The following is a 144,179-nucleotide window of genomic DNA, read 5'->3' on the forward strand; positions in this document are numbered from 1 at the left end:
AAGAAAGGGACAAAAGTGAAAAAAGTGAAATGCATGTTGGCATTTATAACAAGAGGAGTTGAATATAGGAGCAAAGAGGTCCTTCTGCAGTTGTACAGAGCCCTAGTGAGACCACACCTGGAGTATTGTTTGCAGTTTTGGTCCCCTAATTTGAGGAAGGACATTCTTGCTATTGAGGGAGTGCAGCGTAGGTTTACAAGGTTAATTCCTGAGATGGCGGGACTGTCGTATGCTGAGAGAATGGAGCGGCTGGGCTTGTATACTCTGGAATTTAGAAGATGAGAGGGGATCTCATTGAAGCATATAAGATTATTAAGGGTTTGGACATGCGAGAGGCAGGAAACATGTTCCTGATGTTGGGGGAGTCCAGCTCCAGGGGCCACACAGTTTAAGAATAAGGAGTAAGCCATTAGAACGGAGACGAGGAAACACTTTTTCTCACAGAGAGTTGTGAGTCTGTGGAATTCTCTGTCTCGGGTGGAGGCCGGTTCTCTGGATACTTTCAAGGGTGAGCTAGATAGGGTTCTTAAAGGTAGCGGAGTCAGGGATATGGGGAGAAGGCAGGAAGGGAGTACTGATTGTAGATGATCAGCCATGAGCACATTAAATGGCGGTGCTGGCTCGAAGGGCAGAATGGCCTACTCCTGCATCTATTGTCTATTGTCTTTGCTCTACCTATTGTAGAGCAAAGTTACATTGTATTTATGTGTAGTATTATCTGATATCTTTAGGATACAATGCAAAACAAAGCTTTTCACTGTACCTCGGTAAACCAAAACCAATGTTGGTGATGGGGTGTGGGATGTAATTTACAGAGACCAATCAACCAAAGAATCTGTGTAGAAAGGAACTGCAGATGCTGTTTATACCAAAGATAGACACAAAAAGCTGGAGTAACTCAGTGGGTCAGGTGGCATTTCTGGAGAAAAGGAATATGTGACGTTTTGGATCGGGACCCTACTGTAAAGAATCTGGATATTTTGGGGATGTAGGAGGAAACCGAGCACCCAGAGGAAACCCATGCAGCTACAGGGAGAACATGCAAACTCCACACGGACAGCACCAAGTTTGAACCTGTGTCGCTGGCAATGTGAGACACCTCTTGCTGCAACACTGTGCCACTCATTCAGGAGCCTCTCTCTGTCTGCCTGGAATAAAATATGGAACAACGATAATTAATAAAGTGACACAATATCTTGTACCTATAGTAGGGTGATGACTTGCTCCTTGCACTCCTGGTCCACACACGCTGGGGCTCTTGGTGGAGTTTGTTACCTGCTAGTCCACCAGTGCATACAAAAGATGGGATAAGCACTGAGATGGAATAATTTACAGGCTCGGGAGGAAGCGTGACGGAGAGGGGCTGGGAGGGCTATGTCCGAAGCAGCCAGAGACTGAGGGGGTCAACTGTACTGTCAGAGTTGTACGATCATGAGATCATGTAGAATCAGCAAATGGGTTTCTCTTCAAATATATCAGGATCTACTGAGTAGATATGCTGTTGAGCTGCCAGTGTTCAATTGTGATCATGTATTGTCTTTCCGCTGACTGGTTAGCACGCAACAAAAGCTTTTCACTGTACCTCGGTACACGTGACAATAAACTAAACCCAACTTTGTCAGTGCCCTTTATGTGGAGACTATTGGCATACCTTGTGTACGCATGCCGAAGAATGTCACTGTGACATCACGTCACTATAAAGTATCATTCATTCAGTGCTGCGATTGCCTCTGGGAATAGAAAGATGTGAGCACGTGTATGTTTGTGGGGAACCGGAACGTTGTGCGAATCTGAACGTGTGTCATACGTGTGCATTTGTTGTTTCTGCGTTTGGCATGTTTGTGCACCTGATGTACCTGTATGTGTTGTGCACGTACACCTCATGGTTTTGCAAATGTCGTGCACTTGCAGCCGGTATTCTCACATGTATTATGTGTGTATCTACCATTCTGACGTGTATGTGTGCGCACCTAATGTTCTCAAATGTCACCTCATAAGCGCATATGTCATAGGAGCAGAATTAGGCCATTTGGCCCATCAGGTCTATTCTGCCATTCAATCATGGCTGATCTATCTTTCCCTCTCAACCCCATTGTCCTGCCTTCTCCCCATAAGCTTTGACATCCTACTAATCAAGAACCTGTCACTATCTGCTTTAAAATTACTCAATGAATTGGCTTCCACAGCCATCTATAGCAGATTCACCACCCTCTGGCTGAAGAAATTCCTCCTCATCTCCTTTCTAAAGATCCGTCTTTTTATTCTGAGGCTGTGCCCTCTGGTCCTAGACTCTCCTGCTAGTGGAAACATCCTCTCCACGTCTACTCTATTCAGGCCTTTCATTATTTGGTAAATTTCAATGAGGATCCCGCTCATCCTTCTAAACTCCTGCAAGAACAGGCCACGAGCCATCAAATGCTCATCATATGTTAACCTCATCATCCCTGGGATCATTCTCCTCTGGACCCTCTCCAACACCAGCACATCCCTCCTCAGATACGGGGCCCAAAACTGCTCACAATACACCAAATGGGGTCTGACCTGTGTCTTATACAGCTTCAACATTACATTTGTTTCTCTATACTAGTCCTCTTAAAATAAATGCTAACATTGCATTTGTCTTCCTTACTACCAATTAACCTTCTGGGAGTCCTCCGATTTGCATCTCCGATTTCTGAATCCTCTCCCCAATTAGAAAATAGTCTACGCCTTTATTCCTACTACAAAAATGCATGCCTCACACTTTGCTACACTATATTCCATCTGCCACTTCCTTGGCCACCCCCCAACCTGTCCAAATCCTTCTGCAGAGTCCCTACTTTCTCTATAATATCTGCCCCTCCACCTATCCTTGTATCATCTGCAAACTTAGCCATAAAGGCATCAATTCCATCATCCAAATCGTTAATATACAATGTGAACAGTAACAAACCCAACACCAACCCATAGGGGAACATCACTGGTCACTGGCAACCAGACAGAATAAAACCCTCTTCATCCCCATTCTTTGCTAACTGCCATCCAGCTAACCTGCTATCCATACTGTTTAAGAAGGAACTGCAGGTGCTGGAAAATCGAAGGTAGACAAAAATGCTGGAGAAACTCAGCGGGTGAGGCAGCATCTATGGAGCCTCACCTGCTGAGTTTCTCCAGCATTTTTGTCTACCTGCTATCCATACTAGTATATTCAAGAAGGAAGTGCAGATGCTGGAGAATTGAAGGTAGACAAAATTGCTGGAGAAACTCAGCGGGTGCGGCAGCATCTATGGAGCGAAGGAAATAGGCAACGTTTCGGGACGAAACCCTTCTTCAGATGGATGCCTATTTCCTTCGCTCCATAGATGCTGCCGCACCTGTTGAGTTTCTCCAGCAATTTTGTCTACCATCCATACTAGTATCTTCCCTATAATACCGTGGGCTCTCATCCTCCTCTGCAGCTTCATGTGCGGCACCTTATCAAAGGCCACCAGAAAGTAAACAACACCCACTGACTCTCCTTTGTCTGTCCTACTATTTACTCCTTCAAAGAATTCCAGCAATTTGTCAGCAAAATGTCCCCTTCTTGTGAACTTCTAAGCACTCAGAAACCTCATCCTTAACATCCTTAAAATCTTACCAAGCACTGGTCAGAGTAAGCGGCATTTCGATTCCCCTCTGTTGCCTCTCTCCTTTCCAGAACAGCAGAGTAACATTTGCAATTTTCCAGCCCTCTGGGACAACTCCTGACTCTAGTGAATCTTGAAAGATCACCACTATTGCCTCCACAATCTCTAACGCCACCTCTTTCAGAACTCTGGCACGCAGCCCATCCAGTCCAGATGACATCCACCTTCAGTCCTTTCAGATCCCCAAACACCTTTTTCTTGTTCATAACCACTCCACTAACTGCCAACCCCGACTCTATGAATTTATTGCACATTGCTGGTGTCATCCACTATGAAGACTGATGCAAAAAAACATATTCAATTCATCTGCCATTTCTTTATTCCCCATTACTCCTTCTCCAATGTCATTTTTCAGTGGTCCAATGTCCACTCTTTCTTTTACTCTTTAGATATAGCCCTTCTCTTTTGCTTTTATGCGGTCTTTGACTTCCTTTTTCAGCCATGGTCACCTCATTCTGAATTCTGAATTCCACAGCGAATTGTGAACACAGCCCAGACCATCACACAAACCAACCTCCCTTCTATTGACTCCATTTATACCTCACGCTGCCACAGCAAGGCTAGCAGCATAATCAAGGACTAGTCGCACCCTGGCCACTCCCTCTTCTCCCCTCCCCTATTAGGCAAAATGTACAGACATGTGAAAACGCACACCTCCAGATTCAGGGACAGTTTCTTCCCAGCTGTTATCATGCAACTGACCCATCCTACCACAACCAGAGAGTAGTGCTGAACTACTATCTACCTCATTGATGTCCCTCAGACTATCCTTGGCCGGACCTTGCTGGCTTTACCTTGCACTAAATGTTAATCTCTTATCATATATCTATACACTATAAACGGATTGATTATAATCATGTATTGTCTTTCTGCTGACTGGTTAGCATGCAACAAAAGCTTTTTCACTGTACCTCGGTACATGTGACAATAAACTAAACTGAACTAAACTAAGGGTCTCAACCCAAAACGTCACCTATCCACATTCTCCAGAGATGCTGCCTGACCCGCTGAGTCACTCCAGCACTTTGTGTCCTTTTGTGTATTAACCAGCATCTGCAGTTCTTTATTTCTACATTGGTATGCATATCTGATATTCTCATATTATCATGCATGTCTGGTCTTTATCATGGCTATGACATGTGTGAGTACCTCGTGTTCATAGGTTATAGGAGCAGAATTAGGCCATTCGGCCCATCAAGTCTACCTCGCCATTCAATCATAACTGATCTAATATTTCCCTCTCAACCCCATTCTCCTACCTTCTCCTCATAACCCCTGACACCCATACTAATCAGTAATCTATCTATCCCTGCCTTAAATAGATCAATTCACTTGGCCTCCACAGCCATTTGTGGTAAAGAGTTCCACAGATTCACCACCCCCTGACTAAAATATTTTCCTGCATGTATGTGAACCTAATGTTTGCATGTGTGTCATGAACCTGCTGTCCTGATATGTCATGCGTGTGCACCCGATCTTCTCACTTGAGTAATGCATGTGTACCTGATGTTCTCATGTGTCAGGTGGTTGTACCTGGTAATCCTCACATGCACCTTACCTGTGTTTCACCTGAGCTCCCCCTGCTGCCTGAAGGATCTATAGGTCAGGTGATTGCAAAGTTTCACAAACAAGCAAGTCAACCAGGGAGGCGCAGCGGTAGAGTTGCTGCCTTGCATCTCCGGCAACCCGGGTTCGATCCTGACCACGGGTGCTGCCTGTACAGCGTTTGTACCTTCTCTTCGTGGGTTTTCTCCGGTTTCTCCCCACACTACCAACACGTACAGGTTTGTAGGTTAAATGGTTTCGGTAAAATTGTACGTGGTGTGCAGGATAGTGTTAGTGTTCGCCGGTTCTCTAAAATAAACTAAACCACCTCACTACAGACTGTGTGAATGGCCCCTGGCAGTTTTTCCTGCCCCCCGCGGCAACATGAAACATGGCATAAAAACAGTCAGCATCTGTGGAGAGCATCCATCCCCACTCCATTCATCTCAGTGAACCACCTTCACATCGGAACCGCTAACCTTGTTCCTCTCCACAGATTATCTGTGGAAATCCAGCGTTTTCTATGGTGTCAAATCTGCGGCTTCTGGAGTGTTTTTTATTTTTGGTTTAACCTTTTGCATGAAACTCTCTTCTCCGCGAGTTTCCTGCCAAAACTGCAGTAAGAGCGTTGACTCATAGTGAGATCATCTTTTACAAGTCTTATTTGTCAAATCGTTATAGTCGTTAGACTATGTGTAAGTTTGGGTTGGGTCCAAATCTGCGACACGTTCCAACCGTGCAAAGAAGCGCGGTGTCGGTGTTGGAGCAAATGACACCTCGTCTCCACTTGCAAACTCTGATCACAAAACAGGCAAACTAATGAGCAAACTTTAAAGAAGTTTTTTTTTTAACTTTGTAGATGCCCCTGGAACTGCAATTATTTTGCACGGATAAAACTGCTGCCTTAAACAAATATGGCTTGTGAAGGGTTCTGCGTCCCCGGCGTGCGCTTGGGTCTGGATCATGCAGTGTATATGTCTCCCGTGGCGCTGTGACATTTCGCCGTGTAGTTAGTTGCCCGCACATACACACGCCGCTAACTTCCTTGATGATGTGTTAATTACATAAGCACACGCAAATAAATCGCGGGAAAGGGAAAAAATGGCGACTCGTGGGGGCAAGGAGCTGTGAGGAGCAAGTGGGCGGACTGACACTCCCTGCATTGCCCTGCCCTGCCCCTGCCCCGTCTGGGACCGAGCCGTTCCCGGGCTGTGGCCGCACAGACAGCGCTGGCAGCGGCGGAGCGACAGCGGCTCAGACACACACACACACACACACGCTCACTCACTCACACACAGAGGGAGATACAGGAACTGGAGCAGGTTAGTGCAGTGACACAGCGGAGGGCGGCTGTGGGAGTGTGCCAGCCCCCAAAGATGTGCTCTTAATGTCGATTATAAAATTAACCATGTTCTGAAATATTCTGTATTGAATGCAAACGGGCGGGATTTCCCCTAACCCGAGTCACACCATGCATTAAGTTGCAAATTGTTCTTTTGTTTTCTTGCAGCAAACTAATGCAATTTGCTTCAGAATTTCTTAATGCCACTTTGCTATTTATGAAGTTGCAGATTATTCTGAGTTTATGCAATGCCATTTGAATTTTAAACAGTATAATTGTCCAGGATTAATAACATGGATATTGCCGGCATCTGATCAGCTGTGATCCGGTGCCCGGTGTTTCTTTCTGTTCTGGGACCTGACTGCTACCTGTTCATATTATTATTATTATTATTAATATTATTATTATTATTTAAATAACCTGTAATGATGTTCATTAGTAAATTGAATAATCTAAGGGAAAAAAGTTTAAAATTATAAAGTTATTTATTTCTTTTTAGTCGTGTCTAATGTAAAGCCCGCTCAGGGCTGGCGTGTGTTAAAGTTGATGGAAGTTGCCTGATATTCTGTGCAAGAGTTCAGTTCTGTATATAGTTATTTCTGACGGTGACTCACTCAGTTCGGGGGTGAGATAGAGCACGGGTCTGGTTTATTATTTCATCCGGTGTCATCCCTCGTTTTGGTACAAAGTTCATGTTATGAATGAACTGGGTCGGGTTTTTTTTTTGTAGTAATGTTGCAGAGAGTGTAACCAACTTCAGTTACTGAGCCCACACCGGGGTTTGTGGAGCTGCCTGGCTGATTGACGGAGGATCGGGCCACTCACACACTTCACACCCTCCCGGCGTGAGCGTCTCCTCTCTCCCGCCGAGACGCAGGGAGCGCAGGCTGGGTGGCTGGGTGCCCGCTGTGAGGCAGCAACTCTGCCCGCCTGGACCACTGCAGCTCCCGGTCACTACAACTGCTCCATCCCTGACCACGGTGGCGCAGCGGTAGAGTTGCTGCCTCACAGCGCCAGAGACCCGGGTTCGATCCTGACCTCGGATGCTGTCTGTCGGGAGTTTGTACTTTCTCCCCGTGTCATAGAAACATAGAAAATAGGTGCAGGAGGAGGACATTCGGCCCTTCGAGCCAGCACCGCCATCCATTGTGATCATGGCTGATCGTCCCCTATCAATAACCCGTGCCTGCCTTCTCCCCATATCCCTTGACTCCACCAGCCCCTAGAGCTCTATCTAACTCTCTCTTAAATCCATCCAGTGACTTGGCCTCCACTGCTCTCTGTGGCAGGGAATTCCATACATTCACAACTCTCTGGGTGAAAAAGTTTTTTCTCACCTCAGTCCGAGTGGGTTTTCCCCAGGCACTCGGGTTTCCTTCCACACTCCAAAGACGCACAGGTTTGTATGTTAATTGGCCTCTGTAAAATGTCCCTAGTGTGTGTGTAGGATAGTGGGTGGGGTGGGGGTGGGTGGGGGGGGGGGGGATCACTGGTCAGCGCGGCGGACTCGGTGGGCCAAAGGATCTGTTTCTGTGTTGTATCTCTCTATAGTCTAAAATAAAGTAATTGCCAGAGTAAGGCCATGAGGAATCTCATCCTACAACACAATTGCATGGACTGCAGGTGCTGGAATCTTCAGCAAAACACAAAGTGCTGGAGGATACTCAGCAGGTCAGACGACATCTGTGGAGAGAATGAACAGACAATGTTTTGGGTTAGGTCAGTGAAGAAGGGTCTCGACCCGAAACGTCGCCTATTTTCTTCGCTCCATAGATGCTGCCTCACCCGCTGAGTTTCTCCAGCATTTTAGTCTACATTAAATTCTCCAATATCAGTTGTGTTCTTTGCATCCACCGACACCTCCCTCCCCTTTCTTAATCTCACCGTCTCCATCACAGGAGATAGACTATTGACTGACGTCTATCATGAACCTATTGACTACCATAACTATCTCGACTACACTTCTTCCCACCCTGCATCTTGCAAAGACTCTATCCCCTTCTCCCAATTCCTCCATCTACACCGCATCTGCGCCCAAGATCAGGTGTTCCATACCAGGTCATTCTAGATATCCTAATTCTTTAGGGAACAGGGGTTCCCCTCTTCCATCGCAGATGAGGCCCTCACACCCACATCCTTGGTACCCCACAGCTCTGCCGTTGCTTCCCCTGCAACACCTCTCGCTATACCTCCTCCCTCGACTCTGTCCAAGGACCCCGACAGTCCTTTCAGGTTAGGCAGAGTTTCACTTGCACCTCCTCCAACATCATCTACTGTATCCGTTGTTCAAGGTGTGGACTCTGTACATCGGCGAGACCAAATGTAGATCAGTACCCCGTTCCTGCCTTCTCCCCATAGCCCCTGACTCCGCTATTTTTAAGAGCCCTATCTAGCTCTCTCTTGAAAGCATCCAGAAAACCTGCCTCCAGAACCTGAGGCAGAGAATTCCACAGACTCACCACTTTCTGTGAGAAAAAGTGTTTCCTCGTCTCCATTCTAAATGGCTTACTGCTTATTCTTAAACTGTGGCCCCTGGTTCTGGACTCCCCCAACATCGGGAACATGTTTACTTCCTCTAGCGTGTCCAAGCCCTTAACAATCTTATATGTTTCAATGAGATACCCTCATCCTTCTAAACTCCAGAGTGTACAAGCCCGGCTGCTCCATTCTCTCAGCATATGACAGTCCTGCCATCCTGGGAATTAACCTTGTAAACCTACGCTGCACTCCCTCAATAGCAAGAATGTCCTTCTTCAAATTAGGGGACCAAAACTGCACACAATGCTCCAGGTGTGGTCTCACTAGGGCTCTGTGCAACTGCAGAAGGACCTCTTTGCTCCTATATTCGAATCCTCTTTTTATAAAGGCCAACAAGCCATTCGCTTTCTTCACTGCCTGCTGTACCTGCATGCTTACTTTCATAAACTGATGTACAAGGACCACCAGATCCCGTTGTACTTCCCCTTTTCCCAACTTTCGCCATTTAGATAGTAAACTGCCTTCCTGTTTCTGCTACCAAAGTGGATAACCTCACATTTATCTGCATTAAACTTCATCTGCCATGCATCTGCCCACTCCACCAACCTGTCCAAGTCACCCTGCATTCTCATAGCATCCTCCTCACAGTTCACACTGCCACCCAGCTTTGAGTCATCTGCCAATTTGCTAATGTTACTTTGAATCCCTTCATCCAAATCATTGATGTTTATTGTAAATAGCTGCGGTCCCAGCACCGAGCCTTGCGTTACCCCACTAGTCACTGCCTGCCATTCTGAAAGGGACCCGTTAATCCCTGCTCTTTGTTTCCTGTCTGCCAACCACTTCTCTATCCATATCAGCACTCAACCCCCAATACCATGTGCCCTAATTTTGCCCACTAATCTCCTATGTGGGACCTTATCAAATGCTACTGAAAGTCCAGGTACACTACATCCACTGGCTCTCCCTTGTCCATTTTCCTAGTTACATCTTCAAACAATTCCAGAAGATTAGTCAAGCATGATTTCCCCTTCGTAAATCCATGCTGACTCGGACCGATCCTATTACTGCTATCCAAATGTGCCGCTATCTCATCTTTTATGCGGCTATCTCATCTTTTAAAGTCACCCACTACAACTACTCTGTGGTTCTTGCATCCTTAAACTGTCTAAATATCTGATCCTCTATCTCCCGCTGACTAGTTTAGTTTAGTTTATTGTCACGCATACTGAGGTGCAGTGAAAAGCTCTTGTTTTTGTCACATGCTAACCAGTCAGCAAAAAGACAATACATAATTACAATTGATCCATTTACATGTATAGATACATGATAAGGGAATGACGTTTTGTGTAAGGTAAAGTCAGTAAAATCTGATCAAACATTGTCCGAGGGTCACCAATGAGGTAGATAATAGTTCGGGGCTGTTCTCCAACTGTGGTAGGATGATTCAGTTGCCTGATAACAGCTGGGAAGAAACTGTCCCTGAATCTGGAGGCGTGCTTTTTCACATTTCTATACCTTTTGCCCGATGGGGGAGGGGAGTGGCCAGGATGCGACTTGTCTTTGATTATGCTGCAGGCCTTGCCGAGGAAGCGTGATATATAAATGGAGTCAATGGAAAGGTTGGTTTGTGTGATGGTCTGGGCTGTGTCCACAATTTGCAGTCTTGGATGGAGCTGTTCCCAAACCAAGCTGTGATGCATCCTGATCAAATGCTTTCTCTGGCGCATCTGTAGAAGTTGGTGAGAGTTGTTGGGGACAATCTGAACTTCTTAAGTCGTTGCTTCAATAGTTGTTGGTCCAGGAGAAGTTGTTGGTGATATCGACTCCTAGGAATTTGAAGTTTTTAACCATTTCTACTTTGGCACCGTCAATGCAAACCGTCAATATCGCTTTGCTTCCTGAAGTCGATCACTATCTCCTTTGTGTTGCTGACATTGAGAGAAAGGTTGTTGTCTCGACACCAGGACATGAGGTTCTCAATCCTCTTCCTGCACTCCATCTCGTCGTTATTTGATATCCGTATGGCGGTGCCGTCCGCGAATTTGTACATTGATTGAGATTTGTACATGGCTACACAGTCGTGGGTGTACAATGAGTAAAGAAGGGGGCTGAGAACATATCCTTGTGGAGCACCAGTATTGAGGATTATTGTAGAGGATTATTTGTCCTCTATCTTCACTGATTGTGGTCTGTTGGTTAGGATATTGGCTATTGCTATTGGACATTGGCTATTGGGTGTCCTATAATATAATCCCATTAGAGTAATTGCTCCTTATTTGTGAGTTCCAACCATAATGCCACAAGGGCCTGTCACATTTGGGTGTCATTTGCGCGTCATGTATACAACATCAATTATGCGTATGGCGTGCATTACGTGCGCGTGGTGGCGTAGGCAGTGACACACGGTAGAGCGCGGCTCCCCAGCATTTTGGGATTCACAAAATCTTTGCGCGCCACCAAGTGGGACAGGCCCTTCAGTAGACGTACCCTGCAGTATGTCTTCCCTGAGTACTGCCAAGACATTCTCTCTGATCAGCAAAGCAACTCCTCCACCTCTGTTACGCCCTCTCTATCTCGTCTGAAACATCGAACCCCAGGCACGTTGATTTGCCTGTCGTGTCCTTCCCGCAACCAAGTTTCCAAGTAATGGCCACAATGTCACAATTCCAAGCACTGATCCAGGCTCCACGTTCCTCAGCTTTACCCACAATACTCCTTGCATTGAAGTAAACACACTTCATTATCCCCATAGTCATGAACCTCTCCCTGCCTCTCCTTCCATTGAGACTCATAGCCTCCACTTTCTCATCAGCCCTTCCATTTACTGCTCTGGTTCCCACCCCACCGCCATTCTAGTTTAACCCCTCCTGAGTAGCACCAGCAACCCTCCCTGTGAGGATGTTTGTCCCCCCCCCAGTTCAAGTGCTGCACCTCCCTCGTACCTATCATCTCTGTCCCGATAGAGATCCCAATGGTCCAAAAATCGGAATCCCTGATCCCAATGGGTGATTGAATGTGTGATGGAGTGTTGACGTCGACAGTGTGGGCTTTCAAACAACAAGGGAGGACTTTTCCAATGATTTAATGATACTCCATTGTCACACGTACCTAGATGCAGTGAAATTCTTTGTTTTTCATACAATATGCAAAATTCTCTCAGAGCCGCTACATAACTGACACTGGCAAAGTTATAAAAGTACTTTTGTGTTCACTGGAATTTAGAAGGATGAGAGGGCATATTATAGAAACATATAAAATTATAAAAGGTCCGGACAAGCTTAATGCAGGAAAAATGTTCCCAATGATGGGGGAATCCAGAACCAGGGGCCAAAGTCTAAGAATAAAGGGGAGGCCATTTAAAATTGAGATGAGAAAAAACTTTTTCACCCAGAGAGTTGTGAATTTGTGGAATTCTCTGCCACAGAGGGCAGTAGAGGCCAGTTCACTGGATGAATTTAAAAGCGAGTTAGATAGAGCTCTAGGAGCTAGCGGAATCAAGGGATATGGGGAGAAGGCAGGCATGGATTGCTGATTGTGGATGATCAGCCATGATCACAATGAATGGCGATGCTGGCTCGAAGGGACAAATGTACTCCTCCTGCATCTATTTTTGATGTAACTCATTACAGTCCCGGTGGTCCCTCTTTGCTCTCGGTGCCTCCACCACCCCTACAGGATCCCTCTATTGTTCTAAGTGCCCCCCCTGCCGCCGGGTCCATCTTTGTTCTTCGCAGCCCGGCCGATAACCTAGGATCTGAAATATAGTAGAGTCTATATAGAATATAGAAAGTATATAGAATATAAATATAATCTCAGCACTGCACTGGTGGTCATCCAGAGTCTTGTGATCTTGTCTCGAGTGCAGTTTGAACCCCAGGACCTTTTGACATTGAGGCAACAGGCCTGAGCAAGCTCTGCTGACACAGTGTTTAAGGCTGAACTGCACATGTGAGGTAGAGTAGAATAAATGAAACTGTATTGCGTTAAGCCTTAGCCTTAAACTTTGAATTATCAGCAGAAAAGTCATCTGAGGAACTGATCTGGGTAACATCTCCAAAGCTGAAACATTCTTATTCAAGTATAAAAAGTAGCGGCATCATACCTAACTCGATACACTTATTAACCTTAATATGTAACTATATATTTTTGAGAAATAATTAATTTAATGATTCTTATGTAATTTTACAGATCTAAATGAGTCCCTATAAGGTTAAGGTGATCAAGATAATATCGAATCGCCTTATTAAATAGTTCTGATAGTTCTTAATGCTTTTCATAAAGTCTTTATTTAGAACCAAAAAGACTCCACTGAGAATTGGAGAGATGCCCTGTCAATATAAGTGATGCATAAAGAACTTGCTATTGAACAGTACCATTTTTGCACTTTGGCCTTTGTGACTGATATTAAAAGATATTTAAACGCTGTTCAAAATGACCACTAAAGTTTGGATGGGAATTTTATGAGTGAGTATAAAATGTCCGCTCATTACCCAACCTTGAGGGTATGAGCGAAGGTCTCGCTCAAGTTGACTGGGGCAGGTTATTTGAGGGGAAAGGAACATCAGCCAAGTTGGATGTTTTTAACAATGTGCTGGCGAAGGCGCAGGATATGTACGTCCCCATTAGAGTGAAGGGCAAAGCAGGCAAACGTCAGGAAACTTGGCTGACGAGGGAAATTGAGACATTGGTCAAAAGTAAGAAGGATGCAAGGGACAACTCGGATCAAGTGCATCCCTGGAGGACGTTCGGGAACTAAGGAGTAAATTTTAAAAGATCAGAAGGGCAAAAGGGGCCAGAAGCTCTGGACGGTAACATTAAGGGCAATCCTAAAATATTTTATAAATAAGGGTAAATAGAGAGAGAGAGTGGGACCCCTCAGGAATCAAAGCGGTCACCTTTGTGTGGAGCCATAGGAGATGGGCAAGGTCTACAATGAGTATTTCTCCTCTGCATTTACCGAGGAGAAAGACAGTTGGACGGAGCAACTTGGGGCAGTTAATGGAAGTGTCTTGAGAGCAGTCAGTGTTACCGTCGAAGAAGTACTGAAGGTACTGTGTTGTATGAAGGTGGACAAATCTCCAGGGCCTGATCAGATATATCCGAGGACATTGCGGGAAACTAGAGAGCTATATTGCAGGAGCCCTGGTTGAAATTTACGAGTCGTCCTTAAATACAGGAGTGGTGCCGGAAGACTGGAGGGTGGAAAATGTTGTGCCTCTTTTCAAGAAGGGCTGCAGGGAAAATGCTGGGACCTATAGGCTGCTGAGCTTAATATCTGTAGTTGGAAAGTTACTAGAGAGTATTCTGAGGGATAGGTTATACAGACATTTGGACGGGCAAGGGTTGATTAGGGACAGCATGGTTTTGTACGTGGGAGGTCGTGTCTCATAAATCTGATTGATTTTTTTGAAGACGTGACTAAAAAGGTCGATGAGGGCAGAGCTGTAGATGTTGTGTACATGGGCTTCAGTAAGGCATTCGACAAGGTTCCGCATAGTAGGCTGCTCTGGAAGGTTAGATCACATGGGATCCAAGGAGAGATAACTGAATGGATAGCAAATTGGCTCCATGGAAGGAAGCAGAGGGTGATGGTGGAAGGTTGCTTCACGGACTGGAGGCCTGTGACTAGTGGTGTGCCTCAGGGTTTGGTGCTGGGCCCGTTACTGTTTGTCATCTACCTCAATGATTTGGATGAGAACACACAGGGCAAGATTAGCAAGTTTCCTGATGATACAAAAGTGGGTGGTTTTGCAGATAGTGAAGATGGTTGTGAACGATTGCAGCAGGATCTGGATCGATTGGCCAGGTGGGCGGAGGAATGGTTGATGGAATTCAATACAGAGAAGTGTGAGGAGTTGCATTTTGTGACGTCTAACAAGGGCAGGACCTACGCAGTGAATGGTGGGCCTCTGGGGAGTGTTGTAGAACAGAGGGATCTAGGAGTACAAGTGTAGCGCTCCTTGAAGTTCAAGCCGCAGGTGGATGTGATCAAAAAGGCTTTTGGCGCGTTAGCCTTCATCAGTATTGAGAATAAAAGTTGGGAGGTCATGTTGCAGTTGTATAAGATGTTGGTGAGACCGCATTGAGAATATTGTGTTCAGTTCTGGGCACCATGTTATTGTCAAGCTCGAAAGGCTTCAGAGAAGATTTACAAGGATGTTGTCAGGACTAGAGGGTGTGAGCTATGGGGAGAGTTTGAGTAGGCTGGGTCTCTAGTTTACTTTAGAGATACAGCGCGGAAACAGGCCCTTCGGCCCACCGTGTCTATCCCGACCAGCGATCACCCCGTGCACTAGCACTATCCTACCCACTAGGGACAATTTACAATGTTACCAAAGCCAGTTAACCTACAAACCTGTACGCCTTTGGAGTGTGGGATGAAACCAGAGCACCCAGGAGAAAACCCATGCAGTCACAGGGAGAACATGCAACCTCCGTACAGACAGCACCATGGTCAGGTTCAAGCCCGGGTCTTCATGCTACCTTACAACTCCGAAGACCCGGGCCTGAACCTGTGCCACTGTGCTGCCCTGATACTCAAAAATATATTTTTAGCATTAAACTCCAGGTTGCCCCAAGGCAATTAGTTTTTCATCAGCAACTGACTGACTGAAAGGTACAGCATTTAAACAGGCCCTTCAGCCCACTGAATCCACAGTGACCATTGATTACCAATTCACACTAGTTCTATGTTACCCCTATTTTGCATACACTAGACGCTAGGGGCAATTTACAGAGGCTAATTAACATACAAACCTGTAAATGTTTGGAGTGTGGGAGGAAACCGGAGCACCCGGAGAAAATGCACGCAGGTCACAGGGAGAACGTACAACCTCTGTACAGACAGCACCCATAGTCAAGATCGAACCCAGGTCATGTGCAAACTCCACACAGACAGCAGCTGAGGTCAGGTTTGAACTCGGGTTTCTGTCAATGTGAGGCTGCAGGTCTACTGATGGTATTAAAGCTATTGGAAACTTTGCTAAAATATCCAGCAACAAAACACCCTGAAATGTTAAATATAATAAAAACTGGTACAAAAAATGCTTCACTTTATTGATTTACTTTGCAGAAACAACAGAGGAGTTCAGACTCCCGAATGGCTTTCATTTCAGCTACTGCATTGAAAGAAGGGTCAAAACAAACGACAGGAGTTGGGGATAGGCACAAAATGCTGGAGTATCTCAGCGGGACAGGCAGCATCTCAGGAGAGAAGGAATGGGTGAAGTTTCGCGTCGAGACCCTTCTTCAGACTCAAGGCCATTCTGGGGAGTCCAAGAGGAGAGGGACGGGTGGAGACTTGTGGGGGCCTGTTTTCAGTTCAGCGGCAAATCAGAAGTGATTTATGTTGAAAGCAGAGGCGTTCCCATATAGAGAAATGATTAGATTCGGTAACCAGGGATTCAAGTCAACATTTGGATTGACCAACATTCGTTGGAATGGGTAACTAGCAGCGATAGAATTAATGGTGTCCAGTGTTTGTCGAAATACACAGACTAGAGTGGCACGGTGGCGCAGCGGTAGAGTTGTTGTCTTGCAGTGCCAGAGATCCGGGTTCAATCTTGACTACGGGTGCTGTCCGTGCGGAGTTTGCACGTTCTCCCTGTGACCGCATGGGTTTTCTCCGGGTGCTCCGGTTTCCTCCCACATCTACAAAGATGAGCAGGTTTGTAAGTTAATTGGGTTCGGTAAAGATTGTCAATTGTCCCTAGTGTGTAGGATAGTGCTAGTTTATGAAGATCGCTGGTTGTCGTGGACTCGGTTGTCCAAAGGGCCTGTTTCCGCACTGTTTCTCTAAAACTGAAACTTAAACCTCACAAACTAAGTACAGTTTAAAATTTAACTGAAACCAATTAACCTACAAACCTGAACGTTTTTCGAGTGTGGGAGTAAACCAGGGCTCCCGAAGAAAACCCTGCAGTCCAGTGAAGAACATACAAACTCCACACAGACAGCACCCATAGTAAGTATGGAACCCGAGACTCTGGCGCTGTAAGGCAGCAACCGTACCGCTGTGACACGGTGCCGTCACAAACCATCTCCGGGTAACAAACAGATTCCATTTTCACAAACATATATCGATTTTGTCCATAGTTTGGAAAATGCAGGTAGTTCTGCTGTCTCTGATGTGGTAGTTGTGTTGCCCAGAAAAGTTGCATTCTAGAAAATGGTGTTCTGAAAACTCTCATGTCAATGGGGATAAGTTGGGTTAGGGGGCTGGAGAGGTTCAGACTCGCAAAACTGCATTTTGTAACCTGCAGGTTAAAAGGTCTTTTCAAAAGCTCCAGGTTCATATTTGTTACGGCAAGCTAACAATACCACATTGTATTAACAGAGTATCATTGCACAAATATCTGTAGAAGCAACTGCTTGTCAATGTCAATGGCCAACCGCTGTGAAACTAGCAGCTGTGTTCTTAAGAGAAAACGGGGCCTGACTACTGCAGGGAAATTACTGGACACAAGTTTTTTGCTCGTTTGACTTTTTTTACCAAGACCATTTTGTTCCTGCTTGAGAATTTCCAAAGTAACTTTTAAGTTGTTTGTATTTGCTGATTGAAATTGCGTTAGAATCCATTCATCCCGCTTAATACAAGAAGTATTCCCTAATCTATTGCTCGCTTTATATCCAAATTGCGTTTATGTTAATGTATGTTGTAACAGAGCAACCTATACGCAAAAGGCGCTCAATATGGTAACTATATTACATCACATTGTAATCAATTACACTAGGGCGGTGCAGTGGTACAGGTGACCCGGGTTCGATCCTGACTCTGGGTGTTGTCTGTACGGAGTTTGTACATTCTCCCTGTGACCACTCCGGTATTCTCCCATACTCAAGACGTGCAGGTTTGTAGGCTAATTGGCTTCGGTAAAATTGTCCCTGATGTGTACGATAGTGTTGGTGTATGGGGATCGCTGGTCGCCACGGACCTGGTAGGACAAATCTCTAAACTAAACTAATAGCATCAAAGACTGATAAGAAAGAACAATTTTCTAAAAGTACGAATGGAGTAGAAACCGTGTCAATCATGCATAGGAACAAACAAATATATGTACATCCTAATGTTGTATCTAATGATATTAGGGGGGTTCATTCCACAAAGGAATGCCATTGAAAACTGGGAGTGACTGACACCCCTTTTGACTTCTTTTCACCTCTAGCTTCTGCCACTTACTCCACTCATTTGCTGATCAAATCCTCCCTCACCTTTCACTTTCCATTTCTCTCATCATCACCTAACCCCCCAGTCACCCTACCTACTCCTTTCCCATCCTTCATACACTCATCTCCCATCCTCGTCCCCATTTTCCTTTTATTTCGCCCTCTTTTTCCCCCCCATCCTATCCACCTATATCCCTCCCGACAGTTTTACATTTCACTCGCTGCTCATCTGACACCCTTTTGACCCTTTCACCTCTAGCCTTTATCACTTACTCCACCTACCTATTACACTCCCCCCCCAGCCTGTATCCATGTCTAACCCTTTGTCTAACTCCCGCTTCTCTTCCAGCTTTCTCCCCCTCCTCCATTCAGTGCCTGAAACGTCACCTGGCCATTCCCTTCGTAAATGCTCTGTAGGTAGGAACTGCAGATGCTGGTTTAGACCAAAGACAGACACAAAATGCTGGAGTAACTCAGGCAGCATCTCAGGAGAAAAGGAATCGAAACATAGAAAATAGGTGCAGGAGTAGGCCATTCGGCCCTTTGAGCCAGCACCGCCATTCAATATGATCATGGCTGATCATCCAAAATCAGTACCCCGTTCCGGCTTTTTCCCCATGACCCTTGATTCCCTTAGCCCTAAGAGCTAAATCTAACTCTCTCTTGAAAACATCAATTTTCAATCAATTGGTGACGTTTCGGGTCGAGACCCTTCTTCAAACCCCAGACTCCACCCGAAATGACACCGCTTCCTTTTCTGTAGAGATGTTGTCTGACCTGCTGAGTTACTCCAGCATTTTGTTTCCATCTTTCCTTCACAGATGCTGCCTGACCTGCAGCACTTTGTTTTCATCAAGATTCCAGTATCTGCAGTTTCTTGTGTCTTGTAGCCAAAATATAACATATTAACAAACGTTTAAATATAATGGAGATATAAATGACAAATTAAATTCACTAGTGAATAAAGTGTACGTTCACAAATCATTAAACAACAATGATGAATAACAATGGAAAACTCAGCATTGACAATTTCTATATTATAAAAAAATCAGGAATCCATGATCCTTGATATATATAGAACCATATTGTAATAATCTGAGACTTTATACAAAACTGCAGAAGGTGCCTAGTTAAATATATATGAATAATAAAAGTAATATCATCATATTCATGGAAGATTCAAAAGACTAGAAAATGAAACACTAAGAATGATCCAAATAGCATTCTATGAAATTATGAATGTGCTTGATATGTCGAGGTATGGAAAAGCTTTTCATCTTAGAACAATCTAAAACTGTGAGAAGATAGTCTTTTTTTTAATGCAAGGAGGAATTCAGGATCAACTTCTTTACCTGGACAGTGGTTGGAAATGTGGAACTTGCTCCCACATGGAGTTTACGACGTGACATTATATTGGGAAACATAGAAAATAGGTGCAGGAGTAGGCCATTCGGCCCTTCGAGCCTGCACCGCCATTCAATATGATCATGGCTGATCATCCAACTCCGTATCCTGTACCTGCCTTCTCTCCATACCCCCTGATCCCTTTAGCCACAAGGGCCACATCTTACTCCCTCTTAAATATAGCCAATGAACTGGCCTCAACTTAAATATAGCCAATGAACTGGCCTCAACAAGCCTTTGGAGAGAATGCTTTGTGATTGGAATTACTCTAATTTGGAAGAGAATGGGTTAATTCGGGACAGTCAGCATGGCTTTGTACATGGCAGGTCATTTCCTAGATTGCCTTGATTTGAGTATTTTGGGGAAGTGTCAAAGATGATTGATGAGGGTAGGGTGGTGTATGCTGTTTACATGGATTTTATTAAGGCCTTTTCATAAAATTCCCCATAATAAATTGATTAAAATACACGGGATTAACAGTAATTTGATCGTATAGATTCATAACTAGTTTACTGATCGAAGATAGAGGGTTGTGGTGGAAGGATAATATTCGGGCTGGCGGTCTGTGAGGATCAGTGCTGAGACCTTTTTTTTGTGATATATAAACATGACCTGGGCATAAATGTAAATGGGATGGTTAATAAATTTGCAGATGACTTCAAGACTGCTGGACATTGTGAACTGTAAATAAAGCTGTCACAATATACAGCGGGATATGAATCAGTCTACAAAATGGTTGAAGAAATGGATGATGAAGTTTAATCTGAGCAAGTGCGAATGAATGAGTGATACTTTATTGTCACATGTGACAAGTCACGGTAATATTCTTTGTTTTGTGTACCCAAGGTGTGCAAAGAGTCACCAGCCAAAGTACGCCGACACAGTTACAAAGGAACCCCCGGCGGGTCCACATTTGTTTCCCCCCCCCCGGCTCCTTCATGGCAGTTCCCCCACACGCGGTCCTCCTATGTTCTTGGCGGCACGACCACCCTCCGGCAACCCTTTGGCCCGTCCAGCACCATCGACCACCATCTCCGGCACCATCCTCCATTACTGTCCCGACCTCCTCACCGACTGCCAGCCTGTCCTCCACCCCGCCCCTACCTAGACCGGCAGCCTAATCAAGCTGCTCGTGGCCTCCTGGGAGACATCCAGGATATAACATTTCAGCATTTCATATTTGGTGAGGTGTTGCACTCCGAGGTTGAATATCCATGGAAAATATTCATAGTTAATGGCAAGTCCCTTAACAGCATTGATGATCTTGTGATCCAAGTGTACAAGTCGACAGTGGCAAGGAAAGCTTATGGTATACTTGTTTTCATTGATCGGGGCACAATTCTAGTCAGGAAGTTGTGATGCAACTCTATAAGGCTCATCAACAACGGTTCCCTAAGGATCATAGATTTCAGATTATCCAATTGTCAGTTTATAAGAGACCACTTATTCTTTGGTAATTTGTTTTTGTTGAGTTTAGAGATATAGTGCAGAAACAGGCCTTTCAGCCCACTTATTCCACGCTGACCAGAGACTATCCTAGAGACTAGGGACAATTTATAATCTTTACTGAAGTGTGGGAGGAGACCTGAGCACCCGGGGGAAATCCATGCGGTCACGGGGAGAACGTGCAAACTCTGTAGAGACAGCACCCGTAGTCTGGAATTAACCGGGGTCTCTGACGCTGTAAGGCAGCAACTCTACCGCTGCGCCACCTTGCCACCACCATAAAGCTTTCAGTACATGGAGTGTGTAGAACTGCTGGTTGGCTAACACTAATAATATTATTAATGTGTGATGTTTATCTGCAGCGAGAGGAGGAGCTGATGGAGAACGGCACGTTGCAACTGTGTGATGTTGGGATCATCAACAAAAAGATCGAGAAGATCTCCGTCAAACCTCTGCAAAACGGAACGGTGCTCGTACAACAGGAATGTGCCTTCACAGAAGGACAGTATGTCTTGTCAAGATGGACAGATGGGTTGGTCTACCTTGGAAAAATCAAGAAGGCATGAATATTCCTGACTCAAACAGTAAAATAGCAAATGTTGGTTTTAATAAAATGCCTCTAAACTAGCATTTCCTATTTCTAAATGCCAGGGCCTAGACAATATCCTGGCTGCTGGACTGAGTGTTTATGCTGTGGTCTAGCTGCGCCTGCCATTAGGCAAGTCATTCCAGTACGCCCCATCACTCGCACCTAGCCAACAGTATGTAACATTGCCCCTAATCCTGTACCCCCAAAGGGAGGAGACATCTATGCTGCTAACTACTTCAGTACAGTTTAGTTTATTGTCATGTGTACCGAGTGCTAACCAGCCAGCGGAAAGACAATACATGATTACAATCGAGCCATCCACAGTGTACAGATATAGTTTAATGCAAGGTAAAGTCAGTGAAGTCCGATCAAAGATAGTTCGAGGGTCCCCGATGAGGTAGATAGTAGTTCAGGACAGCTCTCTGGTTGTGGAAGGATGGTCCAGTTGCCTGATAACAGCTGGGTAGAAACTGTCCCTGAATCTGAAGGTGTACGTTTTCACACTTCTGTACCTTTTGCCCAATTGGAGAGGGGAGGAGGAGTGGCCAGTGTGTGACACGTCCTTGATTATGCTGCTGGCCTTGCCGAGGCAGCGTGAGGTTTAAATGGTCGATGGAAGGGAGGTTGGTTTGTGTGGTGGTCTGGGCTGCGCCCGTAATTCGCTACTTTCTGATCAGTGCTCTCAACCATTGGGAGGGTAATGGCAAATAACGTGGAAAGTGCCATCAAGTGGCAGATGACCTTGTCACCGGTCATCAGGTAAGGTTTCACCATGATCATTGAACCCAAGTCTCATTTCAACCTTGGTCCAAACATGGACATAGGTGCCGAACTTCAGGGTTGCACAAGAGTTATTAATTTCACAGCGGCACTTGCCCGAGTGAGAGGGGAAAGATTTAATAGGAACCTGAGGGGCAACCTTTTCACTCATAGGGTGGTGGGTATATGGAACGAGCTGCCAGAGGGGGTAGTTGAGGCAGGTACTATAACACCATTTAAAAGACACTTGGACGAGGACATAGATAAGAATGGTTTAGAGGGCCAAAGGCCAAACACAGCCAAAATGGGGCATCTTTGGCATTTGACAAAATGGGTACATTATGATTATGTGCATATGTACGTTAGATAGTCAGTATCATTTTCCCATTGTAGGATTATCAAAAAGAAGAGTGCATAGGTTTAAAATGGGAGGAAAGAGTTTTAAAGGGAATTTGAGAAATAATATTTTACACGGACATAATCACTTTTCAGAGACTGTTAGAAGTCACTTAAATAGGGAAACCATAGAAGGTTAGGGACTTAAAGGAGGCAAATAGGATTAGTAATAGACGCATGCAGCATGGAAACAGGCCCTTCAACCCGTCTTGGCCACACCGACCAACATGCCCCATCTACACGAGTCCCACCTGCCTGGTTTGGCCCATATCCCTCTAAACCTGTCATATCCAAGTACCTGTCTAAATGTTTCTTAAACGTTGCGATAGTACCTGCCTCAACTACCTCCACCAGCAGCTCGTTCCATACACTTACCACCATTTGTGTAAAAAAAAAACTCGGTTTCCTAGGCAACCTTTTAACTCGGAGAGTAGTGGAATGAAATGCCAGAGGAAGTTGTAGAAACAAATATAATCACAACTTGTAAAAGATATTTGGAATGATATGTGGATAGGAAGGGTTTAGAGGGATATTGGATAAATATAGGCAAATGGGACTAGCCCAATATGGCAACTTGGTTTGGACAAGGTGGGTCAATGGCCCTGTTTCCATGCTTTAGAGCTCTATGACTCTATAACTGTTGCACCATTCAGGGTGCCTGTTCATGAAGTCTGCGATGTCATGTTTAGCTAACTATACCCTGTCATCTTTGTGACATGCATGTACATGAATCTCACGACCCTGTGTTCCTGCTTTGTAGACCTGTACCATTTCATCAATATTGCCTCTCAAATCCCATTTGCAAAAGTATGGTGGGATGTGGGATATATGCTGTAGATGAGTGTTGGTCTCGGCATCATGTTCAGAGCAGACATTGCCGGGCCGAAGGGCCTGTTCTTGTGCTGTATTGTTCCATGTTCTAATAATGCCTTGGGAACTGAGATTCTTTGAGGCAGCACGGTGGCGCAGCGGTAAAGCTACTGCCTTACCGCGCTAGAGAGCGGGGTTCGATCCTGAGTACGCGTGCTTGTCTCCACGGAGTTCGTACGTTCTCCCCGTGACCTGCATGGGTTTTCTCCGAGATCTTCGGTTTCCTCCCACACTCCGAAGACATGCGAGTTTGTAGGTTAATTGGCTTGGTTGGTATACATGTAAAATTGTCCCTAGTGTGTGTAGGGTTGTGTTAGTGTGCGGGGATCGTTGGTCAGTACCGACTCGGTGGGCCTAAAACTAAAACTAAACTATTGTCTAAAACTCAACTAAAACCGTTAGGATTATTCTACCGTAGACAAAAGAACTGGAGAAACTCAGCGGATCCAGCAGCATCTATGCAGTGAAGGAAATAGACAATGTTTCGAAGGTAGACAAAAGTGCTAGAGAAACTCAGGGGATGCAGCAGCATCTATGGAGCGAAGGAAATAGGCAACGTTTCGGGCCGAAACCCTTTGGGTTTTGGCCCGAAACGTTGCCTATTTCCTTCGCTCCATAGATGCTGCTGCACATGCTGAGTTTTTCTAACACTTTTGTCTTGCCTTCGATTTTCCAACATCTGCTGTTCCTTCTTAAACAAAAGCAGTATTCCACCATTACATATGTGAGGCTTTGCACGTCCTACAAAACGTGGCAGCTTTTAATAGATTGCACTAATTGCGATTCGGATAAAATATTCAGAATATGCACCCTTTTAGTATTCAAATATTAACCTCATCTTTGCTGCTCCAGTTAATGAACTCATTTTGTTTTCTTTCTTCAGGTGAACAAACACAAGCAAAATTGTCTCTTGGTGTTCGAAGATAACTCTGAGTTTTGGATTCTTTGGAAAGATATTCAGCATGGTGAGGATATTGTTCAGTTCCAAGTGAATGTTGTTCCTTGATGCCACATCATTATTTTCCACCATCACCACAGGATCTAAAATGCTGTTGGATTGATCAAAGATGGGCTTTTCTTTCACGGATATAAAGGACGTATTTATGTGTTTTTCTTATCCTGAAGTTGTTGCCGAGATCATTATGATTTAAAAAAAAAAAAAAACCTCTTGCGATGTGGGAAACAGAAGTCAGTTATCTACACAGCAAGATCCCACAAATAACTATTCACATCCATTTCACTCCCAATCCCGCTCTCCCTATTCATTTTCCCCCGTCCCCTTCCACCTCTATCTCTTCCTTGAGGATGACCTGGAGCGGGGCCTTACATCGCCCGGCGTGGCTTCAAATTGCCGCGGGACTTCTTTACCATCGCCCGCCGGGGCTTTGACTCTGACTTCGGGAGGAGAATGGGGAATGCTGGGGAGAGATAAGACTTTGCCTTCCATCACAGTGAGGAGGAGATTCGCTGTGATGGATGTTTGTGTAAATTGTGCTGTGTCTTGGTTCTTCTTGTTTGTATGAGTGCAGAAACTAAATTTTGTTTGAACTTCTGGGTTCAAATGACAACAAATAAAATCTAATCTAATCTATCTATCCTCTGGCTTCACATTTCATGCCTCTTCTCTCCTTATCTCACGCACATTTGTCTTCCATCTCTGGCCTTTGTCCACCCATCTCCTAATCAAAATCCCCCTCATCCGTATCCACCTATCACTTGCCAGACTTTGTCCTGCCCCCACCTCTATCCCTCGTACTCCAATCAGTCTGACGAGAGTTACTCCAGCACTTTGTGTCTTTTTTTTTGTAAACCAGCGTCTGCAGTTCCTCGTGTCCCTCTAACAAGAGTTGTGATCATGCTGAGATAACCTGGCCCTGTGAGTGTCACATAGTCTGAGGGCTGGTTAAATATTGGCACTGAGTCCTTCCAAAAGCTTCACTCTGACTTCCCTCAAAGATCTCACCTGAGAGGCAGCACTTGCCACAGTGATGCATTCCCCCACATACTGCGCAGAATACAGGGTTTTGCTGTAACGCCCCTCTCCACCACATACACTGCTTAGAACATGCGCGATGAATTAGGGAACTCTATTGATATTACAAGGGCTAAATTGGTTATGACGTGATTTTTATTGAGAGCTAAAGAATCACAAAAAAGCTATTTTGGAAATTGACAATTAGGAAAAAAAATCTGTCTTGTTTGCGCAGTAGTTGACAGTGTTGGCTCTTCAGATCACAGCCGCTAGTTTCACAGTGGATACCGGTAAATTGGCAGGCAATCACTGCTATTGACACGTATGCAATGATACTCTGCTAAACATTGTATCAATCAGCCTTTGCAGTTAAAAAATAAACTTACCGCGGCACGATGGCGCAGAGGTAGAGCTACTGCCTTATAGCGCCAGAGACCCGGGTTTGATCCTCACTTTGGGTGCTGTCTGTATGCATTTTGTACGTTCTCCCTGTGACCTTGTCTGTTTTTTTCCAAGATCTTCGGTTTCCTTCCACACTCCAAAGGCATACAGATTTGTAGGTTAATTGGCTTGGTATAAATGTCAAAATTGTCCCTAATATGTGTAGGGTAGTGTTAATGTAGGGGGATCGCTGGTCGGTGCGGACTCGGTTGCCGCCCCTGTATCTCTAAACTAAACTAAACTATTGAAATGATCTTTAGTTCTTTATTTTGAAAATCCTGCAGGAAAAATAACCTTGTTATTGCAAGTCTGAAACTCACCTCTTTCCCTCATTAGAACATGGAACATAGAACAGCACAGGGACAGGCCCTTCAGCCCACAATGTTTGTGCTGAACATGATGCCAACTTAGGAGATTTTTTAGGTGACTGCCGGTGACTGTCATAGTCATAGTACATCGGCAAAAACTGGCGACTGGACCCCTACGACAATGGCTACGGCAACGTACCACCTAGTCGACCTCAAGCTACCGACAACCGGCGACCCAATCGTCGCGACTTAGGACGTCCACCTACGACAATCGAAGTCAACCTACGTCCGCCCATGACAAGCTACGACCCAGTTGGCAGCAACTGAAGACAATGCCAGTCACTGCTTGACTTCTCTTGATGCCGGTTGACGTAGGTAGTCGCCAATGGAATTCACCGAAGTCAGCACCGGCGACAACCCACGCCACCCAGCGACAACTTACGACAGAACCTACGTCAGGAGAAGCTCATTGGCCTCAAACCCACTCGCCGACCAGAAAGATGCTACGAGTGAGGAGACTACTCACGACTATACAGGCGACACCCCGGAGACCATGTGGCAACAGCCTAGTCGCCTGTAGTTACCTAAAAAAATCGCCTAAGTGGGACAAGCCCTTTAGACATAAAGTGCTGGAGTACCTCAGCAGGTCAGCCAGCTTCTCTGGAGAAAAAGGATGGGTGACTTTCGTGTTGGGACCCTGCTTCAGATACTATTGCTCCGAGTCGCATACTCGCCCCCCCCCCCCCCCCCCCCCTCCTCGCGGCCTACCACCTGGATCGGAGCGGCCTTTCCTGCCGGGGACCAGGAACCGGACCAGAGCTACAACAGTGGCGGCGCAGCGCTGAATTCACCGCGGACCGGGCGATGCCTACCTGGATCGCCGTTTGGAGCTCCGGAGAGTAGGGCCGATGTTCCAACATCGCGGAGCTGTGGTTTGCAGAGTTTCCAGCGCAGCCGGCGCTGACTTCGGCATCGCGGAGTCCTGGGGCCCTTTGTCGAGGGCCGCCAACATTAAATCTCCGCCCGGCTCGGCCTGCGGACTTTGGGAGCCGTGGACTCCAGTAGCAGGTGGCTGACTCTGATGTCCAGGCCGCTGAGGAGGTCCCCCAGCCCCGACGCCGGACTTACATCACCCCGGCGAGCAGGCCTGAACATCGGGCCGCCCGTAGCGGCGACTGCGGAGGGCTCGGGGAGGCCCCGAACACGGGTGAACATTGGGGAACATTAGAGGAAGAGACTGACTTTGGTGCCTTCCCTCACAGTGGGAAACTTTGATTCTGCTGTGTGGGGATGTTTTATGTTGAACTCTATCGTGTGTTGTGTTCTTTATTTTTATTGTACGGTGATCACATTTCACTGTGCCATCTGGCACATGTGACAAATAAATGTATCTTGTATCAAACTAAACTGATGTCATTTGCCTGTACATGTTCCATTTCCCTCTATTTGACACAACCTTTTTTAACAACAGGGTTTTCTAGAACATAAAGTTTCTTCAGGACATGACGATCACATTATAGCAGAACTAGCTACCTGTATTAATCTTCATTTCTGTGCTAAACTGTGGGATTAGTGTTGATCAAGCAACCTTCTAATGTAAAGACAATGTTACAGCTGTCTCAGCCACAGCCGACACTTCAGTGATAGTGTCGTCTCAGAGTTTCCACAGCCTTAATATAGAACATCACAATTCTGCGGCACTATATACATATCTATAAAGGCAAAATGGTGAAGGATGAATATGTAGTATTCTTAGGCAGATGTTTAAAGATTATATTAACTATTTTAAAAAAAATTAAAAAATATTAAAAATTACAGTTACAATACACATTACAGTTCCAAATTTCAGTACGTGGATAGAATAGATGGAAGTCCGGGTGTTGGGCTGTGAAGTCAGTGCATGTGTGAATTAAGAGTAGTTATGACTTTCGGAAAACAGCTATTCCTGAGTCTATTTGTCCTAGATTTGATGCACCTATAGCGCCTTCCAGAGGGCAGCAGGTCGAACAGTCCAAACGCAGGATGGGAGCTGTCTTTGATGATCTTCTTTGCCCTGCTAAGGCAGCGGGAGGTGTAAATATCCATCAGGGAGGGGAGAGGGCAACCAATGATCTTCTGTGCTGTCCTAGTTACCCTCTGAAGCCTCTCCCTGTCTGCCATGGTGCAGCTGCCGTACCATGCTGTAATGCAGTATGTCAGCAGGCTCTCGATGGACGAGCGGTAGAAGGTCAGCAGCAGGTTAGAGTCCAGGTTGTGCTTCCTGAGGACCCTCAGGAAGTGCAGCCGCTGCTGAGCCTTCTTGATGACCGCTGTCGTGTTGTCTGTCCAGGAGATATCAGCAGCGATATGGACGCCGAGAAACCGGAAGGTGTTGACCCTCTCCACACACTCGCCGTTAATGTGTAGGGGGACTAAGTCGGTGCTGTGCCTCCTGAAGTCGACAACGAGCTCTTTTGTTTTCCTGGTGTTCAGAGCCAGATTGTTTTCTGAGCACCAGGTTGTCAACCTCAGGACTTCCTCTCTGTAGGCTGCTTCGTCTCCCTTTGAAATAAGTCCGACTACAGTAGTGTCGTCAGCAAATTTGACGATGTGGTTGTTGTTGTGGGCCGGACTACAGTCGTAGGTGTAGAGACAGTATAAGAGGGGGCTTAGCACACAGCCCTGTGGGGAACCGGTACTCAACCTGCGAGTGGAGGAGAGGTGGGGGCCGAGTCTCACAGTCTGGGGCCGGTTGGTGAGGAAATCTTTTATCCAGGCACATGAGAGAGTGGGGAGGCCGAGAGTGACCAATTTATCAATGAGAATGTCCGGAATGATTGTGTTGAAAGCTGAGCTGTAATCCACAAAGAGCAACGGACGTAGCTCTGCCCCTGCTCAAAGGCAAGAGCTGCATAAATTCATTAATTTGTCTCATGGTTTTCTCACTCAGGGTGTTACAATGATGCAGTTGCTAAGATACAGGAGACTAATTCTCCAGTACAGAAGTCAGTAAGCAAGGAAATAGGCCCAAACTGACCAAGACGCATGTTCCATTTGCCAGTATTTGGCCCGTGTCCCTCTAAACATTTCCAATCCATGTACCTGTCTAAGTGTCTTTAAACTGTTATAATACTTCCTCAACTACCTACTCTGTAGTTTGTTCCATATACCCACCACCCTTTGTGAAAAAAGTGGTCCCTCGGGTTCCTATAAAATCTTGTCCCTCTTACCTTAAAACTATGTCCTCTGGTCGTTGATTCCCTACCCTGGGTGAAAGATTGTGCATTTACAGTAATCCTCAGAAAAAACAGCCCAAGTCTGTCCAACCTTTCCCTGTAACTAATCCAGGCACAATTCAGGTGAACTTCCTCTGCACCTTTTCCAAAGCCTCCATATCCTTCCTGTAATGGGGCGACCAGAACTGCACGCAATACTCTAAATGTGGCCAAATCAAAATCTTAGCTAGCTGCACCATGAATATCTGACTCTTGCACTCAATTTACACATGCCTCCTTTACCACATTTTAACCAGTTCATTCTTGAACTTTTCTCATTTCTATTTCCATTGGGTATAAATGAACTGCTGAAGTGACGTAAATTATGTTGCACCCTGTTTCCTCCCTCCTGTCATCTTGGGGTATGTGTAGGAAGGAACTGCAGATGCTGGTTGACACTGAAGATAGACAAAATGCTGGAGTAACTCAGCGGGACAGGCAGTATCTGAATAGAATGAATGGATGTCGTTTTGGGTCAAGACCCTTCTTCAGACTGAGAGGTAATTTGAAGAAGGGTCTCGACCCAAAACTCCACCCATTCCTTCTCTCCAGACATGCTCACAGGATAGCCACAAAATGCTTGAGGGTCAGGCAGCATCTCTGGAGAGAAGAAATGGGTGATGTTTCGGGTCGAGACCCATTCTACAGACTACCTCTATCCAGAGATACTGCCTGTTCCACTGAAATCCTCCAGCACTTTGTGGCTATTTGCTGATTGAAAACTCTGTTGTTGAAATATTAGCAAGTTGTTTTTGCTCGTGCTTCTATTTTCTTGACTGTTTGACTCTCCGTCTAAGATTTCCGTGATTGACCGTATATTTTAATCTCCAACAGCCGGAGTTCCTGGGGAAGAGCCGAAATGTGAAATCTGCTCAGAGAAAAACTCCATTCCACCCAACGAAATCTTGGTCTGTGGCAAGTGTGGTCTGGGTAAGAAATGCTGCTGGAATCATAAACTCATAAGTGATAGGAGCAGAATTAGGCCATTCGGCCCATCAACTCTACTCTGCCATTCAATCATGGCTGATCTATCTTTCCCTCCTAACCCCATACTCCTGCCTTCTCAGCATAACCCCTGACGCCCGTGCTGATCAAGAATCTATCTATCTCTGCATTAAAAATATCCACTGAGGGCCTTCACAGTCTTCTGTGGCAATGAATTTTAGATTCACTACTCGCTGACTAAAGAAATTCCTTCTGATCTCCTTCCTAAAGGAACATCCTTTAATTCTGTGGGTATGACCATTGGTCCTAGACTCTCCCACTAGTAGAAACATCCTCCCCACATCCACTCTATTCCAGGGACTGTTGGGTCTCTAACGAGGTGGCAAGAGGGCATTTCAAACTTGATCTGGAACTCCAACACAACTCTCCATAACTCCCCAGGTCCTGTACCGGAGGGATTGTGGCCAAGGTTTCAGTGTGAGGTGCAATGCACAGATAGCCAAGTGTGCAGCTCTCCCTGTCCTCTCTGTATCAAAATGCACACATGAAAAACTATTGTTAAACAAGCACTGGCCTCAGTCAAATTGTAGTAGTCTCATTACATTTTCGACACATCCCAAGAATGTAGCTGAATTAGGGGAAGTAACACAGTGTAATTAGTTGGAATGAAATTGAATTTGTGAAGTTAGCTCATGATTCGATTTTTGAAAATCTTCTAAACAGACCCAGAGAAAACAACATTTGTTAATGTTTGAACCAGCTGTTATTTGATACATGATATTCCTCCCCACCTAACACTTTGGAGGATTTATGGTTTCAGTTGCCTTGTTGGGGAGGCTGGTTGTTGGTGTAAGATTCTGGCCGTTCTTGAGACCTAGTGACCACTGCTGTTTGACAGAGGCCATCGCTTGGTCAACAACAGGTTTTCGTGCATGCATTTTGATACAGAAATGGTTGTGATGATTTTACCGTATTATCGGAAGGCTTGAAATTTGCCATTTGACTGCTCCCATCTCTTGTGCTCAACCCCACTAACCTGGTATAATTAAACAATCGTATTCCTTGACTTGCATTACTGGCCGATTGATGTGGGCGCAGACGGGGACTTAGTTTAACGATTCTTTAGGGCTGCCAATATTTAGTATATCTTTATTGGAGAAATACTGAATTATAGAACGTCCAGCACAGGACAGGCCCTTCGGCCCAGAAGTTTAACTGATCTCATCTGCCTGTACGCGATCCTCTATTCCCTGCACTTCCATGCACCTGTCTAAACACCTGTCATAAACACCACTATTGTATCTGCCTACAACACTATCCCTGGCAATGCGTTCCAGGTCCCCACCACTCCATGTGTAAACAAAATTGCCCCACGCATCTCCATTAAACTTTGCCCTCTCACCTCTCATTATAGAATTGATTCTACAGGAAAGAATGCATTTAACATATTACTGCACTTAGTATCACTGAATGTATTATTTTTAATTGCTATCTTACGTTTATCTTTCCAGCATTTTAGTTCATTTTGTGAGACTGACTAAAGGGCCTGTCCCACTTGCGTGATTATTTTCGGCGACCTGCCGGCACCCGTCATAGTTGCAGCAGGTTGCCAAAAATGTCAAAATGTTGAAAACCCAGCGGCGACCAGAAAAAGGTACGACTCTTTGGGCGACTACTCGCCACCGCGGGGTGACGCCAGTTTGGTCGTGAATAGTTGCCTAAAGAATCGTACAGGTGCACAACCTTTTCTCCGAAAGCCTTGGGACCAGACACTTGTCGGATTTCGGACATTTTCGGATTTCAGAATGGAAGATTTTTAGCGTAGATTAGGTAGGTAGCGCGGGCGGCTTGAAAAGTCTGGAGCAGCTGCCTCCTCCCGGGTGACCGGGAGAATCATTGCATAAATGTTAGCATAAATGTTAGTCAGTTAGTTTGGAGGGATTTTATGTGGTGGTGGTGGTGTAGGGGTGAAGGGGGAAACTTTAATTCTTAGTCCCCTACCTACCTGGTCGGCGACTCCCAACCTCGCGGAGCTGGGGGCTCCGTCCGGCCGCGGGCGGCGCCGGTTGTAGCTCCGACCCCGGCAACTCTACCCCTGGCTGCGAGGCGCTCCAAATCCAGCGCCGCCCGCGGTCGGACGTCGCAGCGCTGGGATACCAGCGGGGAGCGGGCAATGCCTTACCGGGTCGCCGTGCGGCAAGCTCCGGAGCGCTGTGGCCGCCTTCTTCCAACATTCGCGGAGCGTCGCTGGATTTGGAGCCGCGGAGCTGGGGGCTCCGTCCGGCCGCGGGCGGCGCCGGTTGGAGCTCCGACCCCGGCAACTCTACCCCTGACTGCGCGGCTCCAAATCCAGCGACGCTCCGCGAATGTTGGGTCGGCGGCCACAGCGCTCCGGAGCTTGCCGCACGGCGACCCGGTAAGGCATTGACCGCACCCAGCGCTGCGACGCCGCCGACTCCCGACATTCACGGAGCTGGGGTGTCCGGCCGCGGGCCGCGCTGGATTTGGAGCGCCTCGCAGCCAGGGGTAGAGTTGCCGGGGTCGGAGCTACAACCGGCGCCGCCCGCTGCCCCACCGGCCACAGCGCTGCGGAGCTTACTGCACAGCGACCCGGTAAGGCATTGACCGCTCCCCGCCTCTCCGACCAGGTAGGGGACTAAGAATTAAAGTTTACCCCTTCACCCCCCTTCACATAAAAGCCCTCCAAACTAACTGACTAACATTTAAGCAATGATTTACAGATGTTTAAGCGTCTCCCGGTCTCCAGGGAGGAGGCAGCCGCTACAGTAGTACAGACCTGGGTTGACCGTGGGTCGTTTTGGGTCAGGTTTGGCGCCAAACGCGAGCTTTGGTGCGCAGACGACATCTGGAAAAAATGGCCGGTTTTCGGAGCTTTTCGGTTTCTGGAACACCGGATAAAAGGTTGTGCACCTGTACCTTTTTCTGGTCGCCGCTGGATTTTCAACATGTTGAAAATATTTGGCGACCTGCTGCGACAATGACGGGTGCCGGCAAGTCGCTAAAAAAAAATGGTGTAAGTGGGACAGGCCCTTAACTCCCCCTAATTCACCACTACAGTAGCAATCTCACTCCAATTGTGCAGAAAAAACATCTTGTGTTACACTAAAACAGAGATGTTTGTATAAAGCTGTGTAGTCGCACCTTATTGGTGTGAATTTTACTCTGCAATTGAGATTCAATGATTCTATGATACATAGCACAGTGAAATGCTTTGTTATGCATTCACCATGGTAAAATCATACTGCAGACCTCACCTAGACTTTGGTCATAGAATACGATGGCTTAGTTGTTGCCGGGCTCATACCTGGAACTTTGGACTATTAATCCAGAATCATGTTCAAATCCATTTCTGGCAGTCAAGGAAATAAAACTGTAGTAAATAAATACATTTGTAATTAGTTTTAAAATGCCAATCTGCCTGTCGATAAAACTATGGAATTGTCATGACATCATCTTTGGTGTATTCATGTCCTTCAGGTAATTATCTCTGCCTCCCAGCTGTAGTTTGAGTCCAGAGCTGCCATTGTGGTTGGGTGGCAGAGTGGCGCAGCTGGTAGAGCCACTGCCTCACAGCGCCAGAGACCCTGGTCCGATCACAACCTCGGGAGTTGTTTGTGTGGAGTTTGCATGTTCTCCCTGTGACCACATGGGTTTCCTCCCACATCCCAAAGACATGCGGATCTGTAAGTTAATTGGCCCTCTGTAAATTGCCCCTAGTGTGTAGGGAGTGGACGAGGAAGGTGGATAACATTGAACTAGTGTGTACGGGTGATCGCTAGTCTGCGTGGACTCGTTGGGCTGAAGGTCCTGCTTCCATGCTGTGTCAGTCTTGTAGTTGTCCACTTTGGGGCAATTATGGATATGTAATATACGCTGCATGCCCAGCTCGATCCATGTGTTCCAGGGGGTGACTGATCACTGTAAAGGGAAGTATTCCAGTTCCAGCATTGGTGTTTGATCTGCAGAACATTGACAGTAAATCAAGGATATAGTCAACGTTTCGGGCCCAAACCCTTCGTTGCCTATTTCCTTCGCTCCATAGATGCTGCCTCACCCGCTGAGTTTCTCCAGCATTTTTGTCTACCTTCGATTTTCCAGCACCTGCAGTTCCTTCTTAAACATTGACAGTAAATCATCAGTTGTCCCCTTGTATTTTCACAGAGATTGTTAACTTCATACTCATTGGCGATGGCAGAATTAAAATAACGTATGCGCAATGAAAACAATGCTGCCAAAAGAAATGTGATCTCAATTAGAATGTTTAAACATTGTTTCTCTCCAGGTTATCATCAGTTGTGCCACAATCCCAATGTAGACCGGCCAAACCATGTATCCACCGCGCCCTGGTTCTGTCGACAGTGTATATTTGCATTGGCTGTCAGGGTAAGGACTGCATTTGTTGAAGTACCCATTGTCTCATCGTTTTACTATCATATCTATAGTGTTTGCTTTGGAATATAAAGGAACACAGAATTAAACTGCCATCTGTGCAAAGATAAAATGTCCCTCATTGGAGATCCTCGGACTATGCTTGGTCAGAATTTACTTGCATTAAACATTATTCATGTTATTCCTATTACCATGCATGTGTATACTGTGGCTGGATCGATTGTAATCATGTAAGGTCTTACCGCTGACTGGATACCACGCAGCAAAAGCTTTTCACTGTACCTGCGTACACGTGACAATAAACTAAACTCAACTCAAAACATTTTTTTTTAAATTTGGTTTATTGTCATGTGTACCGAGGTACCGTGAAAAGCTTTTTGTTGAGTGTTATCCTCTCAGCGAAAAGACTATTCATGATTACAATTGAGCCATCCACATTGATGGATGAAGGGAATGAGGTTTAGTGCTGTTGCTGGAGTAAGGGTTGAAAAGTGTGGAGCGAATCGATTGTAATGGGTTCTTGCAGATCCACTTCTGGGACCCGCACGCAGAGAGTCACCTGGGTTGGGCACCATCTGGACTTAATAAGAGTCAAGCAATGTCTGAAGATAGACACAAAATGCTGGAGTAACCCAGCCACTCAGGCAGCATCTCTGGAGAAAAATTTGGAGTTACTACAGCACTTTGTGTCTGTCTTTGGTATAGACCAGCATCTGCAGTTCCTTTCATCACAAGCAATGTCTGATGTCTAGTTTGTTAACTGACAGCTGTAGGGATGCTGCCCCAGCAGTGTTTATCATTTTTCCTATTAGGCCGCAAAGTGCTGGAGTAACTCGGTGCGTCAGGCAGCATCTCTGGATTATGCACCATCCTCTTTTCCTTCCTCCCCTCTCCCTGTGCCCAACCTGGATATGAACCCATTTATCCCACAATCCCACCCCCTTTTTCCTTTCACCCCCTGTCCCCTTCCACCTACTGTATATGCCTTCCTCTGGCTTCACATTTCATGCGTCATCTATCCTTTCCCCTTATCTCACCATCTTTTGTCTTTCCATCTCTGGTCTTTGTCTAAACATCTACCAATCAAAACCCCTCTCACCTGTATCCACCTGTCACTACAGATGCTGGTTTAGACTGAATATAGACACCAAGTGCAGGAGTAACTCAGCGGGTCTGGCAGCACCCCTTGAGTAAAAGGATAGGTGATGTTTCTGGGTCGGGACCCTTCAGGGTTTGAAGAGTCCTGACCTGAAACGTCACATTCCTTTTTCTCCAGAGATGCCGCCTGACTCGCTGAGTTACTCCAGCATCTTGTGTCTATCCACCTATCACTTACCAGGCTTTGTCCTGCCCCCACCTCTTTTCCAACTTTTTTTCTCTCCCGTACTACAATCAGTCTGAAGAAGAGTCCAAACTGGAAATGTCACCTATCCATGTCCTCCAGACATGCTGAGTTACTCCAGCACTTTTATTTTGTAAGCCAGCACTTGCGGTCACTCGTGTCTACATTTTCAAACGCACGTCTGGAACTTGTGTGGGCTTTCATTTTTGACTGCTGCTCAATTGGTTAAGGAAAAGGAAACATTTGATAATTCCCAGAACATGGTGCAAATTGTTGAAAGGAACATCACCACTTGAGGATTTTACTACGACAGTTCCCCTGGCCCTCACTTTTCACCCCACCACCTTCAGCATCTAACACATCATTCTCTGATATTTCCATTACATAGAACAGTACAGCACAGGAACAGGCCCTTCGGCCCACAGTGTTTATGCTGAACATGATGCCTAGCTCAACTGCCTTGCCTGCAAACAATCCATATCCCCCCCATTCCCTGCATGTGCCTATCTAAAAGCTTAAATGCCACTATTGTGTCTGTCTCCACCCTCACCCCTGACAGTGTCCTCAACACCCTCTGTGCAAAGGAACGTTCCGGCACATGTCCATTATATTTCCCCATCTCACCTTATAGCTATGCCCTCTCACATGACCCCACAACCCCACCCAAACAGTCACATCTTCACATGCACCTCTACTAACCTCATCTACTGCACCTGATGCTCCCGATGTGGCCTCCTGTAAATCGGCGAGACCAAGCAGAGACTATGCGACTGTCTCATCAAACACTTGCACTCGGTCCGCCAAAGCCTATTGGATCTCCTGGTTGCTAACAATTTTAACGCCTCTTTCCATTCCCATATTGGCCTTCTTGTCCTGGGCCAGAGTGAGGCCATATGCAAACTGGAGGAACAGCACCTCATATTCCACTTGGTCAGCTTACAGCCCAATGGTTTTAGATAACTTAAGGCTCCCCCTCCTCCCCCGGACCCTCCCCTTTCTTTTCTCCCCCTCTCTCCCCTGTGCCCTCACCTGCACTCACACCTATTTCTCCTCTCCACTTCCACCTACATTCCTTCCTCTAGCTTCACAATCCATAACGCTTCAATCCTTTTGTAACATCTTCTGTCTTTTCATCTCTGGCCTTTGTTCAACCATCTGCCAGTCAAAAACCTGTCTCACTTGTATCAACCTATTACCTGCCAGGCTTTGTTCTGCCCCTCCTCTCTACAGCGCCAGAGACCCGGGTTCGACCCTGACTACGGGTGCTGTCTGTGCGGAGTTTGTACGTTCTGCCCGTGACCACCTGGGTTTTCTCCTAGATCTTCGGTTTCCTCCCACACTCCAAAAACATACCGGTTTGCAGGTTAATTGGCTTTGGTATGAATGTAAATTGTCCCTAACATGTGTAGAATAACCTTAACTTGCGGGGATAGCTGGTCGGTGCGGACTCGGTGGGCTGAAGGGCCTGTTTCTACACTGTATCTCTGAAACTGACACCAAAAACTAAAGGGTCACCTATCCATGTTCTCCAGCGCATGTGCCTGACCCGCTGGGTTACTCCTGCATTTTGTGTCATTTTTTGAAAAATTGTTTATCTTTTGAGCACTGATGAACCTAGCCAATTTTATAGTGTCAACTGTACAGAGTGCTAAGAATGATTCTTAAAAGTAGGGAGATCATGCATGAAGCGTTGATTAACAGTGTGTGATAGTGGACACGTAAAAACTTCATAAGTCATAAGTCATAGGAGAAGAAATGGGCCATTCAACCCATCGAGTCTACTATGCCATTCATTCATAGCTGATCCATCTTTCCCTCTCAACCCCATTCACATGCCTTCTCCCCATAACCCTTGACACCCGTACCAATCTGTCATTCTCTGCCTTAAAAATATCCACTGACTGCCTCTACAGCCTTCTGTGGCAAAGAATTGCACAGATTCACCATCCTCTGATGAAAGAAATTCCTCCTCACTTCATTCCTAAAAGAACGGCTTTTAATTCTGCGGCTCTGCCCTGTAGTTCTAGACTCTCCCACTAGTGAAACATCCTCTCCACATCTACTCTATCCAAGCTTGTTACTCTTTGGTATATTTCAATGAGGTCCTCCCTCATGCCTCTAAACTCCAGCGAGCACAGGCCTACGCTCATCATATGTCAACACAATCATTCCTGGGATAGGTCTCGTAAACCTCCTGTGGACCCTCTCCAACGCCAGCACATCCTTCCTCAGATATGGGGCCAAAGACTGCTCACAGCAGTCCAAATGTGGCCTGGCCAGCACCTTATAGAGCCCCAGCATTACACCCCTGCAATGGCCAGAGATGTGATGTGGAGCACTGGGTGGGGGGAGACCACGTGTGGCAGGACTCAGGTGGCCAACAACAACTTTGAAAGTACAAGTATTATTTACTGGCATTGTCAATGATCAAATAGACCAGACATTGACTGGTTTAATCTAAGTACCCCGAAGTACACAAAAATAACTCAAAAAAGATCCTGAACGTAACCAAAGGCTCAGACCTCAATGTGTAGGAAGGAATAGCAGATGCTGGTTTAAATCAAAGGTAGACACAAAATGCTGGAGTAATTCGGAAGGACAGGCAGCATCTCTGGAGAAAAGGAATGGATGACGTTTCGGGTCGTGACCTTTCTTCAGACTGGCACGAGTCTGTCTGACAAAGGGTCTCGACCTGAAACGTCGCCCATTCCCTGCCCCGCCGAGTTATGGCAGCATTTTGTGCCTATCTTCGGCTCAGACCTTCAGCCTTCTGAGAGAGATGATTGAATAGGAACCATGGTGCGCCACGAGAACCCGAGGTGGCGTGTAGCGCCAGTTATGAGATTGAAGAGGACGGGGGATAAGTTGTTACTTTACAAGTTGACTCTACAAGTGCTGGTCTGTATTTTGGCTTTGAGGAAACCACAATGGCGCAGCGGCAGAGTTGCTGCCTTACAGCGCCAGAGACCCGGGTTAAATCCTGACTACAGGTGCTGTCGGCAAGGAGTTGTACCTTCTGCCCGTGACCTGTGTGGGTTTTCTCCAAGATCTTTGGTTTCCTCCCACACTCCAAGGTCGTACAGGTTTGTAAGTTAATTGGCTTGGTATAAAATGTTAATTGTCCCCAGTGTGTGTAGGATAACTTTAGTGTGCAGGGATCACTTGTCAACGCGGGCCTGTTTCCGTGCTGTATCTCCAAAACTAAACTACAAATCCACAATGGGACGCAGTGGTGCAGCAGGTAGAGCTGCTGCCTCACAGCGCCAGAGACCCCCGGTTCGATCTCGACCTCTATAAGATCATCCCTCATCCTCCTGTGCTCCAAGGAGTAAAGTTCTGGCCTACCCAGCCTCTCCCTATAGCTCAGGCCCTCAAATACTGGCAACATACTTAGCAATCTTCTCAGCATTCTTTCCAGCTTAATCCTATTGTATTGTATTCAAATTTATTGTCATTGTCTCAATTTGAGACAACGAAATGAATTTCCCTTACAGGCAGTATCGTTAAAAACAAATCACAAGAAAAATAATAAAAATAAATAATAAATAAATAATAAAACATATTAAAAATAAAATTGAAATTGAATTAAATTTTTTTTAAAAAAGCACAAACACATAAAGTCACCACAACATAACATAAATGGCACCCAGGTGAGGAAGGCACCATAGTCCAGCCAGCCTCCCCTCCGTGTTCATCCGTGGTCGGGGCCTTCCGAGCACCCGCAGTCGCCGCCCCGGGTGGCCCGATGTTCAGGCCCTCACGCCGGGCTGGTGGAACGCCGACGCCGAACCCCGACGGTGAGCAGCCTCCTCCTCAGCGGCCCGGACCTCCTGATCAGCCGCCTCCCGCTGCCGGAGTCTGCAGCTCCTGAGTCCGCTGGCCGAGCTGGGCAGAGTCGCAGGACCCCGCGTTGATTAGTCAGCGCCGCCCGCGTTGGGAGCTCTGCAAACCGCAGCTCCATGATGTCGGTGCAGCAGGTCCGGCACTCCGGGCTCCAGACGGCGACCCCCGGTAAGGCATCGCCAGCCCCGCAATGTTTCAGCGCTGTCCCGCCGCTGCTGGAGCTCCGGTCGATCCCGGCAGGAAAGGCCGCGCCAATCCAGGCAGGTAGGCCGCTGTGGGGGGGGGAGGGGGGGGGGCGAGGACGCGACTCGAATAATAGTCGCGTCCTCACCAGGAAGCGGCTGAAGTACGGTATCCCCCGCACCGTGCCCTCTTCCCCCACATAAAAACACCAAAAAACACAAAAAAAACACACTTTAACATAACTAAATAAACAAAAAAACAAAAAGATACCGGGCTGTAGGTGGAGGCTGCTGGCACCAGCGCCACCGGAAGTACAATGGCAGGGTGGTTACAACTGAACACAATAATATGGCCTCACCAACGTCTTGTACAGCTGTAGCATAACATCCCAACCTCTATACTCAGTATCCCGACTGATGAAGGTCAATGTGCCAAAAGCCTTCACGACCATTCTATCTACCAGCGATCTACCACTTTTAAAGAACTAAGTGCCTGCACTCCTAGATCGCTCTGCTTTACAACATTCCCCAGAGCCCTGGCTCATTCCTCTCGCATCCCAAAGACGTGCAGGTTTGTAGGTTCATTGGCCTCTAAGTTGCTCCTAGCGTGCAGGGACTGGATGGGAAACTGAGGTAACATGGAACTAGTGTGAATGGGTGATCGATGGTCGGCATGGACTTGGTGGGCCGAAGGGTCTGTTTCCATGCTGTGTGTGTAAATTAAACTAAACGATATCCTGCTCACAAAGTCATTGTGTGAGGCTTTTACTAGAGATGTCGTGATTTCTTTGTGTAATGAGATGTTGATGAACTGAATTTGTTTTCTGTGTCGTTTTAACAGAAAGGAGGTGCGTTGAGAAAGGGACCCCTCGCCAAAGCCTTGCAGAGCGTTAAACAGGCTTTGCCCTACATCATGCACGAGCTGAACTGGGACTCTCTGCACAGAACTAACCTACAACAGTGTTACTGTTACTGTGGGGGCCCTGGAGAGTAAGATTTGCAGAGTATCTTTCTATTAACTTGCATGTTTCAGTAAATCCACCTCCGCAGATGTTTCTCACCCGTTCTTTCTTACTCTTCCCTTATTGGTTATTGAGGGAGGTCTCTGCTGACATGATGTGACATAGGTGGCTTTACCAGCCATCGTTTCATTGCCTTTAAGGTTTATTATTCCTGTTCAAGGTTTATTCAGTACTCGGCACGTGGGAAATTGCAACAGTATCTACGCCCCGCCCACTAATTTGCAAAACTCAGACTGTTCCCCTGATGATTACAGAGTCATACAGCATGGAAACAGGTCCTTCAGTCCAACTGATGCATGCTGACCAAGATGCCCCATCTACTCGAGTCCCACCAGCCCATGTTTGGCCCATTTCCCTCTAAACTTTTCCAATCTGTCTCAATGCCTTTTGAATGTTACGGTACCTGCTCAACTACCTCCTCTGGCAGCTCATTCCTTATACTCACCACCCTCTGTGTGAAAGGGTTTCCTCTCAGGTTTTCCACTCTCGCCTTAAACCTATGTCCTCTGTTTCTTGATTCCCCTACACTGGGTAAAAGACTGTGCGCTCCCCCTAGCTCTCTCCCTCATACGCCTGTATACAATCACCCCTCACACCCCCTGCGTTCCAACGTCCTAGTCTGCCCAACCTCTCCTTATAGTTCAGGCCTTCGTGCAGGCTAAATGCTTGTAAATCATCCCTGCACTCACACCAGCTTAATAACATCCTTCATAGCAGGATGACCAAAACTGAACTCAATAATCCAAATGTGGCCTCACAAGCGTCTCGTACAACTGTAACATAATGTCCCAACTCCTATACTCAGTGTGGAAGATTGACACAAAGTGCCGGAGTAACTCAGCGGGTCAGGCAGCATCTCTGGAGAAAAAGGATGGGTGACATTTTGGGTTGGAACCCTTCAGACGGGAAGGAGACCTCATCACCCAATGTTGACCCCCTTCTCCCGTCTCCACCAGCACCCAACTTTTTTCTCAGAGATGCTGCCTGACCTACTGAGTTACTCCAGCACTTTGTGTCTATCTTCAGTGTAAACCAGCATCTGCAGTGCCTTTCAACACATTCTATACTCAGTACCCTGACTGATGAAGGATAATGTACCAAAAGCCTCCTTGAAAACCCTACCTGCATGATTAGGTGGGAAGAATGTCAAAGGTGCTCTCATTGAGTTGTAGGCTGCTGCTCTACAGTGGCAACAAACTAGACTGGTGAGATGCAGTCAGTGTAGACCCGCAGTGTTATCCCTGCACTGTCTCCCATCCTCTCACTTGAATGGCGACTCAGCCAAACACAATAATGTGTTTTAGAAGGAACTGCAGATGCTGGAAAATCGAAAGTAGACAAAAATGCTGGAGAAACTCAGCGGGTGAGGCAACATCTATGGAGCGAAGGAAATAGGCAACGTTTTGGGCCGAAACCCTTCTTCTGCCAAAGATGGCAGGTTTCCGCTGGTGACTGTGGCTTAGATTTAGTTTTAGAGACACAGCACAGAAACAGGCCCTTCAGCCCACCGAGTCCATGCCGACCAGCGATCCCCGCACATTAACACTATCCCACACACACTAAGGACAATTTTTACATTTATACCAAGCCAATTAACCTACAAACCTGTACATCGTTGGAGTGTGGGAGGAAAGCAAAGATCTCGGAGAAAACCCACGTGGAGAATGTACGAACTCCGTACAGACAGCACCCATAGTCAGGATCGAACCAGGGTCTCTGGTGCTGTGAGGCAGCAACTCTACTGCTGCGTCACCGTGCCGCCCTAGAGAGGGAGATGTTCCAAGTTGGAGGCACATTCCCGCCTGTGATGCAGGGACCTGCTGGAGGAGGGAGCATAGTTGGTTCACCTTTGATGTTTGTCATGGCAGATGATAACATCTAAATCCCATCCAGTCACAAGTCGTAAAGCAACACAGCTAGATAGGGTGGGAGAGAAGACTCTCGGTACATTGGCCTTCACCAGTCAGACAATAGACAATAGTGCAGGAGGAGGCCATTCGGCCCTTCGAGCCAGCACTGCCATTCAACGTGATCATGGCTGATCATCCCCAATCAGTACCCCGTTCCTGCCTTCTTCCCATATCCCCTGACTGCTATTTTTTAAGATGCCTATCTAGCTCTCTCTTGAAAGCATCCAGAGAACCGGCCTCCACCGCCCTCTGAGGCAAAGGAGTCCACAGACTCACCACTCTCCGTGAGAAAAAAGTGTTTTCTCTTCTCCGTTCTAAATGGCTTACTCCTTATTCTTAAACTGTGGCCCCTGGTTCTGGACTCCCCCAACATCGGGAACATGTTTCCTGCCTCTAGTGTGTCCAAGCCCTTAACAATCTATTGAGGGTATTGAGTAGAGAAGATGGGATGTTACGTTACAGATTTCCAAGATTTTGGTGAGGCCACATTTGGAATATTGTGTCCAGTTTTCACCGCCCTGCTATAAGAAGGATGTTGTTAAGCTGGAAAGAGTCCAGGGCAGACTTACGAGGATGTTGCCAGGACATGTGAGCCTGAGCTATGGGGAGAAGTTGAGCAGGCTAGGAGTTTATTCCTTGGAGCACAGGAGGTTGAGTGGTGATCTTATAAAGATGATGAGGGGAATAGACAGGAGTAATGCACTGCCTTCCACCCAAGGTGGGGGATTCAAGAACCAGAGAACATATGTTTAAAGTGAGAGGCCAATTGAGGACAAAAGGACATTGAGGGAACTTTTTCACTCCGAGGGTGGTGGGTATATGGTACGAGCTGCCAGAGGAGGTAGTTGAAGCAGGTACTGTAACACCTTTGACACTTGGATAAGTACATGAATAGGAAAGGTTGTGAAGGATATGAGGGGTTGAGAATGATGTGGAAAAACATGACTTGCTTAGATGGGGCATCATGGTCGGCATGGGCAAGTTGGGCCATTACATTTAAAATACATTTATTAATTTTGCATAATTGATCAATTAATTAATTATTCTGCCAGTACTAATCTGGATTCAAGTGCAATGGATAACTAGTTTGAACCAGACAGTTGGCAATGCCCATGCAAATAAAGAGCAGAGGTTGAACAAGTTAGGGTTTATTCTTTGGAGCGCAGAAGGTTAAGGGGGGACTTGATAGAGGTCTTTAAAATGATGAGAGGGATAGACAGAGTTGACGTGGATAAGCTTTTCCCACTGAGAGTAGGGAAGATTCAAACAAGGGGACATGACTTGAGAATTAAAGGGACAGAAGTTTAGGGGTAACATGAGGGGGAACTTATTTACTCAGAGAGTGGTGGCTGTGTGGAATGAGCTTCCAGTGAAGGTGGTGGAGGCAGGTTCGTTTTTATCATTTAAAAATAAATTGGATAGTTATATGGACGGGAAAGGTCTGAACGCAGGTATATGGGACTAGGGGAGAATACGTGTTCGGCACGGACTAGAAGGGTCGAGATGGCCTCTTTCTGTGCTGTAATTGTTATATGGTTTATATGGTATAACAGGAGGATCTCGGCATCTCTGGAGGGAATGGGCGATGTTTTAGATCAGAACCCTTCTGACCGAAGAAAACTTCTCCCTTCAAATTTCTCCCTCAGACTTTAAGGTCTTAAGTGATAGGAGTAGAATTAGGCCATTCGGCCATTCAATCATGGCTGAACTTTCTCTCCCTCCCAACCCCATAACCTCTGATACCCGTACCATTCAAGAATCTATCTATCTCTGCCTTAAAAATATCCACTTACTTGGCCTCATAAAAGCCTTCTGTGGCAATGAATCCCACAGATTCACCACCCTCCGACTCCTGAAAACTGCATTGTAATTAGATTTTCAACGCACAGAATTACCGAGCTACATTTCTGCACAATTAATCTTTTAAATCACGAGCTTTTACTGTTTTGCCCGCAGGAGATATACTGTTGGGGTTGTTGATCGCAGATCACACTTATATAAGACGTTGGTGAGGCCACATTTAGAGGTAGGGCTCTGGGAAGTGTTGTAGAGCAGAGAGATCTAGGAGTGCAGGTACATAGTTACTTGAAGGTGGTACCACAGGTAGATGGGGTGGTCAAGAAGGCTTTTGGTACATTGGCCTTCATCAGTACTCTTTGAATATGGAAGTTGGGAGGTCTTCTTGCAGTTGTATATGACATTGGTGAGACCGCATTTAGAGTATTGTGTTCAGTTCTGGGCACCATGTTATAGGAAAGATGTTGTCTAGCGGTGCAGGGAAGATTAAAGAGGACGTTGCCAGGAATCGAGGGCCTGAGCCAAAGGGAGAGGTTGAGCAGGTGACGACTCTATTCCTTGTAGCGCAGGAAGTTGATCTTGTAGAGGTGTATAAAATCATGGGAGGAATAGATAGGGTAAACGCACAAAGTCTCTTGCCCAGAGTAGGGGAATCGAGAACCAGAGGACATAGGTTTAAGGCGAGGGGAGAAAGATTTAAGAAGAACCTGAGGGGTAACTTTTTCGTACAAACGGTGGTGAGTGTATGGAGCGAGCTGCTGGAGGAGGTCAGTGAGGCAGGTACAATCACGTTTAAGACACATTTGGACAGGTACGTGGATAGGACAGGTGCAGAGAGGTATATGGGCCAAATACAGGCAGGTGGGACATGTTTGTCGGTGTGGCCAAAGGGCCTGTTTCCACCCTGTATGACTCTATGACACTCTCACACCTCGTGTCAGGCAGGGCAGGTTGGAATCTGCTGCTGTGAGAGATAGCAAACGTGATGGTGCCTCCCAGAGCTGACAGTAATCTCTCTTCTCTTTAAACACAGGTGGTATCTGAAGATGCTGCAGTGCTGCCGATGTAGGCAGTGGTTTCATGAAGCCTGCACTCAATGCCTGAATGAAGCCATGCTGTTTGGAGACAGGTCTGGTCACACGCAGCACGTTCGTGGTGTAAAGACACACACACACACTCCTCTCACACACACGCACACTCACTCACACTCCTCTCACTGACATGCACACTCACTCACATGCACACTCATTCATCCACTTAACTCACTCACATGCACACTCATTCATCCACTTAACTGACTCACATGCACACTCACTCATTCTCACACACACACACTCTCACTCACACTCTCACACACTCACTCTCACACTCTCAAACTCTCACGCTCACTCTCACACAATCTCACTCACACACACACTCTCACACACACTTACACACTCTCACTCTGACACATACACAGGCTCGTGAGTGTGGGGTGGAAAAAGTGCTCTGCCTCCACTAACTGCTCGATGGGCTGTAACCATCGACCAGTGGTGCAGCTCACAGCTCCTGTGCCCAGGGTTCAGTGCTGACCTCGGCTGCTGTCTGTGTGGAGTTTCCATGTTTCTCCTCCTGACTGCCTGCTGCTCCGGTGCTCTCCCACATGCCAAAACCATGCACGTTAAATCAGTAAATTGGCTACTGTGAATTGGCCCAAGTATGTAGGTTAGTGGTAAAATATGGGTAGTAATGTTGGAGGAATTGGATCCAGGGGAAGATTAGTTGAAGGATGGGATTACTCCAAGACAGCGTAGAATAGTGAAACATATAGAGTAGTGAAAGGCCTGGATATAGTGGATGTGGAGAGGATGTTTCCACTAGTGGGAGAGACACTAAGACCAGAGGTCATAGCCTTGGAATAAAAGGAGATGAGGAAGAAGTTCTTTAGTCAGAGGGTGGTGAATCTGTGCAATTCAATTCATTGCCACAGGCGGCTGTGGAGGCCAAGTCAATGGATATTTTTAAGTTGGAGATGGCCAGATTCTTGATTATTACGGGTGTCGGGGGTTATGGGGAGAAATCAGGAGAATGAGGTTGAGAGGGAACGATAGATCAGCCATGATTGAATGGCGGTGTAGATCTGATAGGCCTAATGGCCTAGTTCTGCTCCTATAACTAATGAACTTGTATATTTCTACCAGGTCTCCCCTCAGCTACCAACGTTCCCGAGAAAATAATCCAAGTCTGGCCAACCTCGCCCTGTAGCTGAAACCTCTAATCCAGGCAACATCCTGGTAAACCTCCTCTGCACCCTCTCTGAAGCTTGCACATCTTCCTGTAATGGGACGACCAGAACTACATTGCACTCAACTGAATGGGATTCAATCTTCCTATAATTCCCTTAATTCTGCTCATCCCTCCCAGCTCGCTGGCCGATCTGTGCAAGGCCTTCACATGCCACTATCATTCTCCAATATTTCCTTCAGCCAGAATTTCCCATAAATAAGATATTCATTCGGAACATGTGTAGAACATTCATTCAGAACAGGACCTGACATTTTCTGTTCTGCTTTTGTTTCAGATTCTATTTGTTTGTTTGTTCAGTATGCAATAAAGGGCCGGAATATATCAAACGCCTGCCCCTCAGATGGTAAGATATGCAAAAATGTATAAAAACATAGCTTCATGAGTTTGCATTTGTAAATTTACAGCTATTATATCATCAGAATCACACTTTATTCGCCAAGTATGTTTTGTAACATACGAGGAATTTCATTGGCCAGGTCAGTCATACAATTAAAAGCAACAGATCACTCAAAAAAACACATTTTGACATAAACATCCACCACAGTGACTCCTCCACATTCCTCACTGTGATGGAAGGCGAAATAAAGTTCAAGTCCTTCCCTGAGTTCTTCCTCGGTCGTGGGCCTCGAGCCCCCGTTGACGGGACGATCTTGACTCCCGTAGCCGGCGGCGTTCGGGCCCTCCACGTCGAGGCGATCAAACTCCCGCATCGGGAGGATGTCAACTCCCCCGCGCCGGGCGATGGAACCTCACGTCGGGGCTGGTGAACCTTCCGTGACTTTGAAGCTCCCGACTCGGCCTCACCCGAGACTGCGAGCCCTTGATGGTGATTCCACGGTGGGAGCGATCCCAGGCAAGGGATCAGCTCCGATATTAAGTCTGAGTCCCGCTGTGGGGCTCACGACAGTACGAGGAGGCTTCCAGCTCCATCGATGGTAGGCCGCAGAGCCCTGAGAATGTGAACCGAAAATTGATCACATCTCCAGGAAGGTAAGAGCTTGAAAAAAAGTTTTCCTCGATCCCCTCCCCCACATAAAACAAACCGAAGACCATTAAAACAAACTTTTAACAAACTAAAAAATAACAAAAAGAAAGAAACTACGAACAGACTGCCGGCAGGGCAGCCATCTCCCCGGCGCCCCCTGGTGGTTTTCCATCATGTTATGCTTTTTACTCTTGGTCTGGACACAGTGCTCAAAAACCAGTCAATATATGAACAAGCCAGTACACAGTGTGTGATTGGAAGTGAAACCAAAGCAAGTTTACCTCTCCTTCATTGCAGACATTGGACGTTATCTGTGGAACTGATGTGCTGCAATGCTGAGAACTATATTCTGCACCGATTGGTTACAGTTACAGCTACTGGTGGTCTGGCACCTCCTTTAATCTGGACAAAATAACGAGAGCATATTTGAAATACCCCCCCCCCCCCCCCCCCCAGCAGAAGTACCCACCCACCCCCCAAAAATATAAGGTGTGGCGCCTAAGCCGGATGAGGCGGCCGATCTCAACCTCATCGGCGAGTCGAATTTGCCCGAGATGTCCCATCTATACCAGTCATACCTGCCTGCGTTTGCCCCTTATCCCTCTAAACCGTCCTATCCATGTACCTGTCTCGGGCCGATATGTCACCTATTCCTTTTCTCTAGAGATGCTTTCTGACCCGCTGGGTTGCTCCAGCGCTTTGTGTCTATCTTCAGTTTAAACCAGCATCTGCACTTCCTTCCTACTCTACCTGCTTACATGTTTCTTAGACATTGCAATCGTACCAGCAGGAGAAAAAGGATGAGTGACCAGAAACCCCGTTCGATCCTGACCTCGGGTGCTGTCTTAAAACCAAACTTACTTTGTTTCATTTTAGTTTAGAAATGTCACTCAACCTTCTTCTCCAGAGATGCTGCCTGACGTGCTGAGTTACTCCAGCACTTTGTGTCTATCTTTGGTATAAACTGCATCTGCAGTTCTTTATTTCTGCGTCAGTGTTGCAGGATTGAGAGAAGCTTGTTGAACCTTTAATGAATAACTTGTCCATTTGCTTCCAGGGTAGATGTTGTGCACCTCGTCTTGTACAATTTAGGAGTCCGTGGTAAAAAGAAATACTTTGACTTTGAAGAGGAAATTTTTATATTTATTAATCAAAACTGGTTGAGTCTCCAACTTGGAAAGGTAGGTGCTTTACTGTGGAGTTGTTTAGTGAATTCTCTCCCATTCTCAATGCAATGCAACTAGAATTATATATCAGAGCCCTTGTTTAATATTGAAAACAGGATGTGTGAAGCAATATTTAGGCCAGAGGTTGAGGTGAAGCTAGTTTGAAAGCTGTTCACTTCCCCCGTGCCTGATTCCCTCATTTAAAACCAACTTACTTTGTTTAGCTTTAGTTTAGAGACACAGCATGGAAACAGGCCCTTCGACCCATCGAGTCCATGCCGACCATAGACCACCCGTTCACACTAGCTCCATGTGATCCTACTTTTTCATCCATTCTCTGCACACTAGGGGAAATTAGCCTCCAAATCTGCACATCTTTGGGATGTGGGAGGAGGCTGGTACACTCGGAAGAAACCCACGAGGTCACAGGTAGAACGTGCAAACTCCACACAGATAGCAGCTGAGGCCAGGATTGAACCTGGGTCTCTGGAGAAGCGAGATGGATGTGCACTACGAAAGGGCAGTTGCTTTTTGTGTAGCCATCAGCTTTCATCGGACGTCAGTCTGTGGTATGTGCTGTCCAATCTCTACAAAGGGCACCACTTTGAATGACTGGGTTAACGCAGTCGCACTCTGCTCGAGACGACACAGTAGCAGTCTGGAAAAGCAAATCTACTTGCCGTCTTAAGGGGCTAATTCAAGAGCTCTCCCGAGTTTAAAAAAAAAATCAAACTTGTGGTAAGCACGTAGAATGTACGTAGAGGGTACGTCGGAGCTCGGGGCGTCTCTTAGCGGCTCGTAACGCTAACGGCAAGTACTCGGGAAACGCGGTAAGCTCGTGAAGACTCGTGAAGATTTTTCAACGTTGAAAAATGTCCACGTGAGCCCCGAGTACCTACGAGCGGCCATTACCGTAATTCTCCAAGTTCGAATCAGGGGAATGCGGGAGAACTCTTGAATTAGCTCGTATCATCTGTAGGGTATATATGAAAGCTACGAGCAAACCAGATTTTTTTTTTAAACATTGTAGTGGTTACATGGTGTCCATTAAACAACTTTTTATTCTAGATTGTAAATTAATTGAATTTAACCTCCTCACTTGTGATTTTTAAACATGCCATTAGGCATGGGCGGCACAGTGATGCGGTGGGTGGAGCTGCTGCCTCACAGCGCCACGGACCTGGATTCCATCCTGACCTCGGGTGCTGTCCGTGTGGAGTTTGCATGTTCTCCCAGTGACCAGGTGTATTTCCTCCTGGTGCTCCGGTTTCCTCCCACGTCCCATAGACGTGTGGGTTTGTAGGTTAATTGGCCCTCTGTAAATTGCCCCCTAGTGTGTAGGGAGTGGATACATAGAACTAGTGTGAACGGGTAATCGATGATCGACATGGGTTCGATGGGCCGAGGGGCCTGTTTCCCTGCTGTAATATAAACAAGTCTATGCTTTTTGTCTCACACCTTCTGTCTTACTCCTCTCCACCACAATCGCAGTCTGTCTGAATTCATGTTCTCCAGAGCTGCTGAGTTACTCCAGCACTTTGGGTCTTCTTTTGCAAACCAGCATCTGCAGTTCCTTGTTTCTACCTTTAGCATTATGAGCCTGGTATTGGAACCACTGCACATGATAACTATGATTGAGAAGCAAGAGAGAAGTTAGATTTTAACTTCCTTCCCTGCAGACAGAGAGGCATTAGTGGGAGTGTGGAATCTACACCTGCTTCTTCAGTTATACCAGATATCTACTGCAGATAGGTTCAGAACCAGGCTGAGTGCTCTGCATGAAAGGCTTGGATACCGAATAAAGTCGCACAGCAGAGAAAGAGGTCATTTGACTCATCATATCCACGGCAGACTGGAAGGACCCATCCATATTAATCCCATTTATCATAGATTGCGGCCTTCAGAATGTCACATGCTGGAAATCTGAAATGAAAACAAGATGCTTGAAGATAATTCAGATTCAGATTCAGATTCAATTTTAATTGTCATTGTCAGTGTACAGTACAGAGACAACGAAATAGTGTCAACGTTTTGGGACAATGATTGCCTGTAGCCTTCTCCGCTTTGGTAATTCAATGGTTATTGTGGTCATTTTGAATAGACTTTAGAGATACAGTATGGAAACGGGCCCTTGGGCTCACCCAGTCTGGGCCAACTAGCGATCGCCCAGACATTAACGCTGACCTACACACCAGGGACAATTCATAATTTTTTTTTAAACTGAAGCCAATTAACTACAAACCTCTTTGGAGTGTGGGAGGACCTGGTGAGTCACAGGGAGAATGTACAACCTCCGTACAGACTGCACCGTATACAGGATCAAACCCGGGTCTCATGCACGCAGCGATGATCTCAAATGTAAAAGGAATGTCCTTTGACAATTTCTGGCCCCGTGGACCTTTTGCCGGGGTTTTCATAGCAGAAATTCCCAGCTATAATCAGATTTAAAGCCAACTGCCGAGACAAACTTTCCCATTTGGTTTCAAGTTCGCAAACTCCACATGTTGGGAGGGAGCAGAGTATTCACTTCCTTAACCGAGTGGGGAAAATAGGAAGACAATAAATAGTTGAAGAAGGAACTGCAGATGCTGAAAAATCGAAGGTAGACAAAAATGCTGGAGAAACTCAGCGGTAGAGGCAGCATCTATGGAGCGAAGGAAATAGGCAAAGTTTCGGAAAAGTTTCAAAGTTTAGGAAACTCGAAACGTTGCCTATTTCCTTCGCCCCATAGATGCTGCCTCACCCGCTGAGTTTCTCCAGCATTTTTGTCTAAGAGAATAAATAGGAAAGGCTTAGTGGGATATGAGTTTAGATTATAGCATATGTGTCGAAGTACAGTGAAAGGCTTTGATTGCGTGCTAACCAGTCAGCAGAAAGACAGTACATGATTACAATCGAGCCATCCACAGTGTATCGATTCACATCCATCCAGCAAGACAATGGATCTTCACTGTGACAACTCCAACAAAAGTTTGAGGGACAGCCTCTGTACATGATCACAGAACATCGAACAGTAAGAGTAGCCCACACTGTGTCTCTATCAGGAGCCGTTTGTTTGACTTTCAGGCTCAAGGGAAAACTGATTACAAGCTTTTGGTGCGTGCTAACCAGTCAGCAGACAGACACTGCATGATTACAATCGAGCCATCCCGATACACAATAAAGACAATAGTGTGAATCACATTTAGTGCAAGATGAAGTTCAGTAAAGTACGATCAAAGATGGTCCAGGGGTCTCCAATAAGGTAGATAGTAGCTTAGGACTGCTCTCTAGTTGGTGATAGGATGTTTCAGTAGGATATGAGCCAAATGCAGGCAACTGGAACTAGCTTAGATGGGTCATCTTGGTTGGTATGGATGTCGGGCCTGTGTCTTTGCTGTATGACTCTGTGACTCTATAATACCAGAGCTATAATTGATAATGTTACAAAGTGCAGCTCACGTGGTTAGTGGTTAAAGTACCGGGTGTGTTTCAGAGTACCAGCTCAACCTTTTTTCTGACTGAAGGCAGACATTGTTACTGAGATGTTTAGTGTCCTGGAATGAATAATTGTTCTTATTTCTCTCCAGCTGACAGAAACCGCCATGCTGGAACGAAAGCAGCATCTCCTGAATGCGTTAAACAGCTATAAAAGCCGGTGAGATCTGGTCTCGTGTTTTAAAGTGGGAAAAAGCACATCTGCGTTTCATGATATTGGTTTTGTGAGAACATTCTGCTGGAAAGAGTCCAGGTGCAGCAACTATTAGATGCTGGCGTTTTGTCTTCACGCTGTACCTGGGAACAATTTCTCACTCCACAGTAGATTGAAGCTGGATAAAGTCTGAAGAAGGGTCTCGACCCGAAACGTCGCCCATTCCTTCTCTCCATAGATGCTGCCTCACCCGCTGAGTTACTCCAGCATTTTGTGTCTACCATATTGAAGCTGGAGCAGTTCCGACACATGAACAGGCCCTTCAGCCCACAATGTCAAGACTAGCTCTTATCTCTCTCCACAAAATCCATGCCACCATTGCACACGAAACGTTGCCAATAAACTTGAATTTGGGTGTTTCTTGAAGGGCTTGAATTCAACGTCAAAAACCCATGAGAAACTGAGCTCTAAGTATGTAGCATAGGTCAGTTTAGTTTAGAGATGCAGTGTGGAAACGGGTCCTTAGGATCACCGAGTCTACATCGACCAGCATTCACCCCGTACACTAACACTACCCTGCACACTGGGGACAATTTACAATTTTCACCAAAGCCAATTAATTAACTTACAAACTTGCACATCTTGGGAGGAAACCGGAGCACCCGGAGAAAACCCACACGGTCACGGGGAGAACATACAAACGCCGTGCAGACAGCACCGTGGTCAGGATGGAACCCGGGTCTCTGGTGCTGTAAGGCAGCAGCTCTACCCGCTGCACCACTGTTCCGCTTGCTCAAGGAGCACCTCTCCCTTTAGGATCTGCTTTTTACAGCGACATTCCCTAGTGTGTGTAGGGTAGTGTTGGTGTGCAGGGGTCGCTGGTCGGCACAGGCCCAGTGAGCCGAGGGGTCTGTTTCGGCGCTGTCTCTCTAAACTAAACTAAACCTCCTCTCGTGGCACTTTTGTCTGAAGCTACTGTGATGTAGATGTCGGTTTATACCCAAGATAGACACAAAGTGCTGGAGTAACCCCGCGTGTCACGCAGCATCTCTGGAGAAAAGGAATAGGTGAAAGTTCTCATTACGGGCTCCACCCTTCCTGAGGTCACCTGTTGCCAGCCCCGTGGTTCTGACCTCCCTCCCACCCCTATCTTTCAATCTGAAGAAGGATTAAAAGTGTCACCCATTCCTCCTCTCCTGGGATGCTGCCTGAGCCGCTGAGTTACTCCAGCACTTTGTGGCCATCTGCAGTATAAACCAGCAACTGCAGTTCCTTTCTACACATTCTATACTCAGTACCTGACTGATGAAGAGCAATGTACAGAAAGCCTCCTTGAAACCCCTATCTACATGATTATGTGAGCAGAATGTCATGCGTGATGTACGTGGGCAAGTTTCCCCCGCGTCAGGGATGGTTTATAATGGGCTTTTGTAAGGTGCAAAGGCTCAAGGCTTTTGCTTTCAAAGACTGATTTAATTAGTGCTGTAAACTTGAACCCAATGATAGGGGACCAGATAATGCTGATAAAGGGGTGTTCAACGTCCTTATCTGTCGTGTTGCAGATTTATCTGTGGTAAAGAAATTAAGAAGAAGAAATGTATTTTCCGTCTCCGCACACGAGTGCCGCCAGTTCCTCCTAATGTGATTCTGCCCGATAACATCGGCCAGTTGACCGATCACGCCTCCACCGAGATCAAGAGACGAGGGAAAAACGTGTTGGTGTTTGCAGCTAAATATGGGTGAGTACTGTGTACATTTATACTGCACGGCCTGCAAATCCAGGGAACACGTCTGACCAGTGAAAACTGCAGCTGCATTGATGGTGAAACCATTAATCTGCTGCTGTTGTTGCAGCAAGAACTGGTTCAGCTTGAGGTGGAAATCTTGACGTTACATCCAGCTGCCTCACAGCCTTGGGAGGTGTAACAGGTGTAATGTTGAGGCTCTATAAGGCTCAAGTAAGGATGCGTTAGGAATATTGTGAGCAATTTTGGGCACCATATCTGAGGAGGGATGTGCTGGCTCTGGAGAGGGTCCAGAGGAGGTTTACAAGAATGATCCCAGGAATGAGTACGTTAACATATGATGAGCGTTTGTCGGCACTGGGCCTGTACTCGCTGGAGTTTAAAAGAATGAGGGGGGACCTCATTGAAACATACAGAATAGTGAGAGGCCTGGATAGAGTGGATGTGGAGAGGATGTTTCCACTGGTGGGAGAGTCTAGGACTAGAGATAGCCTCAGAATTAAAGGACGTTCTTTTAGGAAGATGAGAAATGTCTTTAGTCAGAGTGTGGTGAATACGTGGAATTCTTTGCCACAGAAGGCTGTGGAGGTCGTCAGTGGATATTTTTAAGGCAGATAGATAGATTCTTGATCAGTACAGGTGTCAGAGGTTATGAGGAGAAGGCAGGAGAATGGGCTTCGGAGGGAGAGATAGATCAGCCATGATTGAATGGTGGAGTAGACTTGATGGGCCGAATGGCCTAATTCTACTCCTATCACATGACATAACATCTGACGAGATCCAGAGAGTTTCTCACACACAAGAATGAGGAGGACTCGTTGAAAATTACCAAATAGTGAAAGGCCTGGATGAAGTGGATGTGGTGAGGATGTTTCCACTAGTGGGATTGTCTAGGACCAGAGGCCTCTAAATAAAAGGATGTATCTTCAGAAGGGAGATAAGGAGGAATTTCTTTAGTCAGAGGGTGGTGAATCTGTGGAACTCATTGCCTCAGTCATCGGGTATTTTTAAGGTGCAGATTGACAGATTCCTGATTAATAAGGGTGTTGGGGGTTATGGGGATTAGACAGCAGAATGGGGTTGAGAGGGAAAGATAGATCAGCCATGATTGAATGGCGTCGTAGACTTGATGGGCATGACATTAACTTGTTTTCTGCTTTTACCTGCCTGTCACTTCTCTCAAGCAATGAGCACCTTGAAGAAGCTGTGTTCCAATTTCCAACGGGATGTGAGTTTGTCTCTTTCACCTTGCTTGCCCTAAATGTTTTCTGATTCCCTTCGAGCTGAGTCAGCTCGGGCGTTGACCAAATCTCACTCCCTGATTAAATGGCGCTTCTTGTCTCCAGTTTCCAGTTCTGACGGGGAGCTGTTGTCCTGAAACATAGTCTCCGTTCCTCCGTCCACACACGCTGACTGCCCTGCTGTGTGTTTGGTGCATGTTGCGTGTGCACATGCCTATGCTCTATTTGTTGTTCCACAGGCCGCTGCCAGATGTCCCCCAGCCTCGCCGGCCACAGCTGCCACTGAAATGGGGCCGGAGGAACAGGAAGTCGAGCTGGTTTCTGCAGGATGCTGTGCCAAAGGTCAGTCACCCACCTGGGGTCACGGAACTGACCCTGCACTGACAACCGATGCCTTGATGTTACTCTGTTGTCACATGTACCTGGGTACAGTGAAACGCACAAAACCTGGTCAAATCCTGCAGCGGACCTAAGTGAGGCAGTACACTTGTGTTGCCACGTTTCTGCCGCAGTCTACATTATAAATGTTCACGGAACAGTCCCATCCTCTGCCTGTAGATGGCAGTAGCCCCCCCCCCCCTGCTGGGTCCCCCTTCATTCTCAGCGGCCCCCCACCAAATCCCCCCATTGTTGTCAAGGGTCCACCTTGTTCTCGATGGTCCCCATAGCTTGCGGGTTCCTCCTCGTTCTTGATGGTCCACCTCCCTCTGGGGCCTCCACTCCCTGTGGTCCCGTCAACAGCGGTGGTTCAGGGCTGATTTTGGAGGCCACAGTAGGTGTGCCGGCACCACCGGCCTAGTCCACCGTCGTTGGAGAGCCTGTCCTGCTTCCTGGGACAATCCTGAAGATGGGGCCTGACCCAAGAATGTCACCTGTCCTAGTTCTCTAGAGATGCTGCCTGACCCACTGAGTTACTCCAGCAATGTGTGTGTGTGTGTGTGTATAAGGTAAGGCCAGCCTGACACTGGTCTCCTCCTGAATCACGGACTCCAGAGGTGACAGGAACTGGTGACAATCTGTAATCTCCTTCGACAATCGCCCAGACGCTGTGATTACCCAGAATTATTCCATGGACAATGGGCGGCACGGTGGCGCAGCGGTAGAGTTGCTGCCTCACAGCGTCAGAGACCCAGGTTCAATCCTGACCACGGGTGCTGTCAGTACGGAGTTTGTAGAATCTCCCCGTGACCATGTGGGGTTTCTCCGGGTGTTCTGGTTTCCTCCTGCATTCCAAAAAGTACAGGTTTGTAGGTTAATTGGCCTTGATAAAATTATCAATTGTCTCTAATGTACGGGGCGATCAGTGATTGGCGTGGGCTGAAGGGCCTGTTTTTGCGATGTATCCCAAAAGTCTAAACTCTAAAGTAAAGACTTTAGTCCCATTGCAAGATTTAGTTCAATTGAGAGATACAGCATAGAAACAGGCTCTTGGGGCCACCAAGTCCATGCCGACCATCTCACTAGTTCTATATTATCCCATTTTCTCATCCACTCCCACACACTTGGGGACAATTTTACAGAGGGCCACACGTCCTTGGAGTGTGGGGGGGAAACTGGAGCACTGGGGAAACCCAGGCGGTCACAGGGAACACGCGCAAACTCCACACAGAGAGCACCCCGAGATCAGGATCGAACCGCTGAGGCAGAAGCTTTACCATCTGCACCACTGTGCTTGTGTGATGTTGGTAACAAAATGTGATCGTCACTGTGCATTGAAGGAAGCTGAGATTTCACATTGGTGACGCATTTTAATTCTAAAGTGTTATGATGTTCATTTGCAATAACACATTAATTGTTGTTTATGTTTGGTTTGTCCCATCGCAGAGCGATTTCTCAACAGCTGAGAGCACGAGCTACCACTTGGCCAACATATTTGACTTTACAGTGGACGACATGCAGAGTTTGAAAAGGTGAGTAAGTTCCCACCCTCAGCAGGTCCAGGCATCTCCTGCTGCTGACTGCTCTGTCTTTAGACTGTGGAGATACAGTGTGGGAACAGGCCCTTTGGCCCAATAAGTCCATGCTGACCAGCGATCACCCCATACACTAGCACCATCCTACACACTAGGGACAATTTACAGAAGCCAATTAACCTACAAAGCTTATAGTCTTTGGAGTGTTGGAGGAAACTGGAGCACCCAGAGTAACCCCACGGGGTCACGGGGAGAACGTACAAACTCCGTACAGACAGCACCCGTAGTGGGGATTGAACCTGGGTCCCTGGTGACACAGGGCTTCACTTCCCTGTAGAGCAGAGCAGAGGAACCGATCCAGAGAACCAAGTTCAAATCTCAGCAGGGCAGGAGTGGAATTTAAACTCCCTTAGTAATTTGAAATAAGGACGTCTTAATTTTCAAGCTCAGGTTTATTGTCCTAGGCACAAGTACATTGAAACATCCTGCCTGCAGCATCATCACAGGCACATACACTCGGACAACACGCACACAGTGATGTGGGCCGAACACAAGCAAACGGTACTGGCTCAGATGGGGTATCTTGGTCAACATTGACGAGTTGGGCCGAAGGGCCTGTGTCCGTGCTGTCTGACTCCATAGCTCCTTTCAATGACTTCCAAACACACACACAAACACATTATTTATAAATTTCACATCAAATTCCAAAAGAAGATACAGATATTAGGGAAAGGCACGTATAAGAGAACCAAGATGCTGGTTTATACAAAGCTAGACACAAAGCAGGGAGTAACTCAGGGGACAGGCAGTATTTAAAAAAGGACGATTTTCAGAAGAAGGGTTCCGACTCGAAACGTTACCCATGCTTTTTCTCCTGAAGTGTTGCCTGACCCGCTGAGTTATTCCAGCACTTTGTGTCTATCTTCATTGGAAATGCATGATTAGATAAAAAGTCCCAGGTAGTGCAAGCGGTGAACTGTTGATGAGGGTTAGGGTTATGCAGGTCGGCTCAACAACCTCTGTAAAAAAGTATCTGTTCCAGATCCTGGTGGTGTGGGACTTCAGGCTCGTGTACCTCCTGCCCGAGGGTGGGTGTGAGAAGAGGGCACGGCCCTGATGGTGGGGAACATTGATGATAGATGCTGCCACCTTCAGGCAGCACCTGGTGTAGATGCTTTTGATGGTGGGGAGGGCTGTCTGTACCTGTGATGGACCGGGCTGAGTCCACCACTCTCTGTAGCCTCTAGCGTACCTGTATGTTAGAGAGTTGCCGAGCAAGGTCCTGACGTGACCAGTCGGGGTCGTGAGGACCAGCACGAAGAAAACCTCACCATGCAGGAAAACATTGTCGAGTTTAGTTTAGAGATGCAGAAGGCCCTTCGGCCCACCAGGTCTGTGCCGACCAGCGATCCCTGTACATTGATTTCTATCCTACAGGGAGAACGTACAAACTCGAGAATGTACAAACAGCACCCATAGTCAGGATCGAACCTGGGTCTCTGCTGCTGTGAGGCAGCAACTCTACCGTGCCGCCCATTTCTGCCACGGTTGGCAGTGTGGGCCTCGCGTGTGGTTGAGGCCAGGCCCACCCTCGATGCCACCCGTTGACCAGGCCGCTCGGTGCAACTGGGGGGGAGGGGAGCAGACATTGGCATTGCCAGTGCTGCGATACTTGCAGTGGCACTGGGCCCTGACAGCCACTGTCACCGCTGCTGGCCACGACGCCCACTGGCCACCTCCCCACCCTGGAAACGTCAGCTCCTTCCTTTCAAAGCTTCATATGTGATAGGGGCAGAATCCCAGAGGTCGTAAAATGTCCTGGCAACATTCCAGACCAGGAGGCCAGCGATCAAATCCAAAAGGTGTAGTTATTATGGTCGGACATCACTTACATCCCTTGAAACAAAGAGCATCGTAAGTTCATAAGATTTAGGAGCAGAATTAGGACATTCGGCCCATCAAGAATACTTCACCATTTAATCATGGCTGATCTATCTCTCCCCCCCCAACCCCATTCTCCTGCCTTTTCCACATATCCGTTGACACCCGTACTAATCAAGAATCTATCTATCTCTGCTTTAAAAATATCCATTGACGGCCTCCATAGCCTTGTGTGGCAATGAGTTCCGCAGATCCACCGCGCTCTGACTAAAGACTACTTTCCGTCCCAGTTTCAGCGATCGCTCGGAGGAAAGCTTCAACATGGACCTGGATTCGACAGATGCAGCAAGCACATCTGGATCTGCCTCAACAAGCTCCTCTGGTGACTCCCGGTGAGTTCCTGCTAACTGAGTCATAGAGTGATACAACGTGGAAACAGGCTCTTCAACACAACTTGCCCACACTGACCAACATGTCCCAGCTACACTAGTCCCACCTGCCTGCGTTTGCCCCATATCCCTCTAAACCTGTCATATCCATGTACTTGTCTAACTGTTTCTAACTGTTGCAATAGTAACTATGTCAACTACCTCCCCTGGCAGCTTGTCCCATGCATCCACAACCCTCTGTGTGAAAAAGTTACCTTTCACACATATTTAATCTTTCCCCCCTCACCTTAAACCTATATCCTCTGGCTCTTGATTCCCCTACTTTGGGCAAGAGACATTTGCCCGATCTATTCCTCTCCTGATTTTATACACCTCTATAAGATCACCCCTCATCCTCCTGCGCTCCAAAGAATAGTCCCTGCCTGCTCTACGAACCATGCACCTGGATCCCTCTGCTCTACAACACTCCCCAGAGCCTACCATTCATCGTGTAGGTTCTGCCCATGTTAGTACTCTCAAAATGCAGCAGCATTCCTCAGTCCACATGCCCAACCGATCAAGATCCTGCTGCAATTTCTGACACCCATCTTCACTGTCTACAAACATTTGTGCCATCTGCAATTGGCCGACCATGCCACACGTACGTTCTCGTCCAACTCATCGATGTAGATGACAAACAGCAATGGGGCCCAGCACCGAACCCTGAACCCACACCACTGTAGTCGCAGGTCTCCAGTCCGAGAAGCAACCTTCCACCATCACTCTCTGCTTCCTTCCATGAAGCCAATTTTCCCTCCACACTTGTCCACATCCACATTGCCAACGCTGGCTGTTTGTGTCCCAGGTTGTTGAACCCCACAGGAAGTGGGCACTGCTGGTTCTCACTGCAGATAGACACAAAATGCTGGAGTTACTCAGCGGGACAGGCAGCGCCTCTGGAGAGAAGGAACAGGGTGATATTTCAGGTCGAAAACCTTCTTCCCGAAACGTCACCTATTCCTTTTCCCTTTGAGATGCTGCCTGACCCGCTGAGTTACTCCAGCATTTTATGTCTATCTTCAGTGTAGACCAGCATCTGCAGTTCCTTCCGACACGCTGGTTGCCACTGTGTTGGGCAGTTATCGTGAAGCCTGGGAACTGTCTGGGTGTTCCTGCAGTGCATCAGTTTATGACTCCGCTGATGGTCTGTGTTCCCGCCCCACAGAAGGATGGCGGGAAGCCAAAAGAGAAAGGCGCCCATGGAATACTCGCTGAACGGCAACGACAGCCGTAAGGAAGCCGTCTACACGCGCACGGCCAACGGATTGGGTCGGGCGGAGCAAGCAATGGAGAATAACTACCACAGCGTGCACACCTTTGACAGCATGAGCGATGACGAGACCTCCATCTCCAACCTCAAGTCGTCCATCAGCAGCTACCTTGGCGCGGCGGGCAGGCTGGCGTGCAGAGAGAGGTTCCACGTCCTGGCCCGCAGGGAGACGCTGGATGGCAGCGTCCAGTACCTCGTTCAGTGGGAAGGCACCACACCGTACTGAGCCGCAGCTGGGACCCCCCCCCCCCAGCCCGCTCGGCAACCCCAGGGTTCAGCCCCAGGGCCTGAAACCATCGCACGTGCCTGGTGCAAGGTGAAAAAAACAGCCACCTTCTGTGGAGCCTCGTGGAGACCAGAGAGAGACTGTTAATTGAAGACTTGAGATCGTAGGCATTCGCTGTGCCAACGCATTTAAGACAACGTTGGTATCGCATCCGCTTTCTGCTGCTAGTAGTCGCTAGTGTTAGTTAATACTCGACCGAGGAGCATTTACAGTGCAATCCTGAGATGTATTTGTAATGAATGAATACTGGACTGGCTTTACCCGCCCACGAGTGCAGTGGAGGGGGGAGTGTATGTGGAGAGCGGGCAGCATCTGCCCCCACACTGACCCCACGATTCACCACCCTCTGCTCACTCCGCCTGGTCCTGCCTCATCGAGACCCGTCAATGGCTCCAGAGTTGATTTGCAAGCCCTATTCAAAGATGGTCCTGTGCTTCAGGGAAGGAAAACGGGAAGTTTTATTTGACCAAGTGACTGAGGATGAGAGGAGAAAGTTGTGAATGTAAATGGAATGTGATTCGTTTTTGTTCTTGTTGCAGGTTTAAGGAGTGAAGGCGGAGAGAGCGGTGATTGGAAATGGATGTTGTGTACTGAGAATGTTTCATTGTAGAGTGGGAACAGGCCTGACTAAGTTGATCTTGGAGGCTCCAGTGTATCTGCTGCATATTTAATCTATTTCCACCCACAGCTCTGCTTTAGATTTAGAATCACACCAGCTGTCATGTAGCCACTTGTGAATGATCAAAGTGCACCTGACTTTGGAGAGACCGCTCTCAGCTGCTTGAATCTGCTACTAGCCGGCTTTATGGAAAGATTCAGACTGTGGCTAAAGTCAGTGGCCTTGTCCGTTGATCTGTGTTGTCCCGGCTGCTGCTCCTCAACGCCTCTCGCAAGGGGCTCCAGGGTGCCCTGTGCTGTGGGTGAAGCCAGGCTATGTACACAATGCTTTGACACAATGTGAATGGACATGATTTTTATACAGTGCTGCTCTCGCTGTGTGGATCTGACCAGGCAGATTTCACACCTCGCAATTTACACCCTTTGAGAACCGGCTGGGCCCACCTGCGCCGACGGCCGCTGTTACACCGCTGTGCCCGTGGCTTTCCGCGGCATTGGCGCCGTGTGCTGGTCACACCGTGGTCGCCTGGTCTTTCCTCTCACCTGCCTGTTTGCTGCTTGAAAGATTTCATGCTGCTCCCATTCTTTCTGGGGAAGCTCTGTCAGATTTGCACTATCCTGCCCCCTCACCTTTCACCGGGTGATTTGCACCTTTTGCTTCTCGTTCACCCCAGGGGAAGAGAAGAGCATGGGATTCTGGAAAGAATCCTTTCATTGAAACGTGAGCACCCCAATCTAAATGAAGTTAGACGTGTAGAAACAAGGAACAACAGATGCTGGTTAATACACAAAGGACACTAGGTGTTGGAGTATGTCAGCGGACCAGCCAGGATCTCTGGCGTTCATGGATAGGTGATGTTTCATGGACAGGACATCAGAAGGCCTGGATAGAGTGGATGTGGAGAGGATGTGTCCACTAGTGGGAGAGTCTAGGACCAGAGGCCATAGCCTCAGAATTAAAGGATGTTTCTTTAGAAAGGGGGTGAGGAGGGATTTTTTTAGTCAGATGGTGGTGAATCAGTGGAATTCTTTGCCACACGTCAATGGATATTTTTCAGGCAGAGATAGGTAGATTTTTGATTCTCTAGAATTTAGGAGATCGAGAGGGGATCTTATAGAAACCTACAAAATTTTTAAGGGGTTGGACAGGCTAGATGCAGGAAGATTGTTCCCGATGTTGGGGAAGTCCAGAACAAGGGGTCACAGCTTAAGGATAAGGGGGAAATCCTTTAAAAACCGAGATGAGAAGAACTTTTTTCACACAGAGTGGTGAATCTCTGGAACTCTCTGCCACAGAGGTGAGTTCAGGCCAGTTCATTGGCTATATTTAAGAGGTAGTTAGATGTGGCCCTTGTGGCTAAGGGGATCAGGGGGTATGGAGAGAAGGCAGGTACGGGATACTGAGTTGGATGATAAGCCATGATCATATTGAATGGCGGTGCAGGCTCGAAGGGCCGAATGGCCTACTCCTGCACCTAGTTTCTATGTTTCTATCACTTGTCCAGAGATGCTGCCTGCCCCGCTGAGCTACTCCAGCACTTTGTGTCCTTTTAAATAAAGCATGATTCTGGCCAGAGTCTTCTGCACGCTCCCAAGGGGAGGATTGGTGGAGAGTCAACCTCTGGAGAAAACGGATGGGTGACGTTTCGAGTCAAGACCCCTTCAGACTTCTCCAGAGATACAGCCTAAACCTGCTGAGTTACTCCAGCACTTTGTGTTTAACTTCGGTACAAACCAGCATCTGCAGTTCCTTGATACACAGGAGAGCCAACCTCCCTTCCTTGAGTGACTGAGTGCTGCCAGGCACTTGTCCTGGGTGCGGCATCACAGGTCCCTGTGCCAGTGTTGGTGCCAGGGCAGAGGCTGCCAGTCCTGGAGCAGCCATCTCCTCTGGCCGCTGCTGTTGTGTTGCTCGCTGACCTGACTTGAAGCACCAACTGTGATCCCACTGGGTGTGTGAGACTGACGGAGAGCAGAGACTAAATCAGCCTCTCACGAGTTTGGCACTAAAGGACCTGAAACCTCACTGGTTCACTTTAGCAGGAAAGCTGCAGAAAGGCCGTTTGTTCTCAAAGGGTTAAGCTTTAATATATTTGTATGTGCCAACCTGGTGTCACCAATGAGATGCGAAGGGACATCAGGTGCTTTAGTTCCTATTGATAATCAAAATGTATGATTTATATTGACACAGTTAAATGTTTTTAGTGCAAAAGTGAAGGTAGTTCTACAAATTCTTCTAAATGCCGCATAGCCCTTTCAATGATAACAGCAGATTGCTCTCGATGTACCAAAGCTATTGTTTTTTTTCCTGAGAGATGTGTAATTCTCTGATGTATCCCTTGCGCATGGACCTTGTTTCCAAAAATACTGGAGACTTTAGCCGATAAGATCATAGAGAGTCATAGAGTGATACAGCGTGGAAACAGGCCCTTCAGCCCAACCTGCCCACACCGACCAACATGTCCCATCTACACTAGTCCCGCCTGCCTGCGTTTGGCCCATATCCCTTCAAACCTGTCCTATACATGTACCTATCTAATTGTTTTATAAACGTTACAATAGTCCCTGCCTCAACTACCTCCTCTGGCAGTTTGTTCCATTCACCCACCACCCTTTGTATGAAAACGTTATCCCTCAGGTTCCTATTGAATCTTTCCCCCCTCACCGTCAACCTATATCATCTGTTTCTTGATTCCCCTTCTCTGGTCTACCCCATCTATTCCTCTCGTGATTATATATATTTTTTATATCATATCAGATCCATCATATCTTGACGATGCCCTATTTTAAATATTTAATGGAGAAAGATCACCTTTCTTGGTGAACCAAAAAGTGGCTCAATATTGCGTGGCATTTCCACATGTGCCGTACATGATCATTGTGAATGTTGGATCCATCAGGCCCACTTGGTCAAGGACTTTTGTCTTTCGATTACACCCCCCCCCCCCCCTCAACTCATCTGCTCCTGAACTCCTAATCAGTGTTTCAGTCATCTCCACAACATACCCTTTAAAGCTCCCCACAACCATCTCAGTCATTGATTTGAGCAATGCCTTGATTTTGTATTGATTGATTGAAAGATACACCATGGACACAGGACCACTGAGTCCACACTGACCATCGATCGCCCCTTCACACTAGTTCTATGTTATCCCATTTTCTCATCCACTCCCTACACACCTCGGGCAATTTACAGGGGCCAATTAATCTACAAACCCGCCTGTTTAGGATGTGGGGGGGAAACCTGAGCACCCGGAGGAAACTCACGTGGTGCCATGCAAACTCCACACAGACAGCATCTGAGGTGTCTCAGAACCCGGGTCTCTGGCGCTGTGAGGTAGTGGCTTAACTCGCTGTGCTACTGATTTCAATATGTTCACCCTGTGTTTTTCATGGTTGGCCACCGCTCCCTGCAATCTCCCACACCCCCTCTGAGGTACAGCCTTTCCTCCAATCCTTGCCTCTTGACTGTTAACTGGGCAGCACAGTGGTAGAGTTGCTGCCTTGCAGCGGCAGAGACGTGGGTTCGATCCTGGCTACAGGTGCTTGTCTGTACGGAGGTACGTTCTCCCTGTGACCTACCTGCGTTTTATCCGAGGACTTCACTCCATAAACATATTGGCTTGTAGGTTAATTGTTTTGGTGTAAGTGTAAAAATTGTCACCGTGTAGGATATGGGGATCGCTAGACAATGTGGACTGAGTGGGCCCAAGGGCCTGTTTCTGCACTGTAACACTAAACTAAACTAACCTGCTGTACCATTGGTAGTTGTGCCAAATCATTGGAAGTCCCTCCCTAACTTGCCTCATCCCTGGCTCCTCCGACCCACTGCTCCATAAAGCCCAACCCTTCGGCCAAACCTTCAACCTTCTCCCCATTTTTCTCCCCCACGAGGTTTGCTTCGGACCAAACCTGCAAGGGGTGTAGGCAGGAACTGCAGATGCTGGTTCACACCAAAGATAGACACAAAATGCTGGAGTAACTCAGTGGGTCAGGCAACATCTCCGGAGAAAAGGAATAGGTGACGTTTCGAGTCAAGAGACGGGGAGCCTGAGAGACGGGGAGAGGGAAACTAGATGCATGAATAGGTACATAGAACAAGGATATGCAAAAGGACAGCACAAAACCAGCAATGATGGTGAAGGAAAGGTGCAGAGAGAGTTACTGTTTCAGTTCTCTGCAGAGAGGGTTTTACTGGGGTGCCAGTTCCTGCCATGGAAACGAAGGGAGAGAAATTAGTCTTGGGCTTTTGTGGAATAAACCAGGAGACCATTTTTGGACAGCACTGTCCAATTTGCTTCTGTTCAAGTTTGGTTGCAGTGTAATGCTGTCAACTAATTCACCAGTGTAGTCAATCTGCTTGTGTGTAGAGTTAAACCTGACTGGACCATGGCTGTGTAGGAAGGAACTGCAGATGCTGGTTTAAACTGAAGATAGGCTCAAAAAGCTGGAGTAACGCAGCGGGACAGACAGGCCCAGTCTGACCCTGCCCCGTGTCCTGTGTGCTGTCTGTGTGGAGTTTTAAGCTCCCCCTTTTATTCCCCTAAAACTCTGGTGAGCACAGGCCGTCGTACTCAGACTTCGGAATATTATGGGGTGGTGCAGCAGGTAGAGCTGCTGCCTCACGGCGCCAGAGATGGGGTTTGATCCCGACCTCGGGTGCTGCCCGTTTCCTCCGGTTGCTCAGGTTTCTCTCCCACATCCCAAAGACGTGCGGGTTTGCAGGTTAATTGGTCTTCTGTAAATTGCCCCCTAGTGTGTAGGGAGTGGATGAGAGAGTGGCATAACTTTGTAGGTTAATTGGCCTCGGTGTGACACCAACCATTGCTGGAAGCATGGTATACCAACTAGTTCCCATGGTCACTGCTCAGGATAGAGTGTAGACTTTAGTCTATTGCCCCGTGTACCGAGGTACAGTGTAAGGCTTTATGTTGCATGCTATCCGATCAGCGGAAAGACAATACATGATTACCATCAAGCCATCCACAGTGTACAGATAGATGATGAAGGGAATTACGTGAATAATGTTTAGTGCAAGATAAAGCCAGTAAAGTCCGATCAAAGATCGCCCCATCTCCTGTGGGTGGGTGGTGGCCTCCTGTTAATCCACTCAGTCTGCCGCCCCACAACCGTTTAACATCTTGCCTCCACACAAGGCCCTTCAGCCACTGTCTTTCCCCCACCTCTCCTCTTCCCATCCATCCCACCGGCTCGCCATCCTGAAGACTCCATGGGGTCCAAGTCGCATCTCCTCAGATCCTCTGGCCACCTCCAGCAGGGTCTATGCCAAGCTCTGGGGCTGAATGGTCCTGTCTCGCGCCCGCTCCTTCACATGAGAGACACACTGAGCCCGGCCACCAGTACAGGGACGTTCCCAACAGGAACAAACAGTCACGGTGGTGCAACGATACAGTTGTTGCCTTACAGCGAATGCAGCGCCAGAGACCCGGGTTCGATCCTGACTACTGGTGCTGTCTGTATGGAGTTTGTACGTTCTCCGCGTGACCTTTTTTCCGTTTTTTCCGAGATCTTCGGTTTCCTCTGACACTCCAAAGACGTACAGGTTTGTAGGTTAATTGGCTTGGTGTAAATGTAAAAATTGTCCCTAGTGGGTGTAGGAATGTTAATGTGCGGGGATCGCTGGTCGGCGCGGACCCGGAGGGCTGAAGGGCCTGTTTCCGTGCTGTAAACTAAACTAAACTGAAAGGAACCAGTGCCTGAGCCACACTGCAGGCGAGAACTAATTCCATTCTCAAAGTGTTTACTCCACACTGAAGGTTGTATGAAGTTTACCATTGAACAGTCCCAGGAGGGGGTAAATATTCACCGTCATAGGTTCTAGGAGCTGAATTAAGTCATTTAGCCCATCAAGTCTACTCTGCCATTCGATCATGGCTGATCTATATTTCCCCCTCAACCCCATTCTCCTACCTTCTCCCCTTAAGCCGTGACACCTTGCTTTTGGACCTTGCTTTGCCCATCCTGTAGGTAGCCAAGCATCCTGCAGGCACACAGGGCAGGAACCCCCGGGTTTAAGGGTGAGGATGAGCATCGATCAGCCCCGAACTGCGTACAGTCTCTGCTGAGTGGACCAGGCCTCTATTCAATGACACCCATCCAGAATCGGACCTTGTGTCTAATGGCCTAATTCTGCTCCTAGAATCTATGAACATGAACTTTTACCCCTTCCTGTAAAAGTCCAATGTCTCGACCCAAAACGTCACCCATTCCTTCTCTCCAGAGATGCTGCCCGTCCCGCTGTGTTACAGCAGTTTTTGGTGTCTCAAATTGGACGTTTGTCCTCCCTGGCTGTTCTAGTAGCTGCGGCAGTCTCCGCCCAGCAACTGAATATCTTTTCCTTTAGAGATACCACATGGAATGAGGCCCTTCAGCCTACTGAGTCCATGCTGACCACCGATCGCCCATTCACACAAGTTCTGTTTGATTCCATTTTCCCATTGAACTCATTGTCTGGAGCTCGGCCCCATTGTCACTGGGCACGGCCGTGGTGGGGAGAGAGTCCAGTGACTCGCCGATCACTCCCCACCCACCCCTCCTCCTCTGCCAACCCCCTACCTCAGGTACCCGCACTGACCCCAGGGAGGAGCTGTGCAGGAAAGCAGCCCCTAGTCCATCCACCAAGAGCCAGTAAAAGGTTGAAGAATGCCAACAGAGCAAAACCTAAATCTTCATCGTTCTGTCCTGAAACATAATATGTCCATGTTCTCCAGAAATGTTGCCTGACTTGCTGAGTTACTCCAGCACTTTGTAAACCAACTCTTGCAGTCCCTTGTTTCTATGCTATAGTATTTCCTTAGTTTGGTTTCACGATACGGCTGCATAAACAGGCCCTTAGGCCCACCGAGTCCGCGCCGACCAGCGATCCCCGTACGCTAACGCTATCCTACGCACGCTACAGACAATTTACAATTTTACAGAAGCCAATTAGCATACAAAGCTGTATGTCTGGGCTGTGGGAGGAAACCGGAGCACCCGGGGAAAACCCACTGGGAGACATACAAACTCCCCCCAGACAGCACCCTATGTCGGGATCGAACCTGGGTATCTGATGCTGTAAGGTAGCAACTCTACCACTGTGCCACCCAGTTATATAAACCGGCCCGGTGCCCCAATGTGTAACAGGACTTTTGTGGTGACCAGCTACCCTGCCCACTGCTGCTGCGTTCACGGGGGAACAGGCCAATCCATATGAATACATTGAGCTGGAAAGAGCATTGGTGGCAAGCACTAAACACTCAATGACCCCAACGTTGCAGCCAACTCGCCTGTCCCAAACGTAGTCCCATTGATCTGCTAGAGATACAACATGGAAACAGGCCCGTCGACCCTCCATGCCAACCAGCGATCACCCGTTCACATTAGTTCTTTGTTATCCACTCCCTGCACATTAGGGGCAATTTACAGATGCCAATTATCCTACAAACCCGCACGTCTTTGGGATGTGGGAGGAAACCGGAGCACCCGGACTAAACCCACGTGGTCACAGGGAGAACATGCAAACTCCACACAGACAGCACCCAAGGTCAGGATCGAACCCAGGCCTGAGGCACAGTGTGGCAGCAGCTCTACACCCTGCTCCACTGTGCTGCCCAAGTGAGTCTTAGTGAGAAAAATCCAACTTGCTAACAGCATCATTATCTGACAAACTATCCTTGAGGTGGCAGTGTGCAAAGACTCGTCGTGCTTTGGTTATTAAGTTTACTGAATATTTACAGATTCTTTTTACATTTTATCGTGAATTATTGCACGAACGCTCACCCCTACATAACCTGATTTTGAAAATTGTTTATTCACGACGGAAAGACCAGCATTTTAAATATATAGCCTTTCATGTGTCTCTCAGTGTGTTTTAAAGCTCTTTGCAACCAATGAAGTAACTTTGTCAGGTGGTACCTGCGGTAAAGTAGGAAACACAGCAGCCACTTTGCACGCAGCAAGCTCGGCAAACAGCAGCCTGTTAATAACCAAATAAGTTGTTCCTTTTCACAAGGTTGTGTCACCCAGACACTGAGGTAACTCTCCTGCCTGCTTCAAAGTAGCGCCACAAGGCCTCACGCCTGAGAGAACGAGAAGGCTATCTCATCCAAAAGATGACACCACTGGCACCTCAGTACCCAGGGTGGGTGTCTGTCTGAGATTTGTGTTCAAGGTTATCCGAGGACACACACACACACATTGATTGCCAGGTATATGGATGAAGGTTGAGTGGAGGTGTACTGTAACAATGTGGTGTTGCACAATGCTTGATACTCCCACACCCTCGCTCAGTGTTTGTTCAACCTTGAAGTTAGAAAACCGCAAAGACAATCTTTGTACAAACGTTACCTGCACAATGTGAACTGCGTAACCACTAGAGGTTAACAGTGTTATTTTAACTTTGTACAATTCCATGCAAGTACCCTATGTAATGACTCGTGTAACAAAATCTGTATTCTTCATTATACATTGCAGTATTCTTTCCTGTATTACTCAGCTATGCAAAGCAATTGGCAATAAATTCTAGGGCTAAGCTGTTGTTCTGTGCTCTTTTCACCTTCAGAATTGTGGGCCCATTTCCACAGAATGGATTTGGAAGAAGTTAGAATTAATTCTAGAATTTAAAACCAATTCCTGCAGATGCTGCTTTAAACCAAAGATAGTCCCAAATAGCTGGAGTAACTCAACGGGTCAGGCAGCATCTCTGGAGAAAAGGTGACGTTTTGGGTTGAGACCCTTCTTCAGACTATATCACTGTCTATATCTCTTGTTTCCCTTTCCCCTGACTCTGTCTGAAGAAGGATCTCGACCCGAAACATCACCCGTTCCTTTTCTCCATATTTAAAAAATAAATATATATATATATTTTTTTTTAAATTACGTGTTTTTAGTTAAAATTGAGGCATTTGATGATAGATGATCTCCTGAAATGAACTCCCACAGGAACAATAAACAATTCATGCGTTTCCGGGATGCGCATATATAAACTGCCTGTTGCCCAGAGAGCAGAAGAGTTGACAAAGTCAGCATCTCCCAGATTCCTATTAGTTTTGAGTATTTTTTTAATAAAAACAGCAAGCGCTTAAAATCCTCAGCAAACCAGGCAGCATCTGTGTAGATGACCATCAGAATATGTGACCCATTATCAGAACTCTTGCGTGTATCTGAAATATTAAAGTTCCTTCACAGATGCTGCAGTAACTCAGCGGGACAGGCAGCAACTCTGGATAGAAGGAATGGGGTACATTTCGTGTCTACTTTTTCAGGGTCTCAACCCGAAACATCACCCATTCCTTCCATCCAGAGAAGTTGCCTGTCCCACTGAGTTACTCCAGCATTTTGTGTCTCTTCGGTTTAAACCAGCATCTGCAGTTCCTTCCTACATATTTTGTCTGCTGAGGATTCCCATCGTTTGCTGCTTTCTTCTCAGTTGCTAAATTTCTTTCTGCAATACACATTGAAGCCACTGCTCTCCAAACTCTTCAAAGCTCTGCTGTTGTGAAAGTAGCAGCACAAGGCCTTGACGTAGTTGTATTCAGGTTCAGACCCTGGACTACTGGCCTGGGCATCGACACTGATGATGCAGATATCTGTGTTCAGCTCCCAGTATGCTGGTGGGAAAGTTACATTTTGGGCCCCATATATGAAGGAAGTGCTGGCTCTGGAGAGGGTGCAGAGGAGGTTTACAAGAACGACCCCAGGAATGAGTGGGTTAACATATGATCGTTTGACGGCACTGGGCCTGTACTCGCTGGAGTTTAGAAAGATGAGGGGGGGACCTCTTTGAAACTTACTGAATAGTGAAAGGCCCGGATAGAGTGAATGTGGAGAAGATGTTTCCACTAGTGGGAGTCTAGGACTTGAGGCCACAGCCTCAGAATAAAAGGATGTACCTTTAGAAAGGAGATGAGGAATTTCTTCAGTCAGCAAGTGGTGAATGTGGAATTCAATGCCACAGACGGCTGTGGAAGCCAAATAAATGGATACTTTTAAAGCGAAGATTGAGAAATTCTTGATTAGTACAGGTGTTAGGGGTAATGGGGAGAAGGCAGGAGAATGGGGTTGAGAGTGAAAGACAGGTCAGCCATGATTGAAATACGGAGTAGACTTGTTGGGCCTAATTCTGCTCTGGAACGTATAAACCTACTGACTCAAACCTTTTTAAAAGCCAGTTTTATGAAACTACCAGATTGTTGTGAAAATACATCTGGCTCAATGGAGACTCTTTATCAGACAGAGTTGGCTGAAGTTACTTGGAGGGTTTGTGAAGCGACACACAGCATTGTGGTTCATTACTGCCTGCCCCTGAGATAGTCAAGGCAGCCACTCAGGGTCATTAAGGCCAGCCTTGGTACTGATTCAAGCTTGGTCTCCAAACTAGAAATCAGAGCATGACGTTTGGTCGCTGTCCGCGACAATTCATGGCTAGTCAATGATTCAGATTCAGATTCAACTTTGTCATTGTCAGTGTACAGTACAGAGACAACAAAATGCAGTTAGCATCTCCCTGGAAGAGCGACATAGAATATGATTTCAATAAATAAATCTATTTAGATGTATACAGACATAGTGTTTTTCCTGTGGGAGGAGTGTCCGGGGGGGGGGGTGATTGGCAGTCACCGAGGTACATTGTTGAGTGTGACAGCCGCGGGGAAGAAGCTGTTCCTGGACCTGCTGGTCCGGCAACGGAGATCCAAGATGGCGGCGCTCACAGTCGCAGCGGCTCGAAGCTCTCCCTTTCGGTACTTTTTTTGTGTGTGTTTTGTTTGTATGTCTGTTTGACAATGTTACGTTTTGTCGTGCGAATCTCACCTTCAGCCGACAGGATCTTCTGATTATCGGATTACAGTGCAAACAGGCAGTTAAGTGTGTTTTTCTGCATTCACACAACATACCGGAGGAGATAGCCAGGACACCGGGCTCTCCGTGGATTGTTGTCGGCCCCAGCAAACGGCGGAGACGCTGGGATAGAAATAAAGACTCCGGTAAGAGCAAAGGAGGGGGTTATGCATCTACGTTCACAACAACTGGTGCACAAATACCACAATCATAGACAGACACTATTCTGCTGATTTGGAGTACCTGATAGTTAGATGCAGGCCTTTCTACCTTCAACGTGAGTTTACCGTGGTCATAGTTACATAGTTACAGCTGTGTATATCCCACCGGATGCTAATGCTAGCATAGCCCTAGGCTACCTCCATAGCGCTATCAGCAAACAAGAGAACACCTACCCCAAAGCAGCTGGTGATTTCAATCACGCAGACTTAAAATCAGTTCTCCCCAAGTTTGAACAACACATCAAATGTGCAACCAGGGGAGAAAATACATTAGACAAGGCCTACTCAAACATCAAGAAGGGGTTTAGAGCCACACCACTACCACACTTAGGCCAGTCGGATCACCTATCCATTCACTTAGCACCAGCATACACCCCCCTCAGGAGAAAAGCTCAACCCACCACCAGGACAGTTAAAACTTGGCCTGAAGGAGCTTCCTCACAGCTACAGGACTGCTTTGAAAGGACAAACTGGGACATTTTTGGAAATCAGGACTTGGAGGAGTACACATCCACGGTACTCTTTTACATCCAGAACTGTGTTGACAACGTCACCGTCGACAAACTCATCCGGGTGTACCCCAACCAGAAGCCGTGGATGACAAAAGAGGTCCAAACTCTCCTCAAGGACAGCAACACCGCCTTCAGGTCTGGCGACAGAGCCCTGTACAGCGCTGCTAAAGCCAACCTGAAGAAAGGCATCAGGGATGCCAAAGCGGCCCGCAAGAGGAAGATAGAGGACCACTTTAACACCAACGATCCACGGCGGGTGTGGCAGGGCATCCAGCACATCACCAACTACAAGCCCAGCAACAGCACGACAGCCGACGGCGATGCCTCACTGGCAGAGTAGCTGAACTGCTTCTTTGCTCGATTCAAGGCAGAACCAGAAGAGTTTGTCACCATTCTCTCACCAGCCCCTAACAACAACAACTACACCCTCACTGTGCAGGAGCATGAAGTGAGGTGGGTGCTCAGGGCGGTGAACCCGAGGAAGGCTGCCGGCCCGGATGGCGTGACAGGAAGGGTTCTGAAGGAATGTGCAGACCAGCTCTCCGAGGTCTTCACGAAAATCTTCAACCTGTCCCAGTCCAAATCCATCATCGCACCGTGCCTGAAGTCTGCCACAATCATCCCACTACCAAAAAAGCCTGTTATCAGCGGCCTTAACGACTACCGACCGGTCGCTCTCACACCTGTTATCATGAAGTGTTTCGAGAGGCTGGTCCAGCAGCACATCAAAGCCAGCCTCCCGCCCACCTTCGATCCACACCAGTTTGCCTACAGAGTAGGTATGTTACAAAACCTACCTGAATCGTGGCTGAGCATCTGCCCTACCCCGTGTGCGCGATTTTGGCGCTGTTTAGAGGGGGCGGGTTCAAAACGCGATTTTTACTAGGCTGTTGCAATCGAAAATGTTCAGCCTAGTAAATCATTAACGGAAAATCGCTGAAAGACCCCGTCGCAAAAGGTATTATTAGTTTTTATGGCCTTGTATAATAGTTGTAGTAGTTTAAAAAATCACTCTCTCAACCCACAACCTCTCGCAGCCCCAGGGTTTTATAAAGCAAACAATTAAAGGTATGTACCTTATTTTTACATTAAATGGGGCTTGTAATATAACCCTGTATATAAAGTTTTCTATAGCGAGTAGTTCATTTTGGGCTCTTTATATCCCACAGTATTTTTCTGGGCACTTGAGGGCACAAATCCAGCGCAATGTGAACGTTCTAAACCAGCGCGTTCACAGGAACCCACTAGAAAGCTGATTTAAATTGACTTTAATTTACAGCAATTGAACACTAAATTCCTTCCATTTGGCCTATAAATTGATGTAAATGAGATTTTAAAATCATGTTTTATTGTGAATTATTTGTGAATATTATTTGGACACTTGGGCTATTTAAAAATGTTAATCATTTATTAAGAAATGGATAGATGTTTAGATCTAGTAATTGAAGTTTGAAATTAGCTACAATTGGGTAACTAACTAATTATATGCTTTAATTTCAGGTCATCCAAGTAAGATTATTTTATATTTGTTTCAGAATGCTTCAATCTATGATAACTGAAAATTTCATTCAGTTCTCTTAATTTTTAAGAAGGTTATGGGCTTTTGACTGTCCACGATCACAGCTTTTTTGTTATGTCCATAGAAAATCAATAGGGAACAAGATGCTAATTTCCGAGTATGAAAATGGCCATAACTTTTTTATTACTTGAGATATGAAAGTGAATTAGGTGTCAAATTAAACTTATTGTTATGCTTTATCTGATGGGATAAATTGCAGACTTGATTTTCTAAATCTCAAAATTTTGTAACATTGCTATTCAGAGCAAATAGGTCCACTGAGGATGCCATCGCCACTGCTCTTCACACTGCACTGACCCACCTCGAACACCAGGGGAGCTATGTGAGGATGCTTTTCATTGACTTTAGCTCCGCCTTCAATACCATCATCCCCAGCAGACTGGTCACCAAACTCATGGATTTAGGACTCTCCCAACCCATCTGCCTCTGGATCAAGGACTTTCTGTCTAACCGCCCCCAGACCGTCAGACTGGGCCATCACCTCTCCACCCCCATCACACTCAGCACTGGCTCCCCACAGGGCTGTGTGTTGAGCCCACTCCTCTACGCCCTCTATATCCACGATTGTGCCCCCGCCCACTCCACCAACACCATCGTCAAGTTTGCGGACGACACGACTGTGGTTGGACGTATCTCTGGAGGAGATGAGACAGCCTACAGGGAGGAAGTCCAAAGACTGGCAGCGTGGTGTTCAGACAACAACCTCATCCTAAACACCACAAAAACAAAGGAAATTATCATAGACTTCCGTAAGAACAGTGCAGCCCCCAAACCCCTATTCATCAATGGGGACTGTGTGGAAAGGGTCTCAGACTTCAGATTCCTGGACACACAAATTACGGAGGATCTCTCCTGGACTACAAACACCACCACAGCAGTCAAGAAGGCCCAGCAGCGACTCTACTTTCTGAGGATCCTCAGGAAAAACAACCTGGAGGAGAAGCTGCTGGTGTCCTTCTACCGCTGCTCCATCGAGAGTGTGCTGGCGTACTGTAATAACCACGTGGTATGCCAGCTGCTCTGCAGCGGACAGGAGAGCCCTTCAAAGGGTCATCAACACCGCACAAAAAATCACTGGCTGCCCACTGCCCTCCCTGAAGGACATCTTCAGCTCCCGCTGCCTTGGCAGGACAGCCAACATCCTGAAGGACCCTTCCCACCCTGGACACAACCTGTTCCACCTGCTGCCCTCTGGCAGACGGTACAGGTCTTTCAAAACTCGCACAAACAGACTCAGAGACAGCTTCTACCCCATAGCCATACGTGAACGTAACAATGCAAAATAAGAAATAACACTCACATTCAACTGAATGGCTCTACCTCAGCTGCTATTGTTATTTATCTGTAATTTTTTTTTATATGTATATATTTTTACCGTTTCTTATATATTTAAAATTGCTCTTGTGAATCGCATCGTGGGATTGACTTTTAAATTTCGTTGTACCATGTGCAATGACAATAAAGATATTCATTCATTCATTCATTCATTCATTCATTCAAACTAGAAATCAGAGCATGAAGTTTGGTCGCTGTCGACGACAATTCATGGCTAGTCAATGATTCAGATTCAGATTCAGATTCAACTTTAATTGTCATTGTCAGTGTACAGTACAGAGACAACAAAATGCAGTTAGCATCTCCCTGGAAGAGCGACATAGAATAGGATTTCAATAAATAAATCTATTTACATGTATACAGACATAGTGTTTTTCCTGTGGGAGGAGTGCCCGGGTGGGGGGGGTGATTGGCAGTCACCGAGGTACGTTGTTGAGTAGTGTGACAGCCGCAGGGAAGAAGCTGTTCCTGGACCTGCTGGTTCGGCAACGGAGAGACCTGTAGCGCCTCCCGGATGGTAGGAGGGTAAACAGTCCATGGTTGGGGTGAGAGCAGTCCTTGGCGATGCTGAGCGCCCTCCGCAGACAGCGCTTGCTTTGGACAGACTAAATGGAGGGGAGTGAGGAACCGGTGATGCGTTGGGCAATTTTCACCACCCTCTGCAGTGCTTTCCGGTCGGAGACAGAGCAGTTGCCATACCATACTGTGATGCAGTTGGTAAGGATGCTCTCGATGGTGCAGCGGTAGAAGTTCACCAGGATCTGAGGAGACAGATGGACCTTCTTCAGGCTCCTCAGGAAGAAGAGACGCTGATGAGCCTTCTTGACCAGAGTTGAGGTATTGTGGGTCCAAGAGAGGTCATCGGAGATGTTGACTCCCAGGAACCTGAAGCTAGAAACACGTTCCACCTCCGTCCCGTTAATGTGGATGGGGGTGTGCGTGCCGCCTCTGGACTTCCTGAAGTTTACAATGAGCTCCTTGGTCTTCTTGGAGTTAAGGGCCAGGTTGTTGTCAGCGCACCATGCTGCTAAGTGCTGGACCTCCTCCCTATAGGCCGACTCATCGTTGTTGATGTTGAGGCCAATCACCGTTGTATCATCTGCATACTTGATGATGGTGTTAGTACCATGTACAGGTGTGCAGTCGTAGGTGAAGAGGGAGTAGAGGAGGGGGCTCAGCACACAGCCCTGTGGAACGCCGGTGTTCAGGGTGAGGGTTGAAGAGGTGTGCTTGTCTAACCTCACAGACTGGGGTCTGTTGGTTAGAAAGTCCAGTATCCAGTTGCAGAGGGAGGGGTCGATGCCCAGGTTACCGAGTTTGGTGATCAGTTTAGAGGGTATAATGGTGTTGAATGCTGAGCTGTAATCGATGAACAGCATTCTTACGTAAGTGTCTCTGTTGTCGAGGTGGGAGAGGGCGGAGTGAAGTGCCGTTGAGATGGCATCCTCCGTACTCCTGTTCTTGCGGTAGGCAAATTGATAGGGATCCAGTGTGGGGGGTAGGCAGCTTTTGAGGTGTGCCAGGACCAGCCTCTCGAAGCACTTGGTGATGATGGGGGTAAGTGCAACTGGGCGGAAGTCGTTGAGGCTTGCCGCAGTGGAGTGTTTTGGCACTGGCACGATGGAGGTGGTTTTAAGGCAAGTGGGGACAACTGCTTGGGCAAGTGACAGGTTGAAGATGTCAGTCCAGACGTCTGTCAGTTGCGCAGCACAGGCCCTGAGCACGCGCCCGGGGATGCCGTCAGGGCCAGCAGCTTTAGTCCTACTCAGTGCCACGTACACGTCGTACGGGGTGAGTGTGAGGCGGTTGGTGATTGGCAGGTAGCACAGCCTTGATGGCTGTCTCTAGATTGTCCCTATTGAAGCGGCCATAGAAGTGGTTAGGCTCCTCAAGGAAGGAGGCATCGCTGGATGTGGGGGTGGTGTTGGAGGGTCTGTAGTCCGTGATGGCCTGGATGCCTTGCCACATGCGTCGGGGGTCGGAGTTGTTGTTGAACTGCTCCTCAATCCTGATCCAAAACTAATTTAAAAAAGTGAATTGAACGGACAGCTGCTGGTTAGCAGCCGTTCCCCCAGGATGGCGGCTCTCCCCTCCTCCTCCCCCCCTCCTCCTCCCCCTCCCCCTCCCCTCCCCCTCCCCCCCCCTCCCCCCTCCCTCCCCCCCCTTCACCATCCCCTCCCCCCTCCTCCTCCTCCTCCCCCTCCCCCTCCTCCCCTCCCCCCCCCCCCCCCCCTCCCCCTCCTCCCCCTCCCCCTCCCCCTCCCCCTCCCCCCCTCCCTCCCCCCTCCCCCTCCCTTCCCCCCTCCCCCCCCCCCTCTCCCTCCTCCCCCCCCCCCTCCCCCCCCCTCCCCCCCCCCCCTCCCCCTCCCCCTGAACCGCTGAATCCTCCCCCTCCTCCTCCTTGCCCTCCCCTGACCAAAACACAATGCTCCTGGAAGACCTCAGCGGGTCAGTGGGCAGAATGGATTTTTCAGGTCAGGACTCTTTGCCAGACTCTGAAGATGCTGCCTGACCCCCTGAGTTCCTCCAGCACTTTGTGTTTTGCTCAAGATTCCAGCGTCTGCAGTTCCTTGTGTGTGCTAGGTTTGCTTCATGATCTGTCTGTACATTGTGTTCTTGGTCAGAAATTTCCCATCTGTGAGCAACTTGAGAAGTCCTCAGTCAATATTGCTGATTAACAAGTGGGGCCCAGAGCAACATCGTCTAATGGAATCAGTGCATAACTATATGTCATCTGTTCCCACCACAAGGAACTGCAGATGCTGGAATCTTGCATAAAACTCAAAGTGCTGGAGTAACTCAGCGGGTCAGGCGGCATCTCTGAAGGGAATGGAAAGACGATGTTCCGTATCAGGACCCTTAGTTCTTTAGTTTAGAGATACAGCGCGGAAACAGGCCATTCGGCCCACCGAGTCCACACCAACCAGCGATCCCCACACACTAATGCCCCTGTCCCACTTAGGAAACCTGAACGGAAACCTCTGGAGACTTTGCGCCCCACCCAAGGTTTCCGTGCGGTTCCCGGAGGTTTTTGTCAGTCTCCCTACCTGCTTCCACTACCTGCAACCTCCAGCAACCACCTGCAACCTCCGGGAACCGCACAGAAACCTTGGGTGGGGCGCAAAGTCTCCAGAGGTTTCCATTCAGGTTTCCTAAGTGGGACAGGGGCATAACATTATCCGACACATACTAGGGACAATTTTTCAATGTTGCCAAGTCAATTAACCTACAAACCTGTACGTCTTTGGAGTGTGTGAAGATACCGGAGCAAACAGAGAAAACCCACTCAGGTCACAGGGAGAATGTACACAGTCTCTACAGACAGCACCCATAGCCAGGATTGAACCCAGGTCACTGTAAGGCAGCAATAATGACTGCTACGCTGTCACTATTCAGACTGATTATAGTGGGGGAGAGAAAGCTGGAAATGTGGCGGGGATTGGGAGACAAGTGATGGGTGAATACATTATCTATAAATGGTCGTCAGGAGACATTAATGAACATGAATTGGCAGAACAGGCTTAAAGGGCGAAATAGAAGGTTCATTAAAACAGATGTTAGCCAACACGTTAAATTTTTCCCATTGGGAGAGTTTAATGTCAATTGCAGACAAGTTATACTACATGCACAAAGGAATCTGTCCTCAATTTAAGTCCCCAGAATAACTCTTCCCAGCTAAGCCCCAGAATACCTTTCTCTATGCGACCAGCTAAGAAGAACCTAATTGCTTTTGCTTCCTTTTGCACCGGTCTGTGGTAGGCGTAGAAAATTATACAGCGGAGTGTGCGGCACAGTGACGCAGCGGGTAGAGCTGCTGCCTCGCAGCGCCAGAGATCCAGGTTAGATCCTGACCTCCGGTGCTGTTTGTGCGGAGTTTTGCACGTTCTCCTTTTGACTGCATGGGTTTCTTCTGGGTGCTTGAGTTTCATCCCAAAGACGTACCGGTTTATAGATGAATTGGCCGCAGTAATTTGCCCTAGTGTGTAAGGAGTTAGATGATAAAGTGGGATAACGTAGAACTGATGCAAATGGACGATCGATGGTCTGCGTGGACTCAATAGGTCAAAGCGACTGTAACCATGTTAGGCAGGAACTGCAGATGCTGCTTTACACCGAAGATGGACACCAACTGCTGGAGTACCTCAGCGGGTCAGGCAACCTTTCTGACCATGCTGCATCTCTAAACTAAAACTAATCTTCCATCCAATGTGCCACATTGCTCAACAACTGTCATTTAATAAAAATATAGGAAAGGCCAGCTATTTCATGTGGCTTTTAAAGAAACTTTAGACAAACTTGTATTTGATTGAATATTTTCCAGGTCAGACCAGTTACTAACAGGAACAATAGATATACAGTGGCTTGCAAAAGTTTTCATACCCCTTGAACTTTTCCACATTTTGTCACGTTACAACCACAAACGTAAATGTATTTTATTGGGATTTTATGTGATAGACCAACACAAAGTGGTGCATAATTGCAACGTGGAAGGAAAATGATACATGGTTTTCAAATTTTTTTACAAATAAAAAACTGAAAAGTGTGGCGTGCTAAAGTATTCAGCCCCCTTTACTCTGATACCCCTAAATAAAATCCAGTGCAACCAATTGCCTTCAGAAGTCACCTAATTAGTAAATAGAGTCCACTTGTGTGTAATCTAATCTCAGTATAAATACAGCTGTTCTGTGAAGGCCTCAGAGGTTTGTTAGAGAACATTAGTGAACAAACAGCATCATGAAGCCCAAGGAACACACCAGGCAGGTCAGGGATAAAGTTGTGGAGAAGTTTAAAGCAGGGTTAGGTTATAAAAAAAATCCCAAGCTTTGAACATCTCATGGAGCACTGTTCAATCCATCATCCGAAAATGGAAAGAGTATGGCACAACTGCAAACCTACCAAGACATGGCCGTCCACCTAAACTGACAGGCCGGGCAAGGAGAGCATTGATCAGAGAAGCAGCCAAGAGGCCCATGGTAACTCTGGAGGAGCTGCAGAGATCCACAGCTCAGGTGGGAGAATCTGTCCACAGGACAACTATTAGTCGTGCACTCAACAAATCGGCCTTCATGGGAGAGTGGCAAGAAGAAAGCCATTGTTGAAAAAAAGCCATAAGAAGTCCCGTTTGCAGTTTGCCACAAGCCATGTGGGGGACACAGCAAACATGTGGAGGAAGGTGCTCTGGTCAGATGAGACCAAAATTGAAGTTTTTGGCCTAAATGCAAAACGCTATGTGTGGCGGAAAACTAACACTGCACATCACCCTGAACACACCATCCCCACTGTGAAACATGGTGGTGGCAGCATCATGCTGTGGGGATGCTTTTCTTCAGCAGGGACAGGGAAGCTGGTCAGAGTTGATGGGAAGATGGATGGAGCCAAATACAGGGCAATCTTGGAAGAAAACACGTTAGAGTCTGCAAAAGACTTGAGACTGGGGCGGAGGTTCACCTTCCAGCAGGACAACGACCCTAAACATACAGCCAGAGCTACAATGGAATGGTTTAGATCAAAGCATATTCATGTGTTAGAATGGCCCAGTCAAAGTCCAGACCTAAATCCAATTGAGAATCTCAGGCAAGACTTGAAAATTGCTATTCACAGACGCTCTCCATCCAATCTGACTGAGCTTGAGCTATTTTGCAAAAAAGAATGGGCAAAAATATCAGTCTCTAGATGTGCAAAGCTGGTAGAGACATACCCCAAAAGACTTGCAGCTGTAATTACATCGAAAGGTGGTTCTACAAAGTATTGACTCAGGGGGGCTGAATACTTTTGCACGCCACACTTTTCAGTTTTTTATTTGTAAAAAAATTTGAAAACCATGTATCATTTTCCTTCCACTTCACAATTATGCACCACTTTGCGTTGGTCTATCACATAAAATCCCAATAAAATACATTTACGTTTGTGGTTGTAACGTGACAAAATGTGGAAAAGTTCAAGGGGTATGAAAACTTTTGCAAGCCACTGTACATAGTGTATAAAGGCTTGCCCTAGTAAATCAGATTATCACTATGTTTAAGAGGACACTGGCTAAAAAAACCCTCAAAAAAACATGATTAATAGGTTGTTATTAAAATGTTCCTGCTGTGGAAAAATGTTCAGTAAATATTCCACCATTTTTTCTCAGTTTTGAGACATAATATTACTGGACTTAGAACAGCAGAAATATTCTTGTTTTGTTTGAACTTAATTTTTTTTTGATTTAGAGATACAGCACGGAAAGAGGCCCTTCGGCCCACCAAGTCCACGCCGACCAGCGATCCCCACACACACTAACACTACCCGACACACACTAGGAACAATTTACAATTTTAATTAAGTCTTTGGAGTGTGGGAGGAAACCGGAGCACCCGGAGGAAACCCACACAGGTCACAGGGAGAACGTTCAAACCTCTGTTAAATGTTCTGTTGCAAATCTGTATTTCATATTGAACATTCCAATTTTAGTTTTAAGATTTCTGAGCAACATTTTTACAATTACCATTAATCAAAGAAAAGTCACGTTTCATTACTTTCCTCTGATAAGAAATGGGATTGAAATATCTATGCAATGACAAGATAGATTTTCCTAATTTCATAACCACAAACTTTTTCTCTCTCCTTTGGGACTAAATAAATTGTCCATATATACAGTGCATTCAGAAAGTATTCAGACCCCTTCAATTTTTCCACATTTTGTTACGTTACAGACTTATTCTAAAGTGGGTCATTAAATTATTTTTTTTATCATCAATCTACACACAATACCCCATAATAAAAAAGCGAAAACAGGAATATCACATTTCCATAAGTATTCAGACCCTTCCACAGCCTGGCCCTTAACTCCAAGAAGACCAAGGAGCTCATTGTAGACTTCAGGAAGTCTAGGGGCGGCACGCACACCCCCATCCACATTAACGGGGCGGAGGTGGAACGTGTTTCCAGCTTCAGGTTCCTGGGGGTCAACATCTCCGATGATCTCTCTTGGACCCACAATACCTCAACTCTGATCAAGAAGGCTCACCAGCGTCTCTATTCCCGAGGAGACTGAAGAAGGTCCATCTGTCTCCTCAGATTCTGGTGAACATCTACCGCTGCACCATCGAGAGCATCCTTACCAGCTGTATCACAGTATGGTATGGCAACTGCTCTGTCTCCGACCGGAAGGCATTGCAGAGGGTGGTGAAAATTGGCCAACGCATCACCGGTTCCTCGCTCCCCTCCATTGAGTCTGTCCAAAGCAAGCGCTGTCTGCGGAGGGCGCTCAGCATCGCCAAGGACTGCTCTCACCCCAACCATGGACTGTTTACCCTCCTACCATCCGGGAGGCGCTACAGGTCTCTCCGTTGCCGAACCAGCAGGTCGAGGAAGAGCTTCTTCCCGGCGGCTGTCACCCTACTCAACAACGTACCTCGGTGACTGCCAATCACCACCCCCCCCCCGGACACTTATTATTATTTATTCAAATCATTTGCTATGTCACTCTTCCAGGGAAATGCTAAATGCATTACGTTGTCTCTGTACTGTACACTGACAATGACAATTAAAATTGAATCTGAATCTGAATCAGAGTGTCGGTAGTGGGGAAACTGCTAGAATCAGTTATTGAAGAAGAGTCTCGACCCGAAACATCACCCATTGCTTCTCTCCAGAGATGCTGCCGGTCCCGCTGAATTACTCCTGCATTTTGTGTCCATCTTCAAATGACGTCACGCGCTCCAGACGACTGTGCGGGTGCATGAAGTCGCCCGCGACTCTCACGGGGCCGTCATGCCTCAACGCAACGATGAGGTCGCGTTATTAGCGTGCCGAGGACACGTAAGTGGGACAGGGGTGTAACTCCCAGCCTATGGTTTAGTTTAGTTTAGGGATACAGTGCAGAAACAGGCCCTTCGGCCCACCGATACCCGCACACTAACACTATCTTACACACACTAGGGACAATTTACAATTCTCTCTGGCGCTGTCGGGCAGCAACACTACCGCTGCGCCACTGTGCTGCCCATACCCCACGAACACAGCTGGCAGTGTAATGCTGAGGCCCTATGGTGTTGGTGTGTTTCCATGGAGAATTCATTAGTAAATGGATGTCATGTAACCCGATCAGTAATTCACGGAAGTGTGCAGAATAGATTTGTGAAGCCCTAATAAGATTCACAGAAAGCAAAGACAAGCTGCTTCAATTTTCCACTTATTGGAATCGGGTGAATGATAGCAGGAAAACCACGAGGTAGTCTGTTGTACAATTGGAAGTAATTACAATGATTAAATAGTAAAGATCCGCTCAGACAGGGCGTATATCTCTGAAGTGTTAATTAAAACATGTCCTTCACAGAGATGAGATTATGCCACTCGCTCTGTCATTAGTGCACACCTTACTTCCACCTCTTTTAGTCCTCACTTGTAAATGATTTCTGAATTGCTGCTCTATTATCTAGGTTGAAAATTGTTCCCGATCTAACAGTTATTGTTTATATTTATCCCGCTGTTAATTGGGCTCAAAAACAATATTTGTCTTTGGTATTTTGCTAAATACAAAATGTTGTTTTTGATGTGTGTTTCTCTCTCCTCTCCCGCCCCTCGCTCCCCTCCCCTCCCCCCCCCCTCCCCCTCTCTCTCCTCTCCCCCCCCCCCCCCCCCCCCCCCCCCCCCCCCCCCCCCCCACCCCACGGTCAGGTAAAAGTAACCCCAGATAATACAGTTGGAAGGTTCCTAACGGACCAGGTAAACAAGGTCCCAAAGATCTTGGCACAAGACTTTGAGACCATGAACCGCAACATCAACAAAGTCTTCTCTGAAGATAGTTCCCTTATTTTTCCAGTTCTGTTCCAGTTCAGTTTATTGTCATGTGTACCAAGGTAGAGTGAGAAGAATTTCTGTTGCGTGCTATCCAGTCAGCAGAAAGACTACACGAGATTACAATCGAACCGTCCACAGTGTACAGACACAGGATAACAGGAATAACGTGTAGTGTTCACCAGGTTAATTCCAGGGATGGCGAGACTGATCCTTAAGGGATTGGACAGGCTAGATGCAGGAAAAATGTTCCCGATTTTGGGGGAGTCCAGACCATAGTTTAAGAATAAGGGGAAGGCCACTTAGGACTGAGATGAGGAAAAACTATTTCACCCAGAGAGTTGTGAATCTGTGGAATTCTCTGCCACAGAAGGCAGTGGAGGCCAATTGTTGTGAGATAAATGAAACTTTCACTACTCGTAATTAACTTAACTTTATTTAAGCTTTAAGCAACTTATTTCTTTAATACATAAACTCAGAAAGTCTGGCAAACATGGCTGATTCCGCAGGCTTTTCCCCGCCCGAAATACTTCGCACATGCGCACATTCCGGAAATGTCCTGCACATGCGCACACTCTAGAAGAGCTCCGCACATGCACACATGCGCCCACTTCATTCTCCCCTCCTATTTATAAGTTGAGACGGTCAGGAGGTTTTTTTTTTTTTTTTATATTTTATTTTATTAGAAGTAAGCACAGTCATATGGCACCAAAGTGCCTAATATATATTTTCATAATACATTTTATGTACAACTTCTTTTTTTTTTTTTGTTACATTGAAAAAAGATGAGAATAAGAAAAAGAAGTTAGATAGTAAAGGATAGAAAGATGTGAAATATATAGTGTGTGAAGAAAGAAAACGAGTAAATGAAGAAAGTTGAGAGAGAAAATAGTGAAAAGAAAAGGAGATCATTATTTATAATCTTGACCAACCCTCGTCCAGTCCTGAAACAGTTATTTTTTACAATTGTGTTGCACCATATGATTCCAAAAAAACGACGAATGGAGACCAACTCGTTATGAATTGGTCTGATTTATCCATTAGGAGGAATCGCATTTCCTCAAGATGAGCGGTGTCCAACATACTTGCAATCCACATTTTAAGCGTTGGTATTGATGTACCCTTCCAAAATTTAAGTATTAATTTTTTTGCTATTATTAAACCATAGTTAAGGAATAGATTTTGAGATGTGTTCAATTTATTCCCATCTTCCATTACACCAAATATAATCATTTCAGTATTAGGTTCCATTCTTGTCTTGAATAATTTTGTAAGTATTTCAAAAATATAATTCCAAAATCTATAAAGTTTTATGCAGGAAACTAAGGAGTGTGTTATAGTTGCCTTTTGGGCTAGACATTTATCACAAGTGGCGGATATATTTGGATAAAATTTGTTCAATCTTGTTTTTGAATAATATAATCTATGTACAATTTTAAATTGAATTAGATTATGTCTTACATTAATTGAACATTTGTGAATATATATCAGGTATTTTTCCCATTTAACCTTCGTAATTTTTATCATTAATTCCCGTTCCCACTCTTCTCTAAGTACCTCTGTCGATGGTAGGTCTATATTTAGAATACTATTATATAAATAGGATATTAATTTTTGTGAGTCAGCTTCAATATTCATTGCTTCTTCCAATAAGTCAGGAGTTACTTTTTGATATCCTTGTATATATTTTTTCACAAAGTCGCAAATCTGAAGATATTTAAAATATTGGTTGTTTTTCAATTTAAATTTTAATTGTAGTTGTTGGAATGATAGTAGGTTTCCCATTTCGTACATATCCCTGATCCTTCTAATTCCGAGACTTTCCCATTGGTTATATGTCTTATCAATAAGAGATGGTTTAAATAAAGGGTTATTCGCTATTGGCATTAACAGTGATAAATTTCTTAATTTTAAAGATAATTTTATTTGTTTCCAAATTCTTATTGTACCATATATAATTGGGTTTTTCTTATATATTGTGTTATTCAGTTTTTGGGGGGAAAAGAGGATCGTTCCTATATTACAAGGATGACAATCCTCCTTCTCCATTTTTATCCATTCTGTCTGTTGTGTAGAACTATCCAACCAATAAATCATATTCTTAATATGCACTGCCCAGTAATAATACATAAAATTCGGAAGTGAAAGTCCCCCGACCTCTTTTGGTTTACATAAGTGTTTTTTTGTGATTCTATGTGATTTATAGTCCCAAATATAATTTGTAATGTTAGAGTCTAATTTAAAAAAAAAATATTTTGGTATATATACCGGTATAGACTGAAATAGGTATAGTAATTGTGGTAGGAAGATCATTTTTATTGCATTTATTCTACCTAATAATGATAAGGGAAGTGTTTTCCAAAATTTAATCCATGTATTAAGTTTATTTAATAAAGGTATGAAATTAGCATTGAATAATGCTTTATATTTTCTAGTAATCTGAATACCCAAATATTTAAATTTTTCTGTTGCGATTTTAAAGGGGAACTTCAGTAAGTGTGTAGGTTCTTGAGGTTTTAATGTCATGATTTCGCTTTTGTTCCAGTTTATTCTATATCCAGAAAAAGACCCAAATTCCTCTATTAAGTTTAATAAATTTGGTATGCTCGTTTGTGACTTTGTAATATATAAAAGTATATCGTCTGCATATAATGAGATTTTATTCTTTGAGTCCCTGGTATTATAGCCCTGAATATTCGGATTAATTCTTATACTTTCAGCCAGGGGTTCTATCATAAGGGCAAATAGCAGGGGTGATAGTGCACATCCCTGCCTATTACCCCTTGATAGTTGAAATTTTTGAGATAACATGTTATTAGTTAAAATTCTTGCCATCGGTTTATCATATAATAATTTTACCCATGTTATAAAATTCTCTCCCATATTAAATTTTTGTAGTACTTTACATAAGTATTGCCACTCTACCTGATCAAATGCTTTCTCTGCATCCAAAGAAATAATTGATATATCTTCTTCCTCTACTTTATGCGAGAACATTATATTAAACAGGCGTCTCAGATTATTAAATGAGTATCTTTTAGGTATAAACCCCGTTTGATCAGGGTTTATCAGTTTACTAATATATTTGCTTAATCTACTTGCTAAAATCTTTGCTAAAATGTTCTGATCTGTATTTAAAAGTGATATAGCTCTGTACGAGCCCGGATCTTCTAAATCTTTATCTTTTTTTGGAATAAGCGTAATAGTTGATTCTGTTAGTGTTTCAGGTAGTTTGTTTTCTTTAAAAGCATGGGAGTATAAATTAAATAAATAACGGTCAGGAGGTTTAATACGTCTTGATGACCGTCGCAGCACTGGAGCCTCAGGAGATAACGGTGTTTCAATAGCTGGGGGTAGATATATTGCTTGGTCATCAACTTCACTCATATTGTTATTTAGATTTTCAATTTTAGAATTTCTTGTAAAAGTTTCCATAGAGGATGCTGGAAGTGTTGGAGGAAATTCCCGATTAGTGTTATCAAGAAGTGACGGAGCTGACGGAGGAAGTTCTCGATTAGTGTTATCAGGAAGTGACGGAGCTGATGGAGAAGATGGACATGGTGCAAGGTCACGAAGTGAGACAGTTGACTGACGTCCATCCCGATACTTGATAGTTGCATAAGAAGGGTTGACATCAGTCAGTTCAACTTCATCAACAAAAGGTTCATTCTTATTTAATCGGACATACCGACGAAGCAACACAGGCCCAGGGCTCGTCAACCATGATGGCAGAGAAGTACCACTAGAAGAACGCCGTTTGAAGTTAAAGAACCGTTCGTGTGGAGTAGTATTGGTAGCAGTTGACAGTAGAGATCTGATGGAGTGTAATGCATCTGGTAGAACACATTCCCACTGCTGGTCTGGTATATCATTTGACTTTAAAGCCAGTTTCAATGCTTTCCAAATGATTCTGTTATACCTCTCAACCTGACCATTTCCAATAGGATGATATGGTGTTGTTTTACTTGTTGCAATTCCTCTCTTAGAAAGGTAGTCCTTTAAATCTTTTGACATGAATGAGGTGCCCCTATCAGAATGTATGTAACTTGGAAATCCACAGAATGAAAACAGTTGATCTAAACATTTGATAACCATAGCAGCTGAAATATTTGGACAAGGAAAGGCAAATGGAAACCTCGAATATTCGTCAACTAAGGTAAGTATATAAAAATTTCGAGAGGAGGATGGTAAAGGCCCTTTGAAGTCAATACTCAAACGTTCCATAGGTTGAGTAGCTTTGGTCAATCTTCCTTCTTCAGGACGGAAGAACCTTGGTTTTAATTCAGCACAGATTCTACATGAAGCACACGTCATCCTCACATCTTCTGTAGAGAAAGGTAAGTTTTTGGAACGAACATAGTGTAACAAACGAGTGACTCCAGGATGACACGGACCATTGTGAAGATCAGTGAGTGCAGAAGAATGAACAGAGGAACAAAATGCCCGAGTTAATGTGTCCGGAGCAACATTATCCTTACCAGGGCGGTACTCAATTGAATAACTATATGTGGATAATTCAATCCTCCATTCATGAATTTTACTATTTTTAATCTTCGTTCCTTTCCGATTATCCAGCATAAAAGCTACTGAACGCTGATCTGTTATCAAAGTGAAGTGCTGGCGAACAAGGAAATTACTTCATTTCCTCACTGCTTCAATAATTGCTGTGGCTTCCTTTTCGACGGGTGGGTAGTGCAATTCACTACCTTGGAGAGTACGAGACATGAAAGCCACTGGTCGTCGTCCTTTATTTAATGTTGCTGATTCTGCTAAATCAGAGGCATCACATTCAACAGCAAAGGGGAGATCCTCATCAATGGCGTGTAATGTCGCAGATCCCAATTGTTTCTTTAAAGAAGTAAAGGCACCAATTGCTGTAGAGTCAAGGGGGAAAGATTTTGCTCAAATCAAAGGTTGAATTTTGTCAGAAAAATTTGGTATCCATTTAGCATAATATGCAAACATCCCAAGAACCCTTCGTAGAGAGTTTAGTGTTGCTGGAACAGGTATCTCTTGGAGTGGGCGGAGTCTTTCTGGATCAGGCTTGATTATATCATTTCCAACCCAATAACCAAGAATATTAATTGATGATACTGATGTTATTGACTTAGCCTCATTTAATGTTAGATGTTTAGAATGTACAACATCTAAAAACCGTTGTACATTTTCATCATGTTCAGCTTGGTCTTTTCCTGCAATAGTTATATTATCAAGTTAAGGGAAAGTATCTTTAAGGTTTTCCTGTTCAACAAGTTTGTCCATCTCTCTCTGAAAAACAGCCACGCCATTAGTTACCCCAAAAGGAACTCTGCAGTAGTGATATAATTTCCCATTTGCTTCAAACGCAGTGTATTTCTTCTCTGATTCCTTCAGAGGAATTTGATAGTAAGCACTTTTTAAGTCAAAAGTAGAGAATATCTTATACTTAGCTAATGTATTGATAATCTCTTCTATTCGAGGTAATGGATATGCATCAAGCTCCGTGAACTGGTTTATAGTTTGAGAGTAATCAATGCAGAGTCTCTTTCTATGTCTCTCCAAGGGGTCCTTAACCACGACAACTTGTGCCCTCCAAGGGGAAGAACTGGGTTCTATAATCCCTTCTTGTAAAAGATTAGTTACTTCTGTGTTGATAAAGTTCCTATCATCTTTACTAAAATGTCTTGATTTTGTAGCAATTGGCTTGCACTTGGAGGATAAATTAGTGAATAATGAAGGACATTCAACAGATGCAGCAGAAAGACCACACAATACTGGTGGCTTTGACAATACAAGATCAGGCATAGTTCCTTCATACATTATTTGAAGAAATCTGTGCAGTTTCTGGAAATCCTGACCTAGAATTATATCGCTACACAAATTTTTCAAAATACCAAGACATACAGATTTATAGCTAGTGTTTAAGAGGGAACTGCAGATGCTGGAGATACACAGTGTTAAACACTGTGTTCACTTTACTGCGTTATCTCTTCAAGATATGCCTACCTTGAAGAAGTTCTCCTCTTCTCTCCGGAGACAGTTTCACAACCTCCTCTCTAACGCTCCCCTGCTGTCTCCTCCCACCCTCCAGCCTTCCGGCTACTCCTCCTTTTCCCTTTCTTGTCCCCACCCACCCCCACCCCTGGTCAGTCTGAAGAAGGGTTTCGGCCCGAAACGTTGCCTATTTCCTTCGCTCCATAGATGCTGCTGCACCCGCTGAGTTTCTCCAGCTTTTCTGTGTAACCCCAGATTTATAGCTAGTTTTGTTCAGAATAAAGTCTACAATACAAGATCCTATAATTTGAGTATTGAGAGTTGTCAGAGCCATCGAGATTTCTCTATTTGAAGGAATTATAGTTAGATTTAGTCTGGACACAACTAGTTCACTTATAAAACTTTCTGAACTGCCAGAATCAAGTAGTACATTAAGTGTATGGCCATTAATGGATACCGTTGTAGCTGCATGAGACAAGCTCTGAGGAAATGCAGCTGTAATTGCACATAAAGAAGGCGTGTATATGGTAGCAATCACACTTTTAGTCGTTGCTTTGGACTTGCATACTCTAGAATAATGTCCCTTCTTGCCACAACTATTACAAGTTGCCTCTCGAGCAGGACATGTCTCTCTCTTATGAATATTACCCCCGCAAAAGTAACAGTTCCTTTTTGAATAATTATATGCTGCAGCAAGGGCACTTTTATCAGTAGAAATTGTTTCCGTTTGCTCCATATTAGTACGTGGGTAAAATTATTTTGTAATAGTTGCAGCAGAATACACATTAGATGAGCCATAAGCATCTGAAATTTTCTGAGCCAAGTCTAAAGAGTAAGCTTGATTGTAAGCTGACTGTAAATCCAAGGTTTTGTGTTCTAATAGTCTCTGTCGTATTAAAGGCGATGCCAAAACATTGATAAAAGAGTCTCGAATAACTTCCTGTCGATATTGATCAGCCGTAACTGCTTTGAAGGCACAGTCTTTACTAAGTCTTTGAAGTTCTTGTAAAAATTCATCAAGTGACTCACCAGGTTTTTGTTTCCGAGTAGCAAGGAGGTGTCGAGCGAATATCATGTTGGGTGTCTTAACGAAGAGTTTGCTTAGTACATCAATAGCAGAATCATAAGTTGTACATTCCTCTATGTAATCATATACATCAGAAGAGACGAAGCTTATCTTGAGTCTGTCTGGTGCATCATTGCCACACTCATCAAAGAAGTTATTTAGTATACGAAGCCAGTGCTTCCAATTGTTTGCAGCAGCAGGTGAGTTGGGATCCAGATCCAAGCGTTGTGGTTTCAGTAGCTTCTCCATCCCAAGTCGGACTGTTTGACTTCTAAGATAAGTTGCTTAAATTGTTGTGAGATAAATGAAACTTTCACTACTCGTAATTAACTTAACTTTATTTAAGCTTTAAGCAACTTATTTCTTTAATACATAAACTCAGAAACGTCTGGCAAACATGGCTGATTCCGCAGGCTTTTCCCGCCCGAAATACTTCGCACATGCGCACACTCTGGAAATGTCCTGCACATGCGCACACTCTAGAAGAGCTCCGCACATGCGCACATGCGCCCACTTCACCAATTCACTGGATGTTTTCAAGCGAGAGTTAGATTCAGTTATTAGGGCTAAAAGAATCAAGGGATATGGGGAGAAAGCAGGAACATTGAAACATAGAAACATAGAAATTAGGTGCAGGAGTAGGCCATTCGGCCCTTCGAGCCTGCGCCGCCATTCAATATGATCATGGCTGATCATCCAACTCAGTATCCCATACCTGCCTTCTCTCCATACCCTCTGATCCCCTTAGCCACAAGGGCCACATCTAACTCCCTCTTAAATATAGCCAATGAACTGGCCTCGACTACCCTCTGCGGCAGAGAGTTCCAGAGATTCACCACTCTCTGTGTGAAAAAAGTTCTTCTCATCTCGGTTTTAAAGGATTTCCCCCTTATCCTTAAGCTGTGACCCCTTGTCCTGGACTTCCCCAACATCGGGAACAGGGCACTGATTCTGGATGATCAGCCATGATCACATTGAATGGCGGTGCTGGCTTGAAGGGCCGAATGGCCTACTCCTGCACCTATGTTTCTATGATGTTACTCCTGCTCTTCGGCTATTGCATATCGAATGGTTGTGGCAAGAGATTGGAGTCTTTGGCTTTAATTACCTGGCCACATTGCTTCCTGCATATGGTGCACAGGATAAAGTGTGCTGATACACAGCCTGCTCCGGGTACACACTGACCTCTGGCTGAAACTTAAACCTGATTGAATGTGACATTTGAAAGGAAAATCTCATGTTTACATGTCTCGCTTGTAAGCCAGGGATGGGGCCATGCAGCAGCTATTTGGTGCACTTTAAAGACCAAACAAACAAAAGGTAAAAGTTCATGGTTCCAACTTCAAACGTCACCTTTCCATCTTCTCTAGAGATGCTGCCTGTCCTGCAGAGTTACTCCAGCACTTTGTGTCTTTGTCTGTAAACCAACATCTGCAGTTCCTTCATTCTGCACTAGAGTATTTTGGGTTTTTTTTAGTTTAGTTTAGAGATACAGCATGGAATCAGGCCCTTCGGCCCACCGAGCCCATGCCGACCAGTGATCTCCCCATACACTAACACTATCCTACACACACCAGGGACAATTTGAAATTTTACTGAAGCTAATTAACCTACAAACCTGTACGTCTTCGGAGTGTGGCAGGAAACCAGAGCTCCCGGAGAAACCCACACTTTCAATTGTAGTTATATTCCATTTTAATTTAGTTTAGAAATACAGTGTGGAAACAGGCCCTTCGGCCCACCGGGTCCGCGCCGGCCAGTGATCCCCACACATTAACGCTACCTTACACAACCTAGAGACAGTGTATAATTTTACCAAACCTAGACACGATCTCGATCAAAACTATTCCCCAGCTGAATATTAATATTACTGAGCTGGAGAGGACTAAAGCAGGGGGGCAGTTACTGGGGGAGGAGCGGTGTGAGAATCCCGTCTCCTAATCAGAAGACGCTGCATCCCCTGTCTGACATAAACTGGGAGACATCCTCCAGGATGTGATGGTGAACATTTCCAACTGAGTGGTGAAGTTCAGGGCGTTGTGTATCTTCAGAAGTCTGAGTTGTGGAGAGCTCTGGTGCTCACTATAGTTTAGACAATAGACAATAGGTGCAGGAGGAGGCCATTTGGCCCTTCGAGCCAGCACTGCCATTCAATGTGATTATGGCTGATCATCCCCAATGAGTACCCCGTTCCTGCCTTCTCCCCATATCCCCTGACTCTGCAATTTTTAAGAGCCCTATCCAGCTCTCTCTTGAAAGCATCCAGGGAACCAGCCTCCACCACCCTCTGAGGCAGAGAATTCCACAGACTCACCACTCTCTGTGAGAAAAAGTGTTTCATCGTCTCCGTTCTAAATGGCTTACTCCTTATTCTTAAACTGTGCCCCTGGTTCTGGACTCCCCCAACATCGGGAACATGTTTCCTGCCTCTAGCGTGTCCAAGCCCTTAACAATCTTATATGTTTCAATGAGATACCCTCTCATCCTTCTAAACTCCAGCATGTTCAAGCCCAGCTGCTCTATTCTCTCAGCTTATGACAGTCCCGCCATCCTGAGAATTAACCTTGTGAACCTACGCTGCTCTCCCTCAATAACAAGAATGTCCTTCCTCAAATTAGGGTACCAGAAGGTTTAGGAATAGGTGGCCCAAAACGGCACCTATTCATTCTCTCCAGAGATGCTGTATGACCCGCTGAGTTACTCCAGCTCTCTGTGTCCACCTGCGGTTTAAACCAGCATCTATAGTTCCCTCCTCCGTAAGTTTAGTTTAGATTTAGTTTAGAGATACACCGCCGAAACAGGCCCTTCGGCTCACCGAGTCCGCGCCGTCCATCAATTCGCGTACGCTAGCACTATCCTTCCCACTAGGGACAATTTACAATTTTTACCGAAGACAAACTTATGCATCTTTGGAGCATTGGAGGAAACCGGAGCACCCGGGGAAAATCCACAAGGTTACGGGGAGAAGGTACAAACTCAGTAGACAGCACCTGCATTCAGGATCGAACCTGTGTCCCTGCCACTGCGAGTCAAAGATCCAAGATGGCGTCCCAGCCCAGATCCAAGATGGCGGCCAGCTTTCGTTGTGTGCTAACCAGGCGAAAAGTACTGAGATGGGTTTCCTCTCAGTACTTTTTCCTACCATTTCCTGGTGTAATGTCATGTATGGAAATTATCTGTGAATGTTTGGTTCAGTTTAGTTTATTTAGTTTAAAGATACAGCGTGGAAACAGGCCATTCGGCCCACCGAGTCGGCACTGACAGTTGATCCCCGCACATTAACACTACCCCACACACACTAGGGACAATTTACACGTATACCAAGCCTATTAACCCACAAACCTGTACGTCTTTGGAGTGTGGGAGGAAACCCAAGATCTCGGATAAAACCCATGCGGTCACTTGGAGAACGTACAGACTCCGTACAGACAGCGCTCCGTGGTTGGGACCGAACCCAGGTCTCTGGCGCTGCAAGCTCCGGGCAGTAACTCTACTGGTGTGACTTTATCAGATAGTTCCTGGGGGTGAAACACACGATGTGGGAAGGGGTGCATCTGCTGGTGAGGCAGTGAAAGGTTTGCCTCCAGATACTGAAGCTCATTTAGATAATGAAGGTATGTGCTGGCATCTGGGAGTTCAGTGCAGTGTAGGTACAGCAGGTAAGGTAGACAACACTACACCATATAGCAAGAGGTGACATTGTATTTCTCACAATATTGAAAAGCTGCTATTATATTAGGCATTGTAATTTGAAAAGTTGTGAACAAGGGCAGACAAAGGAGAGTCAGTGGGTGTTATTTACCTAGATTTTCAGAAGGCCTTTGAGAAGGTGCCACACGTGCGGCTGCTAAGGAAGATAATAGCACACGGTATCAAAGGGCAGATACTAGCATGGATAGCAGGTTGGCTGGATGGCAGAAGAAGTGGCAATAAAGGGGGCTTTTTCTCGTTGGCTTTAGTCGTAGAGCATCTGTGTAAAGAGAGACTATTTACACTGAATGATCAGCTCTATTGTCTCATCCCAGTTGAAACAAAAGGAAGTTGCCTCCTCTCCACAGATGCTGCCTGACCTGCCGTTCAAAAGGTATAGAAGTGTGAAAATGCACGCCTCCAGATTCAGGGACAGTTTCTTCCCAGGTGTTATCAAGCAACTGAATCATCCTACCACAACTAGAGAGCAGTGCTGAACTACTATCTACCTCACTGGTGACCCTCCGACTATCCTTGATTGGACTTCACGATAAAATAGGCCAAAGTCAGCATAGCTTTGTGAAGGGGAGGTCTTGCTTGACAAATTTGTTGGAATTCTTTGAAGAAATAAATAGCAGGACAGACAAAGGAGAGTTAGTGGACGTTGTTTACTTAGATCTTTGATCTGCCCTTCCACCTATGAAACATAGGTGGAGGGCAAATAGAGTAAAGAAAGCAGGGACTCTGGAGAAGGACAGGTTGGGAGAGTGGGCAGAGAAGTGGCAGGGAGAATATAGTGTAGCAAAGTCATGCATTTCGGTAGTGGGAATAAAGGCGTAGACTATTTTCTAAACGGGGAGAGATTCCAGAAATCAGAGGTGCAAAGGGATGGGAGCGCTGGTGCAGGATTCCCAAAAAGTTAATCTGCAAATCGAATCGGTAGTAAATAAAGCTAACTCAATTTATTTCAAGGGGGCGTATACAAAACAGGCATGTAATGAGGCGCTGGTCAGGCTGCATTTGGAATATTGTGAGCAATTTTGGCACCAAATCTGAGGAAGGATGTGCTGGCTCTGGAGAGGGTCCAGAGGAGGTTTACACGAATGATCCCTGGAATTAGTAGGTTAGCCTATGATGAGCGTTTGTCGGCACTGGGCCTGTACTCGCTGGAGTTTACAAGAAAGAGAGGGGCCCTCATTGAAACATACAGAATAGTGAAAGGCTTGGATAGAGTGGATGTGGGGAGGATGTTTCCACTGGTGGGAGAGTCTAGGACCAGAGGTCATAGCTTCAGAATCAAAGGACGTTCCTTTAGGAAGGAGATGATGAGGAATTTATTTAGTCAGAGGGTGGTGAATCTGTGGAATTCTTTGACACAGAAGGCTGTGGAGGCCAAGTCAGTGGATATATTTAAGGCAGAGATAGATTCTTGTTTAGTTCAGATATCAGGGGTTATGGGGAGAAGGCAGGAGAATGGGGTTAGGAGGGAGAGATAGATCAGCCATGATTGAATGGCGGAGTAGACTTGATGGGCCGAATGGCCAAATTCTACCGCTGTCACTTGTGACTTTATGAGTTTATGACTTTTCTGGCTTTACCTTGCACTAAACGTTATTCCTTTATCATGTATCTATACACTGTGAATGGATCAATTGTAATTGTACCTCGGTACACGTGACAATAAACTAAACTAAACTGTTTATTTTGAATAGTTTGCTATTATCGCTGGTTCTTGGGGGAAGAAATTGGAAAACTGTGCTTGAGTTTGTTATCTGTGAAGTAACAAGGAACATCCCATCCAAAGAGTTATAGATTCACAAAGTCATGGAAACAGGCCCTTCGGCCCAACTCACCATGCTGATTAAGTTGCCCCATCTAAGCTAGTCCCATTTGTCCATGTTTGGCGTATATCCCTCTAAACCTTTCCTATCCATGTACCTGTCGAGATGTTCTATAAATGCTGCTTCAGTTCCTGCCTCACCTACTTCCTCCGTCAGCTGATTCCATGTGTCCACCACCTTCTGTGTGAAAAAGCTGCCCCTCAGGTTCCTATTAAATCGTTCCCTCTCACCTTAAACCCATGCCATCTGGTTTTTGATTCCCCTGTCAAGGGTAAAAGACTTTGTGCATTCACGCTATCTATTCCCCTCATTATTTTATACACCTTTGTTAGATCACCCTGCATCCTCCTGTGTTCTTCCCAGGAATAAAGTCTCAGCCTGCACAACCTCTCCCCATAGCTCAGGCCCTCGAGTCCTGGCCACATCCTCGTAAATCTTCTCTGCACATTTTCCAGCTTAACAACTTCCTGCCTTTCGCAGGGTGACCAAAACTGAACGTGGCCTCACCAACATAGAAACAGAAACATAGAAATTAGGTGCAGGAGTAGGCCATTCGGCCCTTCGAGCCTGCACCGCCATTCAATATGATCATGGCTGATCATCCAACTCAGTATCCCGTACCTGCCTTCTCTCCATACCCCCTGATCCCCTTAGCCACAAGGGCCACATCTAACTCCCTCTTAAATATAGCCAATGAACTGGCCTCGACTACCCTCTGCGGCAGAGAGTTCCAGAGATTCACCACTCTCTGTGTGAAAAAAGTTCTTCTCATCTCGGTTTTAAAGGATTTCCCCCTTACCCTTAAGCTGTGACCCTTTGTCCTGGACTTCCCCAACATCGGGAGCAATCTTCCTGCATCTAGCCTGTCCAACCCCTTAAGAATTTTGTAAGTTTCTATAAGATCCCCTCTCAATCTACTAAATTCTAGAGAGTATAAACCAAGTCTATCCAGTCTTTCTTCATAAGACAGTCCTGACATCCCAGGAATCAGTCTGGTGAACCTTCTCTGCACTCCCTCTATGGCAATAATGTCCTTCCTCAGATTTGGAGACCAAAACTGTACGCAATACTCCAGGTGTGGTCTCACCAAGACCCTGTACAACTGTAGTAGAACCTCCCTGCTCCTTTACTCAAATCCTTTTGCTATGAATCTTGTACAACTGTGGCATAACATCCCAACCCCAGCTATGCCTGCCTCTTTGTGGGGTATATTGAACAATGCCTGTTCCAGGCGCCCCAAACTCTATCTCCGTTACATTGACGACTGCATCAGTGCTACCTCCTGCGTCCATGCAGAACTCATGGATTTCATCAACTTCACCACCAATTTCCATCCTGCACTCAAATTCACTTGGACCATCTCCGACACCTTCCTCCCCTTTCTTGATCACAGACTATCGACTGGCATCTATTATAAACCTACTAACTCCCACAACTACCTTGACTAGACATCTTCCCACATCCTTGCTTCCTGTAAAGACTCTATCCCCTACTCCCAATTCCTCCGTCTACGCCGCATCTGCGCCCAAGATGAGGTGTTCCATACCAGGACATCCGAGATGTCCTCATTGTTTAGGGAATGGGGGTTCCCCTCTCCCATCATGGATGAGGCCCTCACACGTGTCTCCTCACAAGTTCACATTCACAAGTTACAGGAGTAGAATTAGGCAATTCGGCCCATCGAGTCTACTCCACCATTCAATTATGGCTGATTTCTGCCTCCCAATTACATTTTCCTGCCTTCTTCCCATATCCATTGACACCCGTTCTAATCAAGAATTTGTCAATCTCTGCATTAAAAATATCTACTGCCTTGGCCTCCACAGCCCTCTGTGGCAATGAGCTACAGATGAACTATCTTCTGACTAAAGAAGTTCCTCCTCGCCTCCTTTCTAAAAGAGCATCCATTAATTCTGAGGCTATGAACTCTGGTCCTAAACTCTCCCACCAGTGGAAACATCCTCTTCACATCCACCCTATCTATGCCTTTCATTATTCTGTAAGTTTCAATGAGGTCCCCCCTCAACCTTCTAAATTCCAGCGTGTACAGGCCCAGTGCTGTCGAACGCTCATCATATGCTAACCCACTCATTCCTGGAATCATTCTTGTAAACCTCCGCTGGTAACTCTCCAGACCCTCTCCTTGCCAAAGATCCTATAGCGAGCAAGATAGTCCACTCAACCAAAAAGACGTAGTACGGTCATGAGCAGATTAATGGGTAATTTTCGGCCACATTTCCGTCTCCGCACCAAAGATCCCACAGGATACTAGCGCGGAGACGGAAGCCGGTTACGGAAACATCCTCGTAAAAATAAAAGTTATTTGGGAAAAATCTTCTCCTCATTTTCAGAATTAACACTAACTATTCCCCCACAACGTTGATTACACTGCGAGTTGGGTCGGGTCGGGTCTGGTTACTGAAATGGATGAAAAAAAGGCCCACGTTCCGCTCCGTTGCGTACTACACGTCAGCCCTTTGCATTTAGAAGGAGTGGTCTATCTTGCTTGCTATAGGATCTTTGCTCCTTGGTACCCCGCAGCTCCGCCCTTGCTCCCCCTCCTCCTAGTCGCAACAGGAACACAGTCCCCCTAGTCCTTACCTTTAACCCCATCAGCCGTCGCATACAACACCTAATTCTCTGACATTTTCGTCACCTCCAACGGGATCCCACCACGAGTAACATTTTCCCATCTCTTCCCCTTTCCACTTTCTTCAAAGACCGTTCCCTCCGCAGCTCCCTGGTTAACACATCCACAACCCCCCAGGTACCTTCCCTTGCAGCCCCAGGAGATGCAACACCTGTCGCTATACCTCCTCCCTCGACTGTCCAGGGACCCTGACAGGCCTTTCAGGTGAGGCAGAGATTCACTTGCACCTCCTCCAACCTCATCTACTGTATCCATTGTTCAAGATGTTGACTCTTTTACATCGGCGAGACTAAATGTAGACTGGGCGATCGTTTCACTGAACACCTTCACTCAGCCCTCCTGGATCTACCTGATCTCCCGGTTGCCAAACACTTTAATTCCCTTTCCCATTCCCACATTGACATTTCTGCATTGGTCCTCCTCCATTGTCAGAGTGAGGCGAATCGCGAATTGGAGGAACAGCATCTCATATTTTGTTTGGGCAGTTTACGACTCAGTGGTATGAACATTGATATCTCTAGCTTCAAGTAACCCCTGCATTCCCTCCCTCTCCTCCCCTCCCCCACCCAAGACGCACCAGCTTCTCATTCTCACCTAGCAAACAGCTAACCACGGCCTGTTTCCTTTATCATTGTTACTTTTTTGCATATCGTTCATTCATTTGTTCTATATCTCTCTAGTTCACTGTTTATATCACTTGTTTATCTTTCCCCCTGACGAGTCTGAGGAAGGGTCTCGACCCGAAATGTCACCCATTCCTTCTCTGCAGAGATGCTGACTGTCCCGCTGAGTTACTCCAGCATTTTAAACTAGCATCTGCAGTTCCTTCCTAAACATCCCAACTTCTATACTCAATCCCCTGACTGATGACGAACAACGTGCTGAAAGCCTTCTTGACCTGTGATGCCACATTCAGGGAACTATGTATCTGCACTCTGAGATCCCTCTGCTGTCCGATACTTCCCAGGGTCCTGCCATTCACTGTGAAGGTTCTGCCCTGGTTTGAGAATAGTTTCTTCAGCTAGTAATGAAATATCTTCCTTGTCTCTTTGACAGCCTGTCAGTTTAGTTTAAAGATACAGCGTGGAAACTGACCCTTCAGCCCACCGAGTCCGCACTGACCAGCGGCCCCCACACATTAACACTACCTTACACACACTAGGGCCAATTTTACATTTACACTAAGCCAAATAACCTACAAACTTGTACGTATTTGGAGTGTGGGAGGAAAGCGGAGATATTGGAGAAAACCCATGTGGTCACGGGAAGACGTACAAACTCCGTACCGTCAGCACCCGTAGTCAGGATCAAACCCGGGTCTCTGGCGCTGTGAGACAGCAACTCTACCGCTGCGCCACCGTGCTGCCCACTTTTATGGGAACATAACTGGACAGGGCTTATTCGTTCAAATACACCATTGTGAATCAAGGTACCAGTGCAGAGGGACGTTTCATCGGCTTTTTTTTGGTACTTTCTTGATTTCTGCTTTTCCAACATTCTTTTGTTTGATTTCATTCCCTCTGACTCAGCTAAAAACAAAAGCCATGAGACACTTGGACCAAATGTCATCATTCTTTGTTCGCAAACCAACAGCTCAGTAGATGGCAGAGTGGCGCAAGAGGGCAACACGTTGGCATGGAGGGAAATGTGTGTAGGATAGTGCTAGTGTATGGGTGATTGCTGGCCAGCATGTACACGGTCAGATTCAGATTCAGATTCAGATTCAATTTTAATTGTCATTGTCAGTGTACAGTACAGAGACAACGAAATGCATTTAGCATCTCCCTTGAAGAGCGACATAGCAAACGATTTGAATAAAAAAAAAATAAAAAAATAAGTGTCCGGGGGGGGTGATTGGCAGTCACCGAGGTACGTTGTTTAGTAGAGTGACAGCGGCCGGAAAAAAGCTGTTCCTCGACCTGCTGGTTCGGCAACGGAGAGACCTGTAGCGCCTCCCGGATGGTAGGAGGGTAAACAGTCCATGGTTGGGGTGAGAGCAGTCCTTGGCGATGCTGAGCGCCCTCCGCAGACAGCGCTTGCTTTGGACAGACTCAATGGAGGGGAGCGTGGAACCGGTGATGCGTTGGGCAATTTTCACCACCCTCTGCAATGCCTTCCGGTCGGAGACAGAGCAGTTGCCATACCATACTGTGATGCAGTTGGTAAGGATGCTCTCGATGGTGCAGCGGTAGAAGTTCACCAGGATCTGAGGAGACAGATGGACCTTCTTCAGTCTCCTCAGGTGGGCCGAAGGGCCTGTTTCCACCCTGTATCTCAAAACTAAATGAAACACTTGCATGAAACATTCACGGCTGCTGTGCGTATGAATTAAATCTTTATTTTATTTTCAAATTCAGTTTCAACATTATTAATTTTTGAGATGCAGTATTTTCTCAATCCTGTAACTTGCAAAGTAGAAATAAACTGTGAGACGTAAATTTGGTTCCTTCCTCTGTAGCTGTGCCCAGCATATTGTGAAATGTTATTACCGGGTAGCTTTTGTTTGCCTCTCTCCCCAATGTATCCGCATTCTCAGTCTATTTCTGTCATGCCCATCACTGTTTTCCTTTGAGTAAATTACCAGCTGGACTTGTGCCTTTGTCAGTGTTTGCTGATTATATTACTTTTCAGTTTCTTCACTCCAGACATTTGTATGCCATTTGCTTTGTGATCAGTACGTTAGGTCATCAACTCTTTTGGGTTACATGTGTGCTTTCTATCCCCCATGGTGACAACATGCAGTCTTACTGTAGTCTAACTGTAGCTTGAGGGTGGCACAGTGGTGCAGCGGTAGAGTTGCTGCCTCACAGCGCCAGAGACCCGGGTTCCATCCTGACTGCGGGTGCTGTCTGTAGACAGATTGTACATTCGCCTCGTGATCTTTATGGGTTTTCTCCGGGATCTCCGTTTTCCCCCACACTCCAAAGACGTACAGTTGTGTAGGTTAATTGGCTTGGTGTAAATGTAAATTGTCCCGAGTGTGTGTGTGTGTGTAGGATGATGCTAGTGTGCGGGCATTGCTTGTCGACGTGGACTCGGTGGGCCGAAGGGCCTGTTTCCATGCTGTATCTCTGCACTGAACTGAACTAATTACAGGTAGACAAAAGTGCTGGAGAAACTCAGTGGATGAGGCAGCATCTATGGAGCGAAGGAAATAGGTGAATTACATGAACTTCCTTCAATACATTTAAGGGGCAAATCAGAGAGCAAGACATAATAGATGTGCAGTTTATGGAGTAGAACACCTTGGTGAGGAGCTGCTGGATCTATGCCTAACTATATTTGTGTGTATATAACACTGCTGTTAACCTTACTGATAATTCTAGTAAGGTTATCCGAAAGACTCATAAAACCTAAGTGGGTGTAATTTTGGGACACATGGATAGGACTGGTTTAGAGGGATATGGGCCAAACGCAGGCAGGTGGGACTAGTGTAGCTGGGACATGTTGGTCAGTGTGGGCAGATGGGCCGAAGGGCCTGCTTCCACGCTGTATGACTCTATGACTCTAAGAATCCTGAGCAAAAAGCAGGAAGAACTCAATAGGCCAGGCAGCAAGTGTGGAGGGAATTGGACGGATGGAGTTTCAGGTCAGGACCTTTCTTCAGATTGAAGTAAAGGCGAACTAGCTGGTAGAGAGAGGCGAGGGGATGGGGTGGGGCAAGAGGTGATGAGTGATAGGTGGATCCAGGTGGAGAGGTTGGTTAGCAAAGAGTCAGGAGAGGGAGAGTTGGGTGGAGATAGTAACCAAGGCTATAGGTGATCAGTGAGGAAGACAATATGGTGCTGATGGTGGAATCTGATAAGGACGGAAGATGAAGTGGGAAACATAGAGCCAGAGGGATGGTGTGTGGATGGGATGGTGGCTGTCATTTCAGTAGCACACTCAATAGCAACAACAGCCATCAGCAAACAGCTGGACCTGTAACCGAGTGCTTTGACACTGAAGAATCTGAAAGATGTAATACATTTAAAGCAGGGTTAGGTCATTTTCTGTAAAGGGTTTTTAATTCAGGTGCCTGCAAGCATCAGTCATTGTAAACTGTGGAATGAATAATGTTTAAAGATTAATATAAAGATTTAAAGTTGCAGCTGGGTGGGGAGCCGCATTTAGAGTATTGTGTTCAGTTCTGGGCACCATGTTATAGGATAGATGGTGACAAGAGTACAAAGAAGATTTACGAGTATATTCACAGGACCCGCGGGTGTGAGCTATAGGGAGAAGTTGAGTAGGCTGGGACTCTATTCCTTGGAGCACAGGTGGATGAGGGGTGATCTTATCGAGGTGTATAAAATCATTAGAGGAATATATCGGGTAGACGCACAGTCTCTTTCCCACTATCGGTGAATCGAGGATCAGAGGACATAGGTTTAATGTGAGGGGGGGAAATTTACTTGGAACCTGAGGGGTAATGCTTTCACACAAAGGGTGGTGGGTGTGTGGAATGAGGAAGTAGTTGAGGCAGGGACTATCCCAATGTTTAAGAAACTTTTACACAGGTGCATGGATAGGACAGGTTTAGAGGGATATGGGCCAAAAACAGGCAGGTGGGACTTGTGTAGATTGGACATGGTGGTCAGTGTGGGCAAGTTGGGCCGAAGGGCCTGTTTCCATGCTGTATCACTCTATGACTCTATTAACCGTTATACTCTATATGTGGCGCACAGTAACGGTCTATTTGTTGCCATTTTGTACGTAATGTAACGGCTTCTTCACTGAATATTATTTGTCAGAAACATAAACACGTGGCTCATCACCATGGATGATCCTGCAGCAGAGACACAGAATTTCCTCCCCATTCACAACACCAGCACTTACCTGTCCACAACTTCAAAATTATCAGCTCTCTCTTGACACCGGGGTCCCTAAATCGCAGATATTTCCAAAACACAAGTTGGGGCGGCACGGTGGCGCAGCAGGTAGAGCTGCCGCCTCACAGCGCCAGAGACCCCGGTTCAATTCTGACCTCGGGTGCTGTCTGGAAGGATTTTGCACCATCTCCCTGTGACCGCTCCGGTTTCCTCCCACACTCCGAACACATGCGGGGCTGTAGGTTAATTGGCCTCTGTACATTGCTCCTAGTGTGTAGGAAGCACTTGAGGAAGTGGGGTAACATTGAAGTAGTGTGAATGGGTGATCGATGGTCGGCAAGGTCTCTCTCTCTCCCTATCTCCCTCATTCCCTCTCTCACTCTTTCCCTCATTCCTCTTTCCCTCACTCCCTCTTTCCCTCTCTCCCTCTCTCCCTCTCTCCCTCTCTCTCTCCTCCACAAAAACAGTAGACGATAGCTCCACAATTTTAGGCCCGCCTTGCAGTAGCAACTTTCGTTCAGATTGATGTTATATTTTAAAAGTTATTGACTTTTTAAACTTTAATAAACCTGGCAATCGTGCTCCCACTTGCCGGTCGCACGTGCGCAGTTGTGGAAGGGTTGTTATGCCCAATATCCGCGCCTCTGCAGTTGAGGGAAGGTTGCTGGGCCTGCCGCCATTTTGAATCGCCATTTTGTTACAACGGGAACCCGTCAGCCGTGCCTGCACAGTTGGGGGCTATGGGTGAGTGGTGGAATATTGTGTTGGGGGAGGGGACCCAACGGGTCCACGCTTGGTCTAGCGTTACATTAAAAGCACCTTTGAAACCATTGAAACTCCTCTTCAACCACCCCCCCTGCTACTTGCCTCCCTCCTCAACCCCGTCTCACACCTTCTGCTCTTATTTCTGACGTTTGTTCCAACCATCTACCTATGAAAATCCTCCCCTTGCCTGCGTCCACCTATTAACTGCCACGCTTTGTTCCGCCTCTTCCCCCTCTTCCTTTCAAACTCCCCCCCCCCCTCCCACCCCCCCCTACAATCGGTCTAAAGAAGGGTCTGGAGCTGAAACGTCACCTATCCATGTTCTCCAGAGATGCTGCTTGACCCGTCGAGTTACTCCAGCACTTTGTGTCATTTTGTTATTTTTAAACCACAGCCATTGGATTGATAGAGTTGTGCAGAATTGCAGGACATCGCTAGGCATTAAACCTCCACAAGAGGGAAGCAGAGGGGAGAACGTTTGATTTTGTCTCTGATATGTGAACAAAAATCAAATGCCGGGGAAGATTCAAATAATTTTTAAATATTTCTATCCCATTGCAAGAATCATTTGAGACGTTTTGAGACATTTTGGCCACGGTGGCGCAGCATTAGAGTTATGCCAGAGGGCTCGATCCCGACCATGGCTGCTGTCTGTACGGAGTTTGCACGTTCTCCCCGTGACCGCATGGGTTTTTTCCGAGATCTTCGGTTTCCTCCCACACTCCAAAGACGTACACGTATGTAGGTTAATTGGCTTGATGTATGTGTAAGTTGTCCCGAGTGTGTAACGTTCAAGTGCGGGGCTTGTTGGTCGGTGCGGACTCAGTGGGCCGAAGGGCCTGTTTCCACGCTACATCTCTAAAACTAAAATTAAAACATAAAACATTATTAAGGATCATCAACAATCAGAAATGTCAATCTGTTTTCAATCAGATGTTTGCCAACACAGCTGGATCCTCAGAATCCTTCCCCAGACGAAAGCATCTTTTTCTGCCCAGGCTCTTAATTTTCTTATCTGTGGGGAAATACATGTTAAATAACATCAGCTGCTCTTGTTCCAGCTTTCATTTAAATAACAAATCTGAAAGAAATCAAAATAAATAAAGTAGCAATTAAAGTGGCTCCGTGAATCATAATTCCGAAATAATTTGGATTAGAGTATGATTACTTTGGCAAATGATCAGTAAACCTTGCCTTAACTAATGATTAAAGCAGGATGGAGTTACATACAGCACAACACACACACACCCACATCGTGAATGATCATCATCCCAATCCCAAACATGAATCTCTTTATGCATAGAACATAGAACAATACAGTACAGGAACAGGCCCTTCGGCCCACAATGTCTGTGCCCATTATGATGCCAAGACCAACTCTTAAGGGCCAGTCCCACCAGCATGCGATTGCATGCATCTAGCGCGACCAAACATGGTCGCTTGAGGTGTACGGCCTCGCGGGGCCGGTCCCACTTCCAAGAGCGGAGGCGTATGGAGTTGTGCGGGGCATGTCCCGACATCATACTCACCAATCAGCTGGGCAGGAGGCGGGCCGACTAAATTTGTACGTCGCACGGCGTTGGGCAGTGACGTCAATACGCAACGGCACGCCGGGTGGTGACGTCATCGTGCAACGGCACGCGCTAGGCGTACGCCATCATTTCGTGGTGTAAGACGTCAAGACGCTGTGTATGCCCATCAAGACACTGCGCACGCCCGTCGACACGCTGCGTACGCCCTCAATGCGCCTGCGATCCGACAGGCCGTTTGCGCGCAAAGATTTCGGACAGTGCGGGATTTTCTGAGACCCGCGCGATGTCGGGACCAGCCCCGCACAACTCCATACGCCTCCGTGGTTCGAAGTCAAGTCAAGTCAAGTCAAGTCAAGTTTATTTGTCACATACACATACGAGATGTGCAGTGAAATGAAAGTGGCAATGCTCGCGGACTTTTGTGCAAAAGACAAACAACAAAACAACCAAACAAATTATAAACACAATCATAACACACATATTCTTTTTCATAATAAATAATGGAAGGGAAAACGTTCTGTAGAGTTAGTCCCTGGTGAGATAGGCGTTTACAGTCCGAATTGCCTCTGGGAAGAAACTCCTTCTCAACCTCTCCGTTCTCACCGCATGGCAACGGAGGCGTTTGCCTGACCGTAGCAGCTGGAACAGTCCGTTGCAGGGGTGGAAGGGGTCTCCCATGGGACCGGCCCCGCGAGGCCGTACGCCTCAGGCGACCATGTTTGGTCGTGCTAGACGCATGCAATCGCATGCTGGTGGGACAGGCCCTTGACCTGCCTGCACATAAGGTGCTGGAAAAATTGAAGGTAGGTGAAAATGCTGGAGAAACTCAGCGGGTGAGGCAGCATCTATGACATCACCTATTCCTTCGCTCCATAGATGCTGCCTCACCCGCTGAGTTTCATAAGCCTTCAGAACATTTATTATTTTACATCTCGTAATTTCATTTAATTAAAATAACTTTATTGACCTCACGTTAATGAATTGAAGCCATTAACTGATGCAAATAATGGGGTATTTTTTACATCCTGAGCTAAAACACAGGCACTCGGATGCAGAAACGCACATGTTGGAAATGGTCAATAGGTCAAAGAGGAACGTGGGCAGCACTTCAGGTAGATGCCCTTTCTGTGGAAATGGAAAAAATTAAGATTCAAAGAATGTGGACAGAGTCACAAAAGAATGGAGGGCCTGTGAGAGGATGGAAGGCAGGAGATGTGAATTGATAAAGGGATCAATGGACCAGGTTAAAGTGGGATGATACAAGAATGAATAATGGGAATGCAGATAAGTACTGGGGTAACTCAGTAGGTCAAACAGCACCCCTGGAGAACATGGGTAGGTGGCGTTTCGGGTCGAGACCCTTCCTTTGAAGAAGTCATAGGAGCAGAATTAGGCCATTTTACACATCAGGTTTACTCCACCATGGCTGATCCATAGAAAATAGAAAATAGGTGCAGGAGGAGGCCATTCGGCCCTACGAGCCAGCACCGACATTCATTGTGATCATGGCTGATCGTCCCCAATCAATAACCCGTGCCTGCCCATACCCCTTGACTCCACTAGCCCCAAGAGCTCTATCTAACTCTCTCTTAAATCCATCCAGTGATTTGGCCTCCACTGCCCTCTGTGGCAGGGAATTCCACAAATTCATAACTCTCTGGGTGAAAACGTTTTTTTCTCACCTCAGTCTTAAATGACCTACCGTTTATTCTAAGACTGTGGCCCCTGGTTCTGGACTCGCCCAGCATTGGGAACATTTTTCCTGCATCTCCATCTTTCCCTGTGAACCCCATTCTCCTTCCTTCTTCCCGTAATCACCTTTACTAATCAAGATCCTGTCAATGTTCACTTTAAAAATACCCGAAGATTTGGCCTCCGTGGCCGACTGTGGCAATGAGTTCCACAGATTCTGTCTGACCCGCTGAGTTACTCCAGCACTCTGTGTCTTGCGTCAGTATGGACAAGGGCTGTGCGACTCTGTGACTCAAAGAGGTGCAGAAGACAAATAATAATAATAATAATAATGTTTATTTATATAGCACTTTTCAACTAAACCAGTATTTGAACCAAAGTGCTTTACAGAGATTGATTAAATTAACTGAACAGATCAATGCAATAAATCCATACAAATCAAAAAAAGAGAAAAAGAAAAAAGACACAGAAATGGAATGGAGGCAGCCACATGCAGACCAGCTCCCCACTGCCACCATGCTGATGAGGCAGACGGGAGTGGAGACCCAACACACAGAACAGGCATCCTCTGTGGAAAATCAGGCTTAGGATCAGATCTCAAAGGTCGGTTTGAAATAGTTTGTTGATTGAGATTTTTGAGGAGGTGACAAAGATGATCGATGATGGTGGGGCAGTAGATGTTGACTACATGGATTTTAGTAAAGCATTTGATAAAGCCCCTCATGGTAGGCTGATCTAGAAGATTAAGATGCATGGGATTACAGTGACTTGGCCGTATGGATTCAGAGTGATAATTGACAGAGGGTTGTGGAGGAAGGACAATATTCAGGCTGGAGGTCCGTGATCAGTGGAGTTCTGCAAGGATCTGTGCCGGGACCCCCCGCTGTCGGTGATATATATAAATGACTTGGACGTAAATGTAGATGGGTTGGTTAAATAAGTTTGCAGACAGCACCAAGATTGCTGGGGTCGTGCACTATGAGAAAGGCTGTCAAAGTCTGCAGCGGGACATGGATGACTTACAGAAATGAGTGAACACATGGCAGATGGAGTTTAATCCCAGCAAGTGTGAGGTGTGTTGCACATTGGGTGGTCAAATGTAAGGGGAAAATATACAGTGAATGGCATGACCCTCAACAACATTGATGTACAGAGAGATCTTGGGGTCCAAGGCCATAACTCCCTGAAAGGGGCAACACACATTAGTTAGAGTGGTAGCGAAGGCATATGGTATCCTTGCCTTCATAGGTCGGGGCATTGAGTACAAGAGTCAGGATATCATGATGCAGCTTTGTAGGACTTAGGTTGGGCCACATTTGGAGTATTGTGAGCAGTTCTGGTCACCCCATTGCAGGAAGGATATAGAGGGTTTGGAAAGGGTATAGAGGAGGTAAACCGGAATTCTGTCTGGATTAAGGGGTGTTAGCTACAGGGAGAGGTTGAACAGACTTAGATTGTTATCTCTGAAACACTGGAGGGTGAGAGGAGACCTTATAGTATTTAACATTATGAGAGGCGCAGATAAGGTAGAACCTTTTTCCCAAGGTGAAAAAATCATATACTAGAGGGCATAGCTTTAAGGTGAGAGAAGCAATGTTTAAAGGAGATGTGAGGGGGCCATATATTTTTTACACATGGTGGTGAGTGCTTGAACGTGTTGCCAGGGGTGGTGGTGGAGGCAGATACGATATTGGCATTTAAGAGGCTTTTGGATAGGCACGTGGGTATGTAGGGAATGGAGCGATGTTGATGATGTGCAGGCAGGTAAGAGATGGTTTTGGCATCATGTTTGGCACAGACATGTGGGCCGAAGGGCCTGTTCTTGTACTGTACTATTCTATGTTCTGTGTAACAGCACATTTTAGATTTTGTCCTCAGTTTTACAGTAATATCAGACCTACCATTAATACAACTTCAAAATCCAGGCCATCGTTCCAAATCCAGGCCATCGTTCCACTGCCACAAATGACACAATAAAGCTGGGTGGCAGTGTGAACTGTGAGGAGGATGCTATGAGAATGCAGGGTGATGTGGACAGGTTGGGTGAGTGGGCAGATGCATGGCAGATGAAGTTTAATGTGGATAAATGTGAGGTTATCCACTTTGGTAGCAAAAACAGGAAGGCAGATTACTATCTAAATGGTGTCGTTGGGAAAAAGGAAAGTACAACGGGATCTAGGGGTCTTTGTTCTTCAGTCAATGAAAGTAAGCATGCAGGTACAGCAGGCAGTGAAGAAAGCGAATGGCCAAGGCCGGCCTTAAGCCGATTTGACCGATTGCTCCCAATTGGGCCCCGCGCCTAATGAGGGCCCCGCACTAATGTTCCGTATTTCGTACGGAAATACAAATTCTCTTTGTTAAATAAAGATTTTTTTTTTAATTCGCCACCCGGATTCTTTTTTTAAACGACCATGTATAACAGCCGCTGCACGGCCATCAGACACAAACTATTTGTTAACTAGTGTGTTTTGAATGAGTATTAATGACGCCATGTTCCTTTGAATAAAATTCACGCATTTACTGAGGAATGTAGATCGATGACACATTGAGAATTTCTTTAAACTCACCATCATGAGTGAGGGCCCCGGACCGCGAGAAGGGGCTTCTTCCTGGTGTGCAGGTTAGTCATTCACCTACCGACCCACGTTGTGTCTCTCTGTGTTTTGCTCTCTCCCTCCCTCCCTCCCTCCCTCTCTCTCGCGCTCTCTCTCCCGCTCCCTATCTCGTCTCTCTCTAGCTCTCTCACCCTGTTGCCTCAGCATTCCCGGAGTCATTGACGTTTAGCGGTAGACAGAAATGCTGGAGAAACCCAGCGGGTGAGGCAGCTGCCTTGACTGCTGAGTTCCTCCAGCACTCTGTGTTTTTTGTTTGGCTCTGAAGTTGAAGGTGGCTCAGCGATATGGGCAGCGGCTCTGGGGAGAGGGTTGCGTTTCTTCAGACAATCACAAATACTCTCACCGACGAGAGTTCAATTCAGTCTAAAGAAGGGTCTTCTCTCCAGAGTCGCTGCGCTGCCTGTCCTGCTGAGTTACTCCATTTTTATGTCTATCTTCAATTTCAGAGAAATACAATTTCTCACGGGGGGCTTATAACATCTCTAAACCTCTCTGGGACCCTCTGAACACCTCTATCCCCCCACCCCACCCCCCCCCCCTATTTCGACTAACCTCTACAACACTTCTGAACACTTCTAAACCCATCTGAACCCATCTGAAGCCCTCTAAACATCTCTAAACCGTTTAAACCCCTCTAAACTAGGAGGCTACAAGGTGACTTGTATAGACTGGGTGAGTTGGCAAATGCATGGCAGATGCAGTATAATGTGGATAAATGTGGGGTTACCCACTTTGGTGGCAAAAACAGGAAAGTAGACTTTATCTGAATGGTGGCCAATTAGGAAAAGGGGAGATGCAACGAGACCTGGGTGTCATGGTACACCAGTCATTGAAAGTAGGCATGCAGGTGCAGCAGGCAGTGAAGAAAGCGAATGGATAAAGGGGAAATTTAAGGATAAAGGGGAAATCTTTTAGGACTGAGATGAGAAAAACATTTTTTACACAGAGAGTGGTGAATCTCTGGAATTCTGTGCCACAGAATGTAGTTGAGGCTAGTTTGTTGGCTATATTTAAGAGGGAGTTAAATGTGGCCCTTGTGGCTAAAGGGATCAGGGCGTATGGAGAAAAAGCAGGTACAGGATACTGAGTTGGATGATCAGCCATGATCATATTGAATGGCTGTGCAGGCTCAAAGGGCCGAATGGCCTACTCCTGCACCTATTGTCTATGTTTCTACGACTGCGTCCAACTGCTGTCTGGTTCGTTGATCGGTTTGCTAGATATGAACTGTTTTGGGAGAGAAAAATGCTCGCGGCAGACCAAACGTGTTAAACAGAAATTGGTCAGATATTGAGCTTTACACAGTGAGAAATCATGTGAAATAATCACTGAATTTAATTTTAAATGAATGTACCTGCATGTTATACTGTTTAGTTTGGAGATACAAATAGATAGTCTGGTTGATACAACCAGATTAGTTTGGAGATATAACCAAATAGTCCACTGAGTTCGCACCGACCAGTGATTTTTGTTACAGATTTGACAATTTTATTTGACGGCCAATCAAACGCTGTCTCTAAGGCGGTTGCATCCAATCACCAACCAGCTTGCTTTAAAATTCCTGTCCAATCAACAAATAGGTCTCCTCCTGTCCAATCTGCTGTCTCCAAGGGCATTGTGTCCAATCACATAATTAGCAGCTACGGTAAAGGTTGGCAGCCAGTGCAGCTACTGACAGGCAAACGGGAGGAAGAAGGAGAGATTCACACATTGTAGAATAGTAAGATTAAACGAGTACTTACCAGTACGAAGTTTGATCTGTATTTTATGAGGAGTTACGATGAGGGATTACGTGAAGAACCCACCCAGCGCGCAGGCGCGGCATACTTCCAAGCAGCGGTGTGGAATCACAGATAGACACTAGTTGAAGTAAAGATAGTAAAGACCAACGAGACATTAGTCCGAATTTGATCTATATAATGAGGGTGGGAGCGGAGGGCACGTAATCCCTCATCGTAACTCCTCATAAAATACAGATCAAACTTCGTACTGGTAAGTACTCGTTTAATCTTACTATTTTACTTCGGAGTCACGTGAGTGACTACGTGAAGACTTCAAAGGTCTGTGATTTCAAACCGTGTAACAGTTATATCACTCACTGCCGAAAGATCATCGAGGGAGGAAGTGGTAGCTAAAGACCAACAAGTTTGTTTAGTTATAAAAGAAATGTTTATTAACTATAACAAAAAGTAGCTCCCATGGGCTTTAAATCATAACTTTGCGGTTTCTAAAATGCTATCCGCAAAGACGTCCTGTTCCATCAGCGGTTTTCTGTAAAATCGTTGGAATGTCGATTCCCTTGACCATCCCGCTGCTCTGAGGATGTGTCTAGGGGAACCTGCATCCTATCCGCCGCTGAGGTGGACGCTGCCCTGGTTGAATGGGATTTAAAAACATTTGTGTTAATCCCTGCCATGTTGAGGACCTGTTTCAACCATCTGGATAATGTCTGGCTGGTAACCCGTCCAAAAGGCTTTCTGTGGCTAACCCATAAGGCTTTCTCTCTCCCTCTAAGCGTTTGGGTTGTGTCTAGATAATGATGAAGGTGGGTCACCACACACAGCCTAGGTTCTGGAGGGTAAGCCCGGAAGATCAACGGGGAGTTTGATGTACCTGGTCTACTTTGTTTTACCAACCCCGGCATGGTGAAAGTAATGGTATCTGGGGTGGTCACCATGTAGTTCAGATTTAGCTGATGGAGCGACTGAACCCTTTGAGCTGAGACAAGCGCCATGAGCATGAGGGTCTTATAAGTGGACTGTTCCAGGCTCAGGGATCCCACCGGAGGCCAACCTCGAAGGTGTGTCAGAACTACACTCACATCCCACATGTGGGTGTATCTAGGTGTAGGGGGTTTGGTATTAAAGATCCCCTTAAGGAGTCTGATGACCAGAGGGTGGGATCCCACACTATGCTGTCCTATCGGCATGAGGTATGCGGACAGTGCGCTCCGAGCCGTATTGATGGCACTGTAGCTCATCTTGAGATCATGGTGCAGGTGGGCCAGGAACTCCAGCACATCCGAGATCGAAGCCGTCTTGTAGGATGTCCCTGCGTTCAGACAGTACTGTTCCCATTTCCTGATGAAGGTCAGGTACTGTTTCTTGGTGGAAACTCGCAGGGATGCCGACATGGTGGTGATTGTTCTGTCTGATAACCCCAATCCCCGGTAAGGCCTGTTCAAAATCTGGAAACCAGGAGTTTCAATTTTTGGTGGCATGGATGGCTAATGCCAGTTACCGGGTGAGTCAATAATTGGGGGTGGTGATGAAGGACCATAGGTGTCTCTACCACCATGTCGTGGAACATTGGGAAACCATGGTTGGGTAGGCCAGTCGTGCACGACCAGCATGCCAGAGGCTGAGTCTGCCTGAATTTTCTGGAGTACCCGACTGATGAGGCAGAAGGGAGGGAAAGCATAGAAAAAGAAATTTCCCCCAATCCAGCGTGAAGGCATCTACCCCGCTGCTGCCTCTGGGTCTGGTTCCCAAGCCACATACATGGGTAGTTGGTGATTTAACCTAGACGCAAACAAATCTATATCTGGCGTACCATATTGCTTGACAATTTTAGCAAATAATTTTGGGTCCAACATCCATTCGATGTTGTCGTTGAATTTTCGTGACCTGGTGTCCGCCACTAAATTTAGCTTGCCTGGTAAATAGGCAGCTGATAGCCAAATATGTCTCTCGACACACCATTGCCAGATTATAGCAGTTAATTTGTCGCATGATACTGATTTAATGCCACCCATGTGCTGGATATAAGATACTGCCGTAGTGTTGTCGATCATGATTCTAACATGCACGTGCCGCATATCAGATGCATATGCTTTTAGCCCATAAAAGGCGGCGAGCATTTCCAAAAAGTTAATGCCCAGTGATTGAAGTAGCGATGCCTCTGAGTTAGTCCATCTGCCACCTGTGCTGTCTATGGAGTTAGTAGCTCCCCAGCCTAAAGCACTGGCATCCGTTGCAATGGTTATGTTAGGATTGGTTACGGCGATAGGACTGTGACTGTGCCAAATATTGTCAACCCACCACTGAAGTTCTGATTTGGCTTCAGCGGGTAAATCCATTTTGCGATCATAATGCCCCCTATGAAGGCGTAATGCATGAGTCCTTGCTCTTTGTAGATTTTGATAATGCAAGGGCCCATGTTGGGCAGCCGGAAATGCTGCTACTATAGAGCCAATAACTCTGGCTACATGCCGTATTCTAGGTTGCGGTGTAGCAATTAAATGGCTACAAGCTTCAATGAGTGAAACTGTTTTGTCTCTGGGCAGAGTGACAGTCATGTGAATCGTGTCAATAGTGAAGCCTAGGTAATCCATGTTAGTAGTAGGCTCCAATATTGATTTATCTGGGTGAAGGATAAAACCCAAAGTTTCAAGGAGTTGTTTAGTGGCTAACACTCCTGCGACAGCTTGTTCCCGTGTTCTTCCTAATATGAGAACATCGTCCAGATAGGCCACAACTAAATGTTTTAGTTCTCTCAATTTCTTCATGGCCACTTTAAGAATTTTCGTAAATAGTCTGGGAGCTGTCGTTAAACCATTGGGCAAAGCTCGGAACTGCCATAGCTGGCCCCTCCAGATAAATTTCAGATATTTAAAGTAATCTTTATGAATGGGTACCAAATAGTAAGCATCTTTGATATCTATGCTTGCCATGTAGTATCCCTTGGAGATCAGTTGTCTGGCAGTGACAAATGTCTCCATTTTGAAATGTTGATACTCAACAGACTGATTAAGTGACGTCAGATCAATAATAATGCGACGTCCACCATCTTTTTTGGTTTTGAGAAAAATATTTGATACAAATTCTTGCGGCTCGTGTGTGGTCATTTCTATGATGCCTTTAGCCACGAGCCGATCAAGTTCAGCTTGTCCTTCTACCTTCTCAACTGCCGAGGGAAGGAACACCCTTTGGGGCATGTGCTGAACTGGCGGTTCTACGCCTGGTTTGAACTCAATTTTGTATCCACTAATACTGTTGAGTATAAACTTATTGTTAGTAAGGGAGCACCAAACATGCTTGAAGAACCTCAAACGTCCCCCTGTTAATACTACACCCTTTGTCTGTGTATGTTGACAGGAACCAGACCCACCTACCTCCATGTTCACTTGTGGGGTCGTTTTCGGTGGGTCTGGCCCAAGGTTGTCCGTGTTGGTGCTGCGGTGGGGCGGCGCATCTTCCCACGGCTCCGCCCTGGGCCCCGCTCTAAAAAAGAGCTCTGGGGGTAGTGGGAGGCGGTCACCAGGCTTTCACCAGCTCGGTATCTGCTGGTGGCTGCCGAGGCGTGCGGCCAACTGGGTGTCTTCACCCTGCTCGGTCCTGGCCCTGCCCTCATGAGGCCTACTGGTTTTGCCGCCTCCTCCAACTCCTTCAGCCTTTTGGCCAGATCCGCACCAAATAGCAGCGCCTGTCGTTCGGGCGCTGGAGCTTTACAGAGGCCGGCATATGTTGGGTTGAGGGCAGGCCTGATGTTGTCCCGCCGTAGGCTATTTAGCTCATAGGTGGTGCTGCACATCAGTGCGAGGGCATCCTGCTGGGGTATGGTCAGGTCTTCATCCCCAACGGACCGAGCAAAGGCGGTGACGGCTGCTGAGTGGAGCTTCAGGACTCGCTGCATTTTGACTTCCTGAGCCCTGATTTGCTGACCCAGCTGGTTCCAGATCTGCCCATTGACCGTTTTGACCCTCAGCGCCTCGCAATTTTCTGGCGCTATGTAATTGTCAAGGGCCTGCTGGACAGCCTTGTCCTGCAGCGGGTTGTTGGACAGCCTGTTTATGGTGGCCGCCATTCTGGGTGGCAACACCATCCCAGTTGTTGGGGGCGCTGCATATCGGCCCACTACACCCAGTAGCTCTTCTTCCGGCACGCCCGGCATGCTGATGGTATCCTCCGCCTGCCCTTGGGATAGGCCAGCCCAGTCCTGGCCTCCCTTACTGCCCTCGAACATAGAGGGTACAGAAGGGTGTGGAGAGGAGGAGGCCAAAGCCCGTCCTCCTGGGAGATGCCGCATCTCCTCGTTTATCATTCGCTCTAGGAGCTGCCTCATGCAGCTGATCCGAGCGTCTCCCCTTTTCGGTGGGGGAGAGTGTTCCCGTTCCTCCGATTCATCGGAGGACACCGGCCGGTCGGTTTTATGTGTCGCCTTCCTCCCTGTGCGGGGCGTTGAAATCTGCAGCACTGGGGGCGGCTCGGTGACGGGTGAGCGGGAGCGTTGAAAAGGCTCCTCCGCTGCGAGAGGCTGCCGTCCCGCTATGGACCCGTCCTCGGGTGGAGTTGGGCAGGCAGTCCTCCTGGCTGGTCGCTTGCGAGAGGCCATGATTCTCTCAGGAGCGACTCTGTAACAAAAAGGGCACTTACCTGAGGTCTTGTCTTTATGCTGCAGCTGGAGAGCCTGGCTCCAGCTGCTGCCGCTGTTGCACTGCTGACGTAAATGCCGCGCCTGCGCGCTGGGTGGGTTCTTCACGTAGTCACTCACGTGACTCCGAAGTAAAATCCATAGTACTTAGTGTACAATTTCATAATATATACTAAATAACTGGGCTGACACACCTTGGCTGGGAAGTACCTGGGGCCCACCAAAATTGTTCCCAATTGGGCCCCGCACATCCTAAGGCCGGCCCTGTGAATGGCATGCTAGCCTTTATAACAAGAGGAGTTGAGTGTAGGAGCATTGTGTGCAGTTTTGGTCCCCTAATTTGAGGAAGGACATTCTTGCTAATGAGGACGTGCTTCCATCCCTCCCTCAGCCCCGGCTCTCCAACACCCGCGGCCCAAGCAGTTGATATGAGTTTTGAAATTTTCATTGATCACAGAATTTCTCACGACTGAGCGTGAGAAATTTGTGATCAGCATGAGAGTGTGAGAATTTGGCAAAATATGTGATTCTCTAGCTCAATGCGTGAGAGTTGGCAGCCCTGCTAACAGAGACACCGGAAGAAACCTGACAATTTATACTAACAAGGTGACCTATAGGGAGTAGAACTGGGCCATTCGGTCCATCAGTCTACTCCACCATTCAATCATGGCTGATCTATCTCTCCCTCCTAACTTCATTCTCCTGCCTTCTCCCCATAACCTCTGACACCTGTACTAATCAAGAATCCATCTATTACTGCCTTAAACATACCCACTGACTTGGCCTCCACAGCCTTCTGTGGCAAAGAATTCCACAGATTCACCGCCCTCTGACTAAAGACGTTTCTCCTCATCTCCTCCTAAAAGAACATCCTTTGATTCTCTTATTACTCGGAACAGCTGTGAGAGAGATGCAGTATTTCTCTGCGCTGTGCCACACACACACAGGCCACTTCTCTGCAGTTTCAGCAGTCTATATATAGACACAGACACACAGAGCAGTTGGGCATGTGGTTCCAGTGCAATATTACATTGGCCACAAGTGTGTTTCATCTCTCCTTCACTAAATGGAAAACAAAAAAAGGAAAAAGTGTATGCAAAACCACCGCTCTATATCTGGAGTGTTGGGTCGATGGCCGTCATAGATCACAGACTAGTACAGCACAAGAACAGGCCGTTTAACCCGCAATTTTCATGCTGAACATGGTGCCAAGACACCTCTCATCCGACTGCACACAATCCACATCCCTCCATTCCCTACATATCCATGTGCCTATCCAAAAGCCTCTTAAACGCAACTATCGTATCTGCCTCCACCTCCACCCCCGGCAGCACGTTCTAGGCACCCACCACCATCTGATGAAAAAACCTGCCCCGCATATTTCCTTTAAACATTGCTCCTCTCACCTTAAATCTATGCCCTCTAGTATTTGATAATTCCACCCTGGGGAAAAAAGATTCTGTCTGTCTACTCCCATAATTTTATATATTCACATTAAAAAAACCTTCTGAACATTCATTATTTTAAATCCACTAGTTTCATTTAATTAAAAGAACTAGTACCCCATAATCCCGGCAATATTATTGTAAACCTCCTCTGCACACTTTCCAAAGTCTCCACATCGCTCCTGTAATGGGGCGAGCAGAACTGCACATAATATTCCAAATGCAGCCCAACCAGAGTCTTATAAAGCTCTGGACACCAAATGCTGGAGTAACTCAGTGGGACAGGCAGCATCTCTGGAGAGAAGGAGTGGGTGACGTTTCGGGTCGAGACCCTTCTTCATACTGAAAGTCATGGGAAAGGGAAACGAGAGATAGAGACGGTGATGTAGAGAGATATAGAACAAATAAATGAAAGATGTGCAAAAAAAGCTATATTGGATTCAGATTAAACTCCGTCAGCCATTTCTCTGCCCATGTCTGGGCCTCGACTATATTCTGCTGTATACCTTGACAGCCTTTCGCACAGTCCACAATCCCAGCAATCTTGGTGTCATCTGCAAACTCATTATCCAACCCATCCACGTTTTATGTCTGTGATAACAGAATGCAAACATTGGTGTTATATACGCTCCACTGGATAGAATTCACTGTCAACGTGTAAATCAAAATAGGTCCTTCATGTCAATAAAGACAAGTGAAGCATAAACTGTGTCGTGAAGACTGGGTTTTGGTTTAAAAACAGCACACTATGAACAAGTTTTTTGGTTCTGAGTCTTGCAAATCTGGACTCTCATTCTATCAAGAACATTTAAAAAACACTTTTGAAACTTTTGAAATAAAATTTTCAATTGTTTTAATTCCTCTCTGTATCACATATTAACTCTTGGTAAAAACGAGCTCCTCTAACATCAATGAGGATTCTTCATTGCAACTGGTGAAGTGGTGACCTCGACCTACTGTCCAACCTAAAACCATCTTTGTGGGTGTTTTTTTCTCGGGGAAAACTATGCACGCTATTCTTTCGCCCTAGACTATAAAATCTGGTCCAATATATGAGGGGACACAATGATCAGAAATCAAATGATGGAATAATGAAACATTTCTCTTTGTTGAGGAATGATCATGTCTAACCTAAGCATTTAACCATCATTAACTAACTTTTAACATGACTTATATCATTAATTGTCTATTTTTAAATTGTGCAAATCAACCTTTAACGGCACCTATCTTGGTTTAAAGTTATTGGAATAGTAAACTCGAGGTGAAATTTGCACGTTGGGATATTGAAACAGGTATTTCCAAGTGCTGCTCATGACCTTTTCCTAGGTCAGATGCTAATTTACCAAAAAGACACAAGTGGTGGAGTAAATCAGCAGGTCAGTCAGCATCTCTGGAGAACGTGGAGAGGTCTTTCAGGTCTAGTTCTGAAGAAAGGTCCCAACCCGAAATGTTCCCTATTCAGGTTCTCCAGAGATGCTGTCTGACCAACTGAGTTACTCCAACACTTTGAGTCTTTTAATGATATCAACATTTGTGCACCATTTTTTTTCTTTGGTTCCAACGTCAAGCTTGGGTGGAGCTTTGGGGTACAATCTACTACATTGGGCATTCACAACACAATCGGTGTGTATTTGCTACGTTGTGACTGTTCCAAGGGAGGATGCTGACACTGGGAGACTTGACTGGATGAATTCAGATCTACCTGTAGGTCACATCGGTGTCGCCCAAGACCAACAGAGAACGCTACAACAAAAGAGCAAGTATTAGACACAAAAAGTTGAAGTAACTCATTAAGATCATAAGATCATAAGTGATAGGAGTAGAATTAGGCCATTTGGTTCATCTAGTCTGCTATTCAATCATGACTGATCTATCACTCCCTCCTAGCCCCATTCTCCCCATAACCTCTGACACTCATACTAATCTATCTATCTCTGCCTTAAATATATCCACAGACTTTGCCTCCACAGCCATCTGTGGTAAAGAATTCCACAGATTCACCACCCTCTGACTAAAGAAAATAAGTCAATGAGAAACTCAGCGGGTCAGGCAGCATATCTGGAGAAAAGGAATAGGTCACGTTTCTGGTCGAGACCCTTCTTCAGACTGAGAGTCGGGGGGAAAGCAAAATGAGAGATATATAAAGGGTCATATAACAATTGAATGAAAGGTATGCAAAGGGACAAATCAAAACCAGCAATAATAATCAAGGAAGGATGGAGCCCACAATGGTCCATTGTTGGCTGTGGGGAAGGTGATAACGAGTGATACAAACAGTGAAACTCAGCAGGGCGACAATGAAACTTGTAGGATGACTTGGGTGGGGGAGAGATGGTGAGAGAGGGAATGCAACGGTTACTTGAAGTTAGATAAATCAATATTCATACCACTGGGGTGTAAGCTGCCCAAGAGAAATATGAGGTGTTGTTCCTCCAATTTGCATTTGGCCTCGCTATGATAGTGGAGGAGGCCCAGGACAGAACAGTCGGAATGGGAATGGGAGGGGGAGTTAAAGTGTTTGGCAACCAGGAAGTGTTTATATTTTATAATACCTTCAGCTGCTGGCAGACTGATAGAATGGATGAAACCTCGGGAAGCAATTCATCACTGGAGATATTCTTATGGCCATGGTTGATTACATGCGTAGACTCACACTTTCCAGGAGCCCCGTTGCTCGGGTATGTGACATGATGCGGGAAGACCTCACCCACATTCACTCCACGACCTGGTCTACCATCCCCACACAGGGTCACGTTGTAAAATTACATACGATCTCTTCATTTCCCTCATCCTCCTCCCCTCACTCCCATCCCCTTCCCCAGGACCTACCCAGGTCGCAGAGCAGTGCCAGGGCCTGGAGAGCTTGAGAGCCCATTGTTACCGTTGGCAACGTCTCCTTGTGATGTCATTGTGGCAGTCGGCAGGAAGCTTGAGAGCCCATTGTGATTGGTGCATTGTGACAGGCATTGTGACATCATCACTGGACGCTCTCTGAGAAAGCGGCTTTTGCTTTGTTTGAAACTTTAAAACATGAATAACTTCGGAAATATAGGCCGAAATGCAACGGGAAGATGTTTATTGCTTTGACGGGAAAAATGTGAGTAGAATATGTGAAAATGGGAAGGCTGTGGCGTAGCGATTGGAAGAAGATAGGAAAAAGCAGAGCAGAGTGACACATTGCCGGCACAAACAAAGAGTTTTAGTAATATAGATGTCCTAGATATTCTGATGACATTCTTACTTGCAGTTGCACAACAGAATATGTAAACATAGTACACTGTAAACAATACAATAAATGGGAAAGAAAAAGTTTAGTATGTGTGTATATATACATAAACACGCATACATACAGTACGTACACACACACACACACACACATATAAAAGCAAACAAGCAATAATGGTGTAAAAATATTAGTATAGGTGCCATTAGTGTGGGTGTAATTGATTAGTGTGGGTATCAGGGGTTAAGACAGGAAGGTAGATCAGCCATGATTGAATGGTTGAGTGGTCTTGATGGGCCTAATTCTGCTCCTATAACTTATGAACAAAACCGATACCCCCAAGTCTATGTAGACTAGTTGCCCTCCTCTGAGTTCAGGCAGCCACTGATGACATCTCTGCACCACATATGCTCCGCTGTGTTTTCAGTGACTTGCTGTTCATTCTGATGTGCCATCTGAGCACAAATTACTGGTACATCGCTGGATGCACGCCGTTTTGTGGGCGATCGGATTGTGGGTAATTAATGTTTAATACAGGACATGTTTCACTTACCGAAAGGCAACATCCAATTTCTCGGGATAGGTTCAAGACGGATTCATCCAATGTCTCATGTTTAAATCTGTTCATTAGTATTGCACCAACTTCTTTTGATGATATTTATTCAAATTATTGGAGCAACTAGCTGGCTGAGAAAAAAATTCTTCTAATCTTAGCCCTTTTTATGCTCACTAATAATCTGTTTGTGTGGGTCAAATCTTGCAATGCCTGCTTTTATATGCACTGGCCATTACGTGCATATAATGTTGCAATGTTCAACCACAAGTGTACAAGTCACTGTTGGAGAAATTCAAGCTTGTTTGAATTTTCTCCCGAGTCACCAAGTTACACGAGTACCTGCCGTTAGCGCCACGGTGGTCCACGAATGCCGTACGGTTATCGCAAGAGGTTCCCACGATGTTCAACTCTGGTTAACTCTTGCGTCAAATCGCCCCGTGAAAATGGGATTTCAGAATAGCTTTCCATTTCTTTGCCTGGATCACCGATGATTATGAAGCCCGAGAATGTTGAGTCTGACAGTAGAGGCTGCATTGTGATTGTACTCTTGTCTCGGCTTTGTTACATTAACACGGTGGTGCAGCGGTAGCCTCACAGCTCCAGAGACCCAGGTTCGCTCCTGACTACGGGCGCAGTCTTTTTCGGAACTTGTAAATTATCCCCTTTACGTGCGTGGGTTTTCTCTGAAATAGAAACATAGAAAATAGGTGCAGGAGGAGGCCATTCAGCCCTTCAAGCCAGCACCGCCATTCATTGTGATCATGGCTGATCGTTCCCAATCAATAACCCGTGCCTGCCTTCTCCCCACATCCCTTGATTTCACCAGCCCCTAGAGCTCTATCTAACTCTCTCTTAAATCCATCCGGTGACTTGGCCTCCACTGCCCTGTGGCAGAGAATTCAACAAATTCACATCTCTCTGGGTGAAAAAGTTTTTTCTCACCTCAGTCTTAAATGGCTTCCCCTTTATTCTAAGGCTGTGTCCCCTGGTTCTGGACTCGCCCAACATTGGGAACATTTTTCCTGCATCTAGCTTGTCCAGTCCTTTTATAATTTTATGTGTTTCTATAAGATCCCTCCCCCCTCATCCTTCTAAACACTAGATATTCAGTTTCCTTCCACAGTCCAAAGACTTATAGATATATAGGTTAATTGGCTTTGTATAAATGTAAATTGTCCCTAGTGTGTGTAGGATAGTGCTAGTGTACAGGGATTACAGGTCGATGCAGACTGGGTGGGCTGAAGGGCCTGTTTCCTGTGCTGTATCTCTAAATTAAAAACTAAACATTCCATTAGCTTTAACCTCGTGTGCATGGCAAAACTCTTGTCAACAAAAGGAATATTTTAAGACCGAATTAATAGCAAGGTGTATGTGGGAAACTGGGCGTTTAAATGACTAAACAGATAACACGGAGCTAGCAGTGAACATTAAATGGCAGTGAGTTTTTTACTTTACAATTGCTACATGAAGCAGCCCTCTATTTAAACCAGTCTTCGAAGAATAAATCAGGTAAGAACATGCTCCTGAGGCACAACAATATTAACATAAACATCAATCATGCATAAGTGCTTTTAACAGTTTCTCGCTGTTTTCTAAAGCATTAACAACAGAGAAATGATCAAATGAGGCAGATTAATAAATTATTCAGCGTTCAGGCTGCCAGGCCAAGGACATCATACACCACACTAAACATTTAATTTAAGTAGTTTTGTACTTTGATCTGCTGAAGAACTAGGTGAATGCGCATACACAATGTGTAACCTATATTGCAATTGAACGTACAAAACCAAGACACATCCTTTATATATTTTCTTGCATCTTGGCTCATCAAGTCTACACCAGCTCTTCCCCCACTGAACACCTTCCTTTACCTAGCTGATCACGTACACCATGATTCTCCACCCACGGGGCAGCTTATAATGGAAACTATCCCACAAACCTGCAAGCGGGAAAAAATCTAAATGGTCACGGCAAGAACGTGCAAACTCCACTTTGGACAGCACTAGATGTCAGCGTTGAATTGAACTGAATTGAATTGAAAATGGAAGTGTTTAGAGAGGTTACAGATACTGCATGGAAACAGGCCCTTCGGCCCACTGAGTCCATGCCGACCACGATTACCCTTTTCCACTAGTTCTATATTTATCCCATTTTCTCATCCATTCCCTACACACCGAGGGCAATTTACAGAGGGCCAATTAACCTACAAATCCGCATATCTTTTGGGATGTGGGAGGAAACCGGAGCACCCGGAAGAAACCCAAGTCGTCACGGGGAGATCGTGCAAACTCCACACGGAGAGCATCCGAGATCAGGATCGAACCGGGGACTCTGGCAATATGAGGCAGCTGCTCTACCAGCTGTGCCATCCTCAGAGTGTGTGGGAGTGCCGGCAGTAATATGCTGGGGCATTGGACCATCCATCACTCCCCCACTGACTGCATTCCTTCCATCCACAGAAGCCCACATTCTGCACCAATCCACCTGAGCCGCTCCACCACCTCCCCCTCCTGGAAGATTTTGATTTAAAGTTTTGTCTTTGACCAGACCTTCAGTCACGTTGTCTGTGCCACGTTTTTCCAGCACAGGTAGAAATTCAGCAACGATTTCCCTTGCAGCCCCATGCCCGAACCTCCCTGGGCCAAGTGTGGAAAGTCAGTGTAACTAACCCAAAGCATTTAGTCTCTATTGACACGACCCAAGTCAATGGCACACTGGAGAAACCCTACCCCTAGATTTGACCGCTATCAAAATGACAAGTGTTCCTGAATGTTACTTAAATGTCCCTGAATGTTGTCCAGAGAAAATCTCTAGACCAGCATGGTATACAAAAGTGGACTACACAGTAGCAAAGTGGGGTTCAGTGCAGTTATTGGTATTAGTTGTCATGGGAACCAAGATACCTTGAAAAGCATTTGTTTGCATGCTGCCCAGTTAAATCAAATCATATTATGCATCAGTACAATCAAACTATACGCAGGTACAACATGGAGAAAACATCAAAGTGGTGAATATAGTTTTACAGCACTACTGTAGCATTACAGTTACAAGGCACGCCCGAGACTGCCGCGCTGATGTTATTTCATATCATTCTGTTCAAAGCGGGTGCAGAATGCATTGAGCTCATCGGGGAGGGCCCCGTTGTTCCCCATGATACTGCCTGGCTTCGCTTTGTAGCCCGTTATAGTGTGAAAGTCTTGCCACAATCTACGGGTGTCCATGCAGTTATCTTTGGTCTGGAAACTCCCCTTGGCTTCCTTGATGGCTTTGCAAACGTGGTAGATAGATTTCTTGTGCCATTTGACCTGAACACTTAACCTGGGAGCGGCCCTTACGGTTGGGAAACACCTGTCGTGTCTTCTTTGGCACACAGTCCTCTACACACTTGCTGATGAGGTCCGTAATGACACATCATTTAGGTTCGCTGCAGAATCCTTGAGAACGGACCAGCCCGCTGTCGTAAAGCAGTCGCGAAGGACCTCACCTGTTTCCAGCACCGCACAACTTTCTGTAATGGATCCTCCTGCTTCAGCTTCTGCTTTTAAGAAGGGGGTAGAAGCACTGCCAGGTGGTCAGAGTGACCAAACCATGGTCTCACAGTGGAGCAGTGTGTGTTCATTGTTGTGTAGCAGTGGCCGAGGGTGGTTGGGCTACTGGTGGGTACAGGACATGTGTTGAATGTATTTTGATAGCACACTTGAGGCTAGCCTGATTGAAGTCCCTGACTATTATCAAGGCCTCAGGTACTTGATAATTTGGGGTGATTTCAGATATCCTTGGCTAATTTCAGATATTTAGTCATCATTTAGACCTCCTTCAGATTAACTTTTGGAACCCCTTTTAATTAGCATCATCGTTCACTAATTGCATCATTCATTTTGTCATTTAATTTCTCCTGTTTCTCTCACAATTGCAGACACTTTTATTTTTGCCTCTTGCCTACTCTTTGTAACTTAACGTATTTTATCTCCAACTGTTACCCAGTTATGGTGAAACGGGGAAAGAACTCTTACTCGGACACGATGAAGAGTTAGCATCTTGGAAATGTAATCCGGTTTCCCGTGTGACTGAATAAAGTTGATTGCTATAACTATCCGTTATAGATTGCTATAACTATTTCTAGCCTTTTCACTAATTGCATCACTCACTTTGTCAATTAATTTCTCCTGTTTCCCTCTCAATTTTATTTTTGCCTCTTGCCTATCCTTTGCAACTTTCATAGCCCTTGATGGGATGTAGTCCGCTGTCATAATAGTCAAAGTGAATTTGAACTCAGGCCTTAGGGTAGCACAGCGGAGTAACTAGTAGACCAGTTGATTCCTGACCTCAGATCCTCTCTGTGTGGTGTTTGCATGTTCTCTCAATGACAGCATGGATTTCTCATGGGTGCTCCAGATTCCTCCACATCCTAAAGATGTGTGTTAGAGTCCTAGTCATACAGGGTGGAAACAGGCCCTGTGGCCCAACTTGCCCACACCGACCAACATGTCCCATCTACACTAGTCCCACTTGCCTGTGTATGGCCCATATCCCTCTAAAACAATCCTATCCAGATAGGGTTGGTAGATTAATTGCTCGTTGTAAATTGCCCCCAAGGGGATTGGAAGCATTTTGGAGGAGTTTATGAGAAAACATAGAATATTAATGTAGGATTAGTGTAAGTAGGATGCAGACAGGAAGCAGCATGTGAGGCTGGGAAAGCACATTTCGGACCCGCAAGCCCTCAGCATGGGAGCACCGCAAGGCTGCGTACTCTCCCTTCACCTCTCCTCTCCTCTCTCTACACCAACGACTGCACCTCCACTGACTCCTCTGTGAAGCTTCTCATGTTTGCGGACAACACAACCCTGATTGGACTGATCCAAGATGGGGAAGAATCTGTCTACAGACAGGAGGTGTCACAGCTGGTGTCCTGGTGCCATCGCAACAACCTGGAGCTCAATGCTCTTAAGACAGTGGAATTGATTGTAGACTTTAGGAGAGCTCGCCCTACCCTCACCCCACTCACCATCAACAACACCACAGTCACATCTGTGGAATCTTTTAAGTTCGTGGGAGCCAGCATCTCCAACGACCTTAAATGGGGGGGCTACCATCGACTCCACAGTCAAAAAGGCACAACAGAGGATGTACTTCCTGCAGCAGCTGAGTAAGCACAATCTGCCACAGGCAATGAATGTCCAATTCTACACGGCCATTATAGAGTCTATCCTCACCTTCTCCATCATGGTCTGGTTTCTCAGCCACGAAGCACGACATCTGGAGGCTGCAGCGAATCGTCCGATCAGATGAGAAGATTATTGGCTGCAACCTTCCCTCCATTGATGAACTGTACACTGCAAGGGCCATGAAGCGAGCGGGCCAGATCATCGTTGACTCATCTCACCCTGGCCACAAACTCTTTGAACCACAAATGGCGTCAAGTTGGGAAAAGGGGAAGTACAATTGGATCTGGGAGTCCTTGTTCATCAATCAATGAAAGTAAGCATGCCAGTACAGCAGGCAGTGAAGTAAGCGAATGGCATGTTGGCCTTCATAACAAGAGGAGTTGAGTATAGGAGCAAAGAGGTCCTTGTGCAGTTGTACAGGGTCCTAGTGAGACCACACCTGGAGCATTGTGTGCAGTTTTGCTCTCCAGAATTGAGAAAAGACATTCTTACTATTGTAGGAGTGCAGCGTAGGTTTATAAGGTTAATTCCTGGGATGGAGGGACTGTCACATGTTGATAGAATGGAGCGGTTGGGCTAGTATACTCTGGAATTTAGGATGAGAGGGGATCTTATTGAAACATATTAAGGGTATGGACACGCTAGAGGCAGGAAACATGTTCCTGATGTTGGGGGAATCTAGAACCAGGGGCCACAGTTTAAGAATAAGGGGTAAGCCATTTAGAACGGAGATGATGAAATACTTTTTAACACAGAGAGTTGTGAGTGTGTGGAATTCTCTGCCTCAGAGGATGATGGAGGCCGGTTCTCAGGATGCTTTCAAGAGAGATCTAGATAGGGCTCTTAAAGATAGCGGAGTCAGGGGATATGGGGAGAAGGCAGGAACGGGTACTGATTGTGGATGATCAGCCATGATCACATTAAATGGTGGTGCTGACTCAAAGGGCCATATGGCCTACTCCTGCACCTATTGTCTATTGTCTAAATGTTTCCACACAAAGAGGAATTGGTATCAGGAATGAGCTGCTGGAAGAGGTGGCAGCAGGAACAGTAACAGGAGCAGGGCCAGTGACAACATTTAAGACATGTTGACAGCTTGACATATCTCCACAGAGCAAGACGTAGAGAAATAAGGAATTTATCCAGACAAGTGGGATTTTGTACAGGTAGGTACTAGTATACTTGTATCATTAACAAGTAATTTCCAGACACAAGCAACTGCAGATGCTGGAATCTTGGGTAGATCTTCGGTCACCTCTTTGTCTCCTTTTTATCTCTGGCCTTTGTGCACCCGTCTGCCAATCAAACCTTCCTTCAGCTGTATCCACCCATCACTCGCCAGGCTTAGTCCCACCTCCACCTCTCTTCCAGCTTTCTCCCCCACCCTGTTATAATTAGTCTGAAGAAGGGCCCTGACCAGAAATGTCACCTATTCGTGTTCTCCAGAGATGTGACTTACTCCAGCACCTTGTGGTTTGCACAAGATCAATCATGTTCTTGATAAATAGAAAGCCAGCTGGAAGAATCAGAGGTCTGCTCTTGTCCATAATACATATAGATAGGAGGTAGATAGGTGAGATAGATGGGAGATAGATAGATGGGAGATAGATACAGGGAGATAGGGAGATAGGGAGATTGGGAGATTGGGAGATTGGGAGATGGGAGATGGGAGATTGGAGGTAGGAGGTAGGAGATTGCTGAAAGCAGTCAGTTCTTGGTGTCCTAACCAGTCATTTCCTTTGGTTCCTGATTCTCACTTGACACCTGGTTTCCTAATATTTCTGGTAGGCGTTGTGTTTATTTCCTTTCTTTTTTTGGCAGAACTAAAGAACTTCTCAGAGTCCATTGGTATTGTTATGAAATGTGTTGCTTTAAGGTCTATCTTCAAGATAAAGAACAGAGACGGCACTTTGTGTCATAGTTCTCTTTTACTAGTACAGTGTTCTACAGACTTCTCATTCTGCTCACACTATTTAGATCGCATGTCTTAACTTTGTCATGCACTTAATTTGCATGTTTCAATTATAACAATGTTACAGGTATGTGCAATATCTCCCAAATTCTCTCTTCCACTTTTTAAATACTTTCTTTGGTCAATGTGAGTTCCTCCCAGTCTCCAGGCCTAGCTATTTCTGGTCGTTATTCAAGGACAAGGGAGATGCCTGGACAGATCTATATCTTGATATCCAGATGATGATTGGGTTACCGTATGATAAGCGTTTGATGGTTCTAGGCCTGTGCTCGCTGGAGTTTAGATGGATGAGGGAGGAATCTCATTAAAACTTACCGAATAGTGAAAGGCCTGGATATAGTGGATGTGGTGAGGATGTTTCCACTAGTGGGAGAGTCTAGGACCAGAGGGCATAGCCTTGGAATAAAAGGATGTACCTTTAGAAAGCTGGAGAATGAGGTTGACAGGGAAAGATAGATCAGCAAATGATTGAATGGCGGAGTAGGCTGGATGGATCGAACGACCTAATTCTCCTCCTGTGTCTTATAAACATATGTTGAACATCTTGCTATCACCCCGATGCCAATTATGGAACAGACCCAAGCACCTTCTTAATTTCTCATGTCAGGCAGATACACACGTTTTTTTCCTGTTGGGTTTTTGTACATTAAAAAAAGTTTTTTTGTGAGTTATTTCTTTGAAACTAGAGAACCATTGGCACTCTAATTTCAGATTGAACTAGCTCAAACTAGCTCAGATTGAACAAACTCAATGTAAAATGCTTTGCTAAGGTCCTCATCACAATGATTATTTAATAACACTATCTCATTGGGTTCAAAACCATCTTTTTTCTCGTTGGACCCCCAGAACATTGATTAGAAAAAGTGTGTCCTGCACATTGCAAATTCATCCTATTAGATTTCACCCAAATATTCCGCTAATTTAATTTGTCCAACCCATGTGGATTAAATCCCCATTGATCGTGGCATTATCCCCTGTTCAGGTATTTCTAATTTCCCACTTTTCTACCATCGGGTCCTTCAGTTACTTTATTCCATCAGGAGCCCTTCACATTCCAGTCTTCTTGTTGGCTGTGTAGGAAGGAACTGCCAATGCTGGTTTACACAGAGGATAGACACAAAATGCTGGAGTAACTCAGCAGGACAGGCAGCATCTCTGGAGAGAAGGGAAGGGTGACGTTTGGCGTCGAGACCTTTCTTCAGCCTGAGAGTCAGGGGAGAGGGAGACATAGAGGTATGGAAGGGTAAGGTGTGAAAATAAGAGGTCAAGGAAAATGGAGAATGGATCATTGTTAGCTGTGGGGAAGATGACAACAAAGCATCCAATCAGTAACATTTAATCAAGAGGACAGCGAAACTAGTCGGAGAACTAGGATGGAGGAGGGATGGAGAGAGGGAAAGCAAAGGCTACTTGAAGTTAGAGAAATCAACATTCATATCTCTGGGGTGTAAGCTGCCCAAGCGAAATATGAGATTGAAGCGTTTATTTTGTCATTAATAAATAAATGCTGAAAGTTCGAAGGATCTTGTTGTGTGTCTTCCAAATCTCTGTTGCTCTTTTTGTGCTTTTACCCCTTGCCTCGATGATGATGCTTCACATAGAGACTTCACATAACACTCTGGTCAGCGTGGGATGGGGCGAGGCATCTGGTGAACGCTGCCTGATCCCCTTCTCCCAGCCACGGGATCCGATCCTCTGGGACTGGATGACAGACGGAGAGGTTTCAGATACAAGTCACTGCCTTTTGGATATCTGTTGCATTTATTCTGAGCCTCTCGCCCCCCACCCCCCTCCCCTCCTGACTCCTCTGTAAGCCTCAAACCCACTCACTGGTAGATCCCACATCATGTCTTTATCTCTTCAAAAAGACACAAAGTGCTGGAGTAACTCAGCAGGTCAGGCAGCATCTCTGGAGAACATGGAGAGGTGACATTTCGGGTCAGGACTCTTCTCCGGAGACGCTGCCTGACCTGCTGAGTTACTCCAGCACTTTGTGTCTTATTCTTCTGTAAACCACCTTGTTTCTATGTCTTTTCCCTGTTCTGCTTATCTCATTGCCTCCTAGTCTGGATTATAGCATACATTAGATATATTTACTGTTTTCGAACTCTCTAGTTTCACTCTCAGCTTCTCCTCTGTTGGTTTTAAGAGGCATTCTGATGTTACCTTCCTATGAAAAAAATTACTCAGCGATCCAGTGGTTGCAATCAATCTGTGCTTTAATGCGAATACATTAATGGCACTTGAGTGGAGAGCTCTGATGGTAAACTACTTACTGAAATACGCTGCGTAATTTCCAGCAATTGAGTGGCATTAAAGTGCAGTCATGTTGCAATAACTGGGAGAGCGCTCAATCATTCGTTCAACAATTATACATTTGCAGCGCTCCTTTCCAACAAGTAAAGGTGTACTGGGCCCTTCATGGTGAAGTCGGTGCAGGAGATGCTGGTGAAGGAGAGGCTGGAATGAAGCAAAGCAATGGACTGAAGGTGGGAATTCAATGCAAAAGGCAACGTGACTTATCCAGTTCTCTGCATTACTGAAGGATAGACTGTGGAATTCTTTGCCACAGAAGGCTGTGGAGGCCAGGTCAATGGATATTTTTAAGGCAGAGATAGATAGATTCTTGATTAGTACGGGCATCAGGGGTTATGGGGAGAAGGCAGGAGAATGGGGTTAGGAGGGAGAGATAGATCAGTCATGGTTGAATGGTGGAGTAGACGATGAGCCGAACGGCCTAATTCTGCTCCTATCACTTATGACACAAAGTGCTGGAGTAACTCAACGGGTCAGGCAGCATCTATGGAAAAAAGAAATAGGTGGCCACAGAAGGTAGTTGAGGCCAGTTCATTGGCTATATTTAAGAAGGAGTTAGATGTGGACCTTGTGGCTAAAGGGATCAGGGGGTATGGAGAGAAGGCAGGTACAGGATACTGAGTTGGATGATCAGCCATGATCATATTGAATGGCGGTGCAGGCTAGAAGGGCCGAATGGCCTACTCCTGCACCTATTTTCTATATTTCTATGTGACATTTCGGGTCATGACCATTCTTTCAGACTGAAGAAAGGTCCCGACCCACAAGGTCACCTATTCCTTTTCCTCCAGAGATGCTGCCTGACCCATTGAGTTACCCCAGCATTTTGTGCCTACCTTTGGTGTAAACCTGCATCTATCTCTGTAAGCCTCTATCTCTATCTCTCTTTGTTTCTACATCTGAATTACTAACTTGGATGAGTGAAATAAACTGTATTGTGACTATTGGTACAATGTTGGCCTGGTGTTAGCCTGGTGTTGATCACCTGGGTATGTTTTTTTTATCATTTGGCAGCATCCTGTTGAGTTACTCCAGCACTTTGTGTCTATTTAAAAAAAATCAGCATCTGCAGTTCCTTGTGTCTCTCTTTACTTATCATTTAACTACTTTCTCCAGAGCATTGTCTCAGGTTGAGGCTGAGGCTGATCTTATAGAAGTGTGTGAAATCAAGAGGGTAATTGATGGAGTGAATGCACAGTCTTCTACCTAGAGTAGGGGAATCAAGAGCCAGAGGACACATTCCGGAAGTGGCGGCGTTGCCTTGCAGCTGCGGCTCGCCTGCAGTCCGTTTGTCTTTTCTGTTTTTTGTTTTCTTTTGTCCCTTGTTGCAGTTTATTTCGGTTTATTTAGTTGTGTATGTGTGGGGGGGAGGGGGTGTAACATGTTTTTTGACTCTTCCTTCGGGGGGGATGCAACCTTTCCTGCCATATCCCCCGTCTCCGTGTCCGTCTGCGCTGAGGCCCATCGCGGAGCTGGCGGCCTCCAACTGCGACCGACCTCGAGGCTGCGGAGGCAGAGCCAGGACTTACCAATGCGAGGCTGGCCGACTTCGGGGCTGGGGTTGCGGGGCGACCCAACTTCCGACCCGACTTTGGAGCCTCGGAGGCTCGGCCGCGGGCCAGTGGACGACATCATCGGGAGCTCGCAGGTCACAGGTGGTGACCTGTTTTTCCGGAGCTCCCGCAACTACAGCTGCGTCCGCTGGACTGGAGGGCGGCAGCTTCGGCAGCTTCAACCGCCCCGGGCCGCGGAGTTTGAACCGGCCCACTTGCGGAGCACGGATTTAGCCGCGGGACTTACTTACCATCACCCGGTGGGGCCACAACATCGGAGGCTTGGATTGCCTCAGCGCAGAGGGAGAGCAAGGAGGGAAGAGACAATAACTTTGGGACTTTAAACTGTGTTGAGTGTTTGTTTGTTATTTATTCTATGTTATGACTGCAGGCTAAACCATTTAGTTGCACTGAAAAGTGCAATGACAATAAATTGAATCCAATCATAGGTTGAAGGTGAGACGGGAAAGATTTAATAGGAACTTGAGGCACAACCTTTCCATAAAGAGGGTGGTGGTCATACGGAACAAGCTGCCAGAGGAGGCTTTAAATTTCTCAGCATTTAAACATTTGGAGAAGTACATGGAGAGGAAAGTTTTAGAGGGACACTAGACCAAGTGCAGACCCATTGGGTCTGCTTCCCCAACACACCCATTTCTTACCCCTAGGACCCACGGGAGGTGCTGTCCTCCAACTCAAGCCATTCCCAAACATAAGATTCCAGCACTTCCCTTGCCTCCCTCAGCGGTGATATTTAAAAAAAAATCCAATTGCACTTGGCCTCCCTGTTGCAATAGCAAATCACCCTCCCCCTTCTAGTCTTTCCATTGTTACGTCATCAGTTCAAACTGCCATTGTGACGTCATCAGCTGAAGCTGGTCTGTTTGAAATTCAAAAACGTCATCATTTGAAGCTGATCTGTTTGAAATTCAAAGTAATTAATCAGTAATAAGTCGAGAAATACAGCATAAAATGTTCAGTGAAAGTGATCTCTGCCTCAAGGTGAAAAATGTGAATCAGAATATGTAAAAATCTTGTGGAAATTGGCATTATTAAAGATTTAATCACAAATAAAGTGTCAAATATAGGATGAAATCTTCACTGAGGCTTTTCACTGCTTGCTGAGCCATTGTGATGTCATCTTTTGAAGCTGGTGTTTTTAATTTCAAAGACTTTTGACAATCAGTAATGAGGAGAATAAGTTGAGAAATAAAGCATGAAATGTTCAGATAAGGTGATCCCGGCCTCGACGGAAAGAATGTCAACCAGAATATGTATAAATGTAATCGTTACCACATAGTGTTTTTGCGAAGATGTAAAGACAATCACATATACACCGAAATATACACACTAACAAGATCAGAGTTTTAATAAGTACTAGACCAAGTGCAGGACCATTGTGTCTGCTCCCCCAATGTAATATTCCAACACTCACCCGTTCCTCCGTTGGGTCCCTGTCACACGGGAGGCCTGGTCCCCCAACGCAACCCGTTCCCCAACGCAATATTGCACCACTAACCCATAGCCCCCAAGGGAGGTGTGGTCCCCCACTCAACCTGCTGCCGAATGTAAGATTCCAGCACTCCTCTGCCTCCCCCAGCACTGGACTTGAAAACAAAATCCCAATTGCACTTCCCCAATTGCAATACTAATTGACCCTCCCCCTCCTGTCCTGCCAGGTGCTATGATGGCAACATTGTTGCAAATGTCAGTGCACTTGCTGTAATATCCCATTGAGGTGAAAAGTTCAGGGTGTTCCTGTCTTGCAACTTTGTATCGAAGTGTGTTGGAAGCTGTGAGGAATGATTTTAACAGTAAAAATCTTGTGAAAGTTCGTATTTTTAAAGCTTTAATCGGAAATAACGTGAAATTTAGGATCAAACCTTGAATGAACCTGATCACTGCCTAGACAGGAAAAATGTCAACCGGAATATGTAAAAATGTTATCGTTACCACGTAGTTTTTTCGCAAAGATGTAAAGACACCCACATATACACAGACACGTACAAGATCAGAGTTTTAATAAGTATATGAACTGATATGATATGATGTGTGAACAAGGGCAAGTGGAACTAGTGTAGATGGGATATCTTGGTCAGCATGGATGAGTTGGGCCAAAATGTCATTTTTGCACAAACTAATGTCTAACCTGTTATTAAAAAGACAATGGAATAGAAAATCTCCTTAAAAAATGATCAGAGCAAAATATCAGGCATTGGCTTGGAGCTTTTTCAGAGCAATTCTCAGTTGATAGGGCCCACTGTTTCATGATCAGGTCTGTCAGTAGAATCCTATTTAAGCATTCACAGGGTGTGAGCATTGCTGCAAGCTCACACCTCCTGCCCACTCCCACTCGCCAAGACTCCACCAAATCTTTGCACCTATTGTAAATTCACTGCAACCGCAACGTTCCAAACCAGCGCATTCCACAAAATCTCACTCGCAAGATGATTTAAATGCCCATTAATTTACAGAAATTAAACACTAAATTCCTTCCATTTGGCCTATAAATTAATGACAATGAGATTTAAAAATCATATTGTGAATGTTATTTGGACACTTAGGCTTTTTAAAATGTTAACTTTCTCTTAAGAAATGGATAGATGTTTAGATCTAGTAATTGAATTTTGTAATTAGCTACAATTGGGTAACTAACTAATTATATGCTTTAATTTCAGGTCGTCCAAGTAAGATTGTTTCATATTTGTTTCAGAATGCTTCAATCTATAATAACTGAAAATTTCATTCAGTTCTCTTAATTTTTAAGAAAGTTATGGGCTTTTGACAGTCCTTGATCACAGCTTTTGTGTTAAGTCAATGGAAAAGCAATAGGGAACAAGATGCTAATTTCTGAGTATGAAAATGGCCATAACTTTTTTGAAGGTACGAATGTGAATTAGGTGTCAAATTAAACTTATTTTTATGCTTTATCTGATGGGATAAATTGCAGACTTGATTTTTTAAATCTCAAAATGTTGTAACATTGCTAGATAAGGAGGAATTTCTTTAGTCAGAGAGTGGTGAATCTGTGGATTTTTTTTGCCACAGAGAGCTGCGGAGGTCAAGTCAATGGACATTTTTAAGGCAGAGATGGATAGATTCTTGATTATTACAATGTCAGGGGTTAAGGGGAGAAGGCAGGAGAATGGGGTTGAGGGGGTTGGATAGATCAGTCATGATTGAATGGCATAGAAATGATGGGCTGAATGGCCTAATTCTGCTCTTATCACATGAACCGATGAACTGATGAACTTATGTGGATGCAATGAGTGGAGATGGGTCTTTCTTTACAGTTGTCTGCTGGGTCTTTCTTCGTTCTCCTCCATGGAGCCTCCCAGGGCTGGACAGTAACTTGTGGACCCAATGAGCGTAGTTGGGCAATAACTGTTTCAATTGTGCTTTATTGTTACGTCTGCACTGCACAGTGAAGTTCCTTCTTGCATAGATAATGGTGATAATCGTGCATGAATCAACATATTTTGATAACGTTGCGGTTGCAGTGAATTTAAACTCCATATCGGCAGGAAAAATACTGCCGGTTTGTATATTTGCATAATTACATTTTCGCAACTTGAAATTTTGATTAAAAGCATCCTAAGAAGCAAGTTTATATAAAAAAATAAACGGCATACCTTGCCTTGTCCCCTACGTGAGATCCGTCCAGTTGTCGGCGTTGACGGCATTTTAAGATGATTTTAATTTTACTCCAACAATTAAATGATCCAGCGCTAATTTTAATAAACTTAATAAAACGGCAGTCAAAGCGATTTTTCTTTAGCAACTAAACAGCCTGACAGAGATCGATTTGAATAGGCTGCAGAAAAATTGCATTTTAAACCCGCCCCCCCTCTCAAAGGCGCCAAAGTCGCGCACACGGGCAGCGACAGAACTGCAGCGCCGCTGAAGGTAAGTTTTGTAACATACCTACCTTATCTACTTCCTAAAGGAGCATCCTTTAATTCTGAGGCTATGACCACTGGTCCTAGACGCTCCCACATCCACTCTATCCAGGCCTTTCACTATTGTCCAACCCCACCAGTTATTGCCCATCTCCACTCACTAATGGGAAGTTGCTTCCTTGAACCGTTGAAGTATTTACAATGATGGTGATTGGGAGAGCAGTGCTGAGGTGGTGGATTTTCAACCCCACAGGTTCTCTACATGGTAGAGATCCACGGTTTAGGTTCCATCAAAATCAATTGCCAAGTCAATGGTAAGCATGGCAGTGTTGCTGGAGGAAATTGGAGGCACTGTGACCCTGGGAGACTTTGGGTTCATAGAAACATAGAAAATAGGTGCAGGAGGAGGCCATTTGGCCCTTCAAGCCAGCATCGCCATTCAATACGATCATGGCTGATCATCCACAATCAGCAACCCGTGCCTGCCTTCTCTCCAAATCCCTTGATTCCGCCTAGAGCTCTATCTAACTGTCTTTTAAATTGATCCAGTGAATTGGCCTCCACTGCCCTCTGTGGCAGAGAATTCCACAAATTCACAACTCTCAGGGTGAAAACTTTTTTCCTCATCTCAGTTTTAAATGGCCTCCCCTTTATTCTTAGACTGTGGCCCCCTGGTTCTGGACTCCCCCAACATTGGAAACATTTTTTCCTGCATCTAGCTTGTCCAGCTCTTTTATAATTGTATAGTATCATAATTGTATCCGTCTAGTTATATGTAGTTGTTCGTGTTTTTAATAGTGTTTTTAACTGTGTATATGTGGGGGGCAGCGGGGGGGGGGAGGGGGAAACTTTTGAAAAAAATCTCTTCCCTGCATGGGAGACCCAACCTTTTCCCTGTCGGGTCTCCGTTGTCGTTGGGGCCTAGCACCGTGGAGCGGCCTCCAGCTGGAACGACCTGGGGGCTCCAGTCACGGAGCCTGCGGAGCTGCGGATTTACCATCGTGGAGCTGGCCGGCCTCGGAGCGTGGGGAGCGGTGGTGGTTCGCTGCTGCGGCCCGACTCTGGAGCTCGGAGGCTCCAGCAACGCAGCTTCTGTGGACTGTCGGGATATCGGGAGCTCGCGGGTCCGGGTGGAGACCGCTTTCCGGAGCTCCCACAACGCAACTTCTCCAGCCCGTGTCGCAGGGTTGGAATGACCCGGAGCGGATCCGTACATCGCCTGGCGCGGCTTAATGGCCGCGGGACATTCCAGCGCCCGCCGGGGGCTCCAACTTTATGACATTTAGACCGGGAGCGGGGCCGTAAATCGCCCGGCACGGCCTAAAATGGACATGGGACTTACCATCGCCCGCCTGGGGCTTCGACATCGGGGGGGGGAAATGGAGAATAGGGGAGAGAAATTACTTTGCCTTCCATCACAGTGAGGAGGAGATTCACTGTGATGGATGTTTGTGTAAATTGAATTGTGTGTATGTCTGTAGGAATTGTCTTTGTTTGTATGGCTGTGGAAACGGAGTTTCGTTTGAGCCTCACAGAGGTTCAAATGACCTGTAATAAATATTGTATATTGTATTGTATTGTATTCTATGAGAACCCCTCTCATTCTTCTAAATTCCAGTGAATACTGGCTTTCAATAAGTAGTGAGTGGTTGGGCGTGACTTAGGTTTGGATTGTCTGTGATCAGGTCACGTTATGATTGTGCTTCATCTTTATAGCCGAGGATGGGAATGATGGAGGGAAGTGAATAGATGTTGTAGAATAAGCGGCAAATCCAGCAGCTCCTTGCTTTGCAGTAAATGTGGTAGAAATGGTTATGTCGTACAGGGTAATTTATAGCACTGAAGTAACCTAAACAAATACTTCATGTTAATTAGAGCATAGAATAGTACAGCACAGGAGCAGGCCCTTCGACCCACAATGTCTGTGCTGAACATGATAACTAGTTAAACATCTCCTCTGCCTGTACACGATCCATATCCCTCTATTCCCTGCACTTCCATGTGCCTATCTAAAAGTCTTTTAAATGCCATTATCATATCTGGCTCCACCACCACCCCTCGCAATGTGTTCCAGGCCCCCACTACTCTCTGTGTAAACAAAAACTTGCCCCGCACATCTCCATTAAACTTTCCCCCCTCTCACCTTATAATTATGCTCTCTCTTGTGGGACATTTCCACCCTGAGTAAAAGGATGTGACTGTCTACCCTATCTATGCCTTTCATAATTTTACATACTTCTATCGTCTCCCCTCCACTTCCGTTCCAGAGAAAACAATCCAAGGCTATCAAACCCCTCCCTGCAGCTAAAACCTTCTAATCCAAGCAGCATTCTGGTAAACCTCCTCTGCTCGCTCTCCAAAGCCTCCACATCTTTCCTGTAATGGGGCGACCAGAACTGCACCCAATACTCCAAATGAGCCCTAACCAATGTCCTATAGTTAACCTGGGCCTGCACTTCACCCTCCAGCACCTAGACTGCCAGGGGATCTATGCAAGGATTTTGTTTGTTGATTTTAGCTCTGCATTCAACACATTGTGTCAGAGCTACTACACTCCAAACTTTCCAAGTTGACTGTGCCTGAACCCCTCTGTCTGTGGATCACCAACTTCCTGACAGGCAGGAAGCAGCATGTGAGGCTGGGAAAGCACATCTCGGACCCGCAAACACTCAGCATCGAAGCACCGCAAGGCTGCGTACTCTCTCCTCTCCTCTACTCTCTCTACACCAATGACTGCACCTCCACTGACTCCACTGACTCCTCTGTCAAGCTTCTCAAGTTTGCAAACGACACAACCCTGATTGGACTGATTGGGGAAGAATCTGCCTACAGACAGGAAGTGACACAGCTGGCATCCTGGTGCGGTAGCAACAACCTAGAGCTCAATGCTCTTAAGACAGTGGAATTGATTGTAGACTTTAGGAGAGCTCCCCTTCCCCTCACCCCACTCACCATCAAAAACACCACAGTCACATCTGTGGAGTCTTTTAAGTTCCTGGGAACCATCATCTCCAAGGACCTTAAGTTGGAGGCCACCATCGACTCCAAAAAAATGCACAACAGAGGATGTACTTCCTGCGGCAGCTGAGGAAGCACAATCTGCCACAGGCAATGATGGTCCAATTCTATAAGGCCATCGTAGAGCCTGTCCTCACCTTCTCCATCATGGTCTGGTTTGGCTCAGCCATCAAGCACGACACCCGGAGGCTGCAGCGCATCGTCCAATGAGCTGCAACCTTCCTTCCATTGACGAACTGTACACTGCAAGGGCCAGGAAGCGAGTGGGCAAGATCATCTCTGACCACTCTCACCCTGGCCACAAACTCTTTGAATCACTTCCCTCTGGAAGGCGACTCTGGACTGTCAAAGCTGCCACAGCCAGACATAAAAACAGCTTTTGTTCCACGAGTAGTAGCCCTACTCAATAACCAAAAATCTGTAGCCTCCTTTTGCTCTGGTATTTCATTTAGTTCACATGGTTAATCAATAATGTTTTATTATTAATGTTTAATGTTTTATGTCATGTCACTGTATATCATGTTGTCACTTGTGAGCGGAGCACCATGGCAAATTCCTTGTATGTGAATACTCGGCCAATAAACTTATTAATTCATTCTTATTCATTCATTCATTCAATTCATTTGTTCATATAGAGCTGCATCATGACTTCCTGACTCTTACATTCAATGCCCCTAGCAATTAAGGCAAGTATACCATACACCCTCTTCACTTCCCTATTTACCTGTGCTGCCACCTGCAGTAAGTAATGAACTTAGACTCCAAAGTCCCTCTGTACATCAATACAGTTCAGGGTTTTGCCATTAACTGAGCACATTCAACCTCTCAAAGTCCAACACCTCACACTTGCTCTGGTTAAACTCCATCTGTCATTTCTCTGCCCATTTCTGCAGCTGATCTATATCCTGCTACGTATATCTTCTGACAGCCTTATGGCCCTGTCCCACGGTACAAGTTCATTCCAAGAGCTCTCCCGAGTTTGCCCTGATTCGAACTCGGAGATTTACGGTAATGGCCGCTCGTCGGTACTCGGCGCTCTCGTGGACATTTTTCAACATGTTGAAAAATCTTCACGGGTCTTCCCGTGCTTACCTGCCGTTTGCGAGTCTTCCCGAGTAACCACCGTTAGCGTTACGGCAAATAAACAAAAGAGTGTCTGTACGAGAATTTTTGACGAGGATGTAAAAGGGCTCAGTAGCGTGGATAGGGGAGAACCAGTGGATGTGGTGTATCTGGACTTCCACCACTAAGAGATGTCCCCGAGCTCCGATGTACCCGCTACGTTCATTCTCCGTGCTTACCATGAGTTTGATTTTTTTTTAACTTGGGAGAGCTCTTGGAATGAACTCGTACCATGGGACAGGGCTATTACTCACTGTCTGCAACTTCTCTAATTTTGGTGACGTCAGCAAACTTACTTACCAACCCCTCCACGTTAATGTTGAGATTATTTACAGTATATATACCAAAAACAGCAGAGGTCCCAGCACAGATCCCTGCGGAACTCCACTGCTCACAGGCCTGCAGCCTGAATATCTACCTTTCACCACAACAACAAACTGGTGTCTTCTATGAATAAGCCAGTTCTGAATCCATATGACTAAGTCATAGTGAATCTCATGCATCTTAATCTTCTGGGTCAGCCTTCCATGAGAGACCTTATCAAAATCCTTACTAAAATCCATGTATATAACACTTTAATGTTCTTCAAGAGCCTCAGCATCACCTCTCATTCAATCTCAAGCTGCCCTAGCATATTTGTATTCCCCACACTGATATTGCTGTCAATAGACAATAGACAATAGACAATAGGTGCAGGAGTAGGTTATTTGGCCCTTCGAGCCAGCACCGCCATTTAATGTGATCATGGCTGATCATCCCCAATCAGTACCCACGTTCCTGCCTTCTCCCCATATCCCCTGACTCCGCTATCTTTAAGAGTCCTATCTAGCTCTCTCTTGACAGCATCCAGAGAACTGGCCTCCACCGCCCTCTGAGGCAGAGAATTCCAAGACCTTCTCCTTGGTGAATACAGATGTAAAGTACTCATTTAGTAAGTCACCTACATCCTTCGACACCAATATTTAACAAGGAATTGCAGATGCTGGAATATCGAAGGTAGACAAAAATGCTGGAGAAACTCGGCGGGTGAGGCAGCATCTATGGAGCATCTACGGAGCAAAGGAAATAGGTGACGTTTCGGGTCGAGACCCTTCTTCAGAC

At 46.1% G+C, this 144,179-nt stretch overlaps 1 protein-coding gene across 1 annotated transcript; it reads left to right on the forward strand.

Moving 5' to 3' along the window:
• The first annotated feature begins 6,244 nt into the window (after positions 1–6,244).
• On the forward strand, positions 6,245–66,581 carry phf19 (PHD finger protein 19). The gene is made up of 15 exons (XM_055659771.1): positions 6,245–6,532; positions 21,411–21,608; positions 24,546–24,627; positions 30,472–30,567; positions 34,886–34,986; positions 41,201–41,349; positions 46,122–46,217; positions 47,649–47,717; positions 49,417–49,540; positions 53,095–53,162; positions 54,719–54,875; positions 56,404–56,484; positions 57,967–58,052; positions 60,233–60,328; positions 61,530–66,581. Exons 2-15 carry the CDS (start codon positions 21,426–21,428, stop codon positions 61,858–61,860), a joined length of 1,719 nt encoding a protein of 572 aa, XP_055515746.1. The 5' UTR covers positions 6,245–6,532; positions 21,411–21,425; the 3' UTR covers positions 61,861–66,581.
• The last annotated feature ends 77,598 nt before the right edge of the window (positions 66,582–144,179 follow it).

The sequence above is a fragment of the Leucoraja erinacea genome, chromosome 31 (genome assembly GCF_028641065.1).
Source record: "Leucoraja erinacea ecotype New England chromosome 31, Leri_hhj_1, whole genome shotgun sequence".
Lineage (NCBI taxonomy): Eukaryota > Metazoa > Chordata > Chondrichthyes > Rajiformes > Rajidae > Leucoraja > Leucoraja erinaceus.

Excerpts from the sequence above, each read along its gene's own strand:
- phf19 (XM_055659771.1), top strand. The coding sequence starts at position 21,426 with ATGGAGAACGGCACGTTGCAACTGTGTGATGTTGGGATCATCAACAAA. Across the intron at positions 53,163-54,718 it reads TTAAACAGCTATAAAAGCCG|ATTTATCTGTGGTAAAGAAA; the intron begins GTGAGATCTGGT and ends GTCGTGTTGCAG. Across the intron at positions 60,329-61,529 it reads AGCTCCTCTGGTGACTCCCG|AAGGATGGCGGGAAGCCAAA; the intron begins GTGAGTTCCTGC and ends CCCGCCCCACAG.